The following is a 144,179-nucleotide window of genomic DNA, read 5'->3' as shown; positions in this document are numbered from 1 at the left end:
CTCGAACTTCAGTTTGAGCCTTTGCTCCTTTGCTCTCCATACTAGTGCACCCCGGCGTGAACGCTCGAACTTCAGATTGAGCCTTCGTTCTCCATGCTAGTGCACCCCGGCCTTAAGGCTTGAACTTGAGTTTGAGCCTTTGCTCTCCATGCTAGTGCACCCCGGCCTTAAGGCTCGCACTTCAGACCGAGCCTTCATTCTCCATGCTAGTGTACCCCGGCCTTAAGGCTCGACCTAGATTGAGTCTTTGTTCTCCATGTTAGTGCACCCCGGCCTTAAGGCTCGAACTTGAGTTTGAGCCTTTGCTCTCCATTCTAGTGCAGCCCGGCCTTAAGACTCGAACTTGAGTTTGAGCCTTTGCTCCTTTGCTCTCCATGCTAGTGCACCCCGGCCTTAATGCTTGAACTATAGATTGAGCCTTCGTTCTCCATGCTAGTGCACCCCGACCTTAAGTCTCGATCTTGAGTTTGAGCCTTAGCTCTCCATGCTATTGCACCCCGGCCTTAAGGCTCGAACTTGAGTTTGAGCCTTTGCTCTCCATGCTAGTGCACCCCGGTCTTAAGGCTCGAAATTGAGTTTGAGCCTTTGCTGTCCATGCTAGTGCACCCCGGCCTTAAGGCTCAAACTTCAGATTGAGCCTTCGTTCTCCATGCTAGTGCACCCCGACCTTAAGGCTCGAATTTGAGTTAGAGCCTTTGCTCTCGATGCTAGTGTACACCAGTCTTAAGGCTCAAACTTCAGATTGAATCTCCCCTACATGGAACTTATGTGTTAAGGCTCATTCTCCATGCTTAACTTTACATGGAACTTGGCCTTAAGGCTCCAACTTGAGTTGGAGCCTTCCCTATCTATGCTAGCGTATCCCTAGCATATGAGTGCACAACTTGGATCTAGGCTCCAGCTTAAGTTCGAGCCTCTCCTACATAAAACTTGGCCTAAAGGCTCGAACTTGAGCTTGAGCCTTGTCTCTATATGCTGGTGTACCCCTGTCATATGAGTGCACAACTTGGATCTAGGCTCTAGCTTAAGTTCGGATTTTCCCTATATGGAACTTGGCCTTAAGGCTCCAATATACTAGTGTACCCCTGGCATATGAGTGCACAACTTGTATCTAGACTCCAGCTTAAGTTCAAGCCTCCCATACATGGAACTTCGCCTTAAGGCTAAAACTTGAGTTTGAGCTTTGCCTCTCTATGCTAGCGTACCCCTAGCATATGAGTGCACAACTTAGATCTAGGCTCCAGCTTAAGTCGAGCTTCTATATGGATTAAGTAAATGCAAGTGAGGCCCCCGCTATTCAAGAAAACTAAGTGAAGCATCAATAATTGTAGCATGCATTAAGTTTCTTAAGTTTGATAGGTTTTGATTTGATATGTAGCATTTAAATCCATTTTTTTCTAAGGTTTTGAAACTTTTTTGGTGCTTCACAGGAATGGAAGCTAGCAGAGCGCCCACTACCTCGCAACCACATGGTGCACCAATCTTTACTCTGGATGCTCTCGAAACAACAACTCAGGGGTGGATAATGTGGAGGACCTGGTGAAAGCGGTGAGGCATACAAAGAAGGCTTTGGATTCATGAAAAAAGTCCATACCTGAAAAGGAGACAACAACCATTCAAGTTAGGAAAATTGTGGAGAAAAAAGGCAGGGCCATAGTGAACAGTGCACTTGAAGCATCTAGAAATGCTGGTGCAACTTCTTCAAAACATAAAAAGGAGGGTGACAAAACAAAAGTCCTTGATGTAAGCACAATAGTAGCTGAAGACATGGCAGGCTCTCAGGTGCAAGAAGAGGAGCAAGCACTTACAAATAAGAGAAAGGCAAAGCACTCTACCATGCTCATAGCCCATCAAGCTCTCAACCAAAGAAAGGTAGAAAAGTGCATTGATAGTGCTTATGAATGTACAACGAATGGTGATCATTGAAAGGAGCTTATCAACTACTAATATTAACATAGGTCTTGTTCAAAGTGTGGATTTGTTGAAATAATTATTAGTCTTTTGATTAATACATTGGCTTTTTTGGATTCACTTTTAACATTTTTCTATTAAAGTGAATATTTCTATTCTACTTATCTTTTATTTCATGCCAACGTCTGGTACAAATGATGATGCACACTTACTATTAAGAAATTACTCCATATCCTAGTGTAGTAGCGAGGCTCAAACTTAAGAGGCTCAAAATTAAGTTTGAGCCTAATACAAATGATGATGCACACTTACTATTAAGAAATTACACTTACTCCATATCCTAGTGTAGCGGTGAGGCTCAAAATTAAGTTTGAGCCGTACCTCCACTTATGTCCAACCTTGGGGATGTCTTCTAACACAAGGCACAATCTCAAGTTGTAAACTTGAATGTAACAATCTCATTGAAATTTGATTGCTTCTGGTGTTTTTAAACACCACACTCTTTGGAGATCCATCAATTCTAAGGTTCCTTTTCCAAGTGTTCTTTGGCATTATTATCCCATGTTTTTACTTCAATGTCCCTCAAATTTGAGCATATATATCATAATTTATAATCTTGATATAGTGTCTAAGATGGGTTTTTATCTGTGGATCAATCATAAACTCAATACGCCAAATAGTTGTGTCAAGATATAATCTAATGGCACAAAGAGTGCACCAACAAATAGATGTTAGCTCAAACTACACAAAAATACCGAGTTTCCAACCAATCCTATAAGAAATGGGACTCGAATAATTCCCAAAATTCCTAAATTTATCTTTTTGGTTGAATTTGGACTAGATTTGGATCTAGTTTGGTTCCTTTTTTATTCGGTTTGGTTCCTTTTTTATTTGGTTTGGTTCAAGAGAGAGGAGAGATAAAAATATCACATTATTTTTGAGTTTAAAACTCATTCAAGCATGTGAAATATGCACCTCCTTTAATGGATTCTCCTTCCTTACATATGTGTCAAAATGAAATCATTATACCCAAAATATCTCATATTTTTAATATTGCTCATAGTTTTTTACTAATAAACCTTGTACATTTTCAACTCTTCATCTTATGTGTGCATTTACTCATTTTTGGATACCCAATTTATCTCATTTTTTGATATTACTCATAGTTTCTTACTAATAAACCTTGTACATAGTCAACTCTTCATCTTATGTGAGCATTTACTCATTTTTCGGTATCTTCTTTTACAAATTGGATTTATCTCCTCCCTACACATGGATTGATGCTATTGGCCCATAGGAACCTTAATTGGACCATAACCCAAAAATTTCTGAAAATCTAGACCCTTAGGCTAAGGTCCTTTATACCCATTTCTAATTAATTCCAATTGCACATTGGAAAGTTCTTTTTGAATTTCTGTTTCAGGGGAACTTATTTTAATAAGATGAGATAATTTTCTATCCAAAAATATTAAAAATCTGAATATTCTCTCTCTAGAATATTTTCTCTCTCTATGTCAAAACAGGCAGAGACGAGATCTCTTATAATTCTAAAGAGGGAATTGATTACAGGGAAAGATGCTGGACATCTTGAGAGGGTGGGGAGGAATCTTACAACCCTCACATGTAAAGTTCTTATTGTGTTAAGTTGTGCTTCCATAAGTTTGTTTTGTAGACTTTTTGGTGGTTTTCTTGGAATCCAAAAATACCATACTAAAATACATACCTATATTTCAAAAATAAACATGTTTGTGTAAGCATGTGAAAATTTACAAAAAAATAAGTAATTGTTACTCTTTTTAAGCCCTTAGCTCAGATGCTCATGGGATTTGTCTCAAAAAATTACATATTTCACTTAGAAACAAAATGTTCATTCATATCTTTGCTTCACTCAGAACATGTGTGGCAGTAACTAAAGAAGCATTGTGTAATCTCTTGTACTAGTCTAAACTATAAATTACATGTCTTAGAGTATTGGATATACCATAGTGATGTCTCCATCACTCCAGTGACTAACTATATAGCTATCATCAACGAAGCATTGTGTAATCTCTTGTACTAGTCTAAACTATAAATTACAATGTCTTAGAGTATTGGATATACCATAGTGATGTCTCCATCACTCCAGTCACTAACTATATAGCTATCTTCAACAAATTTGACCACTAGGCCTACCCTAGCAAAATGATGAGAGAGATCAACAGCAAGTTCCTTTTAATGCTTGGAACAAACAAGACTTCTGTGAGAGTGATTATACCACCATCATTTGCAGTAGTGAGCACAACCTTACCAACTTCTTTCAATGGATATGAAGAGTTGTCCGTACATGTGATTATGCCTCCTTCAGGAGACTCAAGAAAGATACCAAATCATGCTGAGAAGTAATGTGTTTACTAGCACCACTATCAAAATACTAAACATGCCAATTTAATATGCATACCTAATGGATAGAAGGGTCATAATTATAGTGTACAATGAATGACCAATGATCCTATGCATAGTGTGCAATCAATACAATCATCCTATGCATAGTGCGCTAAATCCTATTTTCGACACTTGGTGTTGGTGCATCATCCACACAACCATGCATGAGTCTTTCTTCTTTTCCTTCTCTAGCCTCTTTCTATATTAATTAATATAACGGCTTGGCTTTTGACAATAGTTACATTTGCCTCTCTTCTTAGGATTATCACCCCCCTTCTTGACATCCTTTACCTAGAAGATTTGGTTGGTAAAAGCTTTTATCTTGTAGCGATCCTGAGACACATACTAGTTAGATTTTTGTGGAGATTTCTCTTCTTACAAGAGTATGGCGAAAAATTGATCAAGATTTCTCACACACATACTAGTTTTGTTTTGCGCCAAGGTTTCCCTTCTTGCAAACAATAAGGGCATTGGGATTATTCTTCATCATGAGTTGAAGTGTGGATACAGAACCTTGGTATGAATGCAATAAAGCTATGAGAATAGTAGACACCAATGAAGTATCTAGATAGGCCTCATGAATACATGCAAGATGCTCTCTCAGATTTTTGATCCTTGTGATGAGGGGGATGGGTTTGGAGATATCTTTTTTTGATGTCCACTCTCTCTCTATCACCCATGTCATCTCTCTCTTTTCCCCTTATCCTCCCTCCTCCTAGCCTAGCCCAATGCAGCCCAGCCTAGTCCTCACTCCACTTTCCTCTCTCTCTCTCTCTCTCTCTCTCTCTCTCTCTCTCTATATATATATATATATATATCTTGTCTCTCCTCTCTCACCCTTCTCTCTTCTCTTCTCTCTCTCTCTCTTTCTCTCTTGTCTCTCTCTCTCTCTCTCGTCTCTTTCTCTCTCTATCTATCTCCCCCCTAATCAACCAATCTATCTCCTCTCTCTCTCCACTTCCTCTCCTCTCCTCTCTCCCCTCTTCAACTAATCTCTCCTCTATCTCCTCTCCTCTCTCCCCTCTTCAACTAATCTCTCCTTTCTCTTCTCTGCCTCTTCTTTCTCCCTCTCTCCCCTCACAAACTACTCTCTTCTTTCTCTTCTCTCCCCTCATCAACCACTCCCTCTCCCCTCTCTCTCTCTCTCTCCCTATCTCTCCTCTCTATGTCCTCTCTCTCTCTCTCTATCTCTCTCTCTCTCCCCCCTCCATTTAACGACTCCCTCTCTTCTTTGTGTCCTCTCTCTTCCTCTCTTCTCTGTGTCCTCTCTCTCCCTCTCTTCTCTCGGTCCTCTCTCTCCCTCTCTACTATCTCTCTCCTCTCTCTCTCTCTCTCTCTCTCTCTCTCTCTCTCTCTCTTTCTCTCTCTCTCTCTCTCTCTCTCTCTAACTATCTATCTCTCTCCTCTCTCTCTCTTTGTCCTCCTCTTCCTCCTCTCTCTCTCTCTCTCTCTCTCTCTCTCTCTCTCTTTCTCTCTCTCTCCTTATCTGCCCTTTTTCTCTCGCTCTTCTTTTCTTCTCTCTCTCTCTCTCTCTCTCTCTCTCTCTCTCTCTCTCTCTCTCTCTCTCTCTCGCACACACACACTCAGTCTCCTTGCACAATCCTCTTCTTCTTCTTCTCTCTCTAGCTCTCCTCCTTGCACTATATCTCCCTCTATGTTTCCTTGATTTGTATTATTTTCAAGATCCATTTGTTGTAAGACATCATTGTTATCATCCCCTTTGGAAACCAGGTTAAGCCTCATAATGAACATGCTAGAAAAAGCATCATGTACTATTAAATGAAGCATATCACTAGGTCAAACTTCTCTCTCACCTTCTTCTACTAAACATTCTTTGAGCTTTGTATTGTTGAGATCACTCGCCTCAATTTCTTTTAGCTCAGTTTGGGCTGCCACCATTTCATTGTTAACTAGACAATGCACTAGCTGACTACCCATCATTTGATCACTTACACTAACCATAGATTATTGGCATCTCTTTCATCTTCAGATGCTTCCACCTCTATGAGATCTACCACATTGCCTTGTTTCAAAACTATTTGTTAAGAGTCAACCCTACATGTAATTATCATACATCATGAAACAAGATTTTCTTTGATAATTTTACTAACCATATTCACAATCATGAAAACAATTTGGAATTTTTTTGCAAAACATCATTTATTATCAAAAGTTTTTTATATATACATAGAGCATCACGGCTCCCAAAAATCACTGCCTCAATCGTATTCACATAAAGAAGCAAAACTACGAAGGATACATACCATGGTACACACGATTCATTACAAAAAGAGGTGCTGTAATTCTTTCTTTGAGGATAAAGCGGCTAAGAAGCCTAAAAACTTGGCTTTATTTCTTCTATTTATCTTCTCCACACATTTGGATGAATCTGATTGGCCCCTCAAAACCTTAATTTAAATTTTTTTAAAAATCTGGACCCCTAAGATAAGGCCTCTTGAACACATTATACTTGATTTCTAATGCACCTTCTGAAAATCTTTTTGAACTTCTGTTTCCATCCAAAAATATTCAAAATCTGAATAACCTCTCTCCAGAATATTTTCTCTCTTTAGGCCAAAACAGGTATAAATAAGATGTTTTATATTTCTGAAGAGGGAATTGATCATTACAGGGGAAGATACTGGACATCTTGAGAGGCTGGGGAGGAACCTTACACCATTTGTGGAGCTCCTCCTAAAGGTTTTCATGCTAGCTCACCACCATTTATAGGGCAACATCCTTCTCCTTGATGTCGAATTGTAGCTTTGTCATCTCCTTTCCCTTCCCTTCAGGTTGTGCGACCAGATTTTCCCCTTATCCTTTGAAAATCATGAACCTCTTTTTATAGGATTCAATTTCTTTCCTCAACTACTCATTTTTCTTTTGCATCTCCGTCGGTGCCTCCTCCACTGCCTTCTTCTTGCCTGCTCCACTCGCGGCTAGTATTCCAAGTATTTTGCTCATTCTAGGCCTATTGTCGGGGCCGGATTTAGATTTTTGGATCCTTCGTCTCTGGAAATCCACTTCTTGATTAGTGGGGAGATAACTATATGGAGGAAGGTGTGGGGGCTTTCATTACTACTACTAGCTTTGCTAGATAAGCTTTCCACACCTCCTTAATGTCATCCACATATGACCTTCCCAAACTGCTCCATTCTCTCTAGGTCAAATTCCTTTACTTCTGGGAATTCTTCTATGTCTAGAACTATCAATTTATCTTTTTCCTTCACCAACTCCAATTTATCTCTGTCAGCCCTATCCTCCTGGATGTCTCTTATGATTTTCATAGGCTCCTCGTAGATGAGGGTGACATGTCCTTCCATTCTGACTTGGTTTTCTATGGCCCTATTTACTCTCCTCCTTCATTTGTAGAGTCTCCTAGTCTTTCCTATCCATCATCTCCTTCATTTCCTCCATCTCTTTCTTCATTTATTTATTGGCCTATTGGAGATCTTGGATTTATTTATGCATTCCATCGAGTCATCTTGCTTCCATTCTTCTCATGCTGCTGAGCTCCTCCTATAGGGGTTCTTGCTAGCTCATCACCATTGGGAGGGCAATGTCCTTATCCTTGATGAAGGATTGTAGCTTTGTCATCTCCTTCAGCTTGTCACTCATGCATTGTTGAAGGTAATGAAGGGATCCTTACACCCATTCTTTCTCAGTGAGTGACTATAAATCTTGCATGTGCTTGCTAAGTTTGGGCAAACATGGGTGTAGATACACCTGGCTGTGGAGGCTGCGTATGCAACTATAAGCTGGTGGAGGTATCCTCCTCCTGTGCTTCTCCCCCAACCTCTAGGATAATATTGAATTACCTATATTAACTAAGTCCTCCTTCAGCTGTCGGGGCCCCTTGCCATTTCAATTGCTCTACTAGTCCCCCTCCTTGGAAATATTCCCCTTTTTATTGCTAGTCTTCATCTCTACATATTCAAATGTTTTCTTTTTCCCCTATCCCAAAGATGCTTGGTCCTAAGGCTTTTTCCCATGTACGAGAGTTTTCTAGCCGTGAGGCTTTCCTGGTGCATTCTCCTTGGTCCTCCTCCTTCTCATTTTCAGCTCTTGGGGTTGTGCCTTCCCTTTAAGAAAAGAATCTAGGTATGGGCCAATCTATGTTTTTGTATTGGGCCTAGTGAGATTTTATATTTGTTCTTTCAGGTTGTGATATACGACCTTCAACCCAGGCCGTCTCATTCTAGCTTTAGCGGCCTTCACCATCCCACAGGTCTTTCTAGACATGCAATAAGGTTCGTCGATGAGATTTATCATCTTCTCCCACAAAGCACATCATCCTCTACCTATCTTCATATGATGTTCCTATTATTTTATATTCTTTGTCTCTTCCTTCTTGCACGCCGAATTCCTTGATCAAGTCATCGTCCTTCAGTGGCTTGATCTTCACTTCTCCTTAAGCCCCCTGGTAAGTTGAACACCTTGGCAAAACATAGAGGATTGAATTGTTTGATTTCTAGAGTTTCTCCAATTGCTCCCCATCTCTCAAATTATGTTCGGGATCCTCCTAGGTCAGCTCCCAATTGTTTCAGTCCCATCCTCTCCAACCATTCAGCATGCTTATTTGTCTCCTTGTACAAGGTGGACAAGAGATACTCAAATTCCACCATCTTGTAAGAGACACAAGATAGCTAGGGTTGAGAGAAAGAAGGTAAGGGTGGTAAGAAAGCTTACCATAGACTGTATTAGAAGCGTAATGCTAGAAGAGCATTTTTGCACAATAGACACATGCAAATTGCGTCTTTCATAGACAAAGTGATGTGATTTCCAGTTTTCATGGCGCATGCCTCCCATTGGTACAACCATATATCTACTCCAACTTATCATTTACAAGTTTAATTTTTGTGTAAGATTCCTCCTCAGCTTGAATATCAAATAAGCCTCTACTTCAATCCCTTGTAATCATTCTATGATTTTGAATACAAGAAAATATCATTTTTCCTTGTTTTGCCTAGTGAGTTAAAAAAATTCTAGAGAGTGGTAAATCAAAATTGGGATATTTTTGGATAAATAAATTCTTCAAATATCAAAAAAATGTTTCCGTGAAACAGAAAATCAAAATAGATTTTCCAAGGTGCAATTGGAATTAATTAAAATTGATTCAGAAGACCTTAGCCTAAGGGTCCAGATTTTCAAATTTTTTTTGACTATGGTCCAATTAAGGTTCCTATGGACCAATAAGATTAATCCAAGTGTTGGGACAAGATAAATCCAAAGAACAAAAGAAAATACCCAAAAATGAGTAAATGCCCACATAAGATGAAGAGTTGACCAAGTACTAGGTTTATAAGTTAAAAATTATGGTACATTAATAAAAAAATGAGATATTTTAGAGTAATCATGCATTTTTGACACATGTGTAAGGAAAAGAGAGACTTTTAAGGAGGCGCCTATTTCACATGCTTAAATGAGTTTTAAACTCAAAAATAATTGGATATTTTTGTCTCTCCTCTCTCCTAAATTAAACCAAATCAAAAGGGTGCCAAACTGGTCCAAATTTGAATTCAGTTGGACTCAGTTAGTGGATTCCCTCTCCTATAAATAAACCCTCATTCCTTTGTATTATTATCTGTGAACCAATTATACCGATATTACTATAAACTAAGCTTAAATTCTATTATCCTCTAAAAACCTCTACAAAATTGAAGAGATTAGAGCTTCTCTCTATCTTCAATCTTCCTTGGTGACTCCTACGACATACCAAACCAATTGATTGGTTGGGGGCCTCTACAGTGACTAAAGAATCAAGCATTTTAGGAGGTAAAGAGTGGATTATGGTCTTTTTTCTATAATTTCTAAATGTTTCTTTCTTCTCAACCCCTCTCAAGCTTGAGAAGCTTTAATTTGAATGGCTTTTGAATATTATTGAAATGTTTTAATGTATTGTAATAAAGAAACACATAAATTTCCATTTATGCTTAATTTTAATGGTTTTTAACCATTTCTCTCTCTCCCCCCAAAGAAAGGTCATTCCTATGACCTATTCTCAATCCAAATGAAGCTTCTCATGAAGCATTTCTCTAATCCAAAAGTAATTTTTATACTTGTCTAATTGAAGGCCAAAATAATAGCTTTTTAATGCTTTTGTGATACTTATTTCATAGAGAAATTATGAATCAATCCATAATTGGATAATGATCCAATTAGTGGTCATTCTAATCATACTAATTATATTAAACTTCATTCTCTCAATTAAATTGAGAAATATCAATGATAGTAGTAGCGGAGCTATGGTAAAATTTCTGTAAAAATAAACACATATAACATTTTCAGTCATAATATGAAAAGAGGCCTTCCTATCATATTCTAGGAATTGTCATCCTAGATTAATTGAATGATTCTCATTGTAATCATGAAGAAATTCATTTTTATAATTATGCATAATTAATAAATTAGAAAAAAAGAGAAATTTTTGGTAATTTATTTTTATGTTAAAAGGGTAATCCCCAAGACATTGGAAATCCATGTATTCCAATGATTTAGAGAATAAAATTGGAATGCTAAAATAATGTATAATTTATGAAAGATTTTAGTTAAATTTATCTTTTTGTATAGATAAATTTTTATGATGAAAGTTGAATTCCCACCATATTGAAATTCAAATATTTAAATAAGGAAAGTATAATTCCTAGTGCAAAGGAATTAATGAAGTTTTTTATTTAATTTTTAAGTGAAAATATAGTTAAATTTATCTTTTTGTATAGATAAATTTTTATGATGAAAGAGGAATTCCCACCATATTGGAATCCAATTAATTAAATGAAGAAAGTGTAATTCCTAGTGTAAAGTAATTAATGAAGATTTTCATTTTAATTTTAAGAGAAAAATTTAATTAAATTTATCTTTTTGCATAGATAAGTTTAAATGATAAAAGAGGAATTCCTACTATATTGGAATTCAAATGTTTAGATGAGAAAAGTGGAATTTTTAGCTTAAAGGAATTAATGGTTATTTTTATGTAATTTTTAAGAAGAAATTTAATAGATTTAATTTAGCGAAAAGAGGAATTCCCATGATAATTGGATTGCACTCATTGAAATGAGAAAAAGAAGGATTTCAAGTTTATTAAAAAAAATAGGTATTGATATTTTAGTTAAAAGATGAATTTCCATGATAATTGAGAAAAGATGGATTTGAATTTAATTCTAATGTCAAAAGATGAATTTCCATCATAATTCTACCTAATGAATTAAGGTTGAGAATTTATGCGGGAAAAAGAAAATCTTGGATAATTGAATTCGTAAAATCACTGAATGGATATTTACCCAAAAACTAGATATTTAGTTGAAAGTAATCTTGGTTGAAATAAACTGAATGAATTTAGTTAGACGACGTGAGGTCGGACAGTAAACCTAATTGTCCTTCTCTCAATCTAAATGTCCTCTTGATCTGAAATCAGACAAAAACTTCGTGACCAATTCCAGTTACTAAATCCAAAGAATAGACTACCGGAACTAATCTAGTTTTTCCTTGACCAATCTCACCAAGAATCTAATTGGATAAATGGATAAAATGACGGGTAGATTACCCTCATGAGAGATCAAGGATCCTCATTATGAAATTGGGAATTATTGGAAAAAGGGTCTTTGGAACCAATCTCAAACTCGAATCTCACTTGCATTGGAAACTCTGTAATGTCTTGGGGAGACTTGCCTCTATAGCCCGTCTGAACACACCACTGTGAAGCGGGAACAACTATCCATTTTTTCTCTCTTTAGAATAAATGTGTACTTGATACCATCATTAAATCCGTACTTAACAAGAAACTATCGCAAGTTACAAAAAATTGATCTAACAAGGTATTGCAATATAGCTAGAGATCGCGTTGAACTTTTTAGGTTTGCAAAAGGCACTCACGTCATCATATGGAACCTTTATAAAAAATTTGATGCAACTCTCCTAATAGTCTATACTTACTAGTAGTTTGGTTTAGAATTTGGTGCTTTTGACATCACCATTGCGTCCAAAGCAGCCAAAACCCCCCTAAATGACTTTTAAATCACTTAAATCGGACACTCGGAGAGGCAAAAACAACGAAAACAAGGGGAGAAGAGGCTCATAGCCATTTGGTGCGCATAGGGGTCTTGGCGTGCCAAATGGAGGCCTCTATGTGTGCCAAATGGCTATGAGCCTCTTCTCCCCTTCTTTTGGCCGTTTCTACCTCTCCAATTGTTCCATTTAAGTGATGCAAAATAGTGATGTCAAAAGCACCAAATTCTACATCAAAATACCATTAGAAGAAATGTATAGACTCAAGTGCCTATAAAGTTTAGCTTCAAAGTTTTTTCTTGTTGTAAGCCATATTTAGTAAAGTAACTCTACCTCATTTGAAAAAGATACCTGCATTGAATGTGTACTCGATCATTTTTTAAAAAGATACCCTCATTGAATGTGAATGTGACTATTGGAAATTTTCAATGAATTGAGCTATTTTTCAACATTAAGTTTGCTTCTTTCTCATTGGTTGCGCTCTATTTTCTCTCTCCTCTAAAAGGCCCTCCAAATGACCTCCGAAATGTCCTAATGAAGGGAGAGCGTGGAACACATGTTTTTTTCCCCCAACGAAGACTTGAAATCCAAATCGGTAAAAAAAACATGATGTAACAAAAAAATGTGCTATCTAAAAGATGAAAAAATCAATTTAAAGTATAGTAGGATAAGGAATTATAGTGTAACCTCCTAAATGAAAAGGAATTGTGTGAAGTCCAAAGTTATAACTACATGATCTAACAAATTAGGGTAATGGGTTGGGTGTACAAGGTGGGTGTACAAGGTGGGTGAAATAAAGTGGGAGTTTATATCAAAGGTGCGTGGTAGAAGACATGCCAAAGGTGAATGGTGCACCTTATTATATCCATTTAATTTGTGTTTTTTATTTGCAATAATTTCTTTCTCCTTTCATAGCATAACTGTAGAGAAAACTCATTCTTATGGCTTTTTCAAATTTTATGGAAGACTCCTCTTTATAGGTTCTGAAAAAAAAATATTTCTATAAAATATTTTGTTCTACTCTATATTTTGATAGTATTATCTATACAAGATAGCTTTAGGTTTAGCTAAATGTTTTCAACACTAGCTTGATAATTAAGCCATAAAAGTAGTTTTAGCTTGTGAGACCCCTGTCCCCTCCGGGTGCCCCCTTCGAGGGCGCTAGCGGCGGAAGCAGCGTTAGCCTCCCACGCGGGCGGGGATCTCCACTCGGGGCGTCGCCTGCGGATGTCCGGATGAGAGACTAGTCCGACAGTTGCTTCGAAAACCAAGCCCAGAAAAACTTCCCTCGCCAATGGCACGGGCGATTCCGCCATGGGAAAATCTTCTAACGAGGAAAGTAATCTAACGGGTCAAAGTCTTAACTATTCAAACTGATCCAACCTTACCTGAAGTCACATGGTGAGATCAAAGAAGAGACTTGCACTTGGTCCATAGAATCACCGCTTTTTTCCTCCTTTAATGAGGCACAGCCCTGCTGATTCCCTCCCACAGAACAAGGGTCTTCTCAGGAGTTAATATTACTAACGTAACTAATCGCATCTTAATTGTTTCACCACCACAGGAATCCTCCGATCTAGCCTTAACGACCCATGGGTTAGCCAACCACCCAACCAATGTATTGGTGGGATTCCTTTATAAAGATTTGGTTGAGTTTTGCCCGAGTACCGAGGAAAAGAGTTCCCAGGTCCCCTAGCCGCCGACGTTTCATGCAAAAATTAAGGTAGGCATTCCACATGCACACCCAATATGAAATTGCCATTTAACAGATTCGGTTGTCTTCAAAACAATCCTTTAAATAGAAATCAGAATATTATTGATCATCATCCTCCAAAATTTTGAGTCCATTGTGTTACAGAATATGTCATCTGGACTCTCGGTTGAAGACCAGTTGGCTAACCAACGAGATCCAATATCCAAATTTGATTCAGAAAAATCTTTCTTTTTAGTCCATCCGAATCTTCCTCGAGGCACGCATGGGTGTCTTGGCAACCGCGAGCCCATGCATCACCTGGTCAGAACCCTCTAGGATCCTCCTTAGGTGTCCTACCACTTCACTCAGGGATCGCTTCATCGGTCCTCGCCCATTGTACCGGAAGCACACCATTTTAACCGTACCGAGGTTGGTCAAGACCTCGGCAGGCTTTATCGCCGCGAGCGACGTCTCTGTCGACTCCCCGCCAGCTGTTGCAACGAACCTCCTCTTAGTAAAACACATGCCAAATGCTTCCTCCATCATTTTGGCATAAAACAGTCCTTTAAATGAAAACAGTGGTTCTATGCAAGTAAAATTCCTAGTTTGAGATTGGTTCCACAAAACCCCTTTCTCCTTAATTCCCAATTTCATAATGAGAATCCTTGATCTCTCATCAGGGTAATCCACCCTTCACCTTTCAAAACCACAAATCTCTTTTTCTAGGCTTCAATTTCTTGCCTCAGTTCCTTGTTTTCCTTGTGCATCTCCTCTTTTTGTTGATGCCTCCTATGCTGCTCCTAGTTTGTTTGCCCGCTCCACTAGTGGCTGGTGCTTCCAAAGCTTTTGATGGTTCCAGGCCTACTTTCTAAGGGATGGATTCGGATTTCTAGATCCTCTATCTAGATTTCTACTTCTTGACTGGTGGTGAGCCAACTGTTTGGAGGAAGGTGTGGGGCTTGCATTACTGCTGCTAGAATTTCTAGATAAGCTCCCCACACCTCCTTAAGGTGATCCACCACATGAATTTTCCACTTCTCCATTCTCTCCGCATCTGACTCGTACACTTCTGGGAATTCTTTTGCATCATTTTGATAGGCTCTTTGAGATCAAGGTGCCTTGTTCTTCCATTCTGGATTGGTTTTCTATGGTCGTATTCAACTCCTCATTCATTTCACAGTCTCCTAGTCTTTCTTGGCCATCATCTCCTTCATTTCCTTAGTCTCTTTCCTTGTTTCTTTATTGGTATATGCTCAAGCTCGTAGATTTATTTATGCATTTTATCTAGTCGGCGTGCTTCCATTGTTCTCCTTTGCAGATCCTCCTACAGGGGTTCATGCTATCTCACCACCATCTGCATGAGGGTAACGTCTTTCTCCTTGATAACGGGTTGTAGATTTGTCATCTCCTTCCCCTTCCCATCAACTGGATTTTTCCCTTATCCTTTAAAAACTACAAACTTGTTTTTCCAGGCTTCAATTTATTGCCTCAGCTGCTCGTTTTCCTTGTGCATCTCCTCTTCTCTACTAGTGCCTCCTCCATTGCCTTCTTTGCTCGCTGCATTGATGGCTAATGCTTCCAAAGATTGTTTGTTTTGGGCCTACTGGCGGGGCTGAATTCAGATTTCCTGATCCTCCATCCGTATTTCCACTTCTAGATTGGTGGGGAGCCAACTATTTAGAGGAAGGTGTGGGGGCTTGCATTACTACTATTAGCTTTTCTAGATAAGCTCCCCGCACCTCCTTAAGGTCAACCGCCGCATGACCTTCCCACTGCTCCGTTTCTCTCCATGTCCAACTTGTACTCTTCTAGGAATTCTTATGTGTCTAGAACCGCCAATGTGGCTTCTCCCTTTACTAGCTCTACTTTATCTATGTCATCCTTGTCCTAGATGTCTTTTATAATTTTGATAGGCTCTTCCTGGATCAAGGTGACTTATCTTTCCATCCTTGCTTGGTTTTCTATAGCCCTATACAACTCCTCCTTTACTTTCACAGTCTCCTAGTCTTTATACTGGCCATCATATCCTTCATTTTCTCCATCTCTTTCTTCATTTCTTTATTGGCCTATTGAAGCGCCTAAATCTATTTATGCATTTCATCGAGTTGGCCTGGTTCCATTTGCGGAGCTCCTTCTGAAGGTTTTCATGCTAGCTCACCACCACTTACAGGCCAATATCCTTCTCCTTGGTGACGAATTGTAGCTTTGTCATCTCCTTTCCCTTCCCTACAGGTTGTGCGACCAGATTTTCCCCTTATCCTTTGCAAATTGTGAACCTATTTTTCTAGGATTTAATTTCTTTCCTCAACTACTCATTTTTATTTTGCATCTTCATCGGTGCCTCCTTGACTACCTTCTTCTTTGCTTGCTCCACTAGCGGCTAGTATTCCAAATATTTTGCTCATCTAGGCCTATTGTCGGGGCCGGATTTCGATTTTCAGATCCTCCGTCTCTGGAATTCCACTTCTTGATTGGTGGGGAGCCAACTATATGGAGGAAGGTGTGGGGGCTTGCATTACTACTACTAGCTTTGCTAGATAATCTTTCCACACCTTCTTAAGGTCATCTACGCATGACCTTCCCACTGCTTCATTCTCTCTAGGTTGAATTCCTACACTTCTAAAAATTCTTCTACGTCTAGAACTATCAATTTGTCTTTTTCCTTCACCAACTCCACTTTATCTCTATCAGCCCTGGATGTATCTTATGATTTTCATAGGCTCTTTGTAGATGAGGGTGACATGTCCTTCCATTCTGGCTTGGTTTTCTATGGCCCTATCCACTCTCCTTCTTCATTTGCACTGTCTCCTAGTCATTCCTAGCCATCATCTCCTTCATTTCCTCCATCTCGTTTTTCATTTATTTATTAGCATGTTGGAGATCTTGAATCTATTTAAGCATTCCATCCAGTCATCTTGCTTCCATTCTTCTCTTGTTGAGCTCCTCCTATAGGGGTTCTTGCTAGCTCATCACCATTTGGAGGGCAATGTCCTTATCCTTTGATGACGGATTGTAGCTTTGTCATCTCCTTCAGCTTATCATTCATGCATTGTTGAAGATAATGAAGCGATCCTTGCACCCATTCTTTCTTAGTGGGGTGACTATAATTGTCACCTGTGCTTGCTAAGTTTGGGCAAACATGGGTGTAGATACACCTGGCTGTGGATGCTGCATATGCAACTATAAGCTGGTGGAGGTAGCCTCCTCCTGTGCTGAATCTCCTCCAACCTCTAGGATAATATTTAATTAGCTATATTAACTAAGTCCTCCTTCAGCTTGTCGGGGCCCCTTGCCATTTCAATTGCTCTACTGGCCCTCTCCTTGGAAATATTCCCCTTTTTTTGCTAGTCTTCATCTCTCCATATTCAAATGTTGTCTTTTTCCCCTATCTCAAAGATGCTTGGTCCTAAGGCTTTTTCCCATGTCCAGCAGTTGTGTAGCCCTTAGGCTTTCCTAGTGCATTCTCCTTGGGGCCCTCCTCCTTCTCATTTTCAGCTCTTGGTTGTGCCTTCCCTCTTTAAGAAAAGCATCTAGGTATGGGCCAATCTTTGTTTTTGTATTTGGCCTAGTGAGATTTCATATCTCTTCTTTCAGGTTGTGATATACGACCTTCAACCCAAGCCGTCTCATTCCAGCTTTAGTGGCCTTCACCATCCCACAGGTCTTTCTAGACATGCAATACGGTTTGTGGATGAGATTTATCATCTCCAACACAAATCACATCTTCTTCTACTTATCTTTATATGATGTTCCTATTATTTTATATTCTTTGTCTCTTCCTTTTTGCATGCCGAATTTCTTGATCAAGTCATCGTCCTTCACTAACTTGATCTTCACTTTTCCTTAAGCCTCCCGGTAAGTTGAACACCTTGGCAACACATCGAGGATTGAATTCTTTCTTCTCACCTGAGGGTAGCATGAAGACGTTTGATTTTTGGAGTTTCTCCAATTGCTCCCCATCTCTCAAATTATGTTCAGGATCCTCCTAGGGTAGCTCGCAATTGTTTCAGTCTTATCCTCTCAAACATTCTGCATGCTTATTTGTCTCCTTGTACAAAGTGGACAAGAGATACTCAAATTCCACCATCTTGTAAGACACAAGATAGCTAGGGTTGAGAGAAAGAAGGTAAGGGTGGTAACAAAGCTTACTAGAGCGGAGTGCTAGAAGAGCGTTTTTTGCACAATAGACACATGCAAATTGGGTCTTCGATAGACAAAGTGATGTGATTTCCAGTTGTCATGGCGCATGCCTCCCATTGGTATAACCATATATCGACTCCAACTTATCCTTTACAAGTTCAATTTTTAGTTTTTTGCATTTCCTATTTTGCTATATTTTATGATTTTGAAAAGAAAAAAACAGTCAATTGAACATGAAATTGAAAGAATTAGGATGAATAGACCATAAAATCAATTTCCTAGCATAGTATTTATCCCAATTTGAACTTTTTACATGCAAAAATGAGGTTAAAAACATAAATTAGGAGAGGATTTGCAACACACAAAGTTTTTAATGTTTTTTGCACATTCTCCATTTCTACATTAGTGTAATTAAAGTGAGTTAATTAGTCTTAATCCACTCTCTAATTTGGGGTATCTTGAATTGTTGTTTGTATATTCAATACATGCAATTAGGCTTAATCCTCTCTCTAATTTGGGGTATCTTGACTAGATGTTCGCATTCAATGCGTGAAGTCTTTCATGCCACTATAGTCACAAAATTAAAATTTGAATCCTAGAAATAACTAATTTTGGTTAATTCAGAATGGGCTCTCTATATTCAATGAATGCAAGCCCCAAGTGAAAGAGAGAGAGAGAAAGAGAGAGAGAGAGAGAGAGAGAGAGAGAGAGAGAGAAAGAGAGAGAGAGAGAGAGAGAGAGAGAGAGAGAGAGAGAGAATGTAGACAAAGAAGAGAGAATGGGTTTACTTGCTTCTACACCGTTAATGTGTTGGGGAGACTTGCCTCTATAGCTCGTCTGAACACACCACCGTGAAGAGGGAACAACCATCATTATTTTCTCTCTCTAGAAAAAATGTGTACTTGATACCATCATTAAATGCGTACTTTACAAGAAACTATCGCAAGTTACAAAAAATCGATCTAACAAGGTATCGCAATATGTGCACTAGCTACACATCGCTTCAACTTTTTAGGTTTGCAAAAGGAACTCACGTCATCATATGGCACCTTTTTCAAAAATTTGATCCAACTCTCCTAAACAGTCTATACTTACTAGTTGTTTGGTTTAGAATTTGGTGCTTTTGACATCACCATTGCATCCAAAGCAGCCAAAACCCCCCAAAATGACATTTGGCGCGCATAGGGGTCTTGGCGTGCCAAATGGAGGCCTCTATGTGTGCCAAATTGCTATGAGCCTCTTCTCCCCTTCTTTTGGCCATTTCTACCTCTCCAAGGGTTCACTTTAAGTGACTCAAAAGTTGTTTTTGAGGTTTTTGGCCGCTTTGGACACAATGGTGATGTCAAAAGCACCAAATTCTACATCAAAATACCATGAGAAGAAATGTATAGACTCAAGTGCCTATAAAGTTTAGCTTCGAAGTGCTTTTTCTTATCCAATGATGATGTAAGCCATATTTAGTAAAGTAACTCTACCTCATTTGAAAAAGATACTTGCATTGAATGTGTACTCGATCATTTTTTAAAAAGATACCCTCATTGAATATGAACGTGACTATTGAAAGTTTTCAATGAATTGAGCTAATTTTCAACATTAAGTTTGCTTCTTTCTCATTGGTTGCACTCTATTTTCTCTCCTCTAAAAGGCCCTCCAAATGACCTCCAAAATGTCCTAATGGAGGGAGAGCGTGGAACACATGTTTTTTTCCCCAACGAAGACTTGAAATCCAAATCGGTAAAAAAACATAATGTAACAAAAAAATGTGCTATCTAAAACATGAGAAAATTAATTTAAAGTATAGTATGACAAGGAATTATAGTGTAACCTCCTAAATTAGTTTGAAAAGGAATTGTGTGAAGTCCAAAGTTATAACTACATGATCTAACAAATTAGGGTAATGGGTTGGGTGTACAAGGTGGGTGAAATAAAGTGGGAGTTTATATTAAAGGTGGGTGGTAGAAGACATGCCAAAGGTGAATTATGTACCTTATTATATCCATTTAATTTATAATTTTTATTTGCAATAATTTATTTCTTTTTTCATAGCACAACTATAGAGAAAACTCATTCTTATGGCTTTTTCAAATTTTATGAAGACTCCTCTTTATTATAGGTTGTGAAAAAAAATATTTCTATAAAATATTTTGTTATACTCTATATTTTGATAGTATTGCCTATACAAGATAGCTTTAGGTTTAGCTAGATGTTTTCAACACTAGTTTGATAATTAAGCCATAAAAGTAGTTTTAGCTTGTGAGACCCCTGCCCCCTTCGGTGGCCCTTCCGAGGGCGCTGGGGCAGTGGAAGCAGCGTTAGCCTCCCGTCGCGGGGGGCGGGGATCCACACTCGGGGCCTCTCGCTTGCAGTTGTCCAGACGAGAGACTAGCCTGACAGTTGCTCCGAAACCGAGCCCAGAAAAACTTCCCTTGCCCCCAGAAGGCATGGGCGATTCCGCCACCATGGAAAAATCTTCTAACGGGGGAATTAATCTAACGGGTCAAAGTCTTAACTATTCAAACTGATTCGACCAAACCTAAAGTCACATGGTGAGATCAAAGAAGACACTTGCACTTGGTCCATAGAATCACCACTTTTTTCCTCCTTTAAGGAGGCACACCCGTTGATTCCCTCCCACAAAACAAGGGTCTTCTCAGGAGTTAATCTTACTAACGTAACTAATCGTATCTTAATTGTTTCTCAAGAATCCTCCGATCCAGCCTCGGTCCATGGGTTAGCCAACCACCTGACCACTGTATTGGTGGGATTCCTTTATATAAAGATTTGGTTGAGTTTTGCCCCGGTATCGAGGAAAAGATTTCCTAGGTCCCCTAGCCGACGTTTCATGCAAAAATTAAGGTAGGCATTCCACACACACACCCAATATGAAATTGCCATTTATAAAACAGACTCGGTTGTCTTTAAAACAATCTTTTAAATACAAATCATAATATTACTGATCATCATCCTCCAAAATTTTGAGTCCATTGTGTTACAAAATATGTCATCTCTGGACTCTCAGTTGAAGACCAGTTGGCCAACCAACGAGTTCCAATATTAAAATTTGATTCACAAAAATCTTTCTTTTTAGTCCATCCGAATCTTCCTCGATGCACGCATGGGTGTCCTAGCAACCGCGAGCCGGTGCATCACCAGGTCAGAACCCTCTAGGATCCTCCTTAGGTGTCCTAGCACTTCACTTAGGGACTGCTTCATCAGTCCTCGCTCATCGTACCAGAAGCGCACCATTTTATCCATATACCAAGGTTGGTCTCAAAACCTCGGTAGGCCTTGCTGCGAGCGACGTCCCTCGATGACTCCCCTCTAGTTATCAACGAACCTCCACTTAGTAAAACACATGCTAAATGCTTCTGTGAGATCCCACTGCCCCCTCCGGATTCTCGGTAGTAGCTGGCACAGCGGAAGCAGCTCCCTCATGTGCGGGTTAGGGTTTCCCACTCGGGGCTTTGCCTTCGAATGTCTAGGTACGAGACTAAGCTGGTGGTCATTCCAAAAACCGAAACTGGGAAAATTTCCCATGCCCGAAAAATGGGGACGATTCCACCATTTTTATTTTCTTAACGGATTTTTCTAACAAGGTCAAGATACTTAACTAACCTTCATCTGAATAAACCAAATGATAGAAGGGAAACTATAACACAGACTTAACTTGAAGGGATCAACGCTTTTTTCCTAATTGAATTAGGCATAGCCGTTGATCTATTCTTTAGAGAAGTCTTCTGGTTTTTATTTACCTACTCGAGTTCTAAACGTATTCCTATTAATCAATTTACCTACTCGAGTTCTAAACGTATTCCTATTAATCAATTTAATTATTCAAACTCTACTAATTGCAGCCTAACCCCATCCGGCCCATGGGTTAGCCACCACCTAACCACACTGGAATTGGTAGAACTAGACAAGTACTCACCCACCCATAATTGAATGCCTTTCTTAACTTTTGCTTTAGAATACAGATACGCACACACTCCTCTTTAAACTTTAACTTATAAAACAATCCATTAACAAACAATTATTGGTTACAGATGTCATAACTCAAAATTTCCATTTAATCCTTGTTTCTCACAAAAAAGAGTATCACTCTGGACTCTCCGTGTTGAGACTAGCTAGTCACCCCAACGAGATCCATTAACAGATTACAATAAATATTGGTCCATCATATAATATATATCTTCCACGACATACGCATGGGTTTCTTCTCCAACCTGAGTGTAATATGAAGACGTTTGATTTCTAGAGTTTCTCCAATTGCTCCCCATCTCTCAAATTATGTTTGGGATCCTCCTAGGGTAGCTTGCAATTGTTTCAGTCCCATCCTCTCTCCACCCATTCAGCATGCTTATTTGTCTCCTTTTGTACAAGGTGGACAAGAGATACTCAAATTCCACCATCTTGTAAGACACAAGATAGCTAGTGTTGAGAGAAAGAAGGTAAGGGTGGTAACAAAGCTTACCAGAGACTCTATTAGAAGTGCAGTGCTAGAAGAGCATTTTTGCACAATAGACACATGCGAATTGGGTCTGCAAGAGACAAAGTGATGTGATTTCTAGTTGTCATGGTGCATGCCTCCCATTGGTACAACCATATATCTACTCCAACTTATCATTTACAAGTTCAATTTTTTGTTTTTGCATTTCCTATTTTGCTATATTTTATAAATTTGAAAAGAAAAAAGCAGCCAATTGAACATGAAATTGAACGAATTAGGATGAATAAACCATAAAATCGGTTTGCTAGTATAGTTTTTATCCCAATTTGAACTTTTTACATGCAAAAATCAGGATAAAAACATAAATTAGGAGAGGATTTGCAACACATAAAGTTTTTTATATTTTTTGCACATTCTGAATTTCTACATTAGTGTAGTTAAAGTGAGTTAATTAGACCTAATCCACTCTAATTTGGGGTGCCTTGAATCGTTGTTTGTATTCAATACATGTAATTAGGCTTAATCCTCTCTCTAATTTGGGGTATCTTGACTAGATGTTCGCATTCTCAATGCGTGCAGTCTTTCATGCCACTATAGTCACAAAAATTTGAATCCTACAAATAACTAATTTTGGTTAATTCAGAATGGGCTCGCTATATTCAATGAATGCATGCCCCAAGTGAAAGAGAGAGAGAGAGAGAGAGAGAGAGAGAGAGAGAGAGAGAATGTAAACAAAGAAGAGAGAATGGGTTTACTTGCTTCTACACCGTTAATGTGTTGGGGAGACTTGCCTCTATAGCCCGTCTGAACACACCACCGTGAAGAGGGAACAACCATCATTATTTTCTCTCTCTAGAGAGAGAGAGAGAGAGAGAGAGAATGTAAACAAAGAAGAGAGAATGGGTTTACTTGCTTCTACACCGTTAATGTGTTGGGGAGACTTGCCTCTATAGCCCGTCTGAACACACCACCGTGAAGAGGAAACAACCATCATTATTTTCTCTCTCTAGAAAAAATATGTACTTGATATCATCATTAAATGCGTACTTAACAAGAAACTATCGCAAGTTACAAAAAATCGATCTGACAAGGTATTGCAATATGTTCACTAGCTACACATCGCTCTCAACTTTTTAGGTTTGCAAAAGGCACTCACGTCATCATATGGCACCTTTTTCAAAAATTTGATGCAACTCTCCTAAAATTCTATACTTACTAGTAGTTTGGTTTAGAATTTGGTGCTTTTGACATTACCATTGCGTCCAAAGCAGCCAAAAACCCTCAAAATGACTTTTAAATCACTCAAATCGAACACTCGAAGAGGCAAAAACAGCCAAAACAAGGAGAGAAGAGGCTCATAGCCATTTGGTGCGCATAGAGGTCTTGGCACACAAAATGGAGGCCTCTATGTGTGCCAAATGGCTATGAGGCTCTTGTCCCCTTCTTTTGGCCGTTTCTACCTCTCCAAGTGTTCAGTTTAAGTGATTCAAAAGTTGTTTTTGGGATTTTTGGCCGCTCTGGACGCAATGGTGATGTCAAAAGCACCAGATTCTACATCAAAATACCATCAGAAGAAATGTATAGACTCAAGTGCCTATAAAGTTTAGCTTCGAAGTGCTTTTTCTTATCCAATGATGATGTAAGCCATTTTTAGTAAAGTAACTCTACCTCATTTGAAAAAGATACCTGCATTGAATGTGTACTCGATCATTTGTTAAAAAGATACCCTCATTGAATGTGAACGTGACTATTGAAAATTTTCAATGAATTGAGCTATTTTTCAACGTTAAGGTTGATTCTTTCTCATTGATGCGCTCTATTTTCTCTCTCCTCTAAAAGGCCCTCCAAATGACCTCCGAAATGTCCTTATGGAGGGAGAGCGTGGAACACATGTTTTTTTCCCCCAACGAAGACTTGAAATCCAAATCGGTAAAAACACATGATGTAACAGAAAAATGTGCTATCTAAAAGATGAGAAAATTAATTTAAAGTATAGTATGACAAGGAATTATAATGTAACCTCCTAAATAAGTTTGAAAAGGAATTGTGTGAAGTCCAAAGTTATAACTACATGATCTAACAAATTAGGGTAATGGGTTAGGTGTACAAGGTGGGTGAAATAAAGTGGGAGTTTATATCAAAGGTGGGTGGTAGAAGACATGCCAAAGGTGAATTATGCACCTTATTATATCTATTTCATTTTTAATTTTTATTTGCAATAATTTCCTTCTCTTTTCATAGCACAACTGTAGAGAAAACTCATTCTTATGGCTTTTTCAAATTTTATGGAAGACTCCTCTTTATAGGTTGTGAAAAAAAACATTTCTATAAAATATTTTGTTCTACTCTCTATATTTTAATAGTATTACCTATACAAGATAGCTTTCGGTTTAGCTAGATGTTTTCAACACTAGTTTGATATTTAAGCCATAAAAGTAGTTTTAGCTTGTGAGACCCCTGCCCACTCCGGTGCCCCCTCCGAGGGCGCTGGCAGAGGAAGCAGCATCAGCCTCCCACGCGGGGCAAGGATCCACACTTGGGGCCTCGCCCCGCGGATGTCCGGATGAGAGACTAGCCTGACAGCTGCTCCGAAAACCAAGCCCAAAAAACTTTCCTCGCCCAGAAGGCACGGGCGATTCCGCCATGGGAAAATCTTTTAACAGGGGATTTAATCTAACGGGTCAAATTCTGAACTATTCAAACTGATCCGACCGAACCTGAAGTCACATAGTAAGATTAAAGAAGACACTTACACTTGCTCCATAGAATCACCGCTTTTTTTCTCCTTTAACGAGGCACAGCCGCCCGCTGATTCCTTCCCACAGAACAAGGGTCTTCTTAGGACTTAATCTTACTAACATAACTAATCGCATCTTAATTGTTTTACAGGAATCCTCTGATCCAGCCTAACCCCAACCATCCCATGGGTTAGCCAACCACCCGACCACTGTATTGGTGGGATTCCTTTATAAAGATTTGGTTGAGTTTTGCCTGGGTATCGAGGAAAAGACTTCCCAGGTCCCCTAGCCGATGTTTCATGTAGAAATTAAGATAGGCATTCCACATACACACCCAATATGAAATTGCCATTTATAACAGACTCAGTTGTCTTTAAAACAATCCTTTAAATACAAATCATAATATTACTGATCATCATCCTCCAAAATTTTGAGTCCATTGTGTTACAAAATATGTCATCTGGACTCCCAATTGAAGACCAGTTGGCCAACCAACGAGATCCAATATCAAAATTTGATTCACAAAAATCTTTCTTTTTAGTCCATCCGACATAACTCAAAATTTCCACCCAATCCTTATGTCTCAAAAAAACAGTACCACTCAGGACTCTCCGTGGATCAGCTGATCAGTAACAAAACGAGATCCAGTAACAATTTACAATAATCATTGGTCCATCATACAATATCTTCCACCACATACGCATGGGTGTCCTCAGCACCGCGAGCCCGTACATCGCCTGGTCAGAACCCTCCAGGATCCTCCTTAGGTGTCCTAGCACTTCACTTAGGGATCGCTTCCTCGGCCCTCGGCTTTGCCGCGTGAGTTGTCCTTTGAACACTTCCCCCCGCTAGCTGTTATAACCAAACTTTGGGCCTTAGAAAAACACATATACCAAATTCTCCCTCCAGCATTCTGGCATAAGACACTCCTTTAAGAAAACAAGGTTTTTATGCAAGTTTTCAATTTGATTTTCTTTTGAATATAATGAGTATATCTTAAATCAATATTCCCAAAACTTGTGATCATAATTCAGAATTCCATAACAGAATTCCTCGAATTCTGTAACTTGATCCACATATCAATTCAAAGGGTCTCAAACTTAGTTTTAGGTTTGGAGGGAGATTGGAGTGTATTTTCCTGAACTGGTCACATCTTCTTTCCTCCTCGAACTGACGAAGAAGTTTGGTCTTGGTCATAGTCTCACTCTCGGTTGTTCAAGTCTGATAAGGTTTGTCGTCCTAAACTATCTTTCTCATAAGGGGGTGATATTTTAGTTATTACTTTACTGAACTTCATTCATTGAATATTCACTTAATTGATTTCTAAATTAATCAAGAATTCCGATGAGGGATTAATCATTTATCTAAAATTCCAACTATGATAGATTTTCTAAATTTTCTCTTTACGATCTGAGTGAATATGAAACGATAGAAATTTCCCTCTTAGAGTGTTCATGGGAATTAAACGTAGAATTAAAGAGAATCTAATTTTGATTAAAAAAAGTCTTTATGCATCTATTTATGCATAAAATCCATCTTCAATGGAAATAACACTTTTATATAAAAGATTCTTTATGCATCTATTTATGCATAAAATCAATTTAATAGGAATAACACTTTTAAAATAAAAAGAATTTCTATTATGCATCTTTCCATGCATAGAAATTGAATTCAATGAAAATAACACTTTTATAAAAACATTTTCTATTATGCATCTTTCCATGCATGGAAATTAAATCTAATGAAAATAACACTTTAATAAAAATTTCCAATATGCATCTTTCTATGCATAGAAATTAAATCTAATGAAAATAACACTTTTATAATTAAAAAAAATTCTATTATGCATCTTTCCATGCATAGAAATTAAATCTAATGAAAATAACACTTTTATAATAAAAAAATCTCTATTATGCATCTTTCCATGCATAGAAATTAAATCTAATGAAAATAACACTTTTATAATAGAAATTTTCAATATGCATCTTTCTATATATAGAAATTAATTTCAATAATTAATATCAATGATATCCGTGCATATTCATAGATGAATATGCACATGGAGTAAATAAAAATATTTCTTTTAGAATGCACAAACGGTGGGAATTGCTCTTTTAGAATAACATAAAGATAAACTTTATTTTCCACAAAATTTAAGAAAATTTTACCATAACCTCCTTTGTATGGCTGACCATTTCTCAATTTTTACATTTTAATATCAATTTAAAATTAATTCCAATTTGAGGTAAAGTACTCTAATCTATTCAATTTTCACTTTCTAATCTATTCAATTTTCACTTTCTAAAGAGTAAACAATAAGAAAAGTTTAAATCAATTAATTTGTTACTCATATTAGGATAAAGAAGGGCTGAATTCATAAGGAAGAGAACGGGGTAGCCTTTTCATCAACGCATTATCATCAAGATTCACTAAAAAAGTAAAGAAATAAAAAAACCATAGATTAGAAATTAAAAAGTAGAGTTTTTAACTTACATGGAGTTTTGTGAGCTTTCCTTTGGCTTGAGGGATTGAGGGTTCTACTCTTGTTTGGATCAAGAGTGGCCAAAAATTCTTTTGAAGAGGATTTAGTCAAAAACTATTGAATTATCAAGTGAATTCAATGTATTTGGCTCTAGGGAGGAGTAGAGTAACATTGAATTCAATGTATTTGGCTCTGGGGAGGAGTAGAGTAACAGTGCATAAACACTATTAAGCTTTTACAAAAGGGGATGCTTCTATTTATAGGAAAAAGTGAGCCTCAAACCAAGCAAACTGATTCTAGAATTTTCCAGATCAGTTTGGTCAATTTCTGACCATTTTTGGGTCAGTTTAGCTTACTTTTTGGAACTAGACTTGAAATAGGAGAGAGGAGAGATGAAATATCTCATTTTATTTATTAAAAAGGAAAATCAATGATGAGAAAAAAGGCACCTCCTTCATGAGGGGGAATCCCCACTCTGAGGTGTCAAAAGTTCATTTTTTTATTATTTCCTTTGGTCCTTAGTCCACTCTTCATCTTATGTGAGTATTTACTCATTTTTGGGGGGGTTTTCTTTATTTCTTCAATTTATCTCCTCCCTACATTTGGATTAATCTTATTGGCCCCTTAGAACATTAATCCAATATTTTCAGAAAATTTGAACCCTTAGGCTAGGGTCTTTTGAATAGATTATAATTTATTTCTAATGCACCTTAGGAAATTCTTTCTAAACTTCTGTTTTAAGGAAATTTATTTTAATAAGAAAGGATATTTTTCCATCCAAATATATCTAAAAATTGAGTTACCTCTCTCTAGAACATTTTCTCTCTCTAGGCTTTGACAGAGAGGTAGAAACAAGGTCATCACCGTAAGGTGGATTGAGAAGTATTGTTGTGTATTTGATCTTGAGATTTGGCATCAAGTTATTGTCATGAATCACTATGCCCATGGCTGTGTAGAGCTTGTGGGATCTAGGATAGAGGTATGCCCACTCTTCTTTTGGTGTATAATGATGCTTTTATATGTTGTACTTTTACATACATTAGTTGAATTGGTTATTTGTTTTATTTTGGGTCCTTACATCAACCTATCTTCTTATGGGATAGTACGTCTCTATTTGACTAGTCCCTGTAGATGCCGCCATTGGAGTCCATTGCATACCATCATTTTCCACCTTCAGATGGGGCTCGAGTATGCTGAGGTAATTTCAAGATGCATGGTAGGTGATCCCCCCCAATATGATTAGGGATGTGGAGAGTTCCAACACAAATGCAACTTGTTTTTTATTACCAATGTGGACCTAAGACTATAAGAGGAAGAGGAATTTGTTACTCTTTCAAAATAGTTTAAGGATTATTTTCCTTGAAACTATAAGGACATAAATGGCATGTGATCGAAAGTGGTTAACACACCATCCCTATCATGGAAGGCTCAAGGCCAGTTAAGCAACATCGTTATCAAATGAATCCAAAATACTTAGTAATTATAAAGGAGAAAATCTACATCCTCATTGTAGATTTCATTTGTGAGATGGAGCACATCGATTTAGTATCACCAATTTTGATTGTACCCAAGAAAAAAGGGAAGCTTTGCATGTGCATTGATTTGACAAAAGTGAATGCGGAAACTCGCATGAATCACTACCCATTGCCATATATAGAGCATGTTTTGGAGAGAGTGGTTGGGAAAAAAGCTTACTCTCGAGAATAATTAGGTATCCACCCGTTACCCCAAAAGTCCAACAAAAACTTTTCACCACCATGGGGAAACTTAATATATAAGGTCATGCCTTTTGGGCTAACCAATGCTCTTGCTAAATTCCAGAGGTTAATAAGCATTGATTTTAAGGAATAATTGCAAAAGTGGTTGGAAGTGATTCATTGATAATATCTATGTGCATTCGAAATGGACGGAGCATTTAGCTTATCTCAAAAATGTATTTGAAAGGCATCAATTATATTATATATCTTTAAACCCTTTGAAGAAATGCCAATTTTGGGTAAATCATGGAGTTATATTGGGCACATAGTGTTCAAGAATGGGATTTCCATTGATGACGATAGCAACGTGAAACTCATATTAGAGTTTCCACCATCTACCAATTACAAAAGAGTGCATCGGTTTATGGATCACATAGGCGATTATCAGAGATTCAATGTGTTGTATGATCATATTGCCAAGAAATTATATAAGATTTTGATTATCTTTAAATGGAATAAACAATGTCAAAAGGCTTACAAATGAATTGAAGAGGGCATGAGTGAGTGCACCTATCTTGAGACCACTAGATTGGGACCTTATGTCTTGCAAATGAAGGTTAGAATGTCAACATGCTTATGATGAATTGAAGAGGACATTAACTAGTGCACCTACCATGGGACCACTAATTCCTCCTATATAAATATTAAATTATAGATAATATGGTGATGCTATCTCCTCCACAAACTCCATGTTTTTCTCATGCCATATGGCATCCCAACCCTCCATATTTGGAAATGGCTCATAGTGGGATAACTAGTGGGGATTTTGCGGGAAAAGTAGCTACTTAAAAAATCTTACAAGTAGATTATGTCGTGACCAACTATGTTTGGTGTTGCCATGGAATTCGTCAAACATTATGATATGTTCCAACACTTTAATTAACATTCCTCAGGTACAAGATGGGATGGCTTTGGTTTTGATCATTGTGCAACAAAATTTTAAAAAATGGAGAATAGACTTTATTCGCCCATTTGTGCATCAAATGCAAGCTCGATATATAATTATTTCCACCACATACTGTTTCACTATTGCCCAGACAAAAAGATACATGGAAGGAGGATGCTCATACAACTACCAAATTGTTATATTAACATGTGGTATCAAGATTATGGTGTCCCCTATAGTTGGTTAATGACAAAGGTTCCCATTTCATCAATGAAATCATTAAACATCTACTAAATGGATTTTTGGTGGTGCACCAAAAATCATCACCATACTATCCCAAGCCAATGGATAAGTAGAAAGTAATTATAAGGACATTTTTGGTATCCTAACCAAGACTATGTAAGAGAGCTAGTTACAAATGATTAGGCACATAAGTTAACAGCAACAATGTGGGTCTATAGTACTTCCTATAAGGTACCTATAGGATTAAGGCAATGATGCTCGCCTACAGGATTGAGGGAGTCATGCCTATGGAATATTTAGTGCCTATCTTGAGCATAGCAGTGAAATAACATCTTGGGAGAATTATCTAGTTAAGAGGTTGATTGCGTTGGAAAACTTTGATAAAATTAGAGTGGTTTCTCTCCATGGGATGATTATAGAGAAGCTCAGGAACAAACGATGGTTTGACCAAACTTGAAAACAAAAGAGCTTCACGAAAGATACTTTGTACTCATGTAGAGAGTGGGTTCTTCCAACAAAAAAAAAACTTAAACTTTTTTGAGGGCTACGAACATTTAGAGTTACAAATCTCACCTCCCAAGGTGCAAGTTGCATCAAAATTATTTGTGGGGTCGAGATGCAAGGCTACATAAATGGTAGAAAAGTTAAAAAGTTATAACGGACACTTAACCTAAAATATGCTGGAGCAGTCCACAAAAAGAAACAACAGAGGATCAAGAAAGAGGCACAAGAGGAGGCTAATGCAAGGAAAGTCAAGGCCAAATAAAAACATATCAGGCAAAGACTAGGGTGAACATGGCTACTCGAACCCTGATCAATGAAGATGACCTTGAGATCCCACTCTCTCAAAGTTAAAATCACTATTGAGGGAAAAACCAGAAAATCGTCTAGCAATGGACTGACTCAGGATCAAGTCACAACTTACTCTTGTATGAAACATGAGTGAAGCTAAGAAAACTAGATTTAGAGTTGACAATAGCCAAAGTTGTGCATGCAAGGATAGTAGGGGCCTTGGAAATTCTAAAGTTAATATTTCCACCAAAAATAACCCTTGATTGTGTAGGGTTTTTGTAATGCCTATAAGTGTCTTGGAAGAGGAGATACTACTTGGATGGAGTTGGATTTCAGTGATGGTCTATGAAGTGGATTGGAAAAAAACCATATCATGTGTCATTCATAGGATCTAGATATATATTTCCACTCTGGAATTCCCTAACCTCAAGTAGCAATTTGAAGTCCAAACAACCAAAGCCAGAAAGGATGTTATTAAGTGAACACCGCAAGTTCCCCAAAGAAAGTTAGATAGTGTGTCTCACAAACTCAATTGTCCCACCTCAAGGCAAATCTTTAAAAGATAAAATCCTCATGTTCATAAATGTTGGGTTCACAAATGACTACTAAAGGCGAATGGATCTTATGAAGGTAGCATGATGATTTGGGTACCTAAACAACAAAGCACTGAAGGAGAGTCATCTATGCAAAAACCTCATAACAACACTGACCTAAACTACTGCACCAAAGCCCCAAGGGATTCACCTAAAAATATTTAAGTGTAGGCGTGAGTTCATCAAGAGGGGTATATCAATTTAAAAAAGTTACAGAATAACATTTACAAGAGGAACAATTTTGCAAAAAAATTATAAGTTAATGAAGAAAAATAGGTCATTTTATTCACAAAAGTATGTACTTGTAAGGTTTTTTAAATGCTTCTTGAATGCATGTGATACATAGGATGTTTTCAGAGTGTACCCCCCAGATCAAATCCAACTAGAAAAACTTGGAAAGGATAAGGAAGGCAATAATGGGTACCTATAGGAGATAATTCCCTCAAATATAGAGAATAAAAAGGGTGTGGGTGCCAAAAAAGAATCCAAATAAAAAACTGGACTTCACTAATCCTATTTGGAAGGTTAAGATAAAGTGGGAAATAAATGCCAACGTAAACTAGTGCTACCCACAAAATATGTGGTTGGGAAGTTAGAAGAACCTTCCCAACCCGTCACACCAGTCCAATTGGGGTAAAACAAGTGAATTTAAAAATTCCTTTCTCCAAGGGAAATTCTATCATAGCATACACTCAACACATGTCCAAACATGACATATTCACACAATAACCTATAATACATTCTATGGACTGGTTAATTTAATGGATGGGGAAAGAGTTTTTGTGTTCCATATGGAGGAACTACAAGGGTAAAGAGTTTCATCCAAATATACTTTGGTTTAACCAATCATGCTAGTAAAGATGCAATGAAGAACTTGCAGAAATAACTTCGGAGGACTAACATGTTAATTGAGTCCTAACACTACTAAATAACCCTCTGGAAGCCACTCCACTCATAACCAAGTAAGGTTCATCACCGTGATTGTGTAAAATCATGCCCATATTCTTTCTCCTCCCAGAACCATGGCACACCATATTTTCCCAAATCCATCCTTGAGATAAATGATCCCTAGCATGCATCATCAACTCCTCTGCAACCTTAGATGCCCATAAAATAAAAGTCATGTTTTCATGATTCCATATTAATCAATGGTCGTAATTCTAAACCCTCTTATAGAATCATGCCAAGCAAAATGAACCTAAACTATGAAATCTTGAGGCCCCAGGTTGTGTTGTGATTCATTGTGCTTGAATTTTGTGTTTGATGCATCTCCCATGACGTGATTATTACTAGAATGATTCATTGACGCGATCATCGCCATACTTGACATGATCCATGGTAACAGTATGCATGATCATGTCATGAATTCTAAGGCCACTGAAATGCGTCCATGTGTTAATTAAAGCCCATAGCTTTTGTGATCCCTTTGGCTATAAATAGGTGATTTTTCCTTTGTTTTTCATAATTTTTCTCATTTTTTAAATTTTCAAGCTTCAGGTTAGAATTAAGAAACTACCTGCACCTACTATATCACAAGCACGCATCACCACCACCCACAACTCTCTCTAGGTAGGATAATATTTTTCCTTCATCGTATTTCTTTCATGTTCTTAATGTCTATCAAAATATTTGTGTGTGTGTGTGTGTGATGGACACAAGGTGATGGACACAAGGTATGCTTGGGTCACGCATCACCACCACCCACAACTCTCTCTAGGTAGGATCATATTTTTCCTTCATCGTATTTCTTTCATGTTCTTAATGTCTATCAAAATATTTGTGTGTGTGTGTGTGTGATGGACACAAGGGTATGCTTGGGTCACGCATCACCACCACCCACAACTCTCTCTAGGTAGGATCAGATTTTTCCTTCATCGTATTTCTTTCATGTTCTTGATGTCTATCAAAATATTTGTGTGTGTGTGTGTGTGATGGACACAAGGTATGCTTGGGTTTGTGTCAACAAAAAGAAAAACTCCTCTAGATTTCTACCTCTCTCATCAGTGTGCCTGAATAATCAACCAATTGGTAGGCACAAGCCTAGATAAGCTCTTTTCAACCCTCCAAATCAAGAAAGTACTCCAATATGGGAAATTGTGATTATGTAATATGTATAATCACAATGGAAAAACATTGTGGACTACATAATCATGGCCATGCCCAATCAAAAAATTGCATCACCTTTCCAGGTGCCAATGGCCCTTATTAAAACCCAATGTAACCCATCTATCACAATAATTTCGCAATTGCCACATCACCAAGAATGATGCCACATCACCACTCATGGCATAATTTTGCCATGTCATTAGTCACGCTTGTAAAATCATGTCAACATGTTTTTTACTATCAAATCATGGTTGTATACCCCTAAAAAATCATGTCAAATCATGGTTGTATACCCCTAAAAAATCATGTCAACATGTTTTTGACTATTAAACCACGGTTGTATACCCCCTAAAAAATCACAGTTCTATATCCCCTAAATAGTCATCAAAATCATGGTTGACACCATCTTAACATGCCTCTGGTGCATAAACATGCCTCTGGTGCATAAACATTGATCTTTCACAATGTTTCACACCATGATTTTTGAGTCTATAAAATCATAACTAATTGTGCCATGTCATAAAAAATCATGGAGGTAGATTCCCTCTCCAAATGATCAATCGATTACTCCAAGTGTCAAGAAATTTCTAGCGAGCATTTTTCAAGAAGAATCTCCACAACACATTTGTCATGATTTTGCAATCTGTAGAATCACACTCGTGATTGGCGATAGCATCAGTCATGCTTGCAAACTCACATCACTGATCGTGACTGCATAATTAAAGGGTATTATCCATCATGCACAGTTTAAAATTTGAAACCTTGAACCTTATTCAATGTTCTACTACACACAAAGTTGAAATCTATGGGGTTTCTTAGGCAGTGATTGTATAGTCTAGAGAATCATAACTATGACTGTCATTTCCAGAGAACTATAGATCATCCTCTAGTTCCATGAACCAACTTTGTACTAACACCCAAATCATAGTCTAACACCATTAGGGCCAACCTAATAACAAAGAATCTAACAAGGGAAGAGGGTGCTCTCGCTAGTTATTTAACTAATACACTTCTTATTTTTTAGTCTCATGGTAGGTAAAGACTTGAAACCTAACCCTTCATATATGAAGACCCAGGGTAACCACACTATCCTCACGGGAAGATGACAGAACCCCAAAGAAGAAGACCAAGGGAAACATAGCCAAGTCCATCCATCAAAAGCCTAGTTACCTTGGTCTACTCATGGACCAATGCCATGGCATGATCCTCAATCACACTAAGATGCTAGGACAATAAAAAGGTGTACTTTTAGTAACACTCTCCAAGGTTTATGAAATTGGTAAATGATAGTGAAGAAGAAGCTAATCTAATCATGGCTCGAGAATTCGGCATACGCAGTATAGTGCAAAGTGAACACAAAGCTCTGCATTAGGTTTTTGGCTTCTTACTATAGTAGGGATCAAAGAGAGGCACAATCACACTGATACAAATGGGTTCAAGAAAGAAATCCTGATAATCATAGGGAGAAGTTCATCCAAGAAGTCATGCACTTGCCTTTTGAAATCAAGTCCACACCCTTCTCAAAACATATGGCTTTCTCAAAGGCATTTTAGAACCAAGCCCACACCCTTTCCAATCTAGAGAAAACATGTACGGTGGCATCTATGATTATGTAGGTAAAGCAATTTGAAAGCACATACAATAGGGTGGACATGCATAAAGTGTACAAGCTACACAAAGAGAAAGATCATTGGGCCATCTTGTTGCATAGAGAATTCACACATGACTTGAGAAAGCATGGAATATCAAGTTGGTTGACGCGTACCTCCTCACATAGGTAATTAGCCATATTGATGGGATTCCTTTGCCATATAGTCACTCCCAAGAGTTAAAAGAGTTTCCCATAGTCCAAGTAGCCCTGCTGAAAGCATTACAAGAGAATTTAATGGTCTTGCTAAAACAAAGGATATGATGGCCAAACTTGAGCTCCCAACAAATAGAATAGGCAAAGAAGAAAAGAGTTAAGACCATCCCTCAGTAATCATTTCTATTTCTCTAACAATCCAACACCAACTCATACAGAAGGGTAGTTATTTATACTAGACAAGGTACCAAGTAGCCCAACATTGCCTTATCCATCTCCCCACGAACCCACCACCATTGAAGTCTATGACAATGCTTCCACTATCCCAAGCATTCCCATGATGGAACCCAAAATGTTGAGCCCAATAAAAGAAATCCCGCTTTCTTGGTAATGGAGTCACAACATAGAAAGGGGAAGGGGAGTGCCAAACTTAGAACCAAGAGGAATACCGCCCAATGGGTAGAAATGGAGTCGGGGCGGTAAAAGAAGGCCAAAGAAACCTAATCACTATCTTCCGCATCGCATAGTGGAAGACCTTGCTCATGTGTGTATTGTGATCTCCATGTGCAACCATCCTTCATCTATTGAGCCTTCAGGCCTTGCCCTTTTCCAGATGAAACGCTTGATGACACCCATGAACCTCTCAAAGAAAAACATCCATCATGTCCTCAAAACCCAAGTAAGATCTACTTCCTCCACAAGATGTATCAATGCATGCAACTGGATATCCATGCATGCAGCTGGATATCCATGCATGCAGCTGGATATCAATGTATCAATGCATGCAGCTGGATATCAATGCATGCAGTTGGATATCAATATCAATGCATGCACCTGGATATCAATGCATGCAGCTAGATGTCAATGCATGCAGCTGGATATCAATGCATGTAGCTAGATATCAATGCATGCAGCTGGATATCAATGTATGTAGCTGGATATCAAAAAATCTTGTTGGAAGTTCTTTCTCCATTAGGCACAAAAGCTCTATCATCTCTAGTTTTTTCTGGGCTATGTCTATTCTGTCTATCTCCTTTGAGGTAATCCACCTGTGTAGCATACCCATCGTGAGAGTCCAACACCACAAAAAAATACCTAACATGATTTTTGGGTTCCACAGATTACCTTGCTAGTGATGCCAAATGGTATATGACATCTCTTACACCTTCTGTCAAGAAGCCATCAATCACCAAGGGTAGCATGTGCGGCAAGCATAAAAAAACCATGAAACAACATTGTGTTTTCTTGTATATGAGAAACAAAATGTAGATGTAGCATGACATATACCTAAATGAAGTTGTGCCAATCGTGACTCTTGAGGCCAGTTAGCATCTCCTTAGTGACACAGTGAACGCTGAAGCTCTATAACCAGTCGTCGGGATATGACTGGATTTAAATCTATCATTAACTCTTGCAAGTTGTGATCCCATTAGGATCCATGGAGCACGTCGCCTTGTGTTCTTACACGTTCTTGCATCCACCTCAAGCCAAAGTTTCTTCTTGTAGTTGAGATCTTGTAGATCCCTTCTGGCAGCTTCAGTGTCTTTCAAACCCATTAAATGTCTCCACAAAGATGCTCCCACATTTTTCAAGATATGCATGGGATCTAGCAAATGGGTGATTTTGAGGTCTTTCCAATATGGTAGACTGTACCAGATGGATATATCTTTCTTCATCTTCGGGCGCTCTGCACCCTCATCATTAGTTCCATTAGAATCAACGACCTCCTCCTCATCTTCCTCCACATATGATGGATCTTCCTCATCAGAGTTATCCTCATAGGATATTGGATGTTCCTCATCACAGTCACACTCCTCTGCATTGTTGTTTCTCCCTCCTTCACGGGATTCATTGGCCACCTCCTCTCGTTCAGAATCAGGGGAATGATTAGAGTGTATTTCCTCATGCTCCAACACGAGTCGATGGGGCAGGGAGCACTGCTTTGGTCCATTTGTTATACAAATCCATAGGGGTGATGCGAATAGGAGGTGGCCTCAACCTCTCCATCAAAATGTGTAACCATTTCTAATGATTTGAGGGGATGCACATCAGGAAGCCATCTTTTATACCCCAAATAGATGTTATTTTTTAAGTGTTGTCTACGAATTGAATGCAATTGATCTCCACAAAGTGGGCATGCCTTTTAACCTCTGACTTATACACCTACAAACATAATATAAAAGGTCAATGTTATCATTTGTAATCAGGGCATCAAAATTTACTTGAGAAGACATGTCCAAAATGTATTGCACCTGAGGCAAATCCATATGCAGGGGAGTCATGAATTATCCATGCTCAGATACCATGGACCGTGAGACGGCTCTCTCACCAATTTTCCTTGACATGTCAAGGACCTCAAAGACATTCTCAAATAAGTCTTTCAAATCTTCGATCAAAGGAGACAAATAAACATTTATTTATTTAACTTAGAGATTTTCGATTATTTTGAAAGATACGAACGTTGGATTAATTGGAGTACAATATTGGTGGCATAAATCTACATTAGGGAGGATGATGTCAAACAAGCATTGTTACGTGGGATTACGAGACTCAAAATCATTTGCTCCTTTCTGACAAGCAAGGTGGGATGTTGTAATTGACTAGGGCAACCAGCCATGTGGACCAACTACTAGATTGACTCCCAAATGGGTCGACCCCATCGAGTGCAGCTCCCAACTTCACATTGCCTAAATCAATTCCAAAATGTGGCCATGTCCTATCAATATGTTGAAATTTAGAAATATAACTATGGATACAACTTTCTGAAATTGTTTATAATATGGTTTATGGTCCATGTTGGAGGTTTTGAGTTTTGAGTATCGAGTTTCATGTTTTGTTATTGATGCCTCTATGATCTAGTGCAATACTTCCTAGTTTTTTCCAGTTTGTTATACTGATGCCTCTATGATCTAGTACACTACTTCAAACATTTGGTGAGATTGTTTTAATGAAGCCTCTTTGATGAGAACATGGATTTTCTTGTTTGTTGCTTACACGTGGATTGGAAGTTATTCTTTTTGTTTATCATGGTCCTGTTTATTTCAGTGTTGTTTACGATTTTTTATTGATATGCTCTTTTGTTGTCAACTTGTAGGCAGATTTCTCGTGTTCAAGAGAGAACAACACCTGTAGGCATGTTCGTGAATGCCTGGAAAGCATTCTCGCATGAATGCAAGGAAATTAAAGTTTGGGATTAGCAAAGGGTAGTAGCGGCGGCTAGGGTGACGTCTCAGAGGACGTCACATCTTGGGAGGATGGGAGAGCACGGACTCAAGCCTCTATTGTAAGCTTTAAGATTACCAAACTTTGGTCATTTTTGTAATTTGTTTTGTATAAGTGTAACTTAGGACTTCAACTTGATGTATGTATTGATTGTTTTTTATTGATATAGGAAGGACTATGGCAACGAGATCACAACCAATGAGCTTGAAACAACCAAGTTCCATGGCTATTCAAAGCTCAAGGGATGCTTGGGCACTCCGGCACTAGTGTTATGCATCTAACGTTCTCAATGTACTTAAGTTTAAAATCAATTGTGTATATATCCATGTAATGTTGATTCTATATGCAGGAGGTACATAGTGAGGAGGACCCAGAGGAGGTATGCCGGTCGGAGGAGCACGAGGAGGCGGAGGAGGGCATGCCTAGAGAGGAGTCAAAGGGCCGAGACAGAGCATGAGAAGGATGAGGATGATGATAATGATGATGACGATGATGATGACACCGATGAGGATGCAGCCTAGTTCTACACATGCTAGCTCCTCATTGTAGATTCCATCTTTCTTTTAATGTGTACTTCTTCTTTGGCCATGTGACCAAGCCTCTCTGATCATGTACATATTGGCTTTCATGCCAAACATTTTTGTATAAATTGACACAGATATATATATATATTCACTCTTTTTATCTATCAATCTTGCATTGGTTCATCAATGTCTTTAGAGAAATGTGTTTGAATTTTTAATTTTTAGGGCAATGTGTTTGCATTTTTAATCATTGTGTTATATTGCGTAATATTCAATGATCAAATAAGTGCTCTTACTTGTACAAATGTCGCACACGCAGGTATGATAGATGCCACGAATGTAATCGACCACCCCAGCTTCCGACCGATGTAATAGCAAACACACATTTGTCTCTTTGATTCCGCAGAGTGAAAGGGGAGTGGAGTAGGGGAGGGGAGTGATAGAAAAGTGGTATAGAATAGGGTGGAGGAGGTAGGGAGTGTTGAGGTAGTAACACAAACAAAATACAATGAAAAGTAATGGGCTACTGGATAACATATTCCACCAGTCACTTAAGCGAAGTTGTTAGTAAGTAACGAGACAATCGTCGCTTATGCGATTCCAACATATGTGTTTTAAGTGATGATTTAGTCATCTCTAACCCTGTCACTTAATCAAAACTGTTAGTAAGTAACGAGACAATCGTCGCTTATGCGATTCCAACATATGTGTTTTAAGTGATGATTTAGTCATCTCTAAGCCTGTCACTTAATCGATTGGCCATAGAGACGACTATAGAGGCGTCTAAAATTCCCCCCAGCTATAGCTAAGACTGTCACTAAGGGGGGGGTAATGTAGTGACAACATGTGGTGGATCCAAATTCCTACGGCCTAGTGACACTTCCTTACTATGTGAGGAGGACAGATGGGTTGATCATTGAGTATAGCAAGAGGAAGCAATATGTCATTGCATGCATGCATCACCTTATAAATCTTGAGTTCGAAAAAATTTGGGGCATTGACAAGTATTCAAGACAGGTTTTCATGTGCGCCCCCCTGACTTACAATTTAATGACCTTAAGATGATGGATCTTATGTGGGGTCATGTGAGTCACAAGAAATCATTCATTGCCAAGGCCATCAAGCATGGTGGAGGAGAATCAAAAAAGGATTGGAAGAAGGCCAAAAAGACGTATCCAGAAAATCCCGATCTATTCAAGCAACAAAGAGAACTAGCCCAAGTATGCATGCATGAAAGAGGGGCTTCTGATATTGGATCAGGTGGAAGGCTATCTTTCCTCACTCACTTTGCAAGTATTTAAACTCTTAAGATTTTTCATCCAAAACTTTTGTTTTCAAAGAACTAATGTTATATAAATTGTTCTTTTATTAATGTGTGTTTAACGTAGGAAAATGTTGGTGGGCCGTTCTCCTTCTCGTGACAAGTATGAATTTAATTATCGCAATGGGATCTCGGCAACATTTGAATGGTTATGATAATAGGGTGTCACTTTGAACAATGAAGCTATGCCCGCTTAAGTTTATATTATTTTGGTTTCATAAGCTTTTAGAAATTTATCTAGTTTGTGTTTTAACATTACTTAATCTTGTGTGATACATGAAGATGATGAAGAGGCGATAGGCGAGGAGGACGAGGAGGATGATGATGAGGAGGAGGAGGAGGAGGATGAGTAGAGACCGGCCTATCGTGTTTAATGTTGAGTATCTCCATACTCAATGTAGCTTGCCTGTTATGGCATTTTGGATGTAACTCGCCTTTTATGGCGTGGCCTACAATAATGCCCTATATATATATGCATATGCTTAAACCTTAAACTTGGCATGAGGTTGCAATAAACATGAATCTAATACAATTAGGATTTTGAGAGTATCTTTTCAAATGTATTATGTCAATATGTCTGTTTGTACAAATTAGAACTGTCTTCAATATATTGAATTAATGTTTTTGGGATGGATTGGGGACTTAGCCCCAATATTCCCAAAAAACGTTTTTTCCCACAGAGCCGTTGAGCGGCGGAAATATCGATGCTAACGTTTTTTATCAACATTGCTAAGCGCATAAACTCATCTTTAATTACCATAAACTCATCTTTAATTACCATGAGCCAAGTAACATACTCCTTCAGCAGTTTGAAACCATTCACTCTTCTTTTGTGCAAAGATCCCTCCAAGTTAGAGAGTTGATAAGAAGCATTGGATATTTGTGTATAACTCTGAAAGGTCCTTTCCATTTAGTTTGAAACTTAGTGTATAAGGTGTTATCGAGTTTTCTGTTGTATTGTAACACTAAGTCCTCTTCTTTGATTCGTTTTTCTTTAAGTTTTGCATTAAATCACCTTTGATTCTATTCTTGTGTTCTTTGATAATGCTCAAATGCTGCATGATGATCCAATTGCATGGTTTAGAGAGTGGTTAACATATTTTGATAGACTAAGTAACAAAAGGGTTCTTCCTTAAGCTTGATAAGTATCTTCAAAGCTAGAATTTCCACTTCAACAGGAAGCAAAGCCTCTTTACCATAGAGCAAGTCAAAAGGTGAGAAAAATGTGCTCTCCTTAATTGTTGTCCTATAAGCCCACAATGCACATGGAAGCTCCCATGGAAGCTCCCAATTCCAAGTTGTTGTCCTATAAGCCCACAATGCACATGGAAGCTCCCAATTCCAAGTTTTTCTGTGACTCTTCATCATCTTTCTTATCATTCGGATTAATTCTCCAGTGAACTAGTCATTAAGGCCATTACACTAAGAATAAGGGGTAGCATATTGATGTTTAATATTTAGCTTTTCCACAGTAGGTCCATAAGCTTTGTTCAGAAACCTGGTACCCTGTCAAACAACAATTCTAGTGGTACCCCAAAGTGGCAACAAAAATTTGCATACACAAACTTAGCTACCTCTTTAGCATTCACTTGCTTTACTGCCTTTGCCTCAGCCCAACGAGACAAATAATTCGACAATTGTTAAGATATAGAATTTGCACCTTACAATAATTGGTAATGAACCAATATCATGGATCCCACTTTTTTCAAAAATATCATGTGCAAGTATCACATTCCTAGATTCATATCTGAGGATTCTTTTGCTCATTTGTTGACATTGATGGGGGCAAGACTTGCACCAAGTTGAACATCTCTTTGGTGGATAGATGACCACACATATCCTTCTTGCAATATTTTTCAAAGATTTATCTTTAAGGCAAAATGCCCTCCATAAGCTCCTTCATGGTTCCCCTCTAATATGTGCTATAACTCTTCTCCCTTGGGCACTCTTGTGTCAATACCAAGATTTATTTTTCAAAGATTTATCTTTAAGGCAAAATGCCCTCCATAAGCTCCTTCATGGTTCCCCTCTAATATGTGCTATAACTCTTCTCCCTTGGGCACGCTTGTGTCAATACCAAATTATCACCTTTCATGTACAAAGCATTACCAAGAAGGACATATTGTTGATTTTTCTTTAGAAAACGGTACTTCTTTGTTTTTACAAGTTTTGGAGGAATCCCTTTCATAAGAAAATTTTTCTGCTGAGCTAGGTTTTCTCAAGGTACAAAGGACCTTCTACCATCATTGCATACAGATCTGTGGTGATAACTTCTTGAGCCACCTCATGAACAAGATGGTTTTTTGCTCTTTAAATATGACATAGTCTCCATGCTTCAAAGTGACTAAAAAGTTTCTTCATTTGGTTGGCTAAAGATTTGAGTTTGGCATTTTTGGTTTGCCAAAAATACCTAGCACCTATTTGACAATCAACAAAGCATCATCTTTGAATCATTAGTCTCCTTATTTCTAGTCCTAGACATTCCAACAAACCTTGATGTAAGGCAGTAGATTCTAACTCATTGTTACTTGTGGCTTTCAACCAAAGACTTTGTCGTTTCACTATCTAACCTTTTGGATGTTGGATCACAAACCCTCTTGTAGCCTCATAGATACTTTTTTTAAAAGACCCATAAAAAACACAATATATGCATTGTCTAGCTCCATCTCCTTATGCTCCTCTTTTTCCACATCTTTGACCAATATTGGACCTTCTTTATAGGTAAGATAAACTAGTGAATCTCGAATGGATTCTTCCCACAAAAAAAGAAAAAATTAACTCTTGCAGAGCTCAATTATCTATTTTATCATATTTCTGGCCAAATTAACATTATTGATCAATTGAGGCAAAAGAGTAGCTAGTAAATATAGTAAGAGGTTTAGGAAGAAAATAAGATCTAAACCTTCTACATGTATACGCCAAGCTTGAAAGAATTAATTTTGCCTCAGTATACCGTAAGTCTTTACTTTGCTGGCATAATATACTGGGTGCATGTACCTTGAGCCTTAGCCTTGTTGAAGTAGAATTGCTCCCAATGCATATGGACCCATTGATGGGTTCACATAAAAAGTTCTCTTGAAGTCAAGTGCTTTCACACTGGTGACTTCTCCCAATAATTCCTTCACCTTTTGAAAGACTTCCTCACATTCTCGGGGGGGTTCACCCAAAAATATGTATGTGTAGCATGTGAGTTCATCAGTAGGAGGGATATATTAATTTAAAACATTTATAAAATTAGTTTACAAGAGTGGTTTTTAAAACTAATTTTGGAAAAAAACCATAAGTTTATGAAGAAAAAGGGGTCATTTTAATATCCCCCGAGCTCACAATCTTTGTTCCATTGAAGAGGATCTTTCGTCTCGCCACTTGTTGGCGGAGCAAATAAAAATTGACATATCAAAAGAATAAATGCTGACATATATTTCACCTTCTATATGAAAGTGTGTAACTGCTTGGTAGTAGAAGGAGAAGACAACAATATGAGATTTTCCAGTTTGTGAGAATCAGGTTCAATTCCATTTTGAGAAACCACGTGACCAAGGATTTTCACTATGGGTTGTGCTAAAAAAACATTTCTTTTGATTGAATTGACTATGCCTTTCATCAATCCTTTAGAACATTTATTCCTATCGAGCATAGTGTTCCATCCTGGAACTATATATATAGGTATCGTCAAGAAAAACCTTAACAAACTTATCCACAAATGGAGCATATACCTCATTGTCCCTTTGCTCTGATACCATGAAGGTATATTTGTTAGACCAAAAGGTGTCACCCTATAGCAAAAATGTCAGCAAGGTGTTATGAAAGTTGTCTTATTTTGATCCTCAGGTGAAATGGCAATCTCGAAATATCCTAAGAAACCATTACATACATTGTACGACCCAATAGAGTCAACAACATCATTGATAAAGGGTTGCTGCATTTGAGGGTTTATAATCCACACACATTCTCCATCTTCCATCTTCTTTTACAGTTATGACCACTAGGTTGGACCAATATGAATGCTTCACTCCATAAATAAAACTAGCCTTTAACAATTTAGTCACATCTTCCTTAAGCACCTGAAGTTTCTCTCTCCCTATCCTTCTTAGTGTTTGGAAAACTGGCTTAGCATCTTCTTTTAATTCAATCCTGAAAGCTTCTTTGCTGAAACCTCTAATCTCCTCATATGAAGTGATAAATAGATTTGAAAATTGGGAAAGAATATTAAGGTATCTTTCCTACTCAAAAGAATCTAGGTTTGTATTTCGCATCCTTTATCAAGTCTTCTTTCACTATAAAAGATTCCTTAGGTTGCATTAGACCTTCCATGGTTTCTATGATACCTTATTCTCCAATTGCATCTATCTTCTGAATCTCCATCACATGTGACTTTCCTTAACCATGGTCTCCCCAATATCTGTAGAAACACACCTAAACTAGTAGGCCTAACATGGAAATCTACTGTACAATGGACCCTAAGAACATCAACTTCCATACCCATAACTACCCCCATACATTTTACTTTTGCATGGTTAGATAATCTAATCCTAAACCTAGAAGGTGCGGCAAGTTATAGACCCATCTTTTCCATATAACATTGAGTAAGCGCATAAATTGGAGCACCCCCATCAATGTAAGCCTCTACAATACTATATCCTTTATGCCAGGCCTTGATTGCTACTAGAAAGATGTTTGGAAGATCTTCAAGTGAAAGGATTGTAACATTTCCTTTTTTTGGTTCCTTCTCTTCTAGCTTTATTGGGTTGACCAGCTTTTTCCGCTCTCTCTTCAGTTTAGGACAGAGCCAACAATTTCCCAGAAGTAATGTCCACTTTTCAATTTTCCAAATCAGTTTCCATGTTATAATCTTTTGGTTTGTAGACAAGGAGGTTTATCACACTAAGTGCTAATGTGACCCCATTCACCATAGTTGAAACAGTTTCATTTGATAGGATATGCACCTTTCTTCCTCTTGCATACCATTGATTCTGACCACCTTGGCTAGGATTGATTCCAGATCCTCTTCCATTGGCTTGGCCTCGTCCTCCACCTACCAGATTCAAATTCATGGTATTCATTAATTCAGCCACCTCATGCAACTCCTTTTTGAGAGAATCATCTTGTTGAGGTTGTTTCTAGATTGGTGTGAAATCCGTGAGTCTACTTCCCTCCCTTTTCACTTGCTCCTTCATTCCCAATTGCTCCAACCTATTTGTTTTCCACTCTTTTTCCCTAGCAAGCTGAACAACTTCCTCAAAATTTGGAAACCACCACTAATCTATAAGCTAAATTAAGAAAATAATATTAATGTTTTCCAAAGAGATCCTAAGAGAAACACAGAGATAAAAAACCAAGTAAAACTAGGTGAAATAACTAACTAAGGTAATCAAATAAGATTCGCTCAAGGGGTTCATTAAAGAATAAAAAAGAGGAATTCGGACATCAAATCAACTCACATTAGCCTAAGTATGACCTTAAATATATGTAGAAGAAACATAAACTGAAATCGTGCTTTATGCTCCATGGCACAACCGAAGTGACAAGCACATAACCCTTATTTGGAATAGATCTTTTCCCCCTTTTTTTCCCCTTCTAACTGCATTCACTAACTTTCCAAGAACCTTAGATACACGCCCTCATAGAGTGTACGTATATAAGCATCCTATGAATTTAAAAACTTTCTATCCTATGTATTCAATAACCTACCATCATCACAAATTTAACAAAACTATGACATACATTAAAACAATCACAGAGGGAAAGTTTGCATCATCCTAAAAGTTCTAAAAATTCATGATGTAACAAACAATTAAGCTAACTAAAAGACTAGAGAGAGCTAATTTATGTGAGGAATTATAGTGTAAAGTCCTAAATTGGTTTACAAGGAATTATGTAAAGTCCAAAATTATAATTACATAATCAAACAAAGTAGGGTAATGGGTTGGATGCATGAGGTGGGTGAAATAAAGTGCGACTTTATGTCAAAGGTTGGTGCTAAAAGACATGCCAAAGGTTAATTATCCACCTTATTAGATCAATTTTATTTGTAAGTTTTATTGATAGCACAATTGTAGAGAAAACTAATTTTTATGACTTTTTAAAATTTTATGAAAGAATCCTCTGGCTCTGAAAACAAATATTTCTATAAAATATTTTGTCATACTCTAAATTTTAGTTGATACCATTACAAGTATAGATTAACCTTAGTTTTTAGCTAGATGTTCTCAACACTAGTTTGGAAATTAAGCCATAAAAGTGGTTTCCACTAAGAAAAATGGCTCAATGTGGGTTTTTAATCTTTTACGAAATACAAAGGGAAAAAAATAAAAAGGCATGAATTTTGTAACCATAAAGAAATATAGTTTTTTGTATTTAATATTTTATTTCAAGTAACATCTTGTGTTGAGAGTAAGCTTGCTACTCACACAACTTGGATCAATTTAATGATTTTTTTCACATCTATCCCAAAGTGAAAAAGTAAATTTTTTTTGAAAAGTATCAAATGCTAAAAGCCTCTACACATTCCATGGATTTTTGTAGTCTATGAGGAAAAAAAGATGAAGAGTGGATAAAACTAACCTCTTTGAATGTGTGCATGTGTGTGTGTGTGTGTGTGTGTGTGCAGGCGTTGTGTAAGTTTTATAATTGAATAAAAAAGAACTCAACATAAGGAAGTTTGAAAAGTATTTGGTATGCGGATTTTTACAATATGTAAAGAAAAAAGAAGACGAGGGGATTAAAGTAACGTATTTTAATGTGTGTGTGTGTGTTGTGTGTAAGATTTATAATTGAATGAAAAGTAATTCAACATAAAGATGTGTGCACCTATGATTTCTTTGACTAAATGGACTTATTTAATGAACAAAATGAAATTATAAACTTTGTGTAAGTATGTATATGTACAGTTATCTTTGGTACTTTTATGAGTGAGATTTTAATTATAGTGTTTACTTACCATAGAAGTCAAATAATCACTAGTTAAATATTAGCACACTATATAAAAGGCCTAAAGTTTAATCGTGTTATATGAAAGAAAGAACAATCAGTGTACGTGTGTGTGCGATTTTTCCTTGAAGAGTCTTGAGTTGGTTATCTTTCGATTTTGGTAGATTTTGGTTATCAATGTACGAGCATGCAATTTTTCCTTGAAGAGTCTTGAGTTAGTTATCTTTCGATTTTGGTAGTTGACAATGTCTTTGTGGTACACAATATAAAGATAACTACATTAAAGTAAAAATCCTTCCAAAATAATTATAAGTGGTCTACACAAAGATTATTCACCAATAAAATGGATTTGACATATATTTTTGTTAAATCTATCATGTCATTTTCAGAGGTTTGTAAGTCTTAAAGTACATCTTGAAAGCATATGCATTTGATTTCAAAGGAATATTAGACATTGTTCTTGTAAAAAAATTCACTTAGTTCCAAGAATACATAAGCTATGGTGCATTGTTGTGGAGGCCACGAGGATTTCATAATGCTACTTAAGGTTAATATGCACGATGACCAGCTTTGGAATGCCAATAAGTTGGTGCTAGCTTTTAGCCAACAAGTTTCCTTGGATTTCCCAAAGTCGGTGCTGCATCTTTGACCTAACAAGTTTCCTTGTTTAGAACATTTTGAAATTGTTTCCCCATTAAAATTTGAATTTTAAGGACATTCATCCCAAAATCTAACAAGACATCATGTCGGTGCTGCATCTTTTACCCAACAATTTTCCCTATTTACAACATTTTGAAATTTTTTCTACATTTTTAAGGGCAGTAATTACCCCTTATTTCTAAAAAATCTAACAAAACGTCATGATCAAGTGCATACATGACATATGGAACCCAATAAGTCGGTGCTGCCAATTTTCCCTATTTACAACATTTTGAAATTGTTTTCACATTCTAGGGCAGTAATTACCAACAAATATAAATCGTAAACCCCTCTACCTTATTCTATAGAGCCTTCCTTAATTCTCTCAATTGCCCCGATTATACCCCTGATTACTACTCACCACCAGTACCACCTCCGCCTCCGGCTCCTCCTGCTTCTGCTACTACTGCTTCTCCTACTAGCATTACCACTCAGCTCAGTACAGCCATGAACAGCTTACCTAGCCCACCTGCCCCCCCTGAGCTTCCACAATTTCAGAGCTTTGATCATACCTTCCATGTCCAAGCATGTATTAACTGGAATAACTACACCTTCTCCGTTCCAAGCTATGGCGGTGGTTTTTGGAGGGAACCCCGTGATGCGCAAGAATATATTGATCCAGACCTAGTCGACAGTGCACATGATTTTTTAGCTGAAGAAGCCATGCCGTGGCTGTCTGTGGATTCGCCTAGCCATGCTGCAAGTGAAGCCCCAAGTGCATCTAGTGATCAATACTCAATAGATGCAAAGTATGCTTGCAGCAGTAGTCAATTCGGTTATCTTAATCTTACCGAAACCTCAGGTGCATTACCATCCGTTGATTCTCAGATTAGTGAGAGCATGACTACTATCGAAACCACGGCCACTGCTGCAAGTACCGTCAACTCTAATGTCGGGTAGGATATTTAATTACGAGGTTGTTTAATGCTTTATGCTCACGAGCTAATTAATCACGCTAGAAGAGTATTCCGATCGTGTAGGCTTAATTCTACGTTGCATAGCCGCCATGTGGAGCCTCTTGATAGGCAGGCAATCTCCATAAGGGTCCCAAGCGAGGAGCTTATCCTCAACGACGGATACTTTTGGCGAAAATATGGCGAGAAACGCATCAAGAACAAAGTGTTTCGAAGGTGATGAATTATTTATATCTTTCTACAAACCCTACTTTAATGCATGCGGTTAATTATTTATCAGCAAACCCTACTTTAATGCATTTTCTGATTAAGGTATACAATTTGGGGTTGATATAATGCGCACCGGCCGCAGGAGCTACTTCAAATGTGCTGAAAGCGGCTGCAATGTTGTGAAGCATGTAGAGCGGTGCTCTGAGAACCAGGATTTTGTCATCATGACCTACATCGGCAAACACAATCACCAAGTCCAACCTTACATATCTCCTATGCAGGAAATTACTAAGCATTCTAGTCTCTCTTTGCATGATAAGTACCTGGCTCAGGGCACGGTAATAGCATGAAATTAGGAACCTTATACCAATTGGGCTGCCTAAGTTGTTTCACTTATATACGCTTATAGGGGTTGTGATATCAATATATTGTCATAAGCTATTACATTGACTTGTATACGACGCTAGCTATCGTGTAGTGTGTATTAGCTTCCTCCTCTAGCTTATCTAGCTCTAAGCTCTAGGACACCCACATACATAAGATCTCATGACCGGACACTAGCTCCCTATCCTCTTTTTCAACCTTGGTTTTGATAGTATGTTGTCCCTTGTTTTTCTTGGGTTTAGAAGGTTTTGTTTTCTCTTTTGGGTTTTGTTTTAAAACATGTTCTTTTACCCATTTTGAGGTATTGTCTTTTGCGTTCTTTTTTACCGTTTTTTATGCCTTGGCTCGTAAGCGTGTAAGCACATTCAAGGGTACTGTTTCTCATGCCTTGGCTCGTAAGCGTGTAAGCACATTCAAGGGTACTGTGGACAATTTCTCATTTAGTACACTTAAGATATTAAGAGTTGTATTTTGTGAGACAAGTTGCATTGAAGTAACTCGTCTTGGGAAATCTTGGAACATGTGATCAATGCCACATCGTTCACACATGGATTGCAAAGTGTCAGTGACTATGGGCATGGAAGTATTCCAAATTGTGCAGTCTGCCACTTTGTATGGTCCACGATAATAAAAATACTGAAGTGTTTGATTAAATGCTTCCTGAGCAATTTCTACCCTTTGGACTATTTCTGTTTGGAGCATGAGAGATGGGGATTTTGGGTCAATTGTTGATGAGTTGGGACACTTTTTAGTATCATGATCAAAGGATTTACAATATATGCAGTATAGAAAAACAAGTGCCTTGTATGCACAATGGGGATTGGGATGGTCATAGTGATTACACTGAACATAAGGCATTTCGCTCCTCACGTGTAGAGCCATTAAGGATGTTTGGTTGTGAAGGATTTCATCCCCTCTTAGAGATGTCCATTGAAAGCTTTTAAAAAGAGCTGCATAGAATTTGGGGAATGACAATTCCAAGATCGATCATTCTTTAGCCTGTGCTTCACTTGGTTTAGTTAAGAAACCTCTCACAGCATGATCATCTTCTAGCATGTTGTCATCTAAACGTCTTATAGCCAACAAGGATTTCATGTGAACCCACATTTGTATAAGGTAAGTGAATAAGCAAGGATCAAATCCTTAATTACAATTGACTTATGGGGGCCTCTAACTAAACTCCTCACACCATAAATCCGTGCTCAAGTACTTGAGGAATAATGTTGCTAGGCTCATCAAGGCTCAAGAGTGAATAAGCAAGGATCAAATCCTTAATGTTGCTATGATTGACTTATGGGGCCTCTAACTAAAAGCCTTTCCCCATAAATTCGTGCTCGAGTACTTGAGGAATTATGTTGCTAGGCTTGTCAAGGCTCAAGAGTTTAATTCATTGTCAGAAGTGTGAGATAGACCAAGAGAAAAATTTACTTATGATGTCTGTAATATAAATGTCCCTTTACACGTGGTCAAGGAGTGAGGTCAAACTAGAATAGAACTTTCTCTAATGCATATTTCTCGCTGTATGTGAGACATGGTGATAGAGGGGTTGTGCTTGTTGTCATCTATGTAGATGACTTGATCATTACGGGGGACCATGATGCAGAGATCTTTGATCTAAAGATCTTGCTTAGACAGAAGTTCGAGATGAAGGATCTGGGGGAGCTCAGATATTTCTTGGACATTGAGGTGATTAGGTCACCACATGGTATTGGACTACTGCAAAGACAGTATGGCTTGGACATGTTGTCTAAGTATGGTATGATAAGCTGTAAGCCTATTTCTGTGCCATTGGATCAGAATGGCAAGTTGAGTGCAGATTCAGGAGAGATCTTGGAGTATCCTACTATGTATAGGCGCATAGTAGGAAGTTTGATCTACATGACGATCACCAGACCAGATTTGAGTTATGCTGTTGGGTTGGTGAGTTAGTTTATGCAGGTTCCACGGAAACCGTATTTGGATGCATTGAGACGCATACTGAGGTATGTGAGGTCTACTTTGCATTGTGGACTATTCTATGAGACCGGGACAAAGATATGTGTACATGGGTACACAGATGCTGATTGGGTTGGTAGTATCTCAGATAGAAGATCTACCAGTGGATTCATGTTTTCTTTGGGGAGTTTTGCTGTGACTTGGAGTAGCAAGAAGCAGCCTACGGTTTCTCTATCGAGTACAGAGGCCGAGTACAGAGGAGCTGCTATGGTAGCATGTGAGGTAGCTTGGTTGAGGAAGCTACTTGCAGATTTGGGTCTATCAGTGGATAGACAAGTTGTCATTTTCTGTGACAACATTAGCAGTATACAGTTGGCCAGGAACCCAGTCTTTCATGCTCGTACGAAGCACATAGAGGTTCACTACCATTTCGTCAGAGAGAAGGTCTTGGCAGGAGACCTTGACCTTGTTTATGTCAGCACAGAGGATCAGGTAGCTGACATCTTCACCAAAGCATTGGGTACAGAGAAGCTCCGCAGATTCATGGCTTCACTTGGTGTACATGAGATGGAGTTGAGCTCGAGGGGGAGTGTTGAGATATCGAGCTCGTCTAGTGAGGCGGTGGACACTGATGACCCGCCTGGGGGATAGGCCCCACACTTACACCACTGGCATGGTTGGTGAGATCTTCGGTGATATGCGGCCAGTGGGATGACAGGCTGTGTGAGAGCCATTCTAGAGACTGGCATAGTTATAGCGCCAGCTCATTTAGTTGGCTTCACACTATAGAGAACCCGTGTATTATCTTTCTCGAAAAGGTTTGATAATTCAGGTACTATTTTAGTGAATTTCTTTCTTTGAATATTCACTTACTGATTTCTAAATTAGTTACAAATTCCAATAAGGAATAAATTTATCATTTATCTGAATATTTCGATCTCGATAGATTTCTTGAATTTTCTTTTTGTAATTCGTGTGAATATAAAATGATAGAAATTTCTCTCTTAGAGTATTTAATTATTCATTTATCAAATACTCAAAATTTAAACATAGAATTTAAGAGAATTCTAATTTTGATATAAAAATTCTTTATGCATCTGTTTATGCATAAAAATCAACTTCAATGGGAATAACACTTTTATAAAAAAAATCCTTTTATGCATAAAATCAAATTTAATAAGAATAACACTTTTAAAATAAAAAGAATTTCTTTATGCATCTTTTTATGCATAAAAATCAATTTTTTAAGAATAACGCTTTTATTAAAAAAATTCCTTTATGTATCTTTCTATGCATAAAAATCAAATTTAATAATAATAACACTTTTGTAATAAAAATTTTCCTTTATGCATCTTTCTATGCATAAAAATAAAATTTAATGAGAATAACACTTTTGTAATTAAAAACATTCCTTTATGCATCTTTCTATGCATAAAAATAAAATTTAATAAGAATAACACTTTTATAGTAAAACAAATTACTTTATGCATCTTTTTATGCATAGAAATCAATTTTAATAAGAATAACACTGTTGTAATAAAGAAAATTCCTTTATGCATCTTCCGATGCATAGAAATCAAGTTTAATAAGAATAACACTTTTGTAATTTAAAAAAATCCTTTATGCATCTTTCTATACATAGAAATAAAATTTAATAAGAATAACACTTTTATAATAAACAAATTCCTTTATGCATCTTTCTCTGCATAAAAATTAAATTTAATAAGAATTACACTTCTATAATAAAAACAATTCCTTTATACATCTTTCTATGCAAAAAAATCAGATTTAATAAGAATTACACTTTTATAATAAAAACAATTCCTTTATGCATCTTTCTATGCAAAAAAATCAAATTTAATAAGTGATATCCATGCGTATTTAATTAATATAAGTGATATCCATGCATATTTATAGGTTAATATGTACATGGAGTAATTAGAATATTTCTTTTAGATGCAAAAATGATGGGAATTACTCTTTTGGAATAACATAAAAATAAACTTTGTTTTTCAAAAATTTTGCCATAACCTCCTTTGTATGGCTGACCATTTCTCATTTTTATCATTCTTTATTTAACTTAAAATAACCTAAATTAGATTTATAGAACTCTAATCTACACAATTTTCTAAATTCAAGAGAGTAAACAATAAGAAGAGTTTAATTAATCCCTTAGTTAATCTTTCTAGGATTGAGAAAAGTTGGAATGTAAAGAAGAGAAGGGGGTGGCCTTTTTATCAAAGGCATAGCGTTTGAATTTAATTCAACATTAGCAAAACATGAAAATCAAGAAAACCATAGACTTTTCATTAAAATTTGTAAATAAAGTAAGAAAATTAGCTTACACGGAGCTTGTAAGCTCTCCTTTGGCTTGAGAGATTGAGGGTTCTACTCTTGTTTGAAGCAAGAGTGGCCACCAATTCACTTTGGAGAGGATTAAGCCAAAAATAATATGGCTCAGAACAAGAGTAGAGTAACAGTGGATAAACACCATTCAGCTTTTACAAAGGGGGAGGCTTCTATTTATAGGAAAAAGTGAGCCTCTAACCAAGCAAACTGATTATAGAATTTTCCAGATCAGTTTGGTCAATGTTTGACCTTTTTTGGGTCAGTGCAACTTAATTTTCTAGTTTTGAAATAGGAGAGAGGGGAAGTGAAAATATCTCATTTTATTGATTAAAAATTGGAGGTAATGATGAGAAAAAGGCGCCTACTTCATGAGGGGAGATCCCCACACTGAGGTGTCAAAATTAAGTTTTTTTAATTCTTTTCTTTGGTCCTTAGTCCACTCTTTATCTTATGTGTGCATTTATTGCTTTTTTGAAGGGTTTTCCTTTTATTCTTCAATTTATTTCCTCCCTACACTTGGATTGATCCAATTGGCCCATAGGAACCTTAATTGGAGCATAATTCAAAAATTTTTAAAAATCTGGACCCTTAGGCTAAGGTCCTTTATACCTATTTTCAATTAATTCCACTTGCACATTGGAAAGTTCTTTTTGAATTTCTGTTTCAAGGGAAACCATTTTAGACACTAGGAGGATTCTTATATCCAAAAATATCTCAATTTTGAATTACCTCCCTCTAGACAAATTCTCTCTCCAGGCGAAAACAGGGTAAAACATGATCTTTCTTTTATTTCAGAGAGGGAAATAATTATAAGATCAGACAGGGAGGTTCTTACACCTGCACACCTCAAAAGCTAGAGAGAGGAATCTTACATTCTACCCCACTTAAAAAACACGAGATGTCCTCATCTCGAAAACTAGAGGACAACTCATTCCCTTAAGATCCAATTGATTCTGGGGTTCCTTATAGTCTCGTCAACCCAACAGAATCCTGGGATAAAGATCCCTTATTCAGAACTCATCATCAGATAACAATTCATTCAGATCATATCATTCATATCTTTAACACAATAATGGTCCATTAGACCAAAATTTCCATCTGAACAGTCCTCCATGGGAATTTCAATTATATAGATTTTTAATTTATCATCCCTTAACTTGATCCATTGGGTCAAGTGTTAACAGTAGCAATCTATTAGCACAATTCACTAATCTCATAGTGATTTGCTGAAGTCATTATCGTCATTCGAGTTACGAACATCATCACAGGGACTCGTCCCATTCATCCTCATTGTGGTTTTGCTCAGCTTATCGCTTTTCAGCCAAAATTCAAGAATCATCATTTTTCAATCAGAATCCAATTCAACTCATCAGTTCTCAACCAGAGTTTTAAAATCGTATCAACCACATTTGAATTCATCATTTAGATAGCATTTTTGCTTATAATTTCAAGGTCGTAGATTTACTTGTATATACTGCCAGTAAAGAGCTGTAGTTATACCCTCGATATATATGGGTAGTCACAGTCCTTGGAATTATAAGGTAAATACCATCATGTCTAGGCCTCAAGCAAGTCAGGGATTCCATGCGATTGCGGTACTTCCATATGAAGACCCAATTACTAATTTATGAATTTCAATCTGAATATCAATTTGTATAAATTTCAATCTGAATATCAATTTGTATGAATTTCATTATACATTTCCAACTTTTTACTGTTACTTCATAAATTTTTGACATTTTTGGCTTCTCGGTTGATCCACTTTAGCCAATTTGCTCTGATACCAGTTGAAAGATCCATGTCCCCACCGCGCAACGAGTTCTAGGGTGCTAGCAGCGGAAGTAGTTGCGCCGCGGGGCAGGGTCCCTCACTCGGGGCCTCGCCCACGTATATCCGGACAAGAGACTAATCCCTCGGTTCTTCCAAAAGTGAACCCGGAAAAACTTTCCTCGCCCAGAAAGCATGGGCAATTTCTCTAGGATATTTTTACTCTAACATAGTCAAGAGCCTTAACTAACTGAACTGATCTGACCAAACCTGTAAGTCCCATAGTCAGATCAAGGAAAAGACTTGAACTTGGATCATAGAGACCAATGCGTTTTTCCTCATTGAGAGGCACAGTAGTTGATTCTTTTCCATAGAACATTTTTTATCCGAGATTTACTTCATATATCGTACCGTAACGGAATTGAGTCTCATTTTAGGGATCCATCACTCCACCAGTCTTAGTCCCATGGGTTAGCCAACTTCCCAACCACTGTAGTGATGGGATCCATTTAAGAATTTGGTTAGGTTTTGTCCCGAGTACCAGGGAAAAGAGTTCCTAGGCCTCCTAACCAGATATTCATGAAAACTTAGAACTAGTCACACCACTTACATACACCCAATATGAAATTGCCTTTTTCACAAAATCAGCTGTCTTCAAAACAATCTTTTAATAAAACTATAGTATTAGTGATCATAAACCCCCAAAATATCCGGTTGAATCCTAATTTTCAAATTTTTCTTCATCGGTGTACCTATGGCATCATTGGCCAACCAGAACGCTCACCACCTGTCCACTCAGGGACCTTTTCGATAGTTCCTAGCTCATAGTACCCGGAAATATTTTCACTTATAAAAAATCAAAATGGAATCTCCGTTGAAGATCAGCAAGATCAACCAACAGATCCATATAAAAGAGCCATGGACTCGTCCATTGAGGACCAACAAGGTCAATCAACCAAATCCATGCCCGAATTCAGAAAACAACTCTAACTCCTTGTTCCAATATCTTACCCGACGCACGTGTGGGTATATTTGGCGACCGAGAGGCGGAGCACCATATGGTCAGCACCCTCTAGGATCCTCCACCTAGTGCTTCACTCATATGCTACTTCCTTGATCCCTCATCCACCGTACCAGAAGCTCACCATTTAAATCAAACTGAGGCTAGTCAAGACCTTGGCCGACTTTGCTACATGAGACGTTCTCCATTGAATCTCCGTCAGCTGTTGCAACTTGATCAGTCAAGTCTCCACGACCTCATTCACAAGACGATCAAAATGCTTCCCTAGCATTCTTCACATAAAACAATCATTTAAAAACAGGTCATAAAAATAGTTTCTATAATGAACTCTCCTCTTTTCACATTCTTCCACATCAATCCACATTATTTAATCCACATCCATTTCATATGTATTCCCATTCTCATCCAATCACATCATTCTCATCCAATCACATCATTTTCATCTCATCACATCTTTCCTCATTTATTCTCATCAGCAGATCTCATCCACTCGCATCTACCCATATCCACATCTCATCCCATCACATACATTCTATCCATATCTCATCCCATCACATACATTCTATCCACATAACATCACATCACATCTATCCAAATCATATCTCATTCATACACATCTCATGTCATTCATCCACATCCATCCAATTGTTCACATGTACGACTATCCACATCTATCCATACATTCATATCTATCACTTTACATCCACATATATTCATGTCACATCACATCTCTTTACATCACTTCACATTCTTTTACATACACATCCACATCCATTCTTTCACATACATCCACATCCATTCTTCACATACACATTCACATCCATTCTTTACATACATATTACATCCATTTTTATCACATACACATCCACATCCATTCTTTCACATACACATCCACATCCATTCTTTCACATACACATCCACATCCCATATCATTCATTGACATCCCGATTCACATGACATCACATCTCATCCATTCATTCATATCCCGTTTCACATCTCATCCATTCATTCACATCTATCTGATTCACATGACATCTCATCACATCTATTCACATCACATCTCATCGAGATCCCTCCATTCTCGTATAAGACAGTCCTTTAAGAAAACAGGGTTTCTAAGCAAGTTTTCAATTTGATTTTCTTTTGAATACAAGGAGTATTTCTTGAGTCAGTATCCCCAAAACTTCTTGATCGAGATTCTGCATCTCATACCAGAATTCTATAACCTTGATGCACAGATCAATTTGAAGGGTCTCAAACTTAGTTTCAAATTTGGCACAGTTTTGAGTGTATTTTTCTAAAAACTGGTCACACCTTCTTTCCTCGAAACTGACGAAAGACTTTGGTCTTAGTCGTCATAGTCTGATTCAAGGTTTGAGTCGGATAAGATTTTTCCTGAACTATCTTTCTTGAAAAGGTTTGATAATTCAAATACTATTTTAGTGAATTTCTTTCTCTAAATATTCACTTAACTGATTTCTAGATTAGTTTCTAATTTCAATGAGGAATAAATTAATCATTTATCTATATATTTCGATCTCGATAGATTTCCTAAATTTTCTTTTTCAATCCGTGTGAATATAAAACGATAGAAGTTTCTCTCTTAGAGTATTTAATTATTCATTTATCAAATACTCATAGAATTTAAACATATAATTTTTTAGGAGAATTCTAATTTTGATATAAAAATTCTTTATGCATCTATTGATGCATAAAAATCAACTTCAATGGAAATAACACTTTTATATAATAAAAAATCCTTTTATGCATCTATTTATGCATAAAATAAAATTTAGGAATAACACTTTTAAAATAAAAAGAATTTCTTTATGCATCTATTTATGCATAAAAATCAATTTTTATAAGAATAACGCTTTTATAATAAAAAAATTCCTTTATGCATCTTTCTATGCATAAAAATCAAATTTAAGAAGAATAATACTTTTGTAATACAAAATTTCCTTTATGCATCTTTCTATGCATAAAAATCAAATTTAATGAGAATAACACTTTTGTAATAAAAAAAAGTTCATTTATGCATCTTTCTATGCATAACAATCAAATTTAATAAGAATAACACTTTTATAGTAAAAAAATTCCTTTATGCATCTTTCTATGCATAGAAGTCAATTTTAATAAGAATAACACTTTTGTAATAAAGAAAAGTCATTTATGTATCTTTCTATGCATAGAAATCAAATTTAATAAGAATAACACTTTTGTAATTAAAAAAATCCTTTATGCATCTTTCTATGCATAGAAATCAAATTTAATAAGAATAACACTTTTATAATAAAAAAATTTCTTTATGCATCTTTCTATGCATATAAATCAAATTATTAAGAATTATACTTTTATAATAAAAACAATTCCTTAATGTATCTTTCTATGCAAAAAAAAATCAAATTTAATAATTAATATAAGTGATATCCATGCATATTCATAGGTGAATATGTACATGGAGTAATTAGAATATTTCTTTTAGATGCAAAAATGGTGGGAATTACTCTTTTGGAATAACATAGAAACAAACTTTCTTTTCCATAAAATTTTGGAAAAGTTTGCCATAACCTCCTTTGTATGGCTAACCATTTCTCATTTTTATCATTCTTTATTTAACTTAAAATAACCCAAATTAGATTTATAGAACTCTAATCTACACAATTTTCTAAATTCAAGAGAGTAAACAATAAGAAGAGTTTAATTAATCCCTTAGTTAATCTTTCTAGGATTAAGAAAGGTTGGAATGTAAAGAAGAGAAGGGGGGTGGCCTTTTTATCAAAGGCATAGCGTTTGAATTTAATTCAACATTAGCAAAACATAAAAATCAAGAAAACCATAGACTTTTCATTAAAATTTATAAAAAAGTAAGAAGATTAGCTTATATAGAGCTTGTAAGCTCTCCTTTGGCAGTGATTGAGGGTTCTACTCTTGTTTGAAGCAAGAGTGGCCACCAATTCACTTTGGAGAGGATTAGGCCAAAAATAATTGAATTATTAAAAAATTCAATGTAGATGGCTCTAGACAGGAGAGTAGAGTAACAGTGCATAAACACCATTAAGCTTTTACAAAGGGGGAGGCTTCTATTTATAGGAAAAAGAGAGTCTCTAATCAAGCAAATTGATTCTAGAATTTTCTAGATCAGTTTGGTCAATTTTTGACCATTTTTGGGTCAGTTGAGCTTACTTTTTGGATCTAGGAGAGATGAAAATATCTCATTTTATTAATTAAAAATTGGGGATAATGATGAGAAAAAGGTGCTTACTTCATGAGGGGAGATCCCCACACTGAGGTGTCAAAATTTAATTTTTTTAATTCTTTTCTTTGGTCCTTAGTCCACTCTTCATCTTATGTGAGCATTTACTCGTTTCTGGGGGTTTTTCTTTTATTCTTCAATTTATCTCCTTCCTACACTTGGATTGATCCAATTGGCCCATAGGAACCTTAATTGGATGATAATTCAAAAATTTCTGAGAATCTAGACCCTTACACTAAGGTCCTTTATACCTATTTTCAATTAATTTCAATTGCACATTGGAAAGTTCTTTTTTGAATTTGTGTTTCAAGGGAAACCATTTTAGACACCAGGAGGATTTTTATATTCAAAAATATCTCAATTTTGAATTACCTTCCTCTAGACAAATTCTCTCTCCAGGCCAAAATAGGGTAAAACAAGATCTTTCTTTTATTTCAGAGAGGGGAATAATTATAAGATCAGAAGGGGAGGTTCTTACACCTGCACACCTCAAAAGCTGGAGGGAGGAATCTTACACACGTGAGAGGCACTCTGAGGTGTTTATTCTCATCTCTTAGCAGCTGGCACCACTGCTATAAAGAAGGAGTACTTCCCACAGTAAGAGATTCAAAAGTGGTTCACCTATTTGAGCATGTTGGAGGTTACTGTATTAATTTTTCCATACGAATCAGGGTATGTTACTCTTCTATCTTGTTAGTTATATAAATCTAATAGATAGCCTGGATGCCTTAGTTTTAAATGTTTCTGCTTTTGCAGGAAGCATTGGAGCCTTGCCGTTATAGAATTGGATAAGAGAATGGTGTGGGCTCTCTTAATTCAGTACCGAGATCACATCCTGAGAGGTAGGCCTGTAAGTAAACATTCAAAGCACATTTCTCTAGTACCTATGGCTCCTTGAAGTTGGTAATGTATCTTATTGTGAAAGCTTATTTATTATGCAGGTGTATAAAAAGGCTTCTTCATGTTCTTGGTTCCCTATATGGACACAATGAACTGTACAAATCAGAGGTCAAGCCTGTTCAAGTGCCCAAGCAAGCAAACTCACACTCCTATGGATGGAGATTGATGATACATGCAGAATATATTCTCCAGAGTCTCTTCTCCGTGAATCCCTTTATGTCCAAGGTAAGTGGAAGAATCATTGGGTGGACATTGATTTAGCTAGATTTGCGGTCTGACATTGTGAATCTTGTTTTTTCAGACTGCATTACAGAACTATGATAGTAACTATGTGGAGTGGTACAGAGTGACCATGATACAATCAATACTAAAGAATAGCACAAAGATGTCTGAGGAGAACCAGCCAGAATTCCCCAATCCTGTAAACGCCGAGGTGCTCCTTTAGGCTGTAGGGGACGAGGCAAAGCCCTCTGAGCACATAGAGGTAGCGCCAAGGTCCAATGTGGAGATTAACATTGGACATCCCAAGGCTGATAAGGTAGAGCAAGCTGAAGAGGCAGAGCCAAAGCTTAAAGAGAAAACAGACGAGAAGCACACTGTAGAGGCTGAGGGGAAACCTAGTACGGAGGCAAACAATGAAGAACCTAAGTCTGATGAGGATGCCAAGGCTAGTAGTGAGGATCCCAAGCTTGATGAAGATCCCAAGCCTAATTTACCTGATGTAGTGTAACCAACATAATTTTAAGAATTGTTTCTATTAGCTTTTTTTGTCCCTTAATAATGATTATCAGCTTTAATCATATTCAGACTGATTAGAATCATGTCAATAATGGTTCCAGACACCGAGGAGGCTTATTATCTTGGATGTTAATGGATTGCTGCTCAAAAGAGAACCCAAGAGCTTTAGACCAAGTGCTATAGGGAATTACAGAGTCGGAGAAATTCATGTCATGCTAAGGCCCAAACTATATCAATTTATCAACTTTGTAACTAAGCACTTTAGATTGGCCATATGGTCCCCAATGATGACGCATAATTTAAGACCTCTTGTCATGCTAGTTTTGAGAGAATCTAAGATTGAGAAAATAGAATTGTATTTCGTATATGACCAAAGGCACTGTTACATTGACCCATGTGTTTTTCATCCCAACAAACCTGGGGTGCCCTTACTTATGAAGCGCTATGTGGATATCCAACACCCATATAATCCCACAAATACATTATTAATTGATGATACCCCTGAGAAGGCTATGTACAATCCCATGGGAACATGGATATCACCCTTTCATTTCTAAGGTAATGCTGATGATGTTTATTTGGAAGAACAATTGATTTCATATTTATATGGATTGTACAAATCAAAAGACTGTACAAGATTATGTAGTGAGAAATCCTTTTTTGTAATGTAATGTCTTCAACTGTTCTATTCTCACTCAAGTAATGTGTCTTGGAAAATAGTATAAATTGTATTGTTTTTTGAAAGTACTGCATCAAACAAAAGGCTCTTGATTAATTATGTTAAAAGAGCACATTCAAATTTGTAATGTCAAGTAGGAGTGTCATTAACAAGATAGACTTGAGTATGTCAGAACAGTACATTGGAGTGGGTATTGTCAAGTAGGAATGATCTTGACTGTGTTACCCAATTCTTTACATTGTATTAGTTGCTCCATTCTAAGGAGGACCTTTCTTCCATTGTGAATGAAATTAAAGTGTGCTGGCGTGTCTTGCAAAGATTATTCGACAATATCCTTTTGTAGCTGTTGTATATTACATTTTCTTCGTATAGAAATAATTGTCACTAGTGTTGAAGCTTCATCAATCACTTCAATGTCTATGACTTTCTTGTCCATTGCACTTGCGGCTTCCTGATCCATTGGTACCAACTCTCCATGTTAATGTAACGGGGCCTGCTATACCAGAAGGACCTGCTATACCAGAAGGACAAGATAAAAGTTTGAGTTGCAATCATGTACTTCACAAACTACTGTCTCCGGTGCAATGTTACAATGGATATTGTCAAAAACTTTACTCGGCCATCCCTCATCAAGAAGTCTTGCTAAGAGGAATGTGTCCAAATCTTTGCAGACAAGCATGGTTCTCGCTATCTTCACATGAAATAAGGTAAAAAGTTCCACAAACACAGTAATTGGTAGGTAAACAATAATTTTTACTACACCTGTTGGAATGCTCCCTCGTAGGGAGCGTTGCACATCCTTGAAGAGCTTGCTCTTTGCTGACTCCATTACTAAGGGGTTTGGGATAGGGCAATCCATGTAGTTCCACTCAGCTTGCAAAGGTAGCTCTTCCAAGTAGCCACGATTGTGTTTTTTGTTTAGCAGATGGTAGAAATGATCATAGAAAAACATTCATGTATCTACAAGTCTTTTGTTGCTCCTTCCATCATACTGTAGCCGACCAATGTGTGTGTGAACCAAAGTCATAATTCCAATGATGCACTGAACTGGCTCCCACTCCTGCAACCATAGACGTGGACAGTTTACACAGTTCATTAGACCATTATGAGAAAATGAAAGATTGACAAGAGATAGATGCACTTATAGTTTTGTCTATGTGAGGGCAACTTTATGTCATCTGGATTCTTAAGCACAAGCTCATTATGCATATATATATGCTGCACTAGGACTTCCTTGATGGTTGTCCTTCCAGTCTCTATCTTGAAGTCTTTTACTCTTCCTTTCCATGATGCCCTAAATGTATTCTTGTTGCTTGTCTTTCTTTTCTTCCTTGACTGCATAAGGACCCATGTGCCCTTGGTGATTAGCACTTCAGTCCAGTGATTTTGTGCATTGAGAGAGTTGGATACAAGTATAGCAAACACTGATGATCTTGGTCTCCTTGCCCTAGGAATTGAATAATCTATGATGGCATTAGTGGGGCAAAATTGGGATGATATAAAACGAGATTTGCTACCCATCTTTTCAAGAAGGAATGGAGTACAAAAGCCTGAAGCTTCAGAAAATGGAGTGCAGCAAAAGGTAGAGGAAATGAAAAGAGCGTGAGATATTGTTTAAGGCCACGAGGAAGTTTGAGAGGGGGGTAATTTTTCCTCCTTTGCAAAAAGGTGTATTTAATACATGGTTTCGAATAGAAGTTCCCTCCCCTACAAAAGTGTAGGTGTGTTTAATGCATTCGGGTGTGAACAGTGACTATCAAGTGTAAGTAGGTGTGTTTAATGCATTCGGGTGTGAAAAAGGACTAGTGTAAGTAGAGTACATTTTGACATGAGAAAGAAGAGTTTTTGGATTTATAAAAAAGAAATAATATATTTTTCAACGTAATGTTTCCTTCTTCCTGATTGGATGCGCTCGTTTTTCTCTCTCTACTAAAAGGCCCTACAAATGACCTCCAAAATGTCCTAATGCTTCTGGCATCATGTGGCTTTGGCACCTGCACAGAGACACAATATCAGTCATATCTCTTGGGTGGATGGTCTAAAGTGAGATCCAAAGGTCCATAAAGTTTCAAGGAGGTTTCCTTTGCATGCCTGCAAATCCCCATCTTAATCGGAGTCCATTTGCTCCAAGTACCCACCCCCCTGCGACATGTTGTCTGAACACCAAGAGAATCTTCTTCTGCGTCCTCGCTTTGGAGCCAAATTTGGTAGTGCACCTTTCAAGGGCATAAAGTATTTTGGCAGGCCGTCTAGATAGGGAGGTAGAACATACAAAGGAATACCCTTTGCGTGGAGCATTGGCCTCATCTGACCTTTCCTCCATAGTTTCCCAACAGCCCAAAAATGGCTCCAGGCCACCTTTTCCAACTTGTTGCCTGCCGGCAATGGATAATGGTAGAGAATCAATGTCGAAATCCATCCGTCCAAAAAGGTATAGTGCTCGATTTTCCTCAAGGATTATAGATGGGCAGATTCTCTAATCAGGGCCTAATTCGACATGTCTTCGTCCAAACCCAAAACAGCCTAGCACATGCACTGGTAATGGTACGTTCATACAGGATCTAGGGATTCGTCCCCATCCGACATCATTTGATAGGTTTGCACAAGGCCACAATGGCTTCTGGCATCCTCTCACTTTGGCACCTGTGCGAACACAATATCAGCCATATCTCTTGGGTGGATGGTCCATAGTGATATCCAATGGTCCAAAATGTTTCAAGGAGGTGTCCTCCACATGCTTGCGAAGCCGCATCTTAATCGGAGTCCATTTTCTCCAAGTACCCCCTCGCATGTCGTCGTCCTACCACCAAGAGAATCTGCTTGGGCATCCTCGCTCCGGAGCCAACTTTGGCAACGCACCATTTGAAGGGCATAAAAGATTTCGACAAGCCCTATGGATAGGGAGGTAGATCATACAAATGACTACGCTCGCGCGGAGGGTTGGTCTCATCGGACCTTTCGTCCATGGTTTCCTGATAGCCCGAAAATGGCTCCAGGCCACTTTTTCTTGTCGCCTCAGCAATCGATAATGATCGAGCATCATAATGATGTCAAACTGCATCCCCCCTCCAGGGGCACCGACGGAGAAAGCCGTGTCGGCCTTCCACTTTTTCCAACTTGTCGCCTGTACGGCAATCGATAATGATCGAGCATCATAATGATGTCAAATTGCATCCATCTGTGGGATCCCCCCTCCGGGGGCACCAATAGAGGAAGCCGTGTCGGCCTCCCACGCGGGGCAGAGATCCACACCCGGGGCCTCGCCCGCCGCCGCGAATGTCCGGACGAGAGACTAGCCCAGTGCTTCCTCCAAAACCGAGCTCGAAAAAAATCCCCTCGCCCGGAAGGCACGGGCGATTCCACCATGGGAAAATTTTCTAACAGGGAAATTACTCTAACGAGTCAAAGTCTTAACTAATTAAACTGATCTGACCGAACCTAAAGTCACATGGTCAGAGACTTGCACTTGGTCCATGGAATCACCGCTTTTTTCCTCCTTTGACGACGATGAGGCATAGCCGCTAATCCCCTCCCACAACCGTTGATCCCCTCCCATAGAACAAGGTCTTCTCAAAACTTAATCTAACTAACATAACTAATCGCATCTTAGTTGTTTTGCAGGAATCCTCCAATCCAGCCTAACCCCATCCGGCCCATGGGTTAAGCCAACCACCCGACCACTGTATTGGTGGGATTCCTCTATAAAGATTTGGTTGTGTTTTGTATGGGTACACCGAGGAAAAGAGTTCCCAGGCCCCCTCTAGCCGGTGATTCATGCAAAAATTAAGGTAGGCATACCACATACACACCCAATATGAAATTGCCATTTATAACAGCTGGCTTTAAAACAATCCTTCAATATAAATCATAATATTATTGATCATCATCCTCCAAAATTCTGAGTCCTTTGTATTACAAAATGTGTCCTCTGGACTCTCCGTTGAAGACCATCGGGCCACCCCAATCAACGAGATCCAGTATCAAAATTTGATTCACAAACATCTTTCCTTTTAGTGCATCCGAATCTTCCTCGACGTATGCATGGGTGTCCTAGCAACCGCGAGCCCGTGCAGCATCGCCTGGTCAGAACCCTATTCACCTATGAATATGCATGGATATCACGGATATTCATTATTAAATTTGATTTCTATGCATAGAAAGATGCATAATGGAATTTTTTTTTATAAAATTATTATTCTTATTAAATTTGATTTCTATGCATAGAAAGATGCATAAAGGAATTTGTTTTTTATTACAAAAGTGTTATTCTTATTAAATTTAATTTTTTTGCATAGAAAGATGAATAAAGGAATTTTTGTCATTACAAAAGTGTTATTCTTATTAAATTTGATTTCTATGCATAAAAAGATGCATAATGGATTTTTTTATATATAAAAGTGTAATTATTATTTAATTTTATTTCTATGCATAGAAAGATGCATAAAGGTATTTTTTTATTACAAAAGTGTTATTATTATTAAATTTGATTTTTATGCATAGAAAGATGCATAAAGAAAATTTTTTATTACAAAAGTGTTATTCTTATTAAATTTGATTTCTATGCATAGAAAGATGCATAATGGAATCTGTTTTATTATAAAAGTGTTATTCTTATTAAATTATGCATAAATAGATGCATAAATAAATTCTTTTTAATTTAAAAGTGTTATTTCTACTAAATTTGATTTCATGCATAAATAGATGCAAAAAATGATTTTTCTCTTTTTATAAAAGTGTTATTCCCATTGAAATTGATTTTTATGCATAAATAGATGCATAAAGAATTTCTATATCAAAATTTTAATTCTCTTAGATTCTATGTTTAAATTCTATGAGTATTTGATAAATGAGTAATTAAATACTCTAAGAGAGAAATTTCTATCGTTTTATATTCACACAGATTGTATAAAGAAAATTCAAGAAATCTATCGAGATCAAAATATTCAGATAAATGATTAATTTATTCCTCATTGGAATTCGTAACTAATTTAAAAATCAGTTAAGTGAATATTCAGAGAAAGAAGTTCAGTAAATAGTAGCTAAATTATCAAACCTTTTCGAGAAAAGATAGTTCACGAAAAAATCTTATCCGAGGACTTGAACCTTGAATCAGAGACTATGACCAAGACCAAACTCTTTTGTCAGTTTTCGAAGAAAGAAGATGTGACCAGTTTACAAAAATACACTCAAAACTCCGCCAAATCTGAAACTAAGTTTGAGACCCTTCAAATTAATATGTGGATCAAGGTTATAGAATTCGAGAAATTTTGGTATGAAATTCAGAATTTCGATCAAGAAGTTTTGGGGATACTAATTCAAGAAATACTCCTTGTATTCAAAAGAAAATCAAACTGAAAACTTGCATAGAAACCCTGTTTTCCTAAAGAACTGTCTTACGCTAGAATGTTGGTGGAGGAAGCATTTGGTATATATTTTTCTAAGGAAAGTTCGGTTGCAATCAATTGGCGGGGAGTGTTCAAAGGACGGCTCATGCGACAAAGCCTGCCTCGGTCTTGACCAACCTCGGTATGGTTGAAAAATGGTGTGCTTCCGGTATGATGGGCGAGGGCCAATGAAGCGGCCCCTGAATGAATAGATGTGATGACATGTGAATCAGATAGATGTGATTGAATGGATGAGATGTGATGTCATGTGAATCGGGATGTAGTGATGTGATGAGATGTGGATATGGGTAGATGCGAGTGGATGAGATCTGATGAGGATAAATGAGGAAAGATGTAATGAGATGTGAATGAATGTGATGTGATGAGATGTGGATATGGGTAGATGCGAGTGGATGAGATCTGATGAGGATAAATGAGGAAAGATGTAATGAGATGAAAATGATGTGATTGGATGAGAATGGGAATACATATGAAATGGATGTGGATTAAATAATGTGGATTGATGTGGAACAATGTGGAAAGATGAGAGTTCATTATAGAAACTGTATTTATGACCTGTTTTAAATGACATAAAAATCTTCAACCCTTCAGTGACATAAGGGTAGATGTCACCATCAATTGTCCTCTTAGGCTAAGTCTTCTATTGATTATTAAATTGAAGACTTTTTGACTTTGAAAGTGTGATGAGATAATAGCTAAGTCCAAGTGGCATATAGGTGGAGATCCCACTTACACATGGCGGAATTCTCCTCTTCCATGTAGGCATTCTAGAAGAATCTTTCCCAATTATGCACCTACACACACTCCTCCACATGCCTTCCACACTCCCCAACTTGTAGCCTTATGGTGAATACCATATTAATAATATAATTAAAATCCATGTGAGCATGAAGGCCCACTTTTATTTTCCACATCACTAGCCTATCTACCATACCAAAGTATTTGTCGAGCATACTTGTGGCATTTACAATGTGTGCACCCTAAATCAAGTAAAACCATTATATTTGAAGATAGAATGCTGTTATCGGGGTAGCCGCCAAGCCGCCGCATCACCATGCCGTTATTCCATTGTGGGCGTCGCAATCTTCTTGGACAAGCTTCCACCTTATTACCATTGAGAAACCATCAAAATATGCACAAAATTGAAAATGAAAGATATCAATTTTTCATGTCACAGTAGTAACTGATGCCAGTGGTTTTTCCCTGGGAGGTGCGCTCATGCAGGAAGGTCATGCAGTGGCCTATGAATCCCGAAAACTCAGAACGCATGAGAGAAATTATGCTATCCACACGACCTGGAGCTGCTTTCAGTAGTCTATGTCCTCAAGTTGTGGAGACATTACCTACTGGGTCAAAGATTCACTTTGATGACAAATTATGAGAGCTTAAAGTGGATCTTCACTCAGAAGGATCTCAACATACGCCAAAGAAGGTGGATGTAGGCCCTGCAGGAATTTGATTCTGAAATCAAGTACTGCCCAGGCAAAGAAAATGTGTGGAAGCAGATGCCCTCAGCAGAAAAGCCTCCTTGCTTGCAATCACAGTGGTTTCAAATCCATTGATTAATGAAGTAAGGGAGAAGATCATGTAGGATAGATTCTTTGGCCCTATTACTACCCTACTTATGTAGGAAAGCAAAACTCCTCAGGAGTTGAACCGAGTTCAAGGGTATAGCCTGGATGAAGGAATTATGTATTATAATAGAGCAGGCTATGCATTCGTAATGATGAAGCCCATGATAGCCTTATATAACAGGACATCCAGGTTTCATCAAGACCTACACGTCTGTAAAGAAAATCAAAAATTGACCAAACTGATCTGAAAAATTCTAGAATCAGTTTGCTTGGTTAGAGGCTCACTTTTTCCTATAAATAGAAGCCTCCCTTTTTTGTAAAAGCTTAATGGTGTTTATGCACTGTTACTTTACTCCTGTCCTGAGTCATCTACATTGAGTTTTTTAATAATTCAATTGTTTTTGGCCTAATCCTCTCCAAAGTGAATTGGTGGCCACTATTGCTTCAAACAAGAGCAGAACCCTCAATCACTCAAGCCAAAGGAGAGCTTACAAGCTTCATGTAAGCTAATTTTCTTACTTTGTTTACGAATTTTAATGAAAAATCTATGGTTTTCTTGATTTTTATGTTTTGCAAATGATTGAATTAAATTCAAATGCTATGCCTTTTGCAAATGATTGAATTAAATTCAAATGCTATGCCTTTAATGAAAAGGCCACCCCCTTCTCTTCTTTACATTCCAACCTTTCTTAATCCTAGAAAGATTAACTAAGTGATTAATAAAACTCTTCTTATTGTTTACTCTCTTGTATTTAGAAAATTGTGTAGATTAGAGTTCTATAATTCTAAATTGGGTTAATTAAGTTAAGTGAAGAAAGATAAAAATGAGAAATGGTCAGCCATACAAAGGAGGTTATGGCAAAATTTTCCAGAATTTTGTGAAAAAGAAAGTTTGTTTTTATGTTATTCCAAAGGAGTAATTACCACCATTTTTGCATCTAAAAGAAATATTCTAATTACTCCATGTATATATTCACCTATGAATATGCATGGATATCACTAATGTTAATTATTAAATTTGATTTCTATGCATAGAAAGATGCATAAAGGGATTTTTTTATTACAAAAGTGTTACTCTTATTAAATTTGATTTCTATGCATAGAAAGATGCATAAAGGAATTTTTTTATTACAAAAGTGTTACTCTTATTAGATTTGATTTCTATGCATAGAAAGATGCATAAAGGGATTTTTTTATTACAAAAGTGTTATTCTTATTAAAATTGATTTCTATGCATAGAAAGATGCATAAAGGAATTTTTTTTATTACAAAAGTGTTACATAGAAAGATGCATAAAGAAATTCTTTTTATTTTAAAAGTGTTATTCCTATTAAATTAGATTTTATGCAAAAATAAATGCATAAAAGGATTTTTTATTCCCATTGAAGTTGATTTTTATGCATAAATAAATGCATAAAGAACTTTTATATCAAAATTAAAACTCTGTTAAACTCTATGTTTAAATTCTATGAGTATTTGATAAATGAATAATTAAATACTCTAAGAGAGAAATTTCTATTGTTTTATATTCACACAGATTTTAAAAAGAAAATTCAGGAAATCTATCGAGAACAAAATATTTACATAAATGATTATTTTATTCCTCATTGGAATTCGTAACTAATTTAGAAATCAGTTAAGTGAATATTCAAAGAAAGAAATTCAGTAAAATAGTAACTGAATTACCAAACCTTTTCGAGAAAGATAGTTCAGGAAAAATCTTATCTGACTCGAACCTTGAATCAAACTATGACCAAGACCAAACTCTTTCATCAGTTTCCAAGAAAGAAGGTGTGACCAATTTAGAAAAAAACACAGAAAACTCCCACCAAATCTGAAAGTAAGTTTGAGACCCTTCGAATTGATCTGTTGATCAAGATTATAGAATTTGAGGAATTCTGGTATGAAATTCAAAATTCCGATCAAGAAGTTTCGGGGATACTAATTCAAGAAATACTCCTTGTATTCAAAAGAAAATTAAACTGAAAAACTTGCTTAGAAACCCTATTTTCTTAAAGGACTATCTTACGCCAGAATGCTGGAGGGAACATTTGGTATATTGTTTTTCTAAGGGAAGTTCGGTTACAACAGTTGGCGGGGAGTGTTCAAAGGACGGCTCACATGGCAAAGCCTGCCCAGGTCTAGACGAGCCTCCGTATGGTTGAAAAATGGTGCGCTTCCGGTACGATGGGTGAGGGCCCACAAAGCGGTCCCTGAGTGAAGTGCTAGGACACCTAAGGAGGGTCCTCGAGGGTTCTGACTAGGAGATGCACGGGCTCTCGGTGCCTATGACACCCATGCATATGTCGTGGAAGATATGTATGATGGACGAAATGATTATTGTAATCTATTACTAGATCTCGTTTGCTGACCAGTTGGTCTAGAATCGAGAGTGATACTGTTTTTTTGAGAAACAAGGGATTGGATGGAATTTTTGAGTTATGACATCTTAACCAATAACCGTTTGCCAATGGATTATTTTATATGTTAAAGTTTTAAAGAGAAGTGTGTGCGTATCTGTATTCGAAAGCAAAAGTTAAGAAAGGCACTCAATTATGGGTGGGTGAGTAATTGTCTGGTTCTACTGATTCTAGTGATTGGGTGGTGTGGCTAACCCATGGGCCAAATGGAGCTAGGGTGGAATTAGTGGAGTTTTAATAAATAAATTGAAATAATAGGAATACGCTTAGAATTCGAGAGGTTAAATAAAAACTTGAAGAATTTCTCAAATGAGAAGATCAATGGCTGTGCATGAACGGTTGTGCTTGATTTTGGTTAGGAAAAAAGCATTGATTTTTTCAAACCAATTCAATGATAGTTTTCCTTCTATCTGGTTTAATCAGGTGAATAATAGTTTAGTCTCTTGACCCCGTTAGAAAATTCGTTAAGAAAATCAAAAAGGTGGAATCGTCCCCATTTTTCGGGCAAGGGAAATTTTCTCGCTTTCAGTTTTGGAATGACCACCAGATTAGTCTCGTGTCTGGACATTCAAGGGCGAGGCCCCAAGTGGGTAACCCTGCCCCACGCAAGAGCAAGCTACTTTCGCCGCTGGCAACCGGGAATCCGGTGCATGGAGGGGGCAAAGGGGTCTCACAAGAACGCTCACCACCTGTTCACTCAGGGCCCTTTTCAATAGTTCCTAGCTCATACAACCCGAAAATATATTCACTTATGAAAATCCAGATGGACTCTCAACTCTAACACCTTGTTCCATTATCTTCCTCGACGCATGTGTGGGTATCTTCGGCGACCTAGAGCCCGAGCACCATATGGTTAGCACCCTCTAGGATCCTTCGCAAGTCACCTAGCGCTTCACTCATAGGCCGCTTAATTGGTCCCTTATCCACTGTACCAGAAGCTCACCATTTAAATCGAATCGAGGCTAGTCAAGACCTCGGCCAACCATGCTACGCGAGACGTCCTCTGTTGACTCTGCAACTTTATCACTTAGGTCTCTGTGACCTCATTCACAAGACGGTCAAAATGCTTCCCCAACATTCTTGACATAAAACAGTCATTTAAAAACAGGTCATAAATATAGTTTTTATAACGAACTCTCGTCTTTCCACATCAATCCACATTACTTAATCCAAGTCCAATCATATGTATTCTCATCAATCCACATTACTTAATCCAAGTCCAATCATATGTATTCTCATCATCCTTCATCCATTCTCATCCAATCACATCTACCCATATCCATTCTCATCGTCCTTCATCCATTCTCATCCAATCACATCATTTTCCATCTCATCACATCTTTCCACATTTATACTCATCACATCTCATCCACACACATCTACCCATATCCACATCTCATCACATCACATTTACACTGAATTGGGCCTTGCTGCCTCTTTGGGGGAGGAAAGTTTGAAGTACTTTCCTCATCTCATCCATTCACATCACATCTCATCGATTCACATCACATCTTATTCATTCACATCTATCTCGATTCACATCACATCACATCACATCTATTCACATCACATATCATCCATTCACATCTATCCTAATTTACATGATATTACATCACATCCATTTCACATCACATCTCATTCATTCACATCTATCCCGATTCACATCACATCACATCCATTCACATCACATATCACATCCATTCACATCACATCCATTCACATCACATATCATCCATTTACATCGATCCCGATTTACATCATATCACATCACATCCATTTCACATCGCATCTCACCCATTCACACTTATCCTGACTCACATCACATCACGTCCATTCATATTCATCACATTCATTGTATTCCCATTCCATCACATACATTCTATCCACATTACATCATATCCACATCTATCCACATCTATCCACATCATATCTCATTCATTCCATCCACTTTACATCCATCCACATCATATCTCATTCATCCACATCCCATCTCATTCATACACATCATATCTCATTCATCCACATCCCATCTCATTCATCCACATCCATCCAATCATTCACATGCACGACTATCCACATCTATCCATACATTCACATCTATCACTTCACATCCACATATATTCACATCACATCACATTTCATCCACATCTCTTTACATCACATCACATCTCAAGCACATCCACATCTCTTTATATTACATCACATCTCCTCCACATCCACATCACATTCACATCCACATCTCTTTACATTACATCACATCTCATCCACATCCACATCACATTCACATCCACATCACATCCACATCCACATCTCTTTTCAACACATCACATCTCATCCACATCCACATCACTTTCACATCCACATCCCTTTACATTACATTATTTCACATCCACATCCACATCCATTTACATCACATTCTTTCACATACACATCGACATCCATTTACATCCCATTCATTCACATACACATCCACATTCATTTACTTCTCATCTCACCCTTTCACATATCCTCTCATCTCATTCTCATCTCATCATTCACATACACATCCATTTACTTCACATCTAATCCACATTCATTTTCATCACACCACATCCTATCACATCCCATTCACATCTTATCACATCCATTCACATCCTATTGCATCCCCATTCACATCTTATCACAACCATTCACATCTTATCACATCCCATTCACATCTTATCACATCCATTCACATCCTATCGCATCCCATTAACATCTTATCACATCTATTTGCATCCTATCACGTCCCATTTACATCTTATCGCATCCCATTTACATCTTATCATATCTATTCACATCCTATCAAATTCCATTCACATTCTATCGCATCCCATTCACATCTTATTCCCATTTAGTAGCTTTTCCTACTTTGATACCGATAATGGGACTTTTTCTAGATTTTTGCCAATTGTTTGGCTTAGATAGAGGTTCTTTTTCTCGACGACTTTTTCCATATTCTTTCTCAATTTCTCAATTGAATTATATTCAATATTCCTCTTTTGAATAAAAGAATTCATGGGATTTACAAAAATCAATTCTACCCATATTTCCACTTTTGATAAATATTCATAAATTGAATTATACTAAAAATTTCTCGTTTTCCCATTTAATTTCTTGGATCTCAAATATCATGGGAATTCCTCTTTTTGCATTTAATTAATTGCATTCCAAATGTCATGGGAATTTCTCTTTTATCATAAAATAATTTTATCTAAATTTTCTCTTTTAAATTTAGATAAAATATCCATTAACTCCAATATACCAAGAATTCCACTTTTCCCGTTTAAATGATTGAATTCCAATGTCATGGGAATTCATCTTTTATCATTTAAATATTTCTCATACATAAAATAAATTTTTCTAAAAAATTTAGATAAAATATCCATTAATTCCAATATACCAAGAAGTCCACTTTTTTCATTTAAATGATTGAATTCCAATGTCATTGGAATTCCTCTTTTATTATTTAAATATTTCTCATACATAACATAAATTTATCTAAAATTCCTCTTTGAATTTAAATAAAATATCCATTAGTTCCAATATGCTAAGAATTCCACTCTTCCTATTTAAATGATTAAATTCCAAATGTCATGGGAATTTCTCTTTATTACTTAAATAAAATTACCATAATTTTCTCTTTTTTTAGTTATTTAATTATACATAAACCTTAAAAATTAGTTTTCCATTGAATGTGAAGAAAATCGTTCTTTTAACCTAGGATATTCAATCCTAGAATATGGTAGGAAGTCCTCTTTTCACGTAATGCATAAGAATGAATTATGTATCAATTTCTTAAAAAACATTTCCATACCTTCGCTGCTATTATTGACAATTTTTAATATTTATGAAAAGAATAAGACTTAGTAATGTAATTATGATAGTATAACTATCTTTTAGCCTTAAATCCAATTTATGGATTTATCTCATAATATTACCATATTTTACAAGCATATAAATATAAGAAACCATTTTCTTAACCTCTAGCTTCACAAGCCTAGAGTTTGATTTGTGAATTGAGAATTTCTCCATGAGAAGCATCAATTGAATAGAGAATTGGCCATAGGAATGACCATTGTTTGGGGGAGAGAGAGATAAACATAAAAAGCATCCTAAATTAATCATAAATGTAAACTTTTCTTAATTATTCATTACAACTCTTAAAAGAAAAGCTTGATTTGCATTATAAACACTTAATTAAGAAACCTATCAAGCTTGAGAGGGGTTGAGAAGTGAAAACATTGAGAATAGTAGAGAAAAACCATAAAATTACACTTCACCTGTTTTTTTGGCTTGCTTCTCTATCTTTGAAGAAGCCCCCAACCAATTATGGCATGATATAGTTCATAGATTTTTTTACAAAGGACGAAGGATCTATTTATAGGTGAGGGAGGTCTCTAACCAAGTCCAACTGGGTTCTAGAATTTTCTAGGTTCACTTTGGCTGAATTTGGATAAGATTTGGACCTAGATTGGCTCCCTTTTGATTTGGTTTGATCCGGGAGAGAGGAGAGATAAAAATATCACAAATTTTTTGAGTTAAAAACTCCACCACATGTGTAAAATAGGTGCCTCCTTGAAGTCCCCTCTTTTCCTTACCAAGGTGTCAAAAATGTATCATTATACCAAAATATCTCATTTTTTTAGTAATATCTCCTAGTTTTTAAGTAATAAATCTTGTACTCAGTCAACTCTTCATCTTATGTGGGCATTTATTCATTTTTGGGTATTTTCTTTTATTCATTGGATTTATCTCCTCCCCGCACTTGGATTGATCCTATTGGCCCATAGGAACCTTAATTGGACCATAATCCCAAAATTTCTGAAAAATCTAGACCCTTAGGCTAAGGTCCTTTATACACATTTTAAATTAATTCCAATTGCACATTGGAAAGTTCTTTTTGAATTTCTATTTCACGGAAAACCATTTTAGACACTAGGAGGATTTTTATATCCAAAAATATCTCAATTTTGGATTACCTCTCTCTAGACATTTTCTTTCTCCAGGACAAAACAGGATCTTTCTGCTATTTCAGAGAGGGGAATAATTAAAAGGGGAGGTTCTTACACGTACACCTCAAAAGTTGGAGGGAGGAATCTTACATCCTACCCCACTTAAAAAACGCGAGATGTCCTCATCTCGCCAGTGGTGGTGGAGGACAACTCTTTCCCTTAAGATCCAACTGATTCTGGGGTTCCTTATAGTCTGGTCAACCCAACAGAATCCTGTGATAAAGATTCCTTCATATAGAACTCATTATCAGATAACAATTCATTCAGAACATATCATTCATATCCTTAATACAATAATGGTCCATTAGACCGAAAATTCCATCTGAACATTCCTCCATGGGAATTTCAATTATGCAGGTTTTTAATTTGTCGTCCCTTAGCTTGATCCACTAGGTCAAGTGTTAATAGTATAGCAATCTGTCAGCACAATCCACTAATCTCATAGTGATTTGCTGAAGTCACAATCATCGTTCCAGTTATTAATATCATCACTGGGATGATTCGTCCCATTCATCCTCATTGTGGCTTTGTTAAACTTACCTTCTTTCAACTAGAATTTAAGAATCATTATCTTTTAATCAGAATCCAAATCAACTCAACAATTCTCAACTAGAATTCTAAAATCATATCAACCAGCATTCGAATTCATCATCTGGATAGCATTTTTGCTTATAATTTCAAGGTCTTAGATTTACTCATATATACTGCCAGTAAAGAGTTGCAGTTATACCCTCGGTATGTACGTGTAGTCATGGTACTTGGAATTATAAGGTAAATACCATCATGTCTAGGCCTCAAGCAAGTCAGGGATTCCATGCAATTGCAGTACTTCCATCTGAAGACCCAATTACCAATTTATGAATTTTATTCTGAATATCAATTCGTATGAATTTCATCACAAAATTTCAATCTTTTACTGGTACTTCATAATTTTTTGACATTTCTAGCTTCTCGGTTGATCCACTTTAGCCAATTTGCTCTGATATCACCTGAAAGATCCCTGCCCCCTCTGCGTAATGAATTCGGGGGTGCTAGCAGTGGAAGTAGCACTTCTTGCGCAGAGCAGAGCCTCTCACTTGGGGCCTCGCCCACGGATATCCGGACAAGAGACTAACCCCTCGGTTCTTCAAAAACCGAACCCGGAAAAAATTTCCCTTGCCTAGAAAGCACGGGTGATTTCTCCATGGATATTATTATTCTAACGTAGTCAAGAGCCTTGACTAAACAAACTGATCCGACCAAACCCGTAAGTGACATGGTCAGATTAAGGAAAAGACTTGCACTTGGATCATAGAGACCAACGATGTTTTCCTCATCACACAGCCGTCGATTCTTTTCCATAGAACAAGGACTATCCGGGATTTACTTCATCTATCGTACCATAATAGAATTGATTCTCATTTTAGGGATCCATCAGTCTAGCCTAACCCCATCGAGTCCCATGGGTTAGCCAACCGCCCAACCACTGTAGTTAGGTTTGGTTAGGTTTTGTCCCGGGTACCAGGGAAAAGAGTTCCCAGACCCCCTATCTAGATCCTCATGCAAACTTCAAGCTAGTCACACCACTTACACACCCAATATGAAATTGCCTTTTCTTAGACTCAACTATTTCAAAAACAGCATTGCAATAAAACCACAATGTTTCCATCACAATCCTCAGTATTCCAGTTCCAAATCCAATTTCCAATCATCCCTTCATCGGTGTACCTATGGCATCAATGGCAACCGGAAAAGCGCACCCCTGTTCACTCAGGGGCCATAGGTACTATGGGCATTATGAATTTACTGTCATGCCATTTGGATTAACTAATGCCCCAGCTACATTCAATTGCCTAATGCAGGACATCCTCAAAGAATATTTGGATGATTTTGTTCTAGTTTTCTTTGATGACATTCTGATTTACTCAAAGAATGCAGCTAACCATGAGACTCATGTCCGAAAAGTTCTTGAGATTCTAAGGAAGCACTAACTCTTTGCCAAAAAGAGCAAATGCACTCTCTGTCGACCACGTTGAATACTTGGGCTTTCTGGTATCCCAAGATGGAATTTCTCCAGATTTCGCGAAAGTCCAAGCAGTCATAGATTGGCCTGAACCAAAGACAGTGAAAGAAGTCAGAGGATTCTTGGGATTGACTGGTTGGTATAGAATTTTTATACCAAAGTATGCTCTCATAGCTTCCCCCCTGACTAACCTTCTCAAAAAGAATACCCCATTTCAGTGGTCTGCCAGTGCCAGAGTGCTTTTGATAAGTTGAAGACCGCCTTGGTAACCAGTCCCGTTCTGAAGCTGCCGGATTTCTCTCTACCCTTGGAGGTAGTAACTGATGCAAGTGGTTTTGCCCTGGGAGGTGCACTCATGCAGGAAGGTCATGCAATGGCCTATGAATCCCGAAAGCTCAGAACGCATGAGAGGAATTATGCTGTCCACGACCTGGAATTACTTTCAGTAGTCTATGCCTTAAAGTTGTGGAGACATTACCGACTGGGAAAAAGATTCACTCTGATGATAGACCATCAAAGTTTAAAGTGGATCTTCACTCAGAAGGACCTCAACATGTGCCAAAGAAGGTGGATGCAGACCTTACAGGAATTTGATTTTGTAATCAAGTACCGCCCCAGGAAAAGAAAATGTGGTAGCAGATGCGCTCAGCAAAAAAGCCTCCTTGCTTGCAATTACTGTAGTATCAAATGCTTTGATTATTGAAGCAAGAGAGAAGATTAGTATTCCAGTTCCAAATCCAATTTCCAATCATCCCTTCATCGGTGTACCTATGGCATCATTGGCCACTCTTGTTTCAAACAAGAGTAGAACCCTCAAACCATCAAGCCAAAGGAAAGCTCTCAAATTCCTTCGTAAGTTGGAGATTCTTCTCTTTTCTATTCATTTTATGATTTTTTATGATTTTTGTCTTCTCTAAATTGAATATGATGTTATGCCTCATTGAAAAAAGGCAGTCCCCTCTCTCCTTTAGTAAATCCAACCATTCTTATCCTAGATGAATGATTAATGGATAAAATCAAGTTTTCATAATGTTTCTCTTTGAATAAAGTAGATTTTTATCATAAATGATTTATATGCATTAACATATGCATAAAAGATATTTTTTTATATTAAAAGTGTGATTTTCAACATAAATGATTTTTATGCATAAAAGAAATTTTTTTATATTAAAAGAGTGATTTTTATCATAAATGATTTATATGCATAAACATATGCATAAAAGATATTTTTTTATATTAAAATGTGATATTCATAAATGATTTGTATGCATAAACATATGCATAAAAAATGTGTGATTTTCATCATAAATGATTTTTATGCGCATAAATGGATGCATAAAAGAAATTCTTTTATATTAAAAGAGTGATTTTTATTATAAATGATTTATATGCATAAAAGATATTTTTTTATATTAAAAGTGTGATATTCATCATAAATGATTTGTATGCATAAACATATGCATAAAAGATATTTTTTATATTAAAAGTGTGATTTTCATCATAAATGATTTTTATGCATAAAAGAAATTATTTTTTTTTAAAGAGTGATTTTTATCATAAATGATTTATATGCATAAACATATGCATAAAAGATATTTTTCATATTAAAAGTGTGATATTCATCATAAATGATTTGTATGCATAAAAGATATTTTTTTATATTAAAAGTGTGATTTTCATCTAAATGATTTTTATGCATAAATGGATGCATAAAAGAAATTCTTTTATATTAAAAGAGTGATTTTTATCATAAATGATTTGTATGCATAAACATATGCATAAAATATAATTTTTATATTAAAAGTGTGATTTTCATCATTAATTATTTTTATGCATAAATGGATGCATAAAAGAAATTCTTTCATATTAAAAGAGTGATTTTCATCATAAATGATTTTTTTGATGATAAAAGTGTGACTTTCATCAGAATTAGATTTTATGCATAAATAGATGCATATAGAATGATTATATTTAAATAAGGGTTCTCTTAATCCTCTTTTTAATTTCCACAAAAATTAAAAAATTGAATAAGTAGATAATCTGTGAGAAGAAATGCTACGGTTTCATATTCACTAAGATGGTAATGAGAAAATTCCATTAAACTATCGAAGTCGGAGATTGAGATAAATGATTATTTTATTCCTCATAGGAAATTCATGTTTTAGAAATCTGTAAGCAAATATTCGACGAACGAAATTTAGAAAAAGAGAAATTGAAATAGTACCATTCGAGAAAGATAATTTAGGAAGAACCTTTCCAGACCCAAACTTTGATTCAGACTATTGACCAAGACCTAATTCCTTCATCAATTTCAATCAATGACGATGTGCCCAGTTCAGGAAAAATGTACTCAAATCCCCCACCGAATCTGAAACTAAGTTAAGACTTTTGATTTTGATCTGAGGATCAAGTTAACAGAATTCAAGAAATTTTGTTTGGAATTCAGACCTGGATCTAGAAGTATTGAGATACAGATTTAAGATCATTCATGGTTTTCAAACAAAATCAAAACTAAAAACTTGCATAGAAATCCTGTTTTCTTAAAGGAATGTCTTACGCCAGAATGCTGGAGGGAGAATTTGGTATATATGTTTATCTAAGGGAATTATCTCAGTATTTTAGTTCCAAATCCAATTTCCAATCATCCCTTCATCGGTGTACCTATGACACCTGTTCACTCAGGGGCCTTTTCAATAGTTCCTAGCTCATAGTACAAAGAAATATATTCACTTATGAAAATCTAGATGGACTCTCCATTGAAGATCAGCAAGATCAACCAATAGATCCATATAAAAAAGCTCATCCGTGGTCAATCAAGGATCCATATAAAAGAGCCATGGACTCATCCCTTGAGGACTAGCAAAGTCAATCAACCAGATCCATGCCCGAGTTCAGAGAACAACTCTACCACCTTGTTCCATTATCTTCCTCGATGCACATGTGGGTATCTTCGCGATGAGCACCGTATGGTTAGCACCCTCTCGGATCCTTCGCAGGTCACCTAGCGCTTCACTCATAGGCCGCTTCCTTGGTCCCTCATCCACCGTACCAGAAGCTCACCATTTAAATCGAATCAAGGCTGGTTAAGACCTCGGCTGACCATGGTACGCGAGACGTCCTCCGTTGACTCTCTGTCAGCTGTTGCAACTTTATCACTTAGGTCTCCCTATGACCTCATTCACAAGATGGTCAAAATGCTTCCCCAGCATTCTTGACATAAAACAATCATTTAAAAACAGGTCATAAATACAGTTTCTATAACGAACTCTCATCTTTCCACATCAATCCACATTACTTAATCCAAGTCCAATCATATGTATTCTCATCGTCCTTCATCCATTCTCATCTAATCACATCATCCATTCTCATCCAATCACATCATTTTCCATCTCATCACATCTTTCCACATTTATACTCATCACATCTTATCCACACACATCTACCCATATCCACATCTCATCATATCACATTCATTCACATCCTCGGGGGGGTCACTCGTATAAATATGTAAGTATCACGTGGGTTCAACAGAAGGATATTTTAAATATTTAAAACTTACAGAAATATATTTACAGAGGAGATTTATTTATTGTATTTTTAAAAAAAATTACAGATTTGAATAGGAAAGGATACATTATATTCACTAAAAAATTCACAGATAAGGGACTTTTTAAATAGGCCTTGAACGCACGTGATATAGAGGATTTACATATAGTGACCCCCCCGAGTTCACATCTCATCCATTCATATCTACCCCGATCCACATCACATCACATCCATTTCACTTCACATCTCATTCATTCACATCTATCCCTATTTACATCCCATCACATACTCATCCATTCATATCACATATTATTCATTCACATCTATCCTGATTTACATCCCATCACATACTCATCCATTCACATCACATCTTATTCATTCACATATATCCCGATTCACATCAAATCACATCACATCCATTCACATCTCATATCATCCATTCACATCTATCCCAATTTACATGATATTACATCACATCACATCTCATTCATTCACATCTATCCCCATTCACATCTCATATCATCCATTCACATCTATCCCAATTTACATGATATTACATCACATCACATCTCATTCATTCACATCTATCCCAATTCACATCACATCACATCCATTCACATCACATATCATCCATTCACATCTATCCGGATTTACATCATATCATATCACATCCATTTCACATCACATCTCACCCATTCACACTTATCCCGACTCACATCACATCACATCCATTCACATTCATCACATTCATTGTATCCTTATTCCATCACATACATTCTATCCACAATACATCACGTCCACATCTCTCCACATCATATCTCGTTCATTCCATCCACTTTACATCACATCCACATCATATCTCATTCATACACATCCCATCTTATCATCCATCCATCCAATCATTCACATGCACAACTATCCCATCTATCCATACATTCACATCTATCACTTCACATCCACATATATTTTGGGGTAAGCTGGCTAGCACAAGGGAATCTAAGAAAAAGAAGAAGAGGGATAAAACACCATATTAGTGAATTTGGGAATTTCCCAATTCCCATTTTTGAATACTTAAAAAAGGGGACATGGATAACATGTAAGTTTCTCAAAACCCTATCATATGACATATCGTTGGAAAGCGCTTGAAAAATGGAATCTAAAGAGCTATAAAGCGCTCATTTTGGATTAGTGGTGTTCAAGTTATGGTTAATCCAAACTTTTGACCACGTGTCCCAAACTTGTGAGAAATTCCCATATTCCCCAATATGGTGTTATAATGGGACTCCCATGGTTCAAAAGGTGGATATTGATGTAGGAGATGATGTGCCTGTGATTGATGTCATCATTGAGAGGCAAACAATTTCTAATGCATACATTGATGGAGGTGCGTCAATCAATGTCATGAGTGAAAAAACAATGAAAGATGCCAATTTAAAGTTGTCTTCTTCTAACTCTCCCTATCGCATCAAACTTGCTAATAATACAGGGGTGAAAACCTTAGGAATTGTCATGAATTTGGGAGTGGATGTATGTGGTATTTCTGTGCCTACAACTTTCCAAGTCATTCCTACAAAGCCTGATGCTAGGGCTTACCCATTGATTTTGGGTAGGCCATGGCTTCTCCAAGTGAAGGCAATTCAAAAGTGGGAGACAGGTGATCTTATTCTACAAGGTGAGAATAAGAAGGTCCTACAACATCAAGAGTCGTCGCAAGAAAGTGGTAAGAGGTGAACCTTCAACTTTCGAAAGTTCAGAGTCAGAGTCACAGATGAAGAGGAGACAAGTGGTAGCTCCGAGGATTCCATCTCAGAAGGGGAGGTGGAGGAAGTTGCATTTGGTCTTTCCTTGGGAAGGGATCGAGGGGATGCTGAAGACAATGGAGCCTTGGAAGGGGAAGCTTCTTCAACCATGTGCAACAAAGGAGATGTGGACCTCACTAGTCTTCACCAACAGAATGAGCTTCTTCTTGATGAGTCCATAGTAGGTATTGAAAGGAAGAATTACTTAAAAATGTTGGATGGATTTCCTAACCTTTTTGCAAACAGCTACTCACAAGTACGCCAAGTTACCCTAGTAGAGCACAAGATTGATCTCAAGCCCCAAAGTAAGCCAGTGGTACAACGGCTAAGGCGTTTGGGAGTAGTGCAAGCAGAGGTGCTTAAGAATGAGGTAACTAATTTGCTTGAGGCTGGATTTATTTTTCTAGTAGAGAATTTATAGTAGATTTTCCCAGTTGTAGTCACTCCCAAAAAGGGTGGAAAATGGCGTGTGTGTGGACTTTCGCCCTCAGAATGCATGCACAAAGAGGGATTATTACCCTCTACCCTTTCAGGATGAGATTTTGGATCAAGTTGCAGGTCATGAGTTGTATTCAGTGTTGTGTGATGGATACTCTGGATACTTTCAAATCCGGATTTGTGAAGAAGATCAAAGGAAAATCTCATTTATCACCCCTTGGGGAGTATATGCCTATAGGGTGATGCCATTTGGCTTGACCAATGCACCAACAACTTTTCAATGCTTCATGAGTCAGGTATTTGCACCTTACTTGGGAAAGTTTATAAGGGTCTTTCTGGATGATTTTTGCATTTATTCAAGCCGCATGGATCACTTGGAAAAGTTGAGGTTGGCCTTGCAAAGTATTGATGATGCAAAAGGGTGTCTTAATCCTGGAAAATGCCGCTTGGCAGGAAGGAAGGTGGTTCTTTTGGGACATGTTATCTCAAAAGAAGGCATAGAGATGGATCCTAAGAAGGTGCAGGCAATTGTGGCCCTCCCACCACCTACCAATGTACGGGAGGTAAGGAGGATTTTGGGTAAAACAAAGTATTACCAAACGCTTTGTTGACATGTTCTCTGAGAAAATGTATCCTATAAATCTATTGACAAAGAAGAATGTTTCTTTCCAATGGGGGCCCTATCAAATTCAATCTTTTTGTTTGCTCAAGAAATGCATGAGTCAAAGTCCAATTGTGCAGCCTCCTAGGTGGGGGGAGGACTTTTATGTGAACCCAAGTGTCTCATCACATTCAGTGGGTGCTATACTCTTGCAAAAGGGAGAGCAAGGGCGTATGCAACCAGTGTAAAATGCAAGCTGACAACTCACTGATGCTGAGGAGAGGTATGGTGAAATGGAGAAAGGTGGTTTGTCTCTTGTTTTTGCAGTAAAGAAGTTCATGTCATACTTGTTACCTCACCCTTTTTTCTTCCTCACATCTCAACCTTCTTTACAATTCTTCGTCCGTAAACCCAATCCAGGGAAGTTTGCAAAGTGGATTTGTGAGCTTCAAGAATTCTCTTTCACTTTTATTACAGAAAACACCACTAGGGCCTCTCTTGTAGATTTGCTTACCAGGAAGGAAGAGGAAGAAGGAACAGGAGCAAAGGAAGAAGTATATGAAGATTTGGATACACCACCAACTGCTTTCACTATGCATTTTCATGGAGCCTTTAGCCCTTCGAGGCAATGTGGGGCTCGGGGGATAGTTTTATTTGATCCAGAAGGAAAAGAGGTATGGGCCAAGGGTAGGGAATGTCCAAAGGCTATATCAAATAATGTGGCTGAGTACAATGGATTAATTTGGGGATTAGAATATTGCATAAAAGATGAAATTAAAGAGGTAGAGGTTAAAGGGGATTCACAATTGGTCATCCGACAAATGAAAGGAGAATATAAGGCAAGGAGTCCTAATCTCCAAGAATTGTATAAAAGGGCAATGGAGTTAAAAGAAGCTTTTGAGTTTTGTAAATTTTTGCATGTTAATAGGAAGGATAATCAAAAGCCTGATGAATTGGCTACTAAAACTTTGGCTTCTTTCAAAGTAGCTGTTCTTGCATTAATGGATACAGGTTGGCCTAAGCTCCAAGATGCTCAACAGTATTTAGATACAGGATACTTCCCTCTTCTATTGAATCCTCAACAGAAGCAAAGACTTACCAGGAAAGCTCAACCTTACACAATTCTAGGGGATGCTCTTTACAAGCAAGGTAAGGATAAGATTCTTAGGAGGGTAGTGAGCTTGGAAGAATCTAAAAGGATTATAGAATTATGTCATGAATGTTCAAGTCACTTTGGAGGATCCTTAACACAGGGTATTATTGGCCTCGACTCAGCAAAGATGTCTATGAGTGGTACAGAAGCTGTGAAGTATGCCAGGCATATGGGCATAAGCAATTGGTTCCCGGACCCTTAAACCCTATCCCAGCATATGGTCCATTTGAAAGGTGGGGATTAGATTTTGTGGGCCCACTTCCTCGTTCCTCACATGGGAAGTATTACATATTGGTGGCCACCACAAATTATGCAACAAAGTGGGTAGAAGCAAAGACAATGGTCAATAATAAAGCAGTGGTTGTGGCATCCTTTCTCAGGGAATACATATGTGCCTGATTTGGGTATCCATTAGAAATCCTTATGGATGGGGGGAGGTCTTTCAGGAATGACTTGATTGAAGCTTTGGTGCAGAAATTAAAAATAAAGCATGCTATGTCAACTCCCTATTATCCCCAATGTAATGGTTTAGTAGAAAAAACTAATGGATTGCTTTGTGGATCTTTGTCTAAGCTAGTAGATACTATGAAGAGAAAGTGGGATGTGCATTTGCCAGAGGGCCTATGGGCCTATAGGACAACTCACAAACTCTCTCTTGGTTTCACACCTTTTCAGTTAGTTTATGGAATGGAGGCTATTTTGCCAATGGAATTGGAAATCACAAGCCTTCGCACATCTTTTGCACGCTTGAATAATGAAGAAGAAACACATGCCCAACGCCTAGCACAACTGGAGATCTTGGATGAGAGGCGACTTCAGGCACTTCAAAATTCAAAGGCTGCACAACAACGGCGCAAGGCAAGGCATGACACTCTCACGAGGAAGAAGAAGAAGCCAGAACTCAAGAAAGGAAGCTTAGTCATGAGGTATGATGGCCGCGTGAAGAAATGGCTAGATAAGAAGCTTCTTCGACGCTGGGAAGGCCCCTTCAGGATAAAGCAAAAGTTCAATAAAAATAACACCTATCTTCTAGAGGATGCAAGTGGCCAGGAGGTTCCCGAACGTGCCAATGAGTACCAGCTAAAGATATTTTACCCTTGAGCACCATGGCCAGCAAACCCCCAAGACAAGCATGGAGGATCTATTGGGGGGAAAAGATGTGACATGAAAAATTGATATCTTTCATTTTCAATTTTGTGCATATTTTGATGGTTTCTCAATGGTAATAAGGTGGAAGCTTGTCCAAGAAGATTGCGGTGCCCACAATGGAATAACGGCATGGTGATGCGGCAGCTTGGCGGCTACCCCGATAACAGCATTCTATCTTCAAATATAATGGTTTTACTTGATTTAGGGTGCACACATTGTAAATGCCACAAGTATGCTCGATAAATATTTTGGTATGATAGATAAGCTAGTGATGTGGAAAATAAAAGTGGGCCTTCATGCTCACATGGATTTTAATTGTATTATTAATATGGTATTCACCATAAGGCTACAAGTTGGGGAGTGTGGAAGGCATGTGGAGGAGTGTGTGTAGGTGCATAATTGGGAAAGATTCTTCTAGAATGCCTACATGGAAGAGGAGAATTCCGCCATGTGTAAGTGGGATCTCCACCTACATGCCACTTGGACTTGGCTATTATCTCATCACACTTTCAAAGTCAAAAAGTCTTCAATTTAATAATCAATAGATTTATCCACACAGAGTCTTAACGTTCCATCCTTCTTTTTCTGAAAGAGAACTGGCGCTCCCCAAGGTGAAACACTAGGTCTTACAAACCCTTGTTCTAATAGCTGCCTAAGCTATTCCTTGAGTTCAATGGCTTCAAGGACTGGCATTTTGTACGTGCGTTGGGCTACTGGCTGAGCTCCGAGGGTCAATTATATCTCATGATCTACTTCCTGAATCGGAGAGCTCTGTTGGGAATAAATCATACTCACTTAGCCATTCTGGTTCTTTAGCCTTTAACTTTGTGTCTACTGGATTCATTTTGACAACATAGATGAGTTGCTCCTTTCTAAGTCATTTCAGTAACCTAGAAGCTTTTACTAATTACAGATCTGGGGATCCAAAAATTCAAGCTCCTTGAACTTTTTTCTTGTGAAGGTCACAGAAGGAAATGGTTCCATTGTGATATTGAATGTCAGTTTGATTTTTGTGGAGCCAATCCATTCCAAGGATTCTATCAAAAACTCCCAAAGGTAAGACTCTGAACTGGCAGTCAGTTACATTCCCATCTAGATTAAACTGAATACAATCTGTCTGGTGAGTGAAAAGAATCTTCCCACTGGCCAATTCAACCTGCATAGGTTTCCCTTATTTCTGTTCTAAGACTAGCTTACGCAAGCATCCTGGCAAATAAATGAATGAGTACTGCCTGAATCAATCAAAAGCTTAAATGGCTTACCCTTATACTCAGCTAGAGCATGGATGACAAAGAGTTGATGATTTGGCCCTTGGTTTTCAATCGCAGGGCATAAATCTGACCTCTTTCCTCTTCTGCTACTTCTGCTATCGTAACTACTCTGGCTGTGGACAAAACCTCTTTCTGAGGTAAGCTTTAAGATCGGTTTAGGTTTGGGTATTCCGGTCAAGACGATTAGTCTTGTAGTGATTCCTCCAAGCAACCCTGGCCATTTCCACAATCTTTAACTTGGCAAGAGCCATCTTGCTTCTCTCATTGTAGCCAATTACATCAAAGTATTCCTCCATTGCCTCAATCCACTTTTCAACTACTTCACCTAATTGCTCCCCTTCACCCTTGAAGGGACCAGGTTAGGATCTATGCCGGGCTTTTTGAACATCCGGATCTAACTCTTTGTCGGTTAGAGGATTTGGTTGCCTTGCACGGGCCGCGCGCCTCATGACTCTGACAAAATGAGATTTTCGTCAAGTTAACTTTGACAACAGATTTATGATTATTTAATTTTTGTGATTTATTCTTTAAACAGATAATAATTTCATCATACATCATGAAACAAGATTTACTCTGGTAATTTTATTAACCATACTCACAATCATGAAAACAATTTAATTTTTTTTTACAAAACATCATTTATTATCAAAAGTTTTCGATATATACATAGAGCATCACGGCTCCCAAAACCACTGCCTCAATCGTATATGCATAAAGAAGCGAAACTGCGAAGGAGACATGCCATGGTACACACGATTCATTATAGAAAGGGGTGCTGTAATTCTACTTGTAGGGATAAAGCGGCTAAGAAGCCTAAAAACTCGGCATGAAATTCTGAAGTTCCTGGGTGAATGATCAAAGAGTTGAACATGCTGAACAAGCCCTAGCCTTATCAGAATCATGACTAAGGAAATATTTTGCATGAGCCTCTAACATTGACTGGTACTGACATTAATACATCACCCTCCACAAAACCACATATACCAACGTCGCTCAAGAGGATAAGGAAAGTAAAGACTCTCAAAATGACATGCGAGTCTTACTCTGCTTACTCGGGTCGTAGCAGAGTTGATGAGGTGCTCAAATGCAAAGGCTATCATATCCTGACTCTGGGAGAGTTCAGGAATTCCAGATAGATTCGGGGTATCCATCTATAAATTTCCAATTCAATTTATGAGTTTTCAATTTTTGAACTTCATTCAACATAATATTCACAAGTTTGTTTGAGATAAAAATCTACTGATGAGTAAGAGAAGTGGAGGCATAACCATCAATATTAATGAAATAACGGATGCAGCTCTTGTGTTTATTTTGGAAAGGTGTCGGCATCACATATATGAAGCACACGAGGGAATTGTAGAAGGGCCCTCTTGGCATCGTGACCATCTTCCAGGGCCTTCGAGATACCAAGGTGGCTGGCGAAGACCCTGTCCACCTGGCCGCCCACAATTCTAACGGCGGTTTCGCAAAAGGAGATAACGGAGAGCAAAAAGGAGTTTGAAAAAGGCGAGGCGGGTCGTGGTAGAAGGGGTGAGCACGCTGTTTTTGCCGCAAAGAAGCTGGCAGTGAAGGAGGGTAAAAAGGGGCGCGTTGGGCTTGCTACTACGGATGCTGTTGGTGGCTGCTGGGCGACAGAGAGAATACGTCTAGGGTCGCTGGTGATAGCTGAAGTAAAAAAGGGGCACCGACTGACTGCCAGAGCGGGCCTGAAGGTTAGCAAAGGGAGGGAGTTTTGGAAGTTTTTGCTCTATTTTTTTGGCTGGCGGGGCTACTACGGTGTGGCTGGACCGACTGCAGTGCAGTGTGGCTTTTGGTGTTGCATTGGTCAGCCTGGGCTAGTTGGCGCACTGGTGGGCGACGGGCTGGAGAGAGTCGCCTTGGTACTGTGCTTGGGCTGGCTGTGAGACTGGTGGCGATGACTCGGGGACGTCGACAAGCTAGGGACTGTAAAGAGACAAAGGAAGGTATGCTGCCTGGCTACAATAGAGAAGACGAGGTGAGGGAGCCGCCTTTGATAGCAAAAGCAGGAGGAGTTCATTGTACACGTGGTCGTCTCTGAAGAGAGAGAGAGGCGATGATAGAGGGGTGGCTGGGTTTTTGCTTTGAGAATTGGCAGTGTGCTGGTGGCATAGGAGAGACTGGCCTTCAGCTGAGGTGCAATGCAGAGAACGTGTGGACTCCTGCGAGACAGCTGGTGCGAACAGAGAGAAGAGCAGAGCCGCCAGTCCCCTATAGCACATAGGCAGAGAGGAAGCGAAGAGTGTGGTGCCGACTTGTGGGCTAACCGCCTGGGGGAGAAAGGAACATGTGTTCACTATGGGGCTGGCGATAGTAGTCTTAGCGGGGCAGGTACTTTGGTTTTGGAGGGCGCTGCTCTCAGTGTGCTGGTGGATGCCAAGAAGATGCGGTATCAAGGACACGTCGCAGGGCAGTCATCGCTGGTAGCACGTCATCTGAAGAGGAAGAGGTGGTGGTTGTCGCCTCTGAAAAAAGGGAGTTTGGGTAATACATGGTCTTCAGTTCGAGGATGTTGAAGCTGCTTGTGGAATCTCTATACTTGTGTTTTCTGGGAAGTTTTTTTTGTGTTAAGAACCAAAGCTGGAATTGAGTTCTTGAATTCATGCTTGGAATAAAGTGTTGTTTATGCTCTTGGGTTTGGTGTTCTGGGTGTGTTTGTATCTGAGTATGGAAGTGTGACACTCTATAAAGGCGCAAAGAGCTTTACCGCTTCCTTGTCGTCACTTTTTGGTGCCTCCACAAAGGAAGAAATTTCCTTCGGATTGTGAAAGAAGACAGGGGTTTGTGTGAAGAAGGTTGGGAAGATGGCTCAAGATTTTCCAGAGTATTGGGGATTGCCACAGGAGAGTGCAATCAGGTTTCTGGAGAAGATGGAGTTTACAGTCTTGATGAAAGACAGGGCAACCCCGGAGATCCTTTCTCAGATTTAGACTTATTGCTTATTACAGGGTGATGCAAAAGCATGGCTACAGATGTTTGTGACTACACACAGGAATGCTCATCAATAGGACCGTGAGTACTGTGTAGCCAGAGCTCCATTTTTAGCACAGTTTGCCCGTGTAAGGAGTCCGAATGATGTGTGGAAAGAGTTGTGTAACATTCAGCAGAAGGATAGTCAGGATGTGGATCAGTATTTGATTGAGTTTGGTAGACTGTGGAGTCTATGGTGTGAGGCTTTGATTCTTGAAGTACCCCCACAGATGATAAAGAGAGACTGGTTTGTGGTGGCTGGTTTGGAGCCAACCCTCCGTCTGAAGGTGGAGCTGAAGAACCTGGATAGCTTTGAGGAGGCTGTTAGAGTTGCTCGAGAGAAGGAGTGGAAGGTGAAGCGTCTGAGGCAGTTGGGAATACAGGAAGAGCCAAAGAGGTTTGTGAAAATGCCAGAGATTGAGAGTATGCATCCTGGAAGAAAAGCTGCTGTTGTTCCTAAACAGGAGGATTCATTGAAGAAAGAGGTTCATGAAGCAGTGGAGCTCATGAAGTCTTTAAGCTTGAATTGGATAGAGTCTATAGCAAGAGGACGAGGCATAGGTGTTATGGGAAGGAAGACTGATGCATCATCTGGTTTTGAAGGAAATTCGGCAGATATTGGAAGAGGGAGACGGTATTTGAGTGATGTGCAATGTCGGAATTGTGGTGAGTGGGGTCATATCAGTCCGCAATGTGAGAAACCAGCCAAAGCTAATGGTGGTATATATCAATTGTCTATGAGAATGAATGATAGGGTGATTGGCCCTAGTATATAGATGAAGGATGCAATTCACCCCAATGTTCATGAAGTCTGTAAGGTCACATTTGCAGAGCAGGATATGGGACAAATTAATCTGTTGGAAATGGAGAAGGGTAAGCTTTTTGGAATCAGCCCTGAAGAGTTTTCAGAAGGTGAGGAGGAGGAGGATGGAAATTATGATGGTGCTATGGATTGTGAAAGTGATGTTAATGCTGAGGAGCCTGATGTGTTTGAGTATGGATATGACTTGGATGATCTTTTTGATTCAAAAATGAGTAATGATTTGCATGTGCCTATACTTCAACCAGTTAAGGTAGAATGTGATGATCAAAATGTTACTAATGAAGATACTATGGATAGAGTACATATGGATGATCCGGGTGATGAGTTGGATATTGCAGCTTGTGAGAATGTGGATGATGAGCTGAACTGTATTCTTGATAATACATTGGATGATCTGTTGGAATTGGCTTCCTTGGAGAAGATAACAAATACTTGCATACCAGTTGTGCAGGAAAGGAGTGATGGTGTGACTGATGATGAGTTAGATGCTATTTTGGTGGATGATGATGTGATAGATTTTGCATGTGCGGTTGCTGATCATAAGGTGTGTGTTCCTTGTCATGCCCAAGAGAATGAGCCGATTGTCAGTAGTGAGAATGCATGTGAGGCTATTGTTGTTGGTCGAGGGGACCAAGATGCTTTGCCTGGGAGTTTAGGGAGCTTAGACTTGGTAGGGATGCCTATGCAAGATGTGGAGAATCTTGAAGGATCACCAATGGTCTTGAAGTTGGAGAAACTACATGGAAGTGACAATGATGAGTCTACAGTGCATGAAGTTGCTGTGTTTGATGTTGATGGGCTGAAGGGAAATGGGTTTATGGTGGATACACCTCATGTTGATGCTCAACATATGGATGAGTGGTTTGGCTATAGTCTTAGTTTGGCAGTTTGTCCAGAGGAAGAGTTGAAAACCAATGATGTAGGCTGCAAATTGGATGATCATGACATGGAAGTTGATGATCAGATGTTTGTTATTTCGGTATATGATTATGAGTGGGAATCAGATGTGTTAGAGGGGAGTAGAGGTGAGGAATGGTTGTTTCCATCACAAGACCATGTGAGCTGGTATGGAGAAGGAAATGCAGTAGAATATATTGATGAAGCCATATATAAAGAACCCAGGGGGTTGCTGAAAGTGGAAGACCATGACAGGATTCATGAATGGTTATTTGACAGAGGAAAATGCTTGAAGGATTGGAAGGTATATGCACCAAGGTTTCTGTTTGATCCAGGAGGATAAATGGTCTCTGTTTGAACAGCTCCTGGACATGAATGTCTCAGCAGAAATAGGGGGTTGCTAAATATGTGTGGACAAAAATAGAGGCTGATAATGTGTACATATTGTGCAGAGTACTGAGAGTGTCAGAAAATATGTAAATAGTTTGGGTCAGCTCTAAGTTTTGTTTAAGATAAAAATCTACTGAATAAGAGAAGTGGAGGCATAACCATTAGTATTGATGAAATAACAGATGCAACTCTTGTGTTTATTTTGGAAAGGTGTAGGCACCGCATATATGAAGCACACGAGGGAATTGTAGAAGGGCCCTCTTGGCATCGTGACCATCTTCCAGGGCCTTCGAGATACCAAGGTGGCTGGCGAAGACCCTGTCCACCTGGCCACCCACAATTTTGACAGCGGTTTCGCAAAGGGAGATAACGGAGAGCAAAAAGGAGTTTGAAAAAGGCGAGGCGGGTCGTGGTAGAAGGGGTGAGCATGTTGTTTTTGCCGCACAGAAGCTGGCAGTGAAGGAGAGTAAGAAGGGGCGTGTTGGGCTTGCTGGACACTGCTGGTGGCTGCTGGCGAGGACAGAGAGAATACGTCTAGGGTTGCTGGTGATAGCTGAAGCAAAAAAGGGGCACCGACAGAGGGGGCGTGAAGGTTAGCGAAGGGAGGGAGTTTTGGAAGTTTTCGCTGTGTTTTTTTGGCTGGCGGGGCTACTATGGTGTGGCTGGACTGACTGCAGTGCAGTGTGGCTTTTGGTGTTGCGTTGGTCAGCCTGGGCTAGCTGGCGCACTGGTGGGCGACGAGCTGGAGAGAGCCACCTTGGTACTGTTGCTTGGGCTGGCTGCTGGTGGCGGTGACTCAGGGACGTCGAGACAGGCTGGGGACTGCAAAGAGACAAAGGAAGGTACGCTGCCTGGCTGCACTAGAGAAGACGAGGTGAGGGAGACACCTTTGATAGCAAAAGTAGGAGGTGTTTGTTGTACAGGTGGCCGCCTCTGAAGAGAGAGAGAGGCGATGATAGAGGGGTGGCTGGGTTTTTGCTTTGAGAACTGGCAGTGTGCTGGTGGCGTAAGAGAGAGTGGCCTTCAGCTGAGGTGCAGTGCAGAGAACGTGTGGGCTACTGCGCGGCGGCTGGTGCAAACAGAGAGAAGAGCAGAGCCACCAGTCCCCTATAGCATGCAGGCAGAGAGGAAGCGAAGAGTGTGGTGCCGACTTGTGGGCTAACCGCCTGGGGGAGAAAGGAAGCAGGTGTTCGCTGTGGGGCTGGCGATAGTAGTCTCAGCGGGGTAGGTACTTTGGTTTTGGAGGGTGCTGCTCTCAATGTGCTGGTGGATGCCAAGAAGATGCAGTATCAAGGACCTGTCATCTCGTAGGCAGTCACTGCTAGTAGCACGTCATCTGAAGAGGAACAGGTGATGGTTGTCGCCTCTGAAAAAAGGGAGTTTGGGTAATACATGGTCTTCAGTTCGAGGATGTTGAAGTTTTCTGGGAAGTTTTTATTGTGTTAAGAACCAAAGCTGGAACTGAGTTCTTGAATTCATTCTTGGAATAAAGTGTTGTTTATGCTCTTGGGTCTGGTGTTCAAGGTGTGTTTGTATCTGGAAGTGTGACACTCTATAAAGGCGCAAACACCTTTACTGCTTCCGTGTCATCAGCGCTCTAATACCAACTGTGAGATCCCACTGCCCCCTCTGCACACCAGATTCCCGATTGCTCGTAGCAACAGTGGAAGTAGCTTCCTCATGCGTCGGGCAGGGTTTCCCACTCGGGGCCTTGCCCTCGAATGTCCAGGCACGAGACTAAGCTGGTGGTCATTCCGAAAACCGAAACCGGGAGAATTTCCCATGCCCAGAAAACGGGGACGATTCCACCATTTTGAATTTCTTAACAAATTTTTCTAACGAAGTCAAGAGTGAACTAACCTTCATCTGAATAAACCAGATACAAGGGAAACTATAATAGACTTAACTTGAAGGAATCAATGCTTTTTTTCTAATTAAATTAGGCACAGCCATTGATCTATTCATTTGAGAGGTCTTCAGGTTATTATTGATCTATTCATTTGAGAGGTCTTTAGGTTATTATTTAACTATTCGAGTTCTAAGCATATTCCTATTGATCAATTTAATTATTAAAACTCTACTGATTCTAGCCTAACCCCATTCGGCCCATGGGTTAGCCACCGCCCAACCACCACTGGAATTGGTAGAACCAGACAAGTACTCACCCACCCATAATTGAATGCCTTTCTTAACTTTTGCTTTAGAATACAGATACGCACACACTCCTCTTTAAACTTTAATTGAATGCCTTTCTTAACTTTTGCTTTAGAATACAGATACGCACACACTCCTCTTTAAACTTTAATTTATAAAACAATCCATTGACAAACAATTATAGGTTACAGATGTCATAACTCAAAATTTCCATTCCAACCTTGTTTCTCACAAAACAGTATCACTTTGGACTCTCCGTTGAGACCAGCAAGTCTCAGCAAGATCCAATAACATATTACAATACTTTTCTCGTCACATCATACATATATATATCTTCCATGACATACGCATGGGTGTCCTAAGCAGCGCGAGCTCGTGCATCGCCTCGCCAAAACCTTCCAGGATCCTCCTTAGGTGTCCTAGCACTTCACTCAGGGACCGCTTCGTTGGCCCTTGCCCATCGTACCGGAAGCACACTATTTTACACCATACCCAGGTTGGTCAAGACCTGGGCAGATTTTTGCTGTGTGAACACTTCCCGCCCATAAATCCGACTGCTGTGCAGATGTGAAAGAGTTTAAAGACTCGAACCAAGGAGCCAGGAAAGTTATGTATTGGCTCTCCATTAGTATACAGGACACCATGATTGGGCACATTCAGGATGCCAAGTCCCCCAAGGAGGCGTGGGACACCTTGGTAAAACTTTATGAAATAAATACCAAGGCACGTAAGATACAGTTGAAGAATGAACTTCATACTATGGAGAAAAAGAGCATGTATGTGAATGACTATGCATTGAAGATACAGGGTATTGTGGAATCCCTTGCATCTATTGGTGTTTCAGTGGATGATGATCTGTCTACGTGGTCTCGGGCCACAATACAAGGCATTCAAGACGTCTATTCAGACTCGGGAAAACATTCCCAACTTTACAGATTTGGTGTCTATGCTGATTATAGAAGAGAAGAGCTTGGGTGAAGACCAACAGTCTTCACAAAACAAAAACAGTTCAGAGCAACAGGCCTTCTACACAAGTTCAGGTAGAGGACGAGGTAGAGGAGGCCGTGGACGCGGTCAAGGAGGTGGCCGAATGGGTAATCAGAATTATGGCCAATAGGAGCAGCAACAACAGTCCCAGAATACACAACAACAACATCAACAACACACAGGTGGAAGAGGTAAATTCAGAGGCAGGGGGAGTCAAAGAGGCCGTGGAAATTGGCAAAGATCCTCAAGCAGAAACAATGAGGATAATGAAAGGTTGTTTATTATGCAGCATGTCGTGAATGCCATGTCTGAAAATGTTGAAGCAGCACAAAAAGATGATGTATGGTATATGGATTTAGGTGCTTCGAACCACATGACAAGTCATGGGGAGTGGTTCAAGGAGATGAAAAACCTTGAACAACTAGGTTTTGTGGAAACAGGGGATGACACTGCTCATCCAATTGCCCATGTTGGAGATGTGCCATTGTCTATGCAGGATGGAAAAGTGAAGTACCTTGCAGATGTACTTCACGTTCCGAACATAACAAAGAATCTGGTTTCAGTTGGCCAGATGATTGAGCAGGGTTTGCAGGTTCGGTTTAACCCTGATGGTTATTATGTTGAAGACTTTAAAGACAAGTGTAGGCTGGTTGCAAAAGGCAACAGAGTGGGCAGAATGTTTACGTTGAATGTAGACATGCCTGAAATGAGTGCTGCGATGTTTGCAAATGGTTCAGGAATTGTTGCCGACATAAACATTTGGCATAAAAGAATTGGACATGTGAATGTGCAGAGAATGAAGTCTATGCAGACTAAAGGAATTGTGACAGGGCTGCCAAAATTTAAAGTGGAAGGTATGCAGAGAATATGTGAAGCATGCCAATTTGGAAAGCAAACAAAGCATGTATTTCCACGTAACAGATATGTGAGCAGAAATGCACTAGATGTTGTGCATTCAGATGTATGGGGTCCTACGAAGACCATCTCTATGGGAGGCTACAGGTATTATGTGACATTCATTGATGTGACCACACAAGGAAAGTGTGGGTATATTTCATGAAGGAGAAGAGTGAGGTGTTCACTCACTTTCAGAATTTCAGATTTTTGGTTGAAAAGCAAATAGGGAAATATGTAAAGTGCCTAAGGTCAGATGGAGGGGGAGAGTACTTCTCCAATGAGTTCTCTGAATTTTTGAAGAAGAATGGTATTCGGAGACAGTTTACATGCAGATACACTCCGCAGCAAAATGGAGTTGCTGAGCGAAGAAACAGGCACATTACTGAGATTGTGCGAGCATTGATGGAAGAGAAGAATATGCCGCATAGCTATTGGGCTGAGGCTGTTTCTACAGCAGTATACATCATGAACAGGACTCCAACTACAGCCATACATGATGTAACTCCACAGAGGAGAGGTTTACTGGCAGAAAACCGGATTTATCTCATCTGAAAGTCTTTGGGTGCATGTGCCAGATGAGCTGAGAACTAAGCTGGATCCAAAAGCTGAAAAATGTGTGTTTATTGGATATTCCCTTGAGCAAAAGGGATACAGGTGTTATAACCCTGCTACACGTGAGTTGAGGGTAAGCAGGGATGTTGTCTTTGATGAGATGAACAGCTGGTATGCTGCTAAAAAAGAAGCTGTTGGGGCTGATGTGAGTGGAAGTGTGGTTGCACAGAATGCAGGTCAGCAATCACAGTCTTTGAGTGGACCAGGAGAGTCCTCATCTAGTGGGTCTGTTGATAGACCATGGAGTGGCAGGCTACGTCATAATACCAGTCCTGCAAATGTGATTAGTACATCACGTAAAGGAAAAGAGAAAGTGGTTGAGCCCCTTGGTATGCCTGACATTTCTGCAGGGCATTCTCATGTTGATGGAGAGTCTAGTGGCTCAGATATGAGCCTTGATGAGGAGCTTGGGATCCCAGCTATGAGAACACCTGGTGTAAAGAAGGCTATGGAAGCCATGAATGAAAAGCTGCGAAGATCTGGGAGAGTGAAAAACCCTGTGCAGAGATTTACATATGATGGTTATGTGGCACATCACTATGCATATATAGCAAAGGTTGTGCAGGTTGTAGAGCCCACATGCATTGATGAGGCTGTTGGAAATGTGTGTTGGGAGAAAGCTATGGATGAGGAGATGGATGCACTATATGGAAATGAAACTTGGGATTTAGTGCAATTGCCTAAAGGCAAGAAAGCCATTGGATGCAAGTGGGTGTACAAAGTAAAACATAACAGTGATGGAAGCATAAACAGGTATAAGGCTAGATTGGTAGCCAAAGGGTATGCGCAGACATATGGCATTGATTATGAGGAAACTTTTAGCCCAGTTGCCAAGATGGCAACAGTGAGAGTTGTGATAGCAGTGGCTACGTCAAAGCAATGGTCTTTACATCAGATGGATGTAAAGAATGCATTCTTGCATGGGGATTTGCAAGAAGAGGTGTATATGTTGCAGCCACCTGGTTATGAGGATGTGAGTCACCCCGAGCATGTTTGAAGGTTGAAGAAAGCCTTGTATGGCTTAAAACAAGCACCAAGAGCATGGTCTGACAAGATTTCTGAATATCTTGTAACTATTGGCTTTCATGTAGCCAATGCAGATTTCTCGCTGTATGTGAGACATGGTGATAGAGGGGTTGTGCTTTTTGTCATCTATGTAGATGAATTGATCATTACGGGGGACCATGATACAGAGATCCTTATGTAAAGATCTTGCTTAGACAGAAGTTTGAAATGAAGGATCTGGGGGAGCTCAGATATTTCTTGGGCATTGAGGTGATTAGATCACCACACGGTAATGGATTACTGCAAAGACAGTATGGCTTGGACATGTTGTCCAAGTATGGTATGACAGGCTGTAAGCCTATCTCACTGCCATTGGATCAGAATGGCAAGCTGAGTGCAGATTCAGGAGAGATTTTGGAGGATTCGACTATGTATAGGCGCATAGTAGGAAGCTTGATCTATATGACGATCACCAGACCAGATTTGAGCTATGCTGTTGGGTTGGTGAGTCAGTTTATGCAGGTTCCACGGAAACCGCATTTGGATGCATTGAGACGCATACTGAGGTATGTGAGGTCTACTTTGCATTGTGGACTATTCTATGAGACTGGGACAGAGATATGTGTACATGGGTACACAGATGCTGATTCGGCTGGTAGTATCTCAGATAGAAGATCTACTAGTGGCTTCATGTTTTCTTTGGGGAGTGCTGCTGTGACTTGGAGTAGCAAGAAGCAGCCTATGGTTGCTCTATCCAGTACAGAGGCCGAGTACAGAGGAGCTGCTATGGCAGCATGTGAGGTAGCTACTTACATATTTGGGTCTATCAGTGGTGGATAGACAAGTTGTCATTTTCTGTGACAACATTAGCAGTATACAGTTGGCCAGGAACCCAGTTTTTCATGCTCGCACGAAGCATATAGAGGTCCACTACCATTTCGTCAGAGAGAAGGTCTTGGCAGGAGACCTTGACCTTGTTTATGTCAGCATAGAGGATCAGGTAGCTGACATCTTCACCAAAGCATTGGGTACAGAGAAGCTCCACAGATTCAGGGCTTCACTTTGGTGTACATGAGATGGAGTTGAGCTCGAGGGGGAGTGTTGAGATATCGAGCTCGTCTAGTGAGGCAGTGGACACACTGATGACCCGCCTGGGGGATAGGCCCCACACTTACACCACTGGCATGGTTGGTGAGATCTTGGGTGATATGCGGCCAGTGGGATGACAGGCTGTGTGATAGCCATTCTAGAGACTGGCATAGTTATAGCGCCAGCTCATTTAGTTGGGTTCACACTATAGAGAACCCGTGTATGTATTGGTTGAGTACCTTTCATATTGTGTGTACTCTTATCTTTGTATATGGTGTGTTGAGTGTTGAGTGAAGAAGAAGAAGATTTTCAGCCTCTCACCTTGTGTGTCCTCTATTAGGGTTTTGTGAGTGTGTGTGTGTGCTTGAGCTCAAGCTCTCTTCCCCCCTGCATCTTTTCATTGCCTCCTTACCCGGATCCTCGCATCATAAGATTCTGCCAGTTCCTCACACTTCTCTCAAGATTTGGATGATGGGATTTCTCCTAGCACTATGACTTCGCTTCCTAGTAGCTACTTTGGCTTTGTTTTTCTATTTCTGACACGTCTAATTGGCTCATAAATTTAGCAATCTCATCTGAGTTAAATGGGTGCAGGGCTCTTGCCTGCTTGGTAGCCTTAATCAAGCTCCTCATGTGAGTAAAAGCTGTCTCCTTCCAGACAGATGTGCTCTTATGTGTCCTCTCCTTGTGGAGCCTTTGTTGTAGGGCTTCCTTTTCCCTCTTCTCTCTTTTGACCCACTCTTGGAGATCTTCAACCATCTTGTCTTTGCTCTGCATCTGGGCAGCATGAGATTTTGTCATGGCCTCCACCTACTCTAGTCTTCCGTGTGTGTTTTCCTTGTGGCATCCAACTGATCTTTTCTTTTCTTTAGATCGGCATGGGTTGTCTTGTCAAGGTGACGTTTAGCTCATTGAACATCATTTTTCCTCCCTTTCCTCTCGTGTTCTTGGAAAGGGTTGTGGATTCAATCTCCTTTTTGAGGGATTTTATTATCAACCCCCATCATACCTTTCTTGGTCCTTGTATTCTACCACCATACCATCCAGTTCTTCGATCTAGGCTCTAAGAGCAGCCTCCTCACCTTCCCTTTCTTCTAACGTTTTTGTGGCTACCGAGGCATGCTCTCATAGCTCATCATTGGGGATTATATCCATTTATGATCCTTTGTACAACACCATCTCCTTTCCCTTCCCCTCAAGCTACTCCTACACCTTCTTCCCATCACATTTGAGTAGGGTGAATATTTTCTTCCATGTCTCTACTTCTAGTCTAAACTGCTCATTTTGAGTGTAAGATTCCTCCCTCCAGCTTTTGAGGTGTGCAAGTGTAAGAACCTTCCCTTCTAATCTTATAATTATTCCCCTTCTCCGAAATAAAAGAAAGATCTTGTTTTACCCTGTTTTGGCCTGGGGAGAGAAAATGTCTAGAGGGAGGTAATTCAAAATTGAGATATTTTTGGATATAAAAATCCTCCTAGTGTTTAAAATGGTTTCCCCTGAAATAGAAATTCAAAAATAACTTTCCAATGTGCAATTGGAATTAATTGAAAATAGGTATAAAGGACCTTAGCCTAAGGGTCCATATTTTCAGAAATTTTTGGATTATGGTCCAATTAAGGTTCCTATGGACTAATAAGATTAATACAAGTTTAGGGAGGATATAAATTAAAGAATAAAAGAAAATCCCCCCAAAATGAGCAAATGCTCACAGAAGATGAAGAGTGGACTAAGGACCAAAGAAAAGAATTAAAAAACTGAATTTTGACACCTCAGTGTGGGGATCTCCCCTCATGAAGTAGGATCCTTTTTTTCATTCATTACCCCCAATTTTTAATCAATAAAATGAGATATTTTCATCTCTCCTCTCTCCTATTTCAAAACTAGATCCAAAAAGTAAGCTGAACTGACCCAAAAATGGTCAAAATTTGACCAAACTGATCTGGAAAATTCTAGAATCAATTTGCTTGGTTAGAGGCTCACTTTTTCCTATAAATAGAAGCCTCCCCCTTTGTTGAGCCATCTACATTGAATTTTTTAATAATTCAATTGTTTTTGGCCTAATCCTCTCTAATTGTATGAATATCCGGCTAGGCGGCCTCGAAACTCTTTTCCCTGGTACTCGGGACAAAACCTAAACAAATTCTTAAATGGATCCTATCACTACAGTGGTTGGGCGGTTTGCTAACCCATGGGACTGGATGGGGTAGGCTGGACTGATGGATCCCTAAAATTAGACTCAATTCTGTTATGGTACGATAGTTGAAGTAAATCCCAGATAAAAATTGTTATATGGAAAAGAATCAACGTCTGTGCCTCTCAAACAATGAGGAAAAAAGTTTTGGTCTCTATGATCCAAGTGCAAGTCTTTTCCTTGATCTGACTATGGGACTTATGGGTTTGGTCAGATCAGTTCAATTAATTAAGACTCTTGACTACGTTAGAGTAAATTTATTCCGGAGGAATCGCCCGTCGTGCTTTCCGAGCGAGGGAGGTTTTTTCGGGTTCGATTTTGGAGGAACCGATGGATTAGTCTCTTGTCCGGATATCCGTGGGGGCGAGGCCCCGAGTGAGGGACCCAACCCTGCACAAGAAGTGCTACCTCCGCTGCTAGCACCCCTAAATTCATTGCGCGGGGAGGGGATAGGGATCTTTCATTGAGCTTGTAACTATTTTTCTTTGTTGGTGTTTACTTAGCTGGATCCTGCATCCTTGTCCCCTTGGCTCTATTCTGCAATTCCTAGTGCTTTTTGTAGGATTGGATCCTATTAGTTTTCATGTGTCTAGATTTTCATCTTGCTTCTGGAAAGTAACTATCTGCCTCTACAGGTAGGTGTGGAGGATTGCATTGCCAATGTCAGTTTCTTAAGATATTCACCCCACACCTCCTTTAGGTCCTCCATGGCATGGATTTCCCATTGTTCCATCTTATCTTCTTCCAGTTTGTAGACTTCTAAAAACTCCTTGGCATTGAGAACCACTAGTTGGGCTTCTACCTTGACTAGCTCCACTTTGTCTCTATGCGCCCTAGCTTGTACCTCTCTTATAATTTTGGTATGCTTTTCTTTGATCAAGAGGATTTGGATCTTCACCATATCTTGGCTTTCCTTGGCCCTATCCATGTCTTCCTTCAACTTCCTGTTGGTCTCCTAGTTCCTGGGCAGATCCCCTTTTATCATTGCCTCAGGGGGTCACTTATAAATATGTAAGTGTAGACCGTGGGTTCAGTAGAAGGGATTTTTAAAATCATTATTTTACACATTTCTTACATACATAAGGGTACCATTTAAAGGGGTTATTCACAGACTGAATAGAAAAAGGGTGAGTTTTATTCATGAAAAGTTCACAGATAAGGGGTTTTCAAAGTAGGCCTTGAATGCACATGATATAGAGGGTTTACATATAGAGTGAACCCCCCAAGATCATGGCCATTTCTCTTTTTGTCTCTTATTTAACTTTCTGGAGCCTCAACAGAGTTGTCTTTGTATTTCCTCCATCCTACCTACTTCTCTCCTCCTTTTGTTTAACTCCTCATGGAAAGGTTCCTACTAGCTCCTCATGGCCTGGATGATTCCATCATGTTTCTTGACCACTGCATGCAGCTTTGGTGATCTCCTTCAGCCCATCTTCCATACACCTTTGTAAATAATTAAGGCACCCTTGCACCCACCAGTCTATGTCAAAGGACTCTGAAAAGTTTACAATATAGGGTGGAGGGATCTGAGCTTGTGCTTCCACTTGCAGGGGTTCTCTGACCACGTGTTACCTGTTTTTTTGAGTGTGCAGGGTGGAGCATGAGAAGGCAAGGAAAGGAGCTGAATTTAGTAGAGAGGGAATCGAGCGCACATAGAACCTTCAAAATGCAATTTGGAAACTAAGCTTTTGATGGAGAAGCATTCGACCATAGTTTACACCTTTCCCAAGGATGGCCATTTTCACGATTGCCCCAGATCCTCCTTGCTAGCCAACCATCAATGCTATGCACACTATTTACAAGGTTATTAATGACCAGGCTGAGAATAGGTGATGGTGATGTGAAGAGTTTCTTATCATGCCCATGCACCCCTTTTGTGATGGAAACCTTGACTTTCTTGCCTGCACCATGCTGCTGCCACCTGGCTTCTTGGTCTTTAAACATACCATTATCATATTTACACATGGGGACTCTAATTTTGGGCTATTTTCTTTACCGTTTTTAATTTCTTTGGAATCATGTCCTGCTTCAGACGATTTGCGATAGTACTTGAAACTCATCCACAAATTCGGCCTCCACATCTTGATCTTGAAAGATATGTTTTGAACAAGGGGAAACTTGTATAATATACCACCACTTTGGATCAATTTGATTGGCATGAAATACAACCTAATATCACAAATCAAAGGGGTTACACTTTTATTATACTACATTAAGATTTAATTTGGGATTGGTTGGGTGTTAAAACCCTAAGATCTCTCTAGATAATTGTTATGCATAAACATGCATAAATCAGGCATAAACTCATCCACCCGAGCCCAAGGGATACACATATGAATTATAAATGAAATAGATCATACATCTACCTTGATGTCCTATACCATCAAGAGGTTTAACTCCAATACAATAGCATGTAGCTATAGTGTGAAATGGTAGGTGAGAGTAGATATGGACCCCTACACAAGAGACCATAGCCTAAGCCTCCAAGCCCTCAAGCCTCCCTTGAGTGTGCCCCATGCCCCTATTATATAGGAGGGCCCTCAAGTGACTCTTGACTCTCCATTTCCCATGTGTGACCCTTGGATGCCTGACCCTAACCTTAACCTTTAAGGTTAGTCCTAACCCATGCTCCACTAGAGCTTGTTCCCATGCTCTACTAGAGCTTGTTCCCATGCTCCCATGCTCACAAGCCTAATGTGGTTTAGCCTCCTAGTATATGCACACATAATGTGCATATAACATACTTCCCCATCAAAACCTTGCACTCTTGCAAATGAAAAAAAGGAGAACTACACTGAAAAAAAGGAGAACTGCACTGAATAATATCAATGGACTCCCAAGTCTCTCTATTTCCCTATCTTTTCACCTAAAATTTAACTTCAGGGATTAGTCAACCAGAAAGTTTCCATTCCATGAATTCAAGTCTCTTATCAGGTACATGTGGAACATAGGATAAATCTTTGACTTTAACGAGTTCTTGAGGAGTAACTGTGTAATCCTCACCTCCCAGTTTCCCTTTCAATCTATTGATATAAAAGACTGGATGAAATCAAACATGTGGAGGTAGTTTATAGTTCATACGCAACCGTGCCAATCCGATGTATAACTCGAAATTGATCACAATATCTAGGAGATAAATTCGAGCATTTTCCTTTTGACAAAGTTTGAAAATCTTTAGGAACTTTAAAATAAACCAACACTCCTGGTTTAAAAGACCAAGATGAGCATCCCCTATCAGCATAAAACCATTCCCTATCTTGAGCACTCTTGATAGAATCCCGAGCTTTTGTCAGCATTTCCTGCATATCATGCAAGAAATCCCTCGATGCATCAAGCTCGATATCCTTAAGACCAACATCAATAAGTATGCATGGACTAAAACCAATAGTCGTATATTTAAAACTGTTATAGATAAATTCCATCATTGGATAATATTTTTCCTAATATGATGATTTTCTAGAGACATATGCACAAAGCATATACTCTACAATCTGATTCATACACTCTATTTGCCCATCAGACTACGGATGATCAGAGCAATTTACATTCAAAGTAACTTCCTCGTTGTTGTAAACCATTCGGAAAGAATAAAGTAGGAAAACATCACATTATAATAGTAGAAACTAGGGATTCATCGGCGCCCCGACATACCCACATCTGCATATGGAATAATCGACGTCCCAAATTACCCATATCAACATAGAGAGTCATCAGGGTCTCGATGAGTCACATATGTCCATCTGTAGATTGTATAAATCACCTAAAGTATGGAACTAGAGAAAGAAATGCTAACAAAGGAAAAATCCAAATTTCCTTAATCCAATCACAACAAGATAAACTTGTTTGAACTCTAGAGAAAGAGATTTCAACAAGTGAAAATGCTGACAAGATTACCCTCATCAAAACATGCACGCTATAGATAAAAGAAGTTTATCTAGATAATGCCCACACTATAACTTGTAGTGAATTTAGAAAATGAGATTGTCTTTGAATATTGAGGTCAACATGCTAAGTGATGTAAGCAAAGCAACAATCTTGAGCCCAAATTATCCCATAAGATAATATATGTGAGGGATCACTAATGTCCCATACTACCATGATACTACCCATACATACCTTAACAATTTGAAACTCCCTAGTATGCCGTCTAGGAAAAATGAATAAAATCCTGTATAAAAGGAATAAGATGGCCTTATCCCAGACTTTCACATACTAAAATATATCTCTATATTCCTGAGACCACATCAAGGAATAACTCTTTCCGAGTACATCATTAGAAAAGAAATTGAATTATTGGCGCCTTTCTAATGATAACTACCCAAAACACAATAAAGTTAGGGTAGAAAAATTACTCACCTAGATATATAAGCAACTAGATATTCGAGTTGGAATATGTACAAGAGTACAAGCAATATACTCCAAAATTATATGCAAAAAATGAAGGCAAATGCTACCTTGAAAGCACATGATATTATCCAAAAGATCAAAAGATCCTTATAAAAACATGAATAAAAGCATAGAAGCTTCTTAAATCCATGAAAACCATAGTTGATCGCAACAATCAATGCATGCCATCTAATGGTCATTAATCATGCCAAAAGAAGCATTAAAAATGGTGGCCAACTCATCAATCCCCGGAGTATATGAACGTGGTGTCGTTCAAGCAAAACTCCAAAGTAAGCAAGTGAAACACATGTGTGGCACTCAATAAGAAAACCCTAGACACAATTAACCTAGGCAGAACCTGATGAGTCCATATAAAACTTGGAAAACATCCAATAAAATCCACCAAAACAAACAGATCAACTAACCCATGATAGAACTTATCTTAGGCTTAAGAAATTAAGCAAAGTCCATTTTATTAGAAAACATCCAATAAAATCCACCTAAACAAACAGATCAACTAACCCATGATAGAACTTATCTTAGGCTTAAGAAATTAAGCAAAGACCACACTTAAAATAAATTATCATGGAAAGGTGTCAAAGGTGAAACACACTTTGAACACAGATTATAGCCATCAAAAGAAATTAATGAACATGTCCAAAAAGAATGGCTAAACAATGGCCAAAAATCATGAAAACATCATTTAGAATTAATCCAAACAAAAATAACTACTAATACGAGGTACAATCGTATTAATAATATGCGAATAACCTGCATAGATCTATCTAGTGTCAGCATGAGAAAACGTACTTCAACATCAAATAACCTTCAAAAATATTAAATTCTCAAGAAAAAGAATTTTCATGATTTTTTCCTAATTTTTTCTAGGGCTCCAAAATATAATAATTTTGAATTCCACCAAACCTATCTTATGGCATTCTAAACCTATATTTTTTAAGAAAATTTTTAGCAATTCAATTTGCTAAAATACCATTGATATTTTATAAATACCAAATTTTAGGATTTCTAAAAATAATTTCTAGAAAATTTCTAATTTTTTCTAATAATCCCATCGTTCACGAAATTTCCAATTCCGCTCGACAATTCTCAAATCCAATGAAAATTTATATTTTTTATGGATTTGCTAATTTTCTATGTCAAAAAAGATATTTTTAAAGGAATTTGAATGGTCACGGGCGCTCGAATGGACACACCACATGCCAAACACCAACCCCACATTTTTTTGAAATTTAAAATAGCCTTTGTCTAATTTTCCACTAATTTTTAGGAATTGTTTGAAATTTTTAAATTACCCCGAACACATTAATACGAACGGTCAAAAAATTTCAGAATTCCAACGGTTTTCCCGGAATATGAAAAGCCAAAAGTTTTGGGAAAATGAAAAGACAAAAAAAATCAGAATGTGAAAGGTCAAAAGTTTCCGGAATACGGAAGGTCAAAAGTTTTTCCGAAATTCAGAAAGCCAAAAGGTTTCCCGGGAATGCGGAAAGCAAAGAGTTTTCAAGAAAATAAACTCCAAAAATTTTCAGAGAAATTGTTTTATCAAAATTTGGATTTTCCTCTATTTTTGGGATTTTTTTCAAGCTTTTTTGAAATGCCCTTTTTTTGTAATAAAAAAAACTGCCCCCCCCCCTGTGTGTGCAAAAATGAGAGGGAGAGGATGAGAGGGACTTCCTCTCTCTTCTCCCGTCTCTCCTCTCCTTCTTCTCCATTCCATTTTCTCTCTTCCCATCTCTTCTCTCTCTGTTAACAGAGAGGTTAATTTTTGATTTATTTTGTTAATCATAATTAACTCTTAATTATGATTAATATTAATAAAAAATGTTTTTTAAGAGGTGGTTTATAAATGAGAGAGAAAATAGAAGAAAATTCAGAATTGCGAAACGAAGAGGGTCCCACGCACACGGGAGAGCATTCCATGCATCAACATGCTACCCTTTACTGAATTTCAGTAGAAAATCGACAGAAATTTGATCGCAAACCCACGGAAAAACCCGTAAAAATGTATAAAAAATACATTTTCAATCATAAAAATGCTCAAAGAATTTCTAAAAAATTAGAAAAAAAATCTTTAAAATTCTAGAAATTTAGGGAATCCATTCTACCAAAAATTTCCATGATAAAATATGTGGTATTTTTGTTAAAATTTTCATTAATGCTTTTTTTAAACCATAAAAAATAGGAAAAATATAGCATTAAACTCACGAAATTTCCCCGCAATGTCGATTCGTCCATTGAATTATAGTAACATGCGTTCCAATCACCATATTGACAATACACATACAAATGATCAACACAAATAAACAAAATAATATTTTTATTAGCAAATACTAAAATTTACTTCAAAAAAAATCAACAATGTTCAATTAACTAGAGAGTGCTCTAATACCACTGTTAAAACCTTAAGATCTCTCTAGATAATTGTTATGCATAAACATTCATAAATCAGGGATAAACACATGAATTATAAATGAAATACATCATACCTCTACCTTGATGTCCCATACCATCAAGAGGTTTAACTCCAATCCAATAGCATGTAGCTATAGTGTTAAATGGTAGGTGAGTAGATATGGACCTCTACACAAGAGACCATAGCCTAAGCCTCCAAGCCCCGAAGCCTCCCTTGAGTGCGCCCCATGCCCCTATTATATAGGAGGGACCTCAAGTGACTCTTGACTCTCCATTTCCCATGTGTGACCCTTGGATGCCTGACCCTAACCTTAACCCTTAAGGTTAGTCCTAACCCATGCTCCACTAGAGCTTGTTCCCATGATCCCATGCTCACAAGCCTAATGTGGGTTAGCCTCCTAGTATATGGACACATAATGTGCATATAACATTGGGTTACTAACCTATTGTGACAGTGTTGAGGTAGTACGAAGGTATCTTTCTCATCATTCCAAAACTTGGTGGAATCAATTTGAAAGAACCCATTTGGATGTTTCTTCATAGTTTCTTGAGCACCTCTATATACCACCTTGAACCATTCTATATACCACCTTGAACCATTTGACATCAAAGATGAATAGACTAAATTCTCTAAATCCAACCTCAAGAATATCCTCAATAGCTCCACATTACTCAAGATTATCCTCTATGACATTGGTATCATGTCTGCTAGCTCAACTTTCTTGCTTAAAAGTTGCCATCACACCACAATCAAATGTGTTTTTTTAAGAATCCACATGCTCCATGAAAAAGTGAATTTGCTATGACCATATTGCATCATATAGTTTGTACTAACATTAAACAAAATCATGACATTTAGTTTAGTGCATTAAACAAGGTATATACGTGAGATAGAGATGAAGAATGTACTTACTTGAGGGTCACATCCTCTTGCATTTTCATTATCTTCTCTTGTGATCATCTCTCCAAATTGTGATACCTTAGATATTGCCATACGAAGTCATTCTATATTGATCACATTTGGTAGAAGTTCCAAGCTAGGCGGGAATGGCAAGCGTCTATTTGCTCTTCTGAAAGCTCTTCTCTCATCTTTACGTCTATTGTTTGCATCCTTGTATCTCCCAAACCACTTGTCCTTGATGGTACTATTTAGAATGTAGAATGTATTCACCTTGTGGAGTAATGCTTCATCCAGTATTTGTTGCCTTCCTTTTCCCTACTAAGACACATTAGTGATTAGTCGGTCATCCTCCTCATTGCTCCACAATCATGGCATGGAAGGATCTATGCGAGATAAATGTTTTGAGATATACACAAGAGACTCTTGCATCAATCACCGCTCTGCCATTCTTGTTTCTGTCCTTGCTCTTTGTCTCACAAAGTTCTTTAAGCTTTTCATGAACCTTTCAAGGAAAAACATCCATCAAACATGAACAACACACAACACCACTTCATCAACCAAATGCACCACAAGATGCAATTGGCAAGTGAGAATTGTTCAAGGAAAGTTGTCCTCGATCATGGCATTCTGATGAGCCATCACAATGGATGTAGAATCTATATCCTTTAAGGATATGTAACTACATACATAGTGGTTATGTGTAGTATTTACCAATACATAACTTGTGAACGCATGAGAATGCCAAATAAGCAATATAACTTAGTGAATTGAAGAGAAGATAGATACCTACCCAAGATTCCCAGTTTGTAAATAGCCTCTTTCACCTTCTTGTCTCCACAACCAACTATAGGAATTGGAAGAATATACTACCCATAGAAAAAAATGGAAGTTAGTATATGAGCTTACAAATTATGTACCACACACAAAGAGAAAATGAATAAGCGAGTATTTATATACCTATAATATCTTGTGCCAATCATGTGTCTTGAGGCCATATAATTGTTCCTCTCCTTTATTTTTGGTCTTTGTGAAAGCACTCTTCAATGTGAATACATTACTCCCATTGGTGTACAAAAAAAGGCAATCACACTTTTCACCTTATTGTGCTCTCTCTTGGTTAATACCCATGGTTCCTTTGGTAGGACTATGTTGCCACTCTCACTTTAAATTGGCCATGCACTTTGAAACGTCATGTACTTTGATACCTTGCCATAGTGTCTCAAGCTCCTCAATCAAAGGATTGAGGTACAAGTCAATGTTTTCCACCTTATACTTGACTAATACAAGGAGAGCAAGCATGATATGACCTTTCTTGATTGCCACCCATGGAGTGAGGTTGTAATTCTCCAATACAATAGGCCAAGTAGACCATGATGTTGTGGAGTTGAAGCCAAATGGGTTAACACCATCCATGCCCAAGCCAAGACGTAAGTAACGAGGCTTATCTTTAAACTATGGCTAAAACTAATTTAGGGTTCATACAAAACACACAACAACATCCAAAAGTGTAAACATAAAATTACCGAGGATTTTGCTGGTGCACAGTAAACACAACAACATTTTTTTATATACCAAGTAACAAAAATTCATTGCTCAGTAGTAACAAAACTAGCAGGAAAATTTCGTTTGCTGAGAAGCGACCCGCGAACTATGACTCCACCTAAATCGCATCGCCGAGCGGGTGTCAATACCTACAAACTTTCCCTATCCTGTACATACACAGGCTACGCCTATAGCCCAACTATTCCTCCCACCACACCTCTTCTCTCAAGGGTTTTGCATATTAATCAACTCTCCCTCTCTAAGATAAAACCTCTTTCTTGCTTTCTTCAAGCTATAATGGTTTTCTTCAATCTTTGCCTTATTCCAAGCTTTCATGGAAAGCTTGTTCATAGCTCAATGTGAGCTTTTCATCCCCTTTCTCTTTCTTTCCTTCCCCTTTCTCTCTTCTCCTCTCTTTCCCCTCTCTTTCCTCTCCCTTTCCTTAACCCTAGCCTAATGCATAGAGCTGTAATAGAGAGATGTGATGGAGAGATTTCTATTAAGCATTCTATGCATAGAGCTAGGGTTTGGGCTTAACATAAACTATTTTCTTCATTCATTTATGCATTAAGAATAGGGTTTAGGGTACTCACCTCTTTTTGCTCTTGTTCTTCTTACTTACTAATGTGTTAATGAGGACTAACTTTCTTATTTATTATGTTTCTGTTTTATAGGTTTATTCAATTGAACAAGGGTTTGGGCATAGCCTCTCATACGATAAGCTCTCTTTCTTCCTTTTGGCTTATGCTTCTTGTATTTGTGTTTTTGCACCCTTGGGTACCAGGGATTAGGGTAAGGTCTCTTGGAATAGGATAATGCATAGCCCTCATACAATAGGGCTTCTTCATAAGCCCTATTCAAAAGGTTTATGTATAGCCTTATGCATAGGGCTTATGCATAAGCCCTATGCAATAGATTTATGCATATCCTTATGCAATAGGTCTTATGCATGACCTATACAATAGATTTATGAATAGCCATATGCATAGAGCTTATGCATAAGCCCTACGCATAAGGCTATGCAAATCATTATGCATAAGGCTTATGCAATAGCTGTTGAGATTCAAGCTCGATGTCAGCTTCTTGTGCCAGTTGCACTATGTGCTGGCATGTTAGGCACCAACATGTATGAGACATAAATGACCGCGTCCAGCTGGCCATAGTGTGTGGACATTAGCTAGGGTTAGCTGTGTGTGGACACTACACGTGTAGTGTGTTGTAGATTATGGATTATGGCATTATGCATTGTGTGAGAAGGGAGATGGCTTCCCTCAATGGTTAGGGTTTGATAATACATTATGGTCTGCTCCTCTGTGTGTGTCTCATCTCCCTCTACTTGTTTTTCATTATGGTATCAGAGCCTGGTGCTGTCTATTAGGGTTTATGAGAGTGAGTGAGAGAAGAGGGAGAAGAAGCTGTGAAGAAAAGCTATGAAGCTTTCCATTGGAGCTGTGAAGCTTGGAGCACACCAATTTTCATCAAATCTGAGAGCTTGGCCTACCGGGTAAGGACTACTAAACATCCTTAAGCATATTGCAGGTGCAAAAACACAAACAACAACAGATTTGAGTTGCCCAAAGCAAAGGAAAAATTTCTATTTTGCAAGCTCTCCATTGAAGCTTGAGTGTGGTGAATTTATGAGTCAAATAGTTGCAAATCTGACAAAGAATCATGTGGTGGTCGTGGATATACACCTCAGAGAGGCAGAGGTAATCCTCGTGTGGAAGAGAATGTTGGAAAGGCCAACAAACATCTATGCAAAATGTGGAATGCCATTACTGTGGGAAATTTGGTCATATGGCACGTGATTGTTTCCGGCAAACAAAATGATTTGAGAGGGGGTAGAGCACAACATGGTGGACATTATGCACAACATGGTGGAAATTATGCAAATGGTGGAAATTTTGCATCAAGCAGTAATGATGGCAGCGCAAATCACTTGTTTATGCAAATGGTGGAAATTTTGCATCAAGCAGTAATGATGGCAGTGCAAATCACTTGTTTGCAATGAAACATGTCGTGGGATCTATGATGATAGATGGTGACAGTGATGACACTTGGTATATGGACTCTGGAGCATCAAACCATATGACTTATTTTGGCAAATGGTTTAAACATATGAAGCCTATGGATGTGAAAGGCTATGTGGAGATAGGAGATGATTCCCAACATGCTATCACACATGTTGGAAGTGTACCATTGGTGATGCACAATGGTGAAACAAAGCCTATGGCAGATGTGATGGTTCCATTGTGAGTGCCATAAGACACGATTGGTAGCTAAGGGTTATGCACAAACCCAAGGCTTGGACTATGATGAAACATTTCGTCTAGTTGCAAAGATGGGAACAGTGAGAGCAATCATTGCTATGGCTACAGCAAATGGTTGGAAAATGCATCAAATGGATGTAAAAAATATGGCACAGCCAGAAGGATATGTACACCCGAGGTACCCCACTCATGTATGCAGACTAAAGAAAGAATTATATGGTTTGAAGCAAGCACCTCGTGCTTGGAGTGATAAAATAAGACGATATCTTATCTCCCTTGGATTTTAGGTTTCTTCAGCAGATTCTTCACTCTATGTGAAGAAAACAGATCATGGGATTGTCTTACTTGTCATCTTTGTGGATGACTTGATTGTCATAGGAGATCATGCTACAGATATTATGCATGTCAAGAAGGCATTGAGTGGGCAGTTTGATATGAAAGACTTGGGTGAATTGAGATATTTTCTTAGGATTGAAGTGATCAAAGACCATCCAGGGACATGGTTAGTGCAATGCCAATATGCATTGGATATGTTGGCAAAATATGGGATGACAAGGTGTAAGCCAATGAGTACACCTTTGGAGAAGAATGTGAAGCTGTGGGCTGATTTTGGTGAAGAGTTGGATGATCCATCTATGTATAGAAAGATGGTTGGCAGTCTTATTTACATGACTATCACATGCCTGAATCTCAGTTATGCTATGGGGCTAGTAAGCCAATTTATGTAAAGCCCTAGAAAACCTCATTTGGATGCAGTGAGATGCATTATGCACTATGTAAAGACCACTGCACATTATGGTCTTCTTTATGAGCATGGTAAAGGCTTGGATGTACATGGCTACACGGACGCAGATTGGGCACGTAGCTCGTATGATAGGAGCTCTACTAGTGGTTATGCCTTTACATTTGGAAGTGCAGTGGTGAGTTGGAGCAGCAAGAAGCAACCTACTATTGCTTTATCTAGTACAGAGGCTGAATACAAGGGTGCAGCCATTGCTACATGTGAAGGAGTATGGTTAAAGAGTCTCTTGGCTGATCTGGGTGAGCCTATTGATGGCAAGGTTGTCATTCATTTGTGAGACAACATGAGTAGTAAAAATCCAATTTTTCATGTGCGGACCAAACATATAGAGGTCCACTATCATTTTGTCAGAGAGAAAGTGTTGGATGGTACAATGGATTTGCAATATGTGAAGACTGAAGAGCAGGAGGCCGACATCTTTACAAAGCCACTTAGTAGGGAGAAGTCTGAGTATTTCCATACTATGTTAGGAGTACATGGGATGAGCTTGAGGGGGACTGTTGAGAGCTTTGATAGCCCAAGCTCATCTACATCTTCATCTATGGCAATACATCATGAGCTTGAGAAGGGCTGTTGAGATTCAAGCTCGATGTCAGCTTCTGCCAGTTGCACTATGTGCTGACATGTTAGGTAGTAACATGTGTGAGACATAAATGACCGCGTCCAGCTGGTCATAGTGTGTGGACATTAGCTAGGGTTAGCTGTGACACAACACATGTAGTGTGTTGTAGATTATGGATTATGGCTTTATGCATTGTGTGAGAAGGGAGATGGCTTCCCTCAATGGTTAGGGTTTGATAATACATTAGGGTTTGCTCCTCTGTGTGTGTCTCCTCTCCCTCTACCTGTTTTTCATCAATAGCCTTATGCACAAGACCTATGCATAGCCTATTGAATAAGCCTTATTCATAAGCCCTATCCAATCCCCTTATGCGATAGGACCTATTGTAGGAGCCTTATGCATAGGCTATGCAATAGGCCTTACGCATAATATGTTAAAATGAACTAATTTTATGATTCTTATGATAATCTTTAGTAGTTCTATTAATAGGTTATGCATAGTGTTGATGCATTGCCTATACATGGACTATGCATAAGCCTTATGCATAGCCTATGCATAGTGCTTTTGCATAGGTTATGCATAGCCTATGCATGTCCTATGAATAGCTTATGCATAGCCTATGAATAGTGCTTATGAACTAATACTTTGATTTATTATGATAATGTTTTGTAGGTCTATTCTAGAGAAAAACCACCAAGGGTTCCGGGCATGCAGCGGCTCATACGGATTTGGCGAGAAGAGAGAAGCACTCTTTTTCCATTCTCTATTTATGCTTCTTCTCTTTGTGTTTTTGCACCCATTGGGTGCTGGGGATTAGGTTTAGCTCACGATCCTATGGCCCCTATGCATACACTATATGCATAGGCTATGCATAGGGGGTATGTATAGGCTATGCATAGGCTATGCATAGGGTATGCATAAGGCATAAATAAGGCTATGCATAGGGCTTATGCTTAAGCTATGCATAGGGTATGCATAAGCTATGTTGCATAGGCTATGGATAGGCTATACATAAGGGTATGCATAGCCGTATGCTTAGGGTATGCATAGGATATGCATAGGGTATGCATAGTCTTATGAATAGAGATATGGGGCATTATTATATATGTCATCTAGAATTCTGCTTATGTCAAGTTAGGAGTGGTTATCCGCCCGTGAGTAGGTGGTTATAGTCGAGCGGGATCCCTCTCGATCTTCTCACACTATCCTTCTCTTGTAAAACAGGAGTTGCCTTTGGCTGCTTTAATAGTGGGGAGCATGTGGAAGGTCCTCAAAAGCTATCATCCGCCGAAAGGGGCACAATCCACCCCGCTTGTCTAAGAAGTATTTGTAAGATTCCTCCCCAGCCCCTCAAGATGTCTAGTTTCTTCCCCTGTAATCAATACCCTTTTCAGAATAATAAAAGATCTTGTTTCTACTACCTATTTTGGCCTAGAGAGAGAAAATGTTCTAGAGAGAGATAATTCAGTTTAGATATCTTTGGATGGAAAAATATCCTTTCTTATTAAAATAAATTCCCCCAAAATAGAAGTTTAAAAAGAATGCTATGCCTTGATGAAAATGTTACCCCCTTTATCCTTTCTTTATCCTAGATTGATTAACAAATAAATTAATTAGACTTTTCTTATTATTTACTCTCTTGAAATTGAAAATTATGTAGATTAGAGTCCTTTATATCTTATTGGGGTTAATTTAAATAGAAAATAGAATGTTAAAAATTGAGAAATGGTCATCCATACAAAGGAGGTTATGGCAAAATTTTCTTGAATTTTGTGGAAAAGAAAGTTTATTTTTATGTTATTCTAAAAGAGTAATTCCCATAGTTTTTGCAATATAAAAGAAATATTCTTATTTACTCCATGTACATATTCACCTATGAATATGCATGGATATCACTGATATTAATTATTAAAATTAATTTCTATGCATAGAAAGATACATAATGAAAATTTTTATTATAAAAGTGTTGTTTTCATTGAATTTAATTTCTATGCATATAGAAAGATACATAATGGAAATTGTTTATTATAAAAGTGTTGTTTTCATTCAATTTAATTTTTATGCATAGAAAGATGCATAATGGAAATTTTTTTATTGTAAAAGTGTTGTTTTCATTGAATTTAATTTCTATGCATAGAAAGATGCATAATGGAAATTTTTTTACTATGAAAGTGTTCTTTTCATTGAATTTCATTTCTATGCATAGAAAGATGCACAATGCAAAATTTTTATTATAAAAGTGTTGTTTTCATTGAATTTTAATTTTATGCATAGAGAAAATTTTGTTATAAAAGCGTTATTCTTGTAAAAATTGATTTTATGCATAAATAGATGCATAAAGAAATTCTTTTTATTTTAAAAAGTGTTATTCATATTAAAGTTGATTTTTATGTATAAATAGATGCAAAAAGAATTTTTTTATCAAAATTAGAATTCTCTTCAATTCTAGGTTTAATTTCTATGAGTATTTGATAAATGAATAAGTAAATACTCTGACCGAGAAATTTCTATTGTTTTATATTCACTCAGATTGTAAAGAGAAAATTAAGAAAATCTATCAAAATCGAAATATTCAGATAAATGATTAATTTATTCTTCATCGGAATTCGTAATTAATTTAGAAATAAATTAAGTGAATATTCAATGAATGAAATTCAGTAAAATAGTAACTAAAATATCACCCCTTTTCAAGAAAGATAGTTCAAGAGAAATCTTATCAGACTTGAATCCTGAATCAGACTATGACCAAGACCAAACTCTTCATGAGTTTCGAGGAAGGAAGATGTGACGAGTTCAGGTAAATACACTTCAATCTCTAGCCAAACCTAAAACTAAGTTTGAGAGCAATCAAATTGATATGTGAATCAAGGTTACAGAATTTAAGAAATTTTATTATGGAATTCTGAATTACGATCATGAAGTTTTGGGAATACTGATTTAAAATATACTCATTGTATTAAAAAAAAATCAAACTGAAAACTTGCATAGAAACCTTGTTTTCTTAAAGGACTGTCTTACGCCAGAATGCTAGAGGGAGCATTTGGTATATGTGTTTTTCTAAGGGAAGTTCGGTTGCAACAGCTGGTGGGGAGTGTTCTCAAAGGAGAGCTCACGCGGCAAAGCCTTGACCAGCCTCGGTACGGTTAATGGTGCACTTCTGATACGATGGACGAGGGCCGACGAAGCGGTCCCTGCGCAAAGTGCCAGGACACCTAAGGAGGATCCTGGAGGGTTCTGACCAGGTGATGCATGGGATCGCGGTGCCTAGGACACCCATACGTATGTCGTGGAAGATATGTATGATGGACGAAAGGACTATTGTAATCTGTTATTGGATCTCATGCTGACCAGCTGGTCTCAACGGAGAGTCCATAGTGATATTGTTTTTTTTTTAGAAACAAGGACTCGATGGAATTTTTAAGTTATGACAACTGTAACCAATAATTGTTTGTCAATGGATTGTTTTATATGTTAAAGTTTTAAAGAGAAGTGTGTGCGTATCTGTATTCGAAAGCAAAAGTTAAGAAAGGCATTCAATTATGGGTGGGTGAGTAGACTCGAGTAGTTAATTTAAATAATAACCTGAAGACTTTCTCAAATGAATAGATCAACGGCTATGCCTGATTTCAGTTAGGAAAAAAGCATTGATTTCAGTTAGGAAAAAGCCTTGATTTCTTCAAGTTAAGTCTGTAATAGTTTTCCTTCTATCTGGTTTTGTCAGGTGAAGGATAGTTTAGTCTCTTGACCCCGTTAGAGAATTAAGAAAATCAAAAATGTGGAATCGTCCCCGTTTTTTGGGCAAGGAAATTTTTCTCGGTTTCGGTTTCGAAATGACCACCAGATTAGTCTCGTATCTGGACATTCGAGGGCGAGGCCCTGAGTGGGAAACCCTACCCCGCGCAAGAGGAAGATACTTCCGCTACTAGCAACCGGGAATCCGGGGGGCAGAGAGGTCTCACAGTATTGTAGGAGGTTTTAACAATGTTCTAATATCATATGTTGCCTTTATTGTCTAAGCTTGTTGTAAGATTCCTCCAAGGCCCCTCAAGATGTCCAGTTTCTTCCCCTATAATCAATCCCCTTTTTAGAATAATAAAAGATCTTGTTTTTACCTGTTTTGGTCTAGTGAGAGAAAATATTCTAGAGAGAGGTAATTCAGTTTTTAGATATCTTTGGATCAAAAAATATCCCTTCTTATTAAAATAAATTCCCTCGAAACAGAAGTTCAAAAAGAAATTCCTAAGATGCATTAGAAATAAATTATAATGTGCACAAAAGACCTTAGCAGCCTAAGGGTCCAGATTTTTTAAAAATTTTGGATTAAGGTTCTTATGGACCAATAAGATTAATTCAAATGTAGGGAGGAGATAAATTGAAGAATAAAAGAAACCCCCCCCCCCAAAAAATGAGTAAATACTCACATAAGATAAAGAGTAAGGACCAAAGAAAACATTTAAAAAACTGAATTTTGACACCTCAGAGTGGGGATCTCCCCTCATAAAAAAGGCACCTTTTTTCTCATCATTACCCCTAAAATGAGATATTTCATCTCTCCTCTCTCCTATTTCAAAACTAGCTCCAAAAAGTAAGCTGAACTAACCCAAAAATTGTCAAAATTGACCAAATTGATCTGGAAAATTCTAGAATCAATTTGCTTGGTTAGAGGCTCATGCTTTTCTATAAATAGAAGCCTCCCCCTTTGTAAAAGCTTAATGGTGTTTATGCACTGTTACTCTACTCCTGTCTTGAGCCATCTACATTGAATTTCTTAATAATTCAATTGTTTTTGGCCTAATCCTCTCCAAAGTGAATTGGTGGCCACTCTTGCTTCAAACAAGAGTAGAACCCTCAATCCCTCAAGCAAAAGGAAAGCTTACAAGCTCCATGTAAGCTAATTTTTTTACTTATTTACAAATTTTAAATCTATAGTTTTCTTGATTTTTATGTTTTGTAGTTAATTGAATTAAATTCAAATGCTATGCCTTGATGAAAAGGCCACCCCCTTTTCTTCTTTACATTGCAGCCTTTCTTAATCCTAGAAAGATTAACTAAGAGTTTAATTAAACTCTTCTTATTGTTTACTCTCTTGAATTTAGAAAATTGTGTAGATTAGAGTTCTATGAATCTAATTTGATTTGATGTAAGATAAATAAAGAATGATAAAAATTAGAAATAGTCAGCCCTACAAAGGAGATTATGGTAAAATTTTTCAGAATTTTATGGAAAAGAAAGTTTGTTTTTGTGTTATTCCAAAAGAGTAGTTCCCACCATTTTTGCATCTAAGAGAAATATTTTAATTAATACATGTACATATTCACCTATGAATATGCACATGTAAGAGAAATATTCTAATTACTCCTTGTACATATTCACCTATGAATATGCATGGATATCACCGATATTAATTATTGAATTTAATTTTATGCATAGAAAGATGCATAAAGAAATTTTTTAATTATAAAAGTGTTATTCTCATTAAATTTAAATTTTATGCATATAAAGAAACATAAAGGAATGTTTTTTATTATAAAAGTGTTATTCTCATTAAATTTATTTTTTATGCATAGAAAGATGCATAAAGGAATTTTTTTAATTATAAAAGTGTTATGCTCATTAAATTTAAATTTTTATGCATAGAAAGATGCATAAAGGAATTTTTTTAAATACAAAAGTGTTATTCTTATTAAAATTGATTTTTATGCATAGAAAGATACATAAAGGAGTTTTTTTAAAACATAAAAGTGTTATTCTTATTAAATTTAATTTCTATGCATAGAAAGATGCATAATGCAAATTTTTTTATTATAAAAGTGTTATTCCCATTGAAATTGATTTTTATGCATAGAAAGATGCATAAAGGATTTTTTTATTATAAAAGTTATTCTTATTAAATTTTATTTCTATGTACAAAAAGGTGCATAATGGAAATTTTTTTATTATAAAAGTGATATTCCCATTGAAATTGATTTTTATGCATAGAAAGATGCATAAAAGAAATTCTTTTTATTTTAAAAGTGTTATTCCTATTAAATTTGATTTTATGTCTGAGTAGATGCATAAAGAAATTCTTTTTTTATATAAAAGTGTTATTCCCATTGAAGTTGACTTTTATGCATTAACAGATGCATAAAGAAATTTTATATCAAAATTAGAATTCTCTTAAATTTCACTTTTAAATCTTAAGAGTATTTGAAAAATGAATAATTAAATACTCTAAGAGAGAAATTTCTATCGTTTTATATTCACACGGGTTGTAAAAAGAAAAATCAAGAAATCTACCGAGATCAAAATATTCAGTTAAATGATTATTTTATTCCTCATTGGAATTCGTAACTAATTTAGAAATCAGTTAAGTGAATACTCAAAGAAAGAAATTCAGTAAAATAGTAACTGGATTTTCCAACCTTTTCGAGAAAGATAGTTCAGGAAAAATCTTATCAACCTCGAATTCTGAATTAGACTATGACCAAGACCAAACTCTTTTGCTAGTTTCGAGGAAAGAAGGTGTGACCAGTTTAGAAAAATACACTCAAAAATCCCGCCAAATCTGAAATTACGTTTGAGAAACTTCGAATTGATCTGTGGATCAAGATAACAAAATTCAAGGAATTCTGGTATGAAATTCAAAATTCCGTTCAAGAAGTTTTGGGGATACTGATTCAAGAAATACTCATTATATTCAAAAGAAAATCAAACTGAAAACTTGCATAGAAACCTTGTTTTCTTAAAGGACTATCTTAGCATTTGGTTTATGTTTTTTTGAGAAAAGTGCGGTTGTAACAGCTGGCGGGGAGTGTTCAAAGGACGGCTCACATGGCAAAGCCTGTCCAGGTCTTGACCAGTCTTGGTATGGTTGAAAAATGGTGTGCTACTAGTACGATCAGGGATTTAATATTCACGTGATCACAAGATTTTTTGTGATAATAACACATGTGAACAAGTTATTCACATGTTCTCATGTTACCGTTCACAAAATAACAGGTCACTTGCCATTTGGGAACCCCTTAAAAGCTTGGCTACACATGGGAATAAGCTATTCACATATTCTCATGTTACCATCTTCACATAATAGCAGGTTAGTGGCCACCTAAGAAGATTTTAAATGCCCGACAAAGATAATTTTTTTAGGCCCTTGTGAAAGCTTTGTGAATATACATGTGATCACAAGATTTTTTGTGTTATTAACATATGTTATTAACATGTTCACATGTTCTCGTTTACGTCAGTGAAATCCCTGAGTACGATGGGCGAGGGCCGACGAAGCGGTCCCTAAGTGAAGTGCCAGGACACCTATAAGGGGGATCCTGGAGGGTTCTGACCAGGCGATGCACAGGCTTGCGGTGCTTAGGACATCCATGCAGCTGTTAGGGAAGATATGTATGATGGATGAAATGATTATTGTAATCTGTTATTGGATCTCGTTTTGCTGAGACCAGTGGGTCTCAACGGAGAGTCCAAAGTGATACTATTTTTTAAGAAACAAGGGTCTGGATGGAAATTTTGAGTTATGATATCTGTAACACTTAAGTGTTTGTCAATCGATTATTTTATATGTTAAAGTTTTAAAGAGGAGTGTTTGCATATCTGTATTCAAAAGGAAAAGTGAAGAAAGGCATTCAATGATGGATGGGTGAGTACTTGTCTAGTTCTATTGATTCTAGTGGTTGGGTAGTGGTAACCCATGGGCCGAATGGGGTAGGCTGGAATTAGTGGAGTTTTAATAAATAAATTGAAATAATAGGAATACGCTTAGAATTCGAGTAGTTAAATAAAACCTTGAAGAATTTCTCAAATGAGTAGATGATCAATGGCTGTGCCTGATTTTGGTTAGGAAAAAAGCGTTGATTTCCTCAAATGATTTAGTGATAGTTTTCCTTCTATCTGGTTTAATCACGTGAAGGATAGTTTAGTCTCTTGAACCTGTTAGAAAATTCGTTAAGAAAATTAAAAAGGTGGAATCGTCCCCGTTTCCAGGCAAGGGAAATTTTCCCAGTTTCGGTTTCGGTTTTGGAATGACCACCGGTTTAGTCTCATGTCCGGACATTCGAGGGCAAGGCCGTGAGTGGGAAACCCTGCCTCGCACAAGAGGAAGCTACTTCTGCTAGCAACCAGGAATCCGGTGCACAGAGGGGGCGGAGGGGTCTCACAGGTGGTATCGGAGCCCTGTTGTAAACTTACGAAATAGTAGCAGAAATTGCCTTAAATTTTAAAGTAAATCTAGGAGCAGGGTCCCACACTCGGGGCCTCACCCACGAGTATCCGGACAAGAGACTAATCCATCGGTTCTTTCAAAACCGAACCCGAAAAAACTTCCCTTGCCCGGAAAGCACGGGCGAATCCTCCAGGATAACTTTTTTCTAACGTAGTCAAAAGCTTAACTAGCTAAACTAATTTGACCGAACCCGTAGTATCAAAGTCTAATCAAGGAAAAGATTGCCCTTGGATCATAGAGACCAACGCTTTTTTCCTCATTGAGAGGCAGAGCCGTTGATTCTTTTCCATAGAACAATTTTTATTCGGGATTTACTTCATCTATCGTACCATAATAGATTTGAGTATCATTTTAGGGATCCATCAGTCCTCCAGCCTAACCCCATCCAGTCCCATTGTAGTGATGGGATCCAATTAGGAATTTGGTTAGGTTTTGTCCCGGGTACCAGAAAAAAGAATTCCCAGGCCCCCTAGCCGGATATTCATGCAAACTTAAAACTAGTCATACCACTTACACACCCAATATGAATTTGCTTTTTTCACAAAATGAGCTATCTTTAAAAACAATCATTTAATGAAACCATTGTGTCACTGATCATCATAATCCTCAAAATCTCTCGTTAAATCTTTATTTCCAATCATTCCTTCATCGGTGTACCTATGGCATCATTGGCAAGCAGAACGCTCACCACCTTTCCACTCAGGGTCCTTTTCGATAGTTCCTAGCTCATAGTAACCGGCAATATATTCACATATCAAAATGGAATCTCCATTGAAGATCAGCAAGATCAACCAATGGATCCATATAAAAGAGCCATAGACTCATCCGTTGAGGACCAACAAGGTCAATCAAGGAGATCCATGCCCGAATTCAGAAAACAACTCTTACTTCTTATTCAATATCTTCCCCGACGTACTTGTAGGTATCTTTGGCGACCCAAAGTCCACCGAGCACTGTATGGTCAGCACCCTCTAGGATCCTGTGTAGGTCACCTAGCGCTTCACTCATAGGCCGCTTCCTTGGTCCCTCATCCACCGTACTACTGGAAGCTCACCATTTAAATCAAACCGAGGCTGGTCAAGACCTCGGCCGACCTTGCTATGCGAGACGTCCTCCATTGACTCTCCGTCAGCTGTTGCAACTTTATCAGCTAGGTTTCCACCACGACCTCAATCACAAGACGGTCAAAATGCTTCCCCAGCATTCTTGACATAAAACAGTCATTTAAAAACAGGTCATAATAAAATTTCTATAACGAACTCTTGTCTTTTCACATTAATCAACATTACTTAATCCACATTCATTTCATAGAAAGTCCCATTCTCATCCAACCACATCATTTTTTATCTTATCACTTCTTTCTTCAAATATCCTTATCAGATCTCATACACTGGCATTTACCCATATCCACATCTCATCACATCACATTCATTCACATCTCATCCATTCATACCACATCACATTCACTCACGTCACATCTCATTCAAACCACATCTCATTCATACCACATCACATTCACTCACGTCACATTCACTCACATCTCATTCAAACCACATCTCATTCATACCACATCACATTCACTCACATCACATTCACTCACATCTCATTCAAACCACATCTCATTCATACCACATCACATTCACTCACGTCACATCTCATTCAAACCACATCACATTCACTCACGTCACATCTCATTCAAACCACATCACATTCACTCACATCACATTCACTCACATCACATTCAAACCACATCTCATTCATACCACATCACATTCACTCACATCACATCTTATTCAGACCACATCACATCTTATTCAGACCACATCACATTCATTCACATGTATCCCGATTCACATCCCATCACATCCATTCACATCCCATATCATTCATTCACATCCCGATTCACATGACATCACATCCATTCACATCCCTTATCATTCATTCACATCCCCCAAAATAAGGGGAGAAGAGGCTCATAGCCATTTGGCATGCATAGAGGTCTTGGCACGCCAAATGGAGACCTCTATGTGTGCCAAATGGCTATGAGCCTCTTATCCCCTTCTTTTGGCTGTTTCTACCTCTCCAGTTTAAGTGATTCAAAAGTTGTTTTCGAGGTTTTTGGCTGCTCTGGACGCAATGGTGATGTCAAAAGCACCAAATTCTACATCAAAATACCATCAGAAGAAATGTATATAGACTCAAGTGCCTATAAAGTTTAGCTTCGAAGTGTTTTTTCTTATCCAATGATGATGTAAGCCATATTTAGTAAAGTAACTCTACCTCATTTGAAAAAGATACCTGCATTGAATGTGTACTCGATCATGACTATTGAAAAATTTCAATGAATTGAGCTATTTTTTTCAACGTTAAGTTTGCTTCTTTCTCATTGGTTGCGCTCTATTTTCTCTCTCCTCTAAAAGGCCCTCCAAAATGACCTCCTAAATGTCCTAATGGAGGGAGAGCGTGGAACACATGTTTTTTTCCCCCAACGAAGACTTGAAATCCAAATCGGTAAAAAAAAACATGATGTAACAAAAAAATGTGCTATCTAAAAGATGAGAAAATTAATTTAAAGTATAGTATGACAAGGAATTATAGTGTAACCTCCTAAATAAGTTTGAAAAGGAATTGTGTGAAGTCCAAAGTTATAACTACATGATCTAACAAATTAGGGTAATGGGTTGGGTGTACAAGGTGGGTGAAATAAAGTGGGAGTTTATATCAAAGGTGGGTGGGTAGAAGACATATCAAAGGTGGGTGGGTAGAAGACATATCAAAGGTGGGTGGGTAGAAGACATGCCAAAGGTGGGTGGGTCGGTAGAAGACATGCCAAAGGTGGGTGGGTAGAAGACATGTCAAAGGTGAATTATGCACCTTATTATATCCATTTAATTTGTGTTGTTTATTTGTAATAATTTCTTTCTCTTTTCATAGCACAACTGTAGAGAAAACTCATTCTTATGGCTTTTTCAAATTTTATGGAAGACTCCTCTTTATAGGTTCTGAAAAAAAATATTTCTATAAAATATTTTGTTCTACTCTATATTTTGATAGTATTACCTATACAAGATAGCTTTAGGTTTAGCTAGATGTTTTCAACACTAGTTTGATAATTAAGCCATAAAAGTAGTTTTAGCTTGTGAGACCCATGCCCCCTCCGGTGCCCCCTCCAAGGGCGTTGGTGACGGAAGCAGCGTTAGCCTCCCACGCGGGGCGGGGATCCACACTCGGGGCCTTGCCCGCGGATGTCCGGATGAGAGACTAGCCCGACAGTTGCTCCAAAATCGAGCCCGGAAAAACTTCCCTCACCTAGAAGGCACGGGCGATTCCGCCCATGGGAAAATCTTCTAACGGGGAAATTAATCTAACGGGTTAAAGTCTTAACTATTCAAACTGATGTGACCAAACCTGAAGTCACATGGTGAGATCAAAGAAGACACTTGTACTTTGTCCATAGAATCACTACTTTTTTCCTCCTTTTTAATGAGGCACAGCCGCTGCTTCCCTCCCACATAACAAGGGTCTTCTCAAGACTTAATCTTACTAATGTAACTAATCGCATCTTATTTGTTTCACAAGAATCCTCCGATCCAGCCTAACCACCCGACCACTGTATTGGTGGGATTCCTTTATAAAGATTTGGTTGAGTTTTGCCCGGGTATCGAGGAAAAGAGTTCCCAAGTCCCCTAGCTGAGGTTTCATGCAAAAATTAAGGTAGGCATCCCACATACACACCCAATATGAAATTGCCATCTATAACAGATTCGGTTGTCTTTAAAACAATCCTTTAAATAGAAATCATAATATTATTGATCATCATCCTCCAAAATTTTGAGTCCATTGTGTTACAGATTAAATCATCTAGACTCCCGATTGAAGACCAGTTGGCCAACCAACGAGATCCAATATCAAAATTTGATTCACAAAAATCTTTCTTTTTAGTCCATCCGAATCTTCCTCGATGCATGCATGGGTGTCCTAGCAACCACCGCGAGCCCGTGTATCACCTGGTCAGAACCCTCTAGGATCCTCCTTAGTGTCCTAGCACTTCACTTAGGGACTGCTTCGTCGATCCTCGCCCATAGAACTACCGGAAGTGCACCATTTTAACCGTACTGAGATTGGTCAAGACCTCTGCAGGCCTTGCTGCAAGCGACGTCCCTCGACGACTCCCCGCCACCACCAGCTGTTGTTGCAACAAACCTCCTCTTAGTAAAACACATGCCAAATGCTTCCTCCATCATTCTGGCATAAAACAGTCTTTTAAATGAAAATAATCGTTCTATGCAAGTAAAATTTGGACTTTGAGATTGGTTCCACAAAACCCCTATTTTCTTAATTCCCAATTTCATAATGAGAATCCTTGATCTCTCATCAAGGTAATCCTTGATCTCTCATCAGGGTAATCCACCCTTCACCTTTCAAAACCACAAATCTCTTTTTCTAGGCTATTTCCTTAGTCTCTTTCCTCGTTTCTTTATTGGTATATGCTCAAGCTCCTAGATTTATTTATGCATTTTATCTAGTTGGCCTACTTCCATTCTTCTCCTTCGTAGTTCATGCTATCTCACCACCATCTGCAAGGTAACATCCTTCTCCTTGATAACGGGTTGTAGATTTGTAATCTCCTTCCCCTTCCCATCAAATGCGTGGCTGGATTTTTCCCTTATCCTTTCAAAACTGCAAACCTCTTTTTCGAGGCTTCAATTTATTGCCTCAACTGCTCGTTTTCCTTGTGCATCTCCTCTTCTCTCTACTAGTGCCTCCTCCATTGCCTTCTTTGCTCGCTACACAGATGACTGGTGCTTCCAAAGATTTTGTTTGTTCTGGGCCTACTGTCGGGGCTGAATTCAGATTTCCTGATCCTCCATTCGTATTTCCACTTCTAGATTGGTGGGGTCCAACTATTTAGAGGAAGGTGTGGGGACTTGCATTACTACTATTAGCTTTTCCAAATAACCTCCCCACACCTCCTTAAGGTCATCCACCGCATGACCTTCCCACTGCTCCATTTCTCTCCATGTCCAACTTGTACTCTTCTAGGATTTCTTATGTGTCCAAAACCGCCAATCTGGCTTCTCCCTTTACTAGCTCCACTTTATATGTCTCATCCTTGTCCTGGATGTCTCTTATAATTTTGATAGGCTCTTCTTGGGGATCAGGGTGACTTATCTTTCCATCCTCGCTTGGTTTTCTATAGCCCTATACAGCTCCTCGTTTATTTTCACAGTCTCCTAGTCTTTACTGGCCATCATATCCTTCATTTTCTCCATCTCTTTCTTCATTTCTTTATTGGCCTACTGAAGCTCCTAGATCTATTTATGCATTTCATCTAGTTGGCCCGGTTCTATTTATGCATTTCACCCACTTGGCTTGGTTCTATTTATGAGATCCCACTGCCCCCTCCGCGCACCGAATTCCAGATTACTGGCCAGCGGAAGAAGCTCTCTCCATGCGCGGGGCAGGGTTTCCCACTCGGGGCCTCGCCCTCGAATGTCCGGGCACGAGACTAAGCTGGTGGTCATTTCAAAAACCGAAACCGGGAAAATTTTCCATGCTCGGAAAGCGGGGACGATTCCACCATTTTGAATTTCTTAACGAATTTTTCTAATGAGGTCAAGACTGAACTAACCTTCATCTAAACAAACCGGATAGAAGGGAAACTATACAAGACTTAACTTGAAGGAATTTCTTAAGGAATTTTTCTAACGAGGTCAAGACTGAACTAACCTTCATCTAAACAAACCGGATAGAAGGGAAACTATACAAGACTAAACTTGAAGGAATCAACGCATTTTTCCTAATTGAATTAGGCACAGCGGTTGATCTATCTCATTCGAGAAGTCTCCAGGCTTTTAATTAACTACTGGAGTTCTAAGCGTAATCCTATTAATCAATTTTATTATTAAAACTCTACTGATTCCAGCGTAACCCCATCCGGCCCATGGGTTTAGCGACTGCCCAACCACTGGAATAGTAGAACCAGACAAGTACTCACCCACCCATAATTGAAAGCCTTTCTTAACTTTTGCTTTAGAATACAGATACTCACACACTCCTCTTTAAACTTTAATTTTTAAAACAATCCATTGACAAACAATTACTGGGTTGTACAGATATCACAACTCAATATTTCCATTCAATCCTTGTTTCTCACAAAACAATATCATCTGGACTCTCCGTTGAGACCAGCAAGTCAACAACGAGATCCAGTAAAACTGATTACAATAAGTTTCTCGTCATACATATATATCTTCCACGACATATGCATGGGTGTCCTCGGCATTGCGACCCCGTGCATCGCCTAGTCAGAACCCTCTAGGATCTTCCTTAGGTGTCCTGGCACTTCACTCAGGGACCGCTTCATCGGCCCTTGTCCATCGTACCGGCGGAAGCGCACCATTTTGACCATACCGAGGTTGGTCAAGACATGGGCAGGCTTTGCCACGTGAGATGTCCCTTGAACACTCCTCGTCAGCTGTTGCAACCGAGCTTCCCTTAGAACACACATATACCAACCAGCATTCTGGCGTAAGACAGTCGTTTAAGAAAATAGGGTTTCTATGCAAGTTTTCAGTTTTGATTTTCTTTTGAATACAATGAGTATATCTTAATTCCATATCCCAAGACTTCTAGATCACAGGTCTGGATTCCCAAGCACAATTCCTCGAAATCTGAATTCTTGATCCTCAGATCAAATTCAAAGGTCTCAACTTAATTTCAGATTCGGTGGGTGATTTGAGTGTAGATTACTGAATAGGTCACATCGTCTATTCTTGAAAAATTAACGAAGGAGTTATGTGTTGGTCAAAGTCCGATTCAGGGTTTGAGTCTGGAAAGTTTCTCCCTAAACTTTCTCGAAGGTAATAATTCAATTACTACTTTACTGAATTCAAAACTAAACACGAATTCCTATGAGGAATAAATTAGTCATTTATCTAAAATTCGGACTTCGATAGTTTTTCTGAATTTTCTCATTACCATCCTCGAGAATATAAACGGTATAATTTTCCTTCACTGAGTATTTACTTATTCATTTTTCCAATATTCATGGGATTTAAACATAGGATTAAAGTGAACTCTTATTTTGATAAAAAAATTTCTTTTATGCATCATTTTATGCATGAAAATCCATTTTGATGAAAGTAACATTTTTATAATAAAAAAATATTCTTTTATGCATCTATCTATGCATAAAAATCCAATTTGATAAAAGTAACACTTTTATAATTAAAAAAATATTCTTTTATATGCATCTTTTTATGCATAAAATCTATTTTGCTGAAAGTAGCACTTTTATAATTAAAAAAATATTCTTTTATGCATCTATCTATGCATAAAAATCCATTTTGATGAAAGCAACACTTTTATAATTTAAAAAAATATTCTTTTATGCATAAAAATCCATTTTAATGAAAGTAATACTTTTATAATAATAAAAATATTCTTTTATGCATCTATTTATGCATAAAATTCATTTTGATGAAAGTAGCACTTTTATAATAAAAATATATTTTTATGCATCTATCTATGCATAAAAGTTTATTTTAATGAAATTAACACTTTTGTAATAAATAAATAATCAATATGCATCTTTCTAATAATTTAATTCTATTGAAAAACACTCTTTTTTAATAAAAAAATAATCAATATGCATCTTTCTATGCATAGAATTTAATTCTATTAAAAATCACTCTTTTATAATAATAAAAAATCAGTATGCGTCTTTTTATGCATAAAATTTAATTCTAATAAAAATCACTCTTTTTTAATAAAAAATAATCAATATGCATCTTTTTATACATAGAATTTAATTCTATTGAAAATCACTCTTTTTTAATAAAAATTAATAATCAATATGCATCTTTTATGCATAGAAGTTAATTATATTAAAAATCACTCTTTTATAATAAAAAAATAATCAATATGCACCTTTTATGCATAGAATTTAATTCTTTTAAAAATCACTCTTTTTTAAGAAAAAAATAATCAATATGCATCTTTCTATGCATGAATGAAAATGACACTTTTAGAATACACAAACGATAGGGATAACTCTTTTTGATTAATAAAAGATGAAATTTATTTCATAAATTTTTAGAAAATTTTGCCATAATCTCCTTTGTATGGCTGACCATTTTTTAATTTTTCTAACCTTAATCTACTTTGGAATTATCCCCAATTGGTGTAAAGCATTCTAAACTAATCAATTTTCACTTTTAAGAGAGAAACAATATGAAAAGTTTAATTCCAACAATTTGATCACTTAACTAGGATAAAGAGGGGCTGATTTTAAGAATGAGAGAGGGGGAAAGCCTTTCCAAGAAGGCATAGCATTTGTTTATCATTTTAAGATAGCAAACAATTTAGAAAACCATTAAAAGAATAAGAAAAAGTAAGATTTCTTACTTACATGAAATTCTGGGAGCTTTCCTTTGGCTTGATGGTTTGAGAGATCTACTTTTGTTTGCACAAGAGTGGCCACCAATTATTTAGAAGAGGGAATGGTTAAAAACTAGTGAATTAATAAGAAATTCACAGTTCTTGGCTCTTGGGAGGAGTAGAGTAACAGTGCATAAAACACTATCAAGCTTCAACAAAGAAGGAGGCTTCTATTTAAAGAAAAAAGTGATCTTCTAACCAAGCAAACTAATTCTAGAATTTTCGAGATCAATTTGGTCAATTTTTGACCATTTTTAGATCAGTTTAGCTTACTTTTTGGAACTAGACTTGAATTAGGAGAGAGGAGAGATGAAATATATCAATTTTTGATAATTGTAAACTCCACCACACATGTGAGGTAGGTGCCTCCTTCATGAGGGGGGAATTCCCATTGTGAGGTGTCAAAAATCCATTTTTTTAGTAATTACTTTGGTCCTTAGTCCACTCATCTTATGTGAGTATTTACTCATTTTTGGTCCTTAGTCCACTCTTCATCTTATGTGAGTATTTACTCATTTTTGGGGGGATTTTCTTTATTTCTTCTATTTATCTTCTCCACACATTTGGATGAATCTGATTGGCCCCTCAAAACCTTAATTTAAAATTTTTCAAAAATCTGGACCCCTAGGATAAGGCCTCTTGAACAGATTTTACTTGATTTCTAATGCACCTTTTGAAAATCTTTTTGAACTTTTGTTTCGGGGGAACTTATTTTAATAAGAAGAGATATTTTTCCATCCAAAAATATTCAAAATCTGAATAACCACTCTCTAGAATATTTTCTCTCTCTAGGCTAAAACAGGTAGAAATAAGATCTTTTATACTTCTGAAGAGGGGATTGATTACAGGGGAAGATACTGGACATCTTGAGAGGCTGGGGAGGAATCTTACATTCTCTCCCACTTGAAAAAGGCGAGATGTCCTCATCTCGCAAACTGGGGGTAATCCCGCAAGAGTTCGGCTTCTTTCTCCCAGATGGCATCTTCAAAAGGATAGAACTTCCATTTGACCAATAATTCTCTCAGAATTCTATTCGTGAGAACCTTTTCTCAAACATCAAGGATTTCTTTAGGTTGGAGTTCCATCTGCCCTTGGGTTCAAGAAGTTAAGATTTCATCAAGCACATGATTCGGGCTTGGTACATACTTTTTAAGAAGGCTGACACGAAATACATTATGTACTTTTAGATGAGGAGGCAAAAGAAGCTCGTAGGCTAAGTCACCTACTTTCTTTGTAATCAGATATGGCCCACAATATCTGGGAGATAACTTCTTGTACTTCCCAAGAGATAGAGAACTTCTTTTGGGGTGTACTCGAATGAAGACCATATCTGCTTCTTTGAATTCTCTGTCTGTCCTCTTCTTATCTGCATACTGCTTCTGTCTATCTTGGGGAGCTTTTATATCTTTGCGAATTGACTACATCTGCTACTCCATGTTATCAACAAGCATCTGTCTCTGGACATCTCGACCCTAATCAATGGGTCAAAACAAGTTAATGGAGTTAAGCAATCTTGTCCATACAAAGCTTTGGAAAGGGCTCATCCCAATACTTCGGTGATAAGAAGCATTGTAGGCGAACTCGACTAGGTTTAGATAGCTTAGCCAATTCTTGGGTTCCATGTCTCACAGCATGACCAAAGTATATCTTTGATTACTTGGTTTACCCTTTCTGTTTGACCATCGGTCTGAGGGTGGTAAGCTGTGCTGAGATCCAAGAAAGTTCCTACTGCTTCAAAAAATGCAGTCCAGAATCTTGACGTGAATTTGGGATCTCGATCACTTACTATTCTTTTGGGTAGGCCATGCAATTGGAAGATTTCCTTGAGGAACACTCCGGCCACATCCACTGCAGTGTAGGTTTCTTTTACTAGAATCAAATGGGCAACTTTGGTTAGTCTATCAACTACCACGAAGATGGAGTTGTAACTTGATTGCCCCGAAGGTAATCCAGTAATAAAATCCATACTGATGCATTCCCACTTCATCTGGGAGATGTCTAATGGATGTAACTTTCGAGGTATTTTTACTCTCTCGGCCTTAACTTTTTGACAGGTAAGACATTGACGTACATGATTAAGCACATTCTTTTTTAGACCAGGCCAAAAGAAGCTTTTCTTCACAGACATATGGGTTTTGATGAAACTTGGATGTCTTGCAATAAGGCTGTCATGGGCTTCATTCAGAATTTGACCCTTAGTTCCCTCATTATTTTGGGAATGCATAGCCTACGATTATAATACATAATTCCATCATCCAGGCTATACCCTTGAACTCGGTTCAACTCCTATGGAGTTTTGCTTTCCTGCATAAGTAGGGTAGCAATAGGGCCAAAGAATCTATCCTGCATGATCTTCTCTCTTGCTTCAATAATCAAAGGATTTGACACTACTACAGTAATTGCAAGCAAGGAGGCTTTTCTGCTGAGGGCATCTGCTACCACATTTTCTTTGCTGCCTTGGTGGTACTTGATTTCAAAATCAAATTTTTGCACGGTTTGCATCCACATTCTTTGGCGCATGTTGAGATCCTTCTGAGTGAAGATCCACTTTAAGCTATGATGATCTGTCATCAAAGTGAATCTTTTACCCAGTAGGTAATGTCTCCACAACTTTAGGGCATATACTATTGAAATAATTCCTCTCATGCGTTCTGAGTTTTTGGGATTCATAGGCCACTAGATGACCTTCGTGCATGAGTGTACCTCCTAGGGCTTCCTAGGGCAAAACCACTAGCATCAGTTACTACCTCAAAGGGTAGACAGAAATCTGGCAGCTTCAGAACGGGATTGGTTACGAAGGCGGTCTTCAGCTTATCAAAAGCACTCTGGCACCTGGCAGACCATTGAAACGGGATATTCTTCTTGAGAAGATTAGTCAGGGGGGAAGCTATGAGAGCATACTTTGGTATAAAAATTCTATACCAACCAGTCAATCCCAAGAATCCTCTGACTTCATTTACTTTCTTTGGTTCACTCCAATCTATAACTGCTTGGACTTTCACGGAGTCTGGAGAAATTCCATCTTTGGATACTATAAAGCCCAAGTATTGAACATGGTCGGCAAAGAAAGCGCATTTGCTCTTTTTTATTACAAAGAGTTGCTGCTTCCTTAGAATCTCAAGAACTTTTTGACATGAGCTTCATGGTCAGCTGCATTCTTTGAGTAAATCAGAATATCATCAAAGAAAACAAGAACAAAATCATCCAAGTATTCTCTGAGAATGTCCTGCATTAAGCGATTGAATGTAGCTGGGGAATTTGTCAATCCAAACGGCATGACAGTGAATTCATAATGCCCATATCGAGTATTGATGGTTGTCTTCGGGATATCTTGCTCATTAATCCTGATCTGATAATACCGTGATTTGAGATCTATCTTTGAGAAGATCTAGGCTCCACTTAGCCTAGCTCATCAATTCTGGGGATAGGATACTTATTCTTAACTGTCAGCTGATTGAGACCTCTGTAGTCCACACAGAGTCTTAGTGTTCCATCTTTCTTTTTCTGAAAGAGAACTGGCGCACCCCAAGGTGAAACACTGGGTCTTACAAACCCTTGTTCTAACAGTTGTCTAAGCTGTTCCTTGAGTTTGACGGCTTCAGGAATTGGCATTTTGTATGTACGCAAGGCTACTGGATGAGCTCCGGGGGGGCCAGTTCTATGACATGATCTACTTCTCGAATTGGGGGCATCTCTGTTAATTTTGCTGGGAATAAACCATCATATTCACTTAACCATTCAGGTACTTTAGAGCTTCTAACTTTGAGTCTACTCGATTAATTTTGACAAGATAAATGCAATGCTTCTTTCTAAGTCCTTTGAGTAACTTAGAAGCCTTTACTAACTGTAGACTTGGGGATTCTGAAATTCCGGTTCCTTGAACCTTGTTTCCGTGAAGGTCACAGAAGGAAATGGTTCCATTATGACAGTGAATGTCAGCTTGATTTTTGTGGAGCCAATCCATTCCAAGGATCCCGTCGAAAACTCCCAGGTATAACTCTGAACTGAGAGTCAGTTAAATTCCCATCTAAATTGAACTGAATACGATCAGTCTCAAGGTGAGTGAGAAGAATCTTCCCACTTGCCAATTCAACTTGCATAGGTTTCCCTGATTTTTGATCTAAGACTAGCTTACGCAAGCATCCAGGGGAAATAAAAGAATGAGTACTGCCTGAATCAATCAAAAGCTTAAAAGGCTTACCCTGATACTCGGCTGGAGTATGAATGACGGAGAATTGATGGTTTGGCCCTTGGTTTTCAATTACAGCATAAATCTATCCTCTTTCCTCTTCCACTACTTCTACAACTGTGACTGCTCTGGTGGGTGTAGTCTGAGGAGGCTGAACTCTTTCTCTTTGGTTGCCCCAGTTTTGGGAAGGAGTTTTGAGGCTACTCTGGACCGAGGCATATGGCTGAGCTAGAGTTCTCCTGGGATTTGGGCAAGATGGACCTTGATTTGGGCAAGATGGATTTCCGTGATTTGGGCAAGATGGACCTTGATTTGACTCATAGGAAGGGGTTGGTCTTTGCACTCTTGGTCCTTGAATTCCCTGTCCCCTTGACATGGCAGGAGTCGGGTAGTCTTTCAGCTGGTAACCAAAACCCTGACATCCAAAACACCGGTTCTCACTTCTGAGCTCATCCCTCTAAATCCTTGAAATAGGTGGAGCTCCTAAGAAAGTGTTCTGGGGGAAGGGTCTTCCTTCACTCCTGAATCTTCCCGCATCTTGATTCTGATTTGGGCCTTGCTGCCTCTTAGGGGGAGGAAAGTTTGAAGTACTTCCCAAGATTTGGAATATTTTAAAGTTAGAGGGTGCAGGCTTTGGCGGGACCTTAACAACAAAGGCTTTGGCAAAGTCCTTTGCCATTCTTACTGCTAAGGCCATTGAGACAGGTTTGGCATTCTTTACTAAGGTTTCCAATGGCTCCTTCATTCCTCGAATGAACCTGGCAATCAGCTGCTCTTCATCCAACAACTGAGGGGAATATTTGAGGAGAAGGGCAAAAGCTTGATGGTACTCTTCAATTGTCCAGCTATCCTACTTTAATTCCAAGAATTCATTCATTTTAGTTTCAAGGAAGCCCGGAGGACAAATCCTCTTTCTGAAGAGGTAAGCTTTAAGATCGGTCCAGGTCTAGGTATTCCGATTGAGATGGTTAGTCTCGTAGTGATTCCTCCAAGCGACCCTGGCTGTTTCCACAATCTTTAACCTGGCGAGAGCCATCCTGCTTCTCTCATTGTAGTAGCCAGTTACATCAAAGTATTCCTCCATTGCCTCAATCCACTTTTCCACTACTTTACCTAATTGTTCCCCTTCACCTTTGAAGGGACTGTGCAAGGTTTTTCGAACATCCAGATCTAACTCGTCATCATCAGTTAGAGGATTTGGTTGCCTTGCACGGGCCGTGCGCCTCATGATTCTGATAAAATGAGATTCTCGTCAACTTAACTTTGACAACAGATTTATGATTATTTAATTTTTACCATTTATTCTTTAAACAGATAATTATTTCATCATACATCATGAAATAAGATTTTCTTTGATAATTTTACTAACCATATTCACAATCATGAAAATAATTTCGAATTTTTTTGCAAAACATCGTTTGTTATCAAAAGTTTTTGATATATACATAGAGCATCACGGCTCCCAAAAATCACTGCCTCAATCGTATTCACATAAAGAAGCAAAACTACGAAGGATACATACCATGGTACACACGATTCATTACAAAAAGAGGTGCTGTAATTCTTTCTCTGAGGATAAAGCGGCTAAGAAGCCTAAAAACTCGTCATGAAGTTTTGAAGTTCCTAAGTGAATGATCAAAGAGTTGTACATGCTGAACAAGTCCTAGCCTTATCAAAATCATGGCTACGGAAATATTTTGCGTGAGCCTCCTGACGTTGGTACTGACATTAATACATCGCGGGACACCTCGAACGTAGCCGCCGCCGGCTCTAACAAAAAAGAACAGCAGAGAGAGAAGAAATGAAAAAGAACATACCTCTTTTCTTGCATGCGTTCGCCTGCTTGCTGAGTTGAGAGTATCCACACCGTAACCTCTTTTCCTTCATGTATCCTAAAATATGTGTATATATGTGTGTGTGGCCTAAAATATACATAGCCTAAAGATAGATACATATATACACACACGTATACATGTCTAAAAATGTATTAAGCTATATGTATTTTATTGCACACACACACACACATAATTTCAATAACATAAATAATAGAAAAGTTTTAAAAAAGTATGCCACACATATTGAACCATTGAAAACAATTTCAATAACTTAAATAATAGAAACGTTTTAAAAAAGTATGCCACACATATTGAACCATTGAAAAATGTGTGGTTGTGTGTGTGAGAGAGAGAGAGAGAGAGAGAATATGTGATTTACAAAAAAGAGAATATAGTTTAGGCTATGTGATTTACAAAAAAGAGAATATAGTTTAGGCTATGTATATATGTACATATATATATATTGATGTATATATGTATATATTTTAGTCTAGGTATTTATTACGTTACACACACACACACACACACATATTAAGCTATATGTATTTTAATAAATGTGTGTGGTGTGTGTGTGTGTAGCCTAATAGATATATAGTCTAATATATCTATATATCCTAAAATAGATAAAAGGATAGTCTCTTTGTAAATACACACACACACACACACTAAAATACATATATCCTAATAGATTCTTAGCCTAAAATATATACAATATAATATATAAATATAGACATGTGTGTGTATGTATTTACAAAGAGACAAGCCTTTTATAAAAATAATACTTAGAACCAATAAATGTATATAGTATTTTTTATATATTTGTAGATACATATATATTTGTATTTTTTCATAAAAAAAATTTTGTTGTGACCATTCTCAATTGTGATTACTCCACCTTGTTTTATCATTTCAACCGCCTACATTCTCAATCGTGATTGCTCCACCTTGTTTTATCATTTCAACCGCCTTCATTTCTCAATCGTGATTGCTCCACCTGTTCCTTCGTTTTTATATTTTCATTTCACATTTTCGTCTCTCCTGTCCTTTCTGCATCTTCGTATTGCCTTCCCTATGGAGCACACATGGCTGCAGAAAAAAATCTCAAACTTTAATACTTCTCCACCAGACCACGCTTGTCAGTCATGGATATCTACAAGGGTTTCTGCCTTCTTCACACGCCCTTTCTGGAGTGAAAGCTACTAGGACCGATGGAAGCCTAGAGGAAATCATCGCTCATTATGATATGGAGGGCAATAAAAACTACCTCGTAGTAGATATTACTCGAAGTAAAACATATATGCTACAATGTAGTCCTCTCTGTGCTACTAATAGTCTTGATTCTAGTGCTAATGACATTTTCCAAGATGTCCGACATTTGGAGACTTTAGTGGATAAAGAATTAGGAACACAAAACACCCATGTTTATATCTCGAGCTCCTCCTCTGAGAGTGACTTGAATGGCTCAGCAACTATTTTGCAACCAGGTGAAGGCACAAGCAATCCAAAAGGTTCAAAGCACAAGATCTCTGAAGATGAATGTATTGCTTTAGAGAGTATACTTTCAGTTCTTCGTAAGAAGGAGCAACCTTCTCTTCTACGTTCATTGTTGGAAAAAGTTACTCGAGTCATCCAAGTCCAGGAGGTGCCAAGACATTATGATGGTGATTCCATCCTAGAGTTTCCACCAACATATGGGAAAATAGGAAATATGGATGGAATGGAGCAAAAATATGACGGTCACCTATGGACACGTCCAGTAACATCAAACATGTCTGTAAGTTGTACCGTGCATATTAGCTATTGTGTTGGTACTTTGGAGTGCCATAGGCTCAGCTGTCCTTTTTACTTGAACAATAAAAGGTATAACAACACCTTCTTTCATGGACATCTGACAAAAAAGATTGTAGTTGGACTTCTGACAGAGGATGAGAAAACTAAAATAGTTTGTCACTTTTGTCGAAAAACTGCACACTGTGTGTAAGTGTGTAGATGTATTGTGTATTACGTAATGCCTCGTGACACAACTATTACAAGAATGATGCTCCACAGTGGGCTGCATGAACATCCACAATTCAGCGGAACTTCAACGTCAATGTTGGAGCGCGTGAAAATGTTTGTTTCTCAAGTGTTGAAAGCCCAGAGAAGTGCAGGTCCTCGAAAAATACAGATGGATATTGTGAAGGATATGCTATTTTTCTTCATGATGAATCAAAATGATGAGCTACCTACAAGTATTGGGGATCATGAGCTCTGTAATTTTTTGGAGGAGTTGAGTCCTCTTGTGGAAAACCAGAGGTGAGTATTCATTCTGTAACTTAATTATATTTGGATATATTTTTCTACATTCGGTCCTCTCTTTATTGTGAAATTATGTTTTTTAGGTTTAGACGCATTGTATCCCAGGAGAAAAGAAAATTGATGCCAGCAGGAGAGGGCTTTGATAGCATCCTTCTTATACAGAGAAGATCTCGCTATTCATTTATACAAGGTAGCCGTTTCCTAGGACAAGGTGTCCCTAATGACAAATGTTATGTCTTTAAGATGTCTTTGCGAGGACCAGCATCAAGTGTGGACTTGTTGGTGAATCACATGCGGTGTGATAGTGGAGGTGACTTGTCAAAGTCCTGGGTTTTGTTTGATCACACTCATCGAGTTTTTGGTTGGTCAACAATGGCTTGTCATGTTTATGACCCAAGGTGAGACTACATACTTCAATTTTTTCTTTTCTTTCATTTACCTTGAATGATAGCTAATTGAAAAAAATTCTCTCCAAAATCCTATAGTGTTCAAGAGCTGTTGACAATTGTCACATGCGAAATGAAGGAGGAGGATACAAAAAGCCAAGTACTGTTTTGGGAAATGCTGAATAGCACAATGGAGCAATGCGGTTATGCACCCGCACACTTCTATGGGTTTATGTGAAGCAGGGTCCAATTGGTGTGCATTTTAGGACCGTTTTCAAGGGGGGTCGACACAACATTATGGAAGACAGGGAGCAAACGATCTTATTCCATTGGAAACAAAGTTTGATGAAGCATGCTAAACAATGCGTGAAGGCAGAAAGTCGACAACACCATATTGACTTGTGTGAAGAATGAAGATTGGCAACCAATAAGGAGTGAGCTTTCTTAAAAAGTAAAGAGATTCGTGAGTGGTGGAGAAATGGACATGTTCATGAGGGAAAACTATCAGTGATGGATACGTGGATGAGTTGGTGGGAAGTACGAATAGCACATTGAGGCAACCTCATGTCAAGGGTGAGAAATTTTATGGAGAAATGATATGTTGTATGGATGTATTTGCATTGGAGTCAATTTTGTGAATTCATGTATGAAACCTCTTGTGTGCAGGTGGTCTTAAGCTCGGTGGATTTAGCACAAACCCCTCAAACAAACTTATTTGAAAGTGTACATGGGAGTTGGCTTGCTGGTGAAGGATACAAGGAAAAGGTTAGCTTGTATGATGCATGCATTTCAGATATGGCAAACGCTTTACTACAAAGTGCAAAGCAATATGCATATTAGATGGGGAAGCACAAAGGTGAGGGACCAAGCTTGAGCAAGTTGCTGGATAGGGTGGCAGCAAGGTCAAGACCGACACCACCACAAGTGGCTCGCATGGTCCATGAAATAGTAGCTAATACTCCTAAGTATGAGGAATCAAGGCCTCTACATGGAGATAAGGAGACTATTCAACGGAAGAGGGTGAGGACAACGGAAGTAGACCAATGCTCACATCGTCCAGGTTATGTCATGCAGAGCAGACATCGTCAAAATCAGGGAACAGCAAGAAGAGTAAGTTTTGGAGATAGATCTAGAACAAATAGTGCAGCAAGTCACGCTTCAAGGGGAGGACCAAAAAGTCCAATGACTGGAGGAAACAAAGATGTGGGACATGAAGAGCCTAAACAACATTATGGCACAATGAGCGAAGGACAAATGCATGTAAAGGAAGAGGCCGTTGGATGCACAATGTGGGCCATTAGACGAACCCCATTGAACTGAAAAGTCAAATGTTTGGGAGGTATTGATGGAAGACTTAAGTGCAACTCATACATACAGGGAAGATCTATTGGAGTTGTTGCCCCTAGCTTCTACTCAGAGCGACGACATCCTAGTTCGAGAGGGCCAAAGGCTCAAATGATGTGGTTTTGTCCTTCAGATGTTTCACACACATGGCATGTAGATCCAAACATAATATACAAGCCATCATACCCAGATATGTGGAAAGTGGATGTTGGGACCAACATAACCAGCCAAGAGGTAAAGAAATTAGTAAAGGCCGGGTTCAAGTTAGATGTTACTCATGAAGAACCTTTTGTGTTAGGGGTGGGAGAAACGTCCACACAAGTAGCGGGCAACAAAGAAAGTGACAAGAGGCCACATGATGTTACACAGAATACAAAGAGATCAACCAAGTGGAGGCATTGGATTTCCAAAGAAGCAGAAAAGAGGATTGGTAGTGCGGAGGCCATGATAGCGATAGTCCTGAATGAGAGTGCAATGCACGCGTCCCCCTACTCTATCTTTCATTTGGCATGTGAGAGTGGAGAGGACTATTTTATACACATCAAGGTACAACCTTGGTGTACATGTCCTGATTTCATGCAAAGAGAATCTAAAGGAAAGTCTTACGTTGCATGTAAGCATATCTATTTTGTCTTCTTGTGAGTTTTGGGTTACATAAGAATGAGGATATGGTAATGCATCAACCGACACTATCACTAGAGGAAGTGGACAATATACTATCACGTCCTCGAAGCAAGGATGTTTGTGCCTATACTTAAGCTTTAATCAAGCCCCTCATTTTTGTGCCTAATTAAGCTTTAATCAAGCCTTTGATGTTTGTGCCTACTTAAGCTTGTAAGGAAATGTGAAGTCAATCTTTTTGTAAGAAAATTTGAACCAATATTATTTTTGTCTTGCTTTGGGATGGAGTATACTGTCACGTACTCTAAAGTCTTATTGTAGGTAGCTTGCGACGCTATGGTAAAGGAGTTGTACCAACCATATATCTTCTTGTAAGGAAATGTGAACTCAATATTTTTGTAAGAAAATATGAGCAGGGTATACTTGTTTTTACTTGTGTTGAAATAAACATTGGAAGAAAGGTACATAGATAGGTATGTTTGTGCCTATATTTAAGTTTCTTGGACATAAAATGTGTGTTTATATGTAGGAAGGTAGGTAGGTAGGTATGTAGGTATGTATGTATTCATGCATGTATATGTTTGGGAGTATGCATGCATGTATGTATTGTAACAAATGTGTGTATATATGTATGTATGTATATATGTAGGAAGGTAGGTAGGTAGG

The sequence above is a fragment of the Cibotium barometz genome, chromosome 61, assembly GCF_041138505.1.
Source record: "Cibotium barometz isolate CiBa-2024 chromosome 61, ASM4113850v1, whole genome shotgun sequence".
Lineage (NCBI taxonomy): Eukaryota > Viridiplantae > Streptophyta > Polypodiopsida > Cyatheales > Cibotiaceae > Cibotium > Cibotium barometz.
Note: the sequence above shows the minus strand (reverse complement) of the source record.